General features: G+C 33.6%; 8 protein-coding genes and 2 pseudogenes across 13 annotated transcripts; 5 read left to right on the forward strand and 5 right to left on the reverse strand.

The window, feature by feature from the left end:
• The first annotated feature begins 17,409 nt into the window (after positions 1–17,409).
• LOC132267419 (metalloendoproteinase 5-MMP-like) lies at positions 17,410–18,506 on the forward strand (annotated as a pseudogene).
• Positions 18,507–24,206: 5,700 nt separating this feature from the next.
• LOC132315838 (metalloendoproteinase 3-MMP-like) lies at positions 24,207–25,417 on the forward strand. Its single transcript, XM_059814250.1, has one exon. It carries the CDS (start codon positions 24,264–24,266, stop codon positions 25,212–25,214), a length of 951 nt encoding a protein of 316 aa, XP_059670233.1. The 5' UTR covers positions 24,207–24,263; the 3' UTR covers positions 25,215–25,417.
• A 26,697-nt stretch (positions 25,418–52,114) lies between these two features.
• LOC132316115 (metalloendoproteinase 3-MMP-like) lies at positions 52,115–53,107 on the forward strand (annotated as a pseudogene).
• Positions 53,108–59,822: 6,715 nt separating this feature from the next.
• Positions 59,823–63,438, forward strand: LOC132315839 (E2F transcription factor-like E2FE). Of its 3 annotated transcripts, none has more exons than XM_059814253.1 (10): positions 59,823–60,168; positions 60,261–60,328; positions 60,411–60,463; positions 60,563–60,640; positions 61,044–61,125; positions 61,207–61,274; positions 61,365–61,437; positions 61,530–61,603; positions 61,730–62,135; positions 63,090–63,438. In XM_059814253.1, the coding sequence occupies exons 1-10, from the start codon at positions 60,086–60,088 to the stop codon at positions 63,098–63,100; spliced, it is 996 nt and encodes a 331-aa protein (XP_059670236.1). In that variant the 5' UTR covers positions 59,823–60,085; the 3' UTR covers positions 63,101–63,438. The 3 variants fall into 3 exon arrangements, with proteins under 3 accessions (XP_059670236.1, XP_059670234.1, XP_059670235.1); XM_059814251.1 differs by having other exon boundaries at positions 63,132–63,437; XM_059814252.1 differs by having other exon boundaries at positions 61,542–61,603; positions 63,132–63,436.
• A 1,135-nt stretch (positions 63,439–64,573) lies between these two features.
• Positions 64,574–66,318, reverse strand: LOC132267420 (uncharacterized). The gene is made up of 3 exons (XM_059768582.1): positions 66,280–66,318; positions 66,049–66,137; positions 64,574–64,810 (listed from the first exon to the last, which is right to left on the reverse strand). Exons 1-3 carry the CDS (start codon positions 66,316–66,318, stop codon positions 64,654–64,656), a joined length of 285 nt encoding a protein of 94 aa, XP_059624565.1. The 3' UTR covers positions 64,574–64,653.
• Positions 66,319–66,597: 279 nt separating this feature from the next.
• Positions 66,598–69,520, forward strand: LOC132315840 (uncharacterized). Its single transcript, XM_059814254.1, has 5 exons — positions 66,598–67,363; positions 67,524–67,773; positions 68,824–68,922; positions 69,008–69,222; positions 69,321–69,520. Exons 1-5 carry the CDS (start codon positions 66,936–66,938, stop codon positions 69,394–69,396), a joined length of 1,068 nt encoding a protein of 355 aa, XP_059670237.1. The 5' UTR covers positions 66,598–66,935; the 3' UTR covers positions 69,397–69,520.
• Positions 69,521–70,748: 1,228 nt separating this feature from the next.
• On the reverse strand, positions 70,749–72,142 carry LOC132315841 (probable galacturonosyltransferase-like 10). The gene has a single exon (XM_059814256.1). The coding sequence runs from the start codon at positions 71,936–71,938 to the stop codon at positions 70,856–70,858; it is 1,083 nt and encodes a 360-aa protein (XP_059670239.1). The 5' UTR covers positions 71,939–72,142; the 3' UTR covers positions 70,749–70,855.
• A 2,013-nt stretch (positions 72,143–74,155) lies between these two features.
• Positions 74,156–87,725, reverse strand: LOC132315842 (paired amphipathic helix protein Sin3-like 2). Of its 3 annotated transcripts, none has more exons than XM_059814259.1 (24): positions 87,521–87,725; positions 87,294–87,369; positions 86,497–86,676; positions 86,218–86,401; positions 86,037–86,135; positions 85,458–85,625; positions 85,081–85,375; positions 84,298–84,434; positions 83,706–83,781; positions 83,594–83,623; positions 83,193–83,386; positions 82,914–83,068; positions 82,280–82,407; positions 81,876–82,130; positions 78,441–79,088; positions 78,203–78,291; positions 77,437–78,051; positions 77,178–77,278; positions 76,963–77,101; positions 76,739–76,888; positions 76,468–76,631; positions 75,847–75,958; positions 74,680–74,850; positions 74,156–74,541 (listed from the first exon to the last, which is right to left on the reverse strand). In XM_059814259.1, exons 2-23 carry the CDS (start codon positions 87,365–87,367, stop codon positions 74,695–74,697), a joined length of 4,149 nt encoding a protein of 1,382 aa, XP_059670242.1. In that variant the 5' UTR covers positions 87,368–87,369; positions 87,521–87,725; the 3' UTR covers positions 74,156–74,541; positions 74,680–74,694. The 3 variants fall into 3 exon arrangements, with proteins under 3 accessions (XP_059670242.1, XP_059670241.1, XP_059670240.1); XM_059814258.1 differs by having other exon boundaries at positions 83,193–83,389; XM_059814257.1 differs by having other exon boundaries at positions 83,193–83,392.
• A 6,056-nt stretch (positions 87,726–93,781) lies between these two features.
• On the reverse strand, positions 93,782–102,016 carry LOC132315843 (ABC transporter B family member 15-like). Its single transcript, XM_059814260.1, has 7 exons — positions 101,610–102,016; positions 101,431–101,485; positions 101,127–101,305; positions 100,459–100,916; positions 99,285–99,825; positions 96,772–97,686; positions 93,782–95,389 (listed from the first exon to the last, which is right to left on the reverse strand). The coding sequence occupies exons 1-7, from the start codon at positions 101,820–101,822 to the stop codon at positions 94,016–94,018; spliced, it is 3,735 nt and encodes a 1,244-aa protein (XP_059670243.1). The 5' UTR covers positions 101,823–102,016; the 3' UTR covers positions 93,782–94,015.
• An 18,611-nt stretch (positions 102,017–120,627) lies between these two features.
• Positions 120,628–123,813, reverse strand: LOC132315844 (type IV inositol polyphosphate 5-phosphatase 6-like). 2 transcript variants are annotated; one of them, XM_059814262.1, is made up of 7 exons: positions 123,204–123,813; positions 123,014–123,104; positions 122,815–122,925; positions 122,116–122,727; positions 121,500–121,763; positions 121,020–121,224; positions 120,628–120,909 (listed from the first exon to the last, which is right to left on the reverse strand). In XM_059814262.1, the coding sequence occupies exons 1-7, from the start codon at positions 123,301–123,303 to the stop codon at positions 120,811–120,813; spliced, it is 1,482 nt and encodes a 493-aa protein (XP_059670245.1). In that variant the 5' UTR covers positions 123,304–123,813; the 3' UTR covers positions 120,628–120,810. The 2 variants fall into 2 exon arrangements, with proteins under 2 accessions (XP_059670245.1, XP_059670244.1); XM_059814261.1 differs by having other exon boundaries at positions 120,628–120,915; positions 123,204–123,812.
• Between the last annotated feature and the right edge of the window lie 6,626 nt (positions 123,814–130,439).

The raw sequence follows: 130,439 nt of genomic DNA on the forward strand, positions 1-130,439 counted from the left end.
ACCAAGCACAATGCAAGATCAGTTCCAAGCTTTAACAGTTTATCAAACCAAACCTAGGACTAACAGTTTGCGTCCTAGTAACAGATAGCCTATCTATTTTTGTTTTAAAATCATATAATAAACCTGGAACCAATTTAATATGCAAAGAACACGAGTATAAGGGAGAGAGTAAGGTTAGAACTTGCTTTTGAGATCTTTGTTCAAAATCTCTACGCCGTCTCTAAAGCTTTCCGACGATTCCCACTGCAAAACTACTCTGTTGCTTCTCTATCTCTAGATACGTGAATAGGGTTTTGTTTGTTTTTCTAAAAACCCTATACAGACATCTCACATATATTTATAGGGTTTTACTAAACCCTAGATTAATTCCAACCCTCCTAAAAATCCTCACCGACCCAAAGAAACCTAATAAAACCTACGTCGACAACAACTGACTTTTAAAACAAAACCCTATTTAAAAATACAATTAAATTAAAATAATTACCACTTAAATTAAATTAATCAAACCATTTTATTAAATTAGATTAAATCAATTAAACAGTTAAATTAAATCAAATAAAGCATTTAATCCTAATTAAAAAAAATAACTAAATGCAATCAAAATACAACCATGAAAACAATTAAACTAAAACAAGGTATAAACATAAAACCCAATAAACTCATAATGAAATTTAAATAAATTTTCAATTAAAACAACCCAATTCATAATTAAATAAATAAAAAAAAAAATTTAAACAATAAAATAAATTCCAAACCTATCCTTTTTAAATTAGGGGTATTACATTCCAGGTGAAGATTGGCGAAGGAGGTGCAAAATATGTTGTGGTGTGAGAAAATGAGAAGGTACCTGAAGGATTAGGCATCCACACAGTGCTGTCCTGCTGATCTGAAGGAGAAAGGAGGGAGTATAACTGGGATATGAAGTAGAATGACTGAAAATAGTGGGCGTAAGTTGATGAGATAGGAACCACCCAATGATTATTGGAAATTAGGCTATCAACTGTGTCCTTAGTGTCCAGTTGTATATTTTTAGTTCTGTGATCTAGCATCTTTTTTGGGAAAATGGATGTGTAAAATTATTATTATTTTTTTAAATTAATATTATCCTCATCACCCATGAGGAAAAATCTCTTTTTCACTGTGATAATGGCACAATAATAGAACGACACATGTTTTGTTTGGACTTAAAATAGAGATAATTACATTTACATGGACTTTAGGAGGTTATTTACCATTTCATAGAATCAAATGTTTTGAAAATATGAATTTTACCAAAATACGTGAATATTATTCATTTGTGCCCAAACTACCTTACTATTTTCTAGTACCACTTTTTGCGCATAAAATAAGTACTACTTTTGTGCACTTTTATGCACACACGTATCATTTTTTGTACATGTCATCAAAATGATTTGTACAAAAAAATACTTTAGTGCACAAATACTCTTCGTAAAGGATTTTTTCACTTTACCAAAATATATATATATAGTTGTTTTACAAATATGATCAACTCTTATCAAAGGGCCAGTAGCCTAGCGGTATTAGCCTCTTACTTCCCAAATGGAGGCCAGTGATTTAAGTCTCAGAAGAGACATGTGTGTAAGTACTAACTAGGAAAAATAAATAAATAAATAAATATGTCCAACTCTTAATCCCAAAATTCATAAAAAAAAATAATAATAAAAAATAAAAAAATAAAAAATCAATTGGCCACCCAAATCTTTTTCTAAAAACTTATTTATTACCCTCACACTTAGTGAGCTTGAAAATAAATATAACTTGTATTTTTTAAAATTCATATAAATTTAAACTTAAACTCTTTTCTTTTGAAGCCTACATTATATATTATTATAGTAAATCTCACTACAACATATCATTACTGCGTTTACATTTATAATAATCTACACACACACACACACACGTATATATTGCCAATCACATACATATATGATCGACTACAGAAAAAAGAAAAATTAAACTAACGTCCCCTCATTTAATAAAGATACATGAATATTCGTACATAGAAATTTTTGGTAGATGGTGTTTATATGAAAAAAAATATTCTAAATCGTATACTAATCTCGATTTACACGTCTTTCCAGTATCGAAAAGTGAGGAAAATTAGGGTCTGTTTGTAATGTGTTATGATATTATTTTTTGATATCGGTCTTTAAATTTGGGTCCATATCATATTTGAGACGGCTGATATTAGTTTGGAATAATTCATAACATATCAAATTTTTTGGTGCAAACTTATATCACCAAATTGGTGGTATTGTGTGTTTTGGTACTATAACGGAAGAACTAAAGCAAATTTCTGAATTTTTCAAATTTTCCTTACCAAACATAGTTCTGGTTTCTACCCAAAACACTCGTATAACATGGTTGTTTTGGTATATATTGACAAAAAAAAAAAAAAAAACCAGCAAAACACTTAAAACATATCGCATGCTAAACGGGTCCTAAAGTGCTATGATACCAAGATGACAAAAATACCAATAGCAACAATGATATCATATATCCTAATATTTTTAATTGTCACTTATTAAATGAAAATTTCTATAGCCACTCAATGTATAAGTTACTATTATACCTCTTTATTCTTTTATTTTTTTTATTTTTTTTTTGAAAAGCTTTATACCTTTTTTATTTTTTTCCGAATAATCATATTTTACTAAAGTTTACAAGATTTTTTTAGTTAAAAAGGTACTTTTATTGTATTATTTTTCTTTCATTAGGTAATACTTATATATATATCTTTCTCAAAGTAGAATCAAATTACACAATTTTAAAATAAATAAATAAATGGAATTTCTATAGTTGGCCACTATAGAAATTTCTATAGTTGGCCACTATTCAATTTCAAATTTTTTGAGACCCAATTTTTGCTCAAAATTAAATCAAAACATGCACTTACATACGTACCCTCTATAAATTAGTACTACTTTTGTGCACAGAAGTATTACACTTATGCACGCACGTATCATTTTCTGTACATGTCATCAAAATGATCTGCACAAAAAAGTACTTTGGTGCACAAATACTCTTCGTAAAGGTTTTTGCACTTTACCAAAAATATAAATATATATATATAGTTGTTTTACAAATATGTCCAACTCTTAATCCCAAAATTTATAAAATAATTCAATTGGCCTCCCAAATATTTTTCTAAAAACTTATTTATTACCCTAACACTTAGTGAGCTTAAAATAAATATAACTTATATTTTTTAAAAATTCATATAAATTTAAACTTAAACTCTTTTGTCTTGCTTTTGAAGTCTACATACATTATTATAGTAAATCTCACTACACCATATCATTACTACGTTTACATTTATAATAATCAATATATATATATATATATATATATATATATATATATATATATATTGCCAATCACATACATATATTATCGACTAGAGAAAAAAAGAAAAATTAAACCAGTGTCCCCTCATTAAATAACGATACATGAATATTCTTCCTTAGAAATTTTTGGTAGATGGTGTTTATATGAAAAAAATATTTTAAATCATACACTAATCTCGATCTGCGCATCGATATCTTTGCAGTATCGAAAAGCATGAAAAATTAGGGCCTATTTGAAATGTATTTTGATATTATATTTCTGATATTGGTCTTTAAATTTGAGCTCATATCATGTTTGAGACAATTAATATTGGTTTGGAATAGTTCAAAACATATCAGATTTTTTTGCCCAAAACCATATCACCAAATTGGTGATATTGTGTGTTTTGGTACTATAACAAAGGAACTAAAGCAAATTCTGAATTTTTCAAAACAAATTTTCGTTATCAAATATGGTTCTGATTTCTACCCAAAACACTCCTATATATAACAAATCGATTATTTTGATATTGACCAGAAACATAACGCACAAAACATATTACATGCCAAAAGGGCCCTAAAATGTTATGATACCAAGATGACAAAAATACCAATAAAAGCAATGATATCATATATCCTAATATTTTTAATTGTCACTTATTAAATAAAAAATTCTAGCTACTCATTGTATAAGTTAATATTATACCTCTTTATTTTGTTCATAATAATCATCTTTTACTAAAGTTACAAAATTTTGTTTAGTTAAAATAGTACTTTTGTTATTTATCTTTCATCAAGGTAATACTTATATATATCTTTCTCAAAATAGAATCAAATTACACAAATTGTTTTTTTTTTTTTTCTTTTCAAAATTGAATTTCTATAGTTGGCCACTAACTGTGGGTCGTCTTCTTAGGCAAACTTGGAGTAGGAGTTACATTGTACCGTTTGGACTTTGGTTTATCTTGTCCCACGGTGGGACACGCCAATGACCCTAGCGTGTTTGGTCAGGTGTGTAATACTAATAATATCAACAACTTGGTCTTCCTCTCAACACAATCAGAAATTTCTATAATGCAAAACACGCCAATGACCCCCGCCTTGTATGGTTCGGCATTCCATTCAAAATAATATGAAACCACCTAGGACTTCTGATCATCAAGCTGACCTTAGTATCTTCCTTTCAATATTCAAATATATATACATACATATATATTTATATATAAACACACACAAATACACACTATTAGCTTCTATATATTATTTTTATGTAAAATGTTGAGAATATCAGGGTGGAGATACTATATGTTCCGAGTACGAGAATATCAGAATTTTCACATTATTTTACACAAAATAATTTTTTTACGAACCTTGCACAAAAAATACAATGATAAGTAATTACAGTATCTTTTCAACACCAAGTGAGATAAATTTTTAAATAATTCGGAACTATGTGATGGTCTCAGCCAATCACAAATTTCAAACTACTATATAATTAAATATCTGAATAAAATTAAGTGACATTCACTCTTTTATCAATTGCTCAATTGCATTACTCTATTATACTTCCATATAATTGAGATGGGGATTATCCTACTCTAACATACTACCACCTCAAAAATAATTAATCTTGAAATTTTTAATTTTCTGTCATTTCATCGCTATATAAATCTAACCACACTGGAGATGGCCATCAAAACCTACTAAATTTGTTACGTTGGAGTTGGGAACACAGCCACTGAGAAAACAAAACTTAAGATTTATGTGTTTCATCCAAAACTTGAGTTGTGTCCGAGAGTAAGAAAAAAAATTTTAATACCGCACCATGCACATAAACTTTTATTTTTTAGTTCTCGATGTACCACACGAGACTTCCTTTCGTTATTAGTGTTTACCCTACCAAACCCTTTACACCATTTTATGATAACAACAAATTTCATGAGGATTTTTTTTTCCTTTTTAAATATGAAAAACTATACAGATAAAATTATACAAACAAACACACCATTTTATCATACTTGACCTTCTGAAATAATAATAATAATAATCTAAACAAACAAACACTCATATTTTAGTTTGCCAGTCCTCAATCCTCGTTGCTAACTTGGGTTATCCTACAATTTTTTCCTTCTATTATTAATTTCTAGTTTGGCGGTCCTCATTGTCCTTACATTATTTTTATTTTATTTTTGCCGGTGAAAGTTTTCCACACGTTTCTTTCACAATAATACAAATTGACCCCCAGCCTTTCTTCTTTTAATTTGTTGAATTTTAATAAAATAGTGCTTTGTTTGCATGAGACTAAATGTGAACTCTAGTTCCCTTCAAATTGTTTGCAATATTTAAGACACCCAAAGTCTACACCCAAATGACCCGTCTTAAGGACTTCAAATTTTTTGAGACCCGATTTTTATTCAAAATTAAATTGGAACACGCACTTACCCTCTATAAATTAGTACTCTTGGGGACTCCATTACATACTCAAAACAAAAACAAAGCCTTCTTCTGTTCTTGCTAATCTCTCTCTTTTTCTGTTTTAGGGTTTTTCAGTTTGGTCGAACCAAATATTGTAGATTTGCAACCGTAAAACTAAAAAATAAACTCAGATATTCAAACAAATCGTCAAACAAGTCGAGATCATCGAAGATAACAACAAAGGAAAGCAGATAGTTGAAGAGATCGACGTCCTTCAGTTGCTGCCCAGCGGTCGCCAAGAATCGCCAAAGCAAACGCAGCAAACGTGAACCCTAGGATTTTACAACTTTTTCCTTTTATACGTCAAACAATTGTTGCCTCCGCTACAGTAAAATGAAGTTTTTTTGCTTCTTCCGCTAGCGTACTTTTTACCCAAATAAAATCGAAACAACAAAAAACACCAAAATGGTGTTTCATATTTTGGGCCCAATTTGAAATTATTTTGCCCAAATTTGAAATATAACAAGTCCAACCAAACATGTTTAGGGGTTGAAAGAGGCTACTGTAGTAAGCCTAAAACAAAATAAAACACTTTCCAAACAGACTCTTAGTGAGCTTGTAAATAAATATAACTTTGAAGCTGCTTGTTGCCTGCCATGGCTTGCTTCGCCTGTTGGGCCTCTTGGGCTTGATGGGGTTAGTCAGATTGGATTGTTGAGGGTTGGGCCTCTTATTAGGTCTTGTATTGTGTTATTTTTCTTCTTCTCTTGGGCTTTGCCTTTGTACATCCTTCACATATATATAATTGCTTGACTTTTCGAGAAAATAAAATAAAATAAATATAACTTGTATTTTTTAAAATTCATATAAATTTAAACTTAAACCCTTTTGTCTTGCTTTTGAAGCCTACATTATTATAGTAAATCACTACAACATATCATTACTGCGTTTACATTTATAATAATCTATATATATATATATATATATATATATTGCCAATCACATAAATATTTGATCGACTAGAGAAAAAAGAAAAATTAAACTAACGTAAAATCATTTAATAAAGATATATGAATATTCGTGCTTAGAAATTTTTGGTAGATGGTGTTTATATGAAAAAATATTTTAAATCATATATTAATCTCAATTTGCATGTCTTTGCAGTATCGAAAAGCGAGGAAAACTAGGGCATGTTTGTAATGTTTTATGATATTATTTTTCTGATCTTGGTTTTTAAATTTGGGCTCATGTCATGTTTGAGATGGCTGATATTGGTTTAGAACAGTTCATAACATATCATATATTTTGGTCCAAACCTATATCATTAAATTGGTGATTGATATTGTGTGTTTTGGTACTATAACAAAGGAACTAAAGCAAATTTCTGAATTTATCAAAACAAATTTTCGTTACCAAACATAGTTCTGATTTTTACCCAAAACACTAATATAACAAAATGGTTATTTTGGTATTGACAAAAAAAACATAACGCCTAAAACATATCACATGTCAAATGGGCCCTAAAGTGTTATGATACCAAGATGACAAAAATACCAATAGCAACAATGATATCATATATTCTGATATTTTTAGTTGCCACTTTTTAAATGAAAAATTCTGTAACTACTCATTGTATATGTTACTATTATACCTCTTTATTTATTTATTTTTTTTTAAAGGCTTTATACCACTTTATTTTGTTCATAATAATCATGTTTTACTAAAGTTTACATGATTTTGTATAGTTAAAATGGTACTTTAATTTATTTTACTCTGTATTATTTATCTTTCATCAGGTAATATTTATATATATCTTTCTCAAAGTGGAATCAAATTACACAATTTTTTTATTTTTTTTTATTTTATTTTTGGCAAAATTGAATTTCTATAATTGGCCAGACTGTTGGTCGTCCTCTTAGGCAAACTAGGAGTAGGAGTTACACTGTACCAATTGGACTTTGGTTTGTCTTGTCCCTCCGTGGGACACGCCAATGACCCTAGCGAGTTTGGTCAGGTGTGAAATAATAATACTAATAACATCAACTTGGTCCTCCTCTCAACACAATCAGAAACTTCTCTAATACAAAACACGCCAATGACCCCCGCCTAGTGTGGTTCGGCATTCCATTCAAAAAGATAAGAAACCAACTGGGACTTCTGAGCATCAAGCTGACCTTAGTATCGTCCTTTCAATTGCAAATATAAATACATAGACAAATACACGCACACTATTAGCTTCTATATATTATTTTTTATATAGAATGTTGAGAATATCACGGTGGAGATACTATATGTTTCGGGTACGAGATTATCAGAATTTTCACATTGTTTTACACAAAATAATTTTCTTAAGAACCTTGCACAAAATTATAGTACTACTAAGTATCTTTTCAACACAAAGTGAGATAAATTATTAAATAGTCGGGAACTGTGGTGGTCTCGGCCATGTAATTAAATATCTAAATAAAGTTAGGTGACATCCACTCTTGCATCAATTGATCATTTGGGTTACTCTATTATGCTTCCATATAATTGAGATGAGGATTATCCTACTCTACCACTTCAAAAATAATCTTAAAATTTTTAATTTTCTGTCATTTCATCACAAATAATAATAATAATAATAACAATAACAATAACAATCTAAACAAACAAACACGCATATCCTAGTTTGCCGGTCCTCAATCCTCATTGCTAACTTGGGCTGTCCTACAATTTTTTCCTTCTATCATTAATTTCGTATTTGGCGGTCAACTTGGGTACTTGTCCTTCCATTTAATTTTTATTTTTTATTTTTTTTTTTGGGTCAAAGTATTCCACACGTTTCTTTCACAATAATACAAATTGACCCCCGTCTTCCTTCTTTTAATTTGTTGAATTTTAACAAAATCGTGCTTTGTTTGCATGAGACTAAATGTGAACTCTAGTTCCCTAGCTTCAATTTCTTTGCAATATTTAAGACACCCAAAGTCTACGCCCAAATGACCCATCTTAAGGACTTTAAATTTTTCGAGACCCAATTTTTATTCAAAATTAAATTGGAACACGCACTTACGTACGTACCCTCTATAAATTAGTACTTTTGAGGACTCCATTACATACTCAAAACAAAAACAAAGCCTTCTTCCGTTCTTGCTGTTGGGAAACGTGCAAGTTTTAAAAACTTTTCGAGGGATTTTCTTTCACAGATCTTGATTCATCACATAGAGACAAGTTTTATGCAAAAATAAAATATGATGAATCGTTCAATTAATGGATTGAATACTTACATCAAAGGTCTGAGTAAACCTTTAAATCTTTCCTCTAAAGTGAATGTTCTCACTTATTGTAGATCCCTTAGCAAGATGCCTTTTCCTTGGATCTCCATCTTCTTGGTAATTGTTATACCTTTAGGAGTCACTCATAAGTCTCCATGAATGACCTTGGAAAAATAAGCTTGTGGGAGCCTCCATTAGATGAGAACATTAACCCTAATTTTTTAGAGAGAGAAAATTTATTCATTTTTTTCTTCTTCTAAAAATCACCACCAAAATATACATAGACCATGTATATTTATAGGTAATATAAAAATAAAGAAAAGGAAACAACAAATCATTCTCAATCTCTAATTCATATGTCTCAAATCTAATATGATTCCAATATCAAGTTGGGCTATGAGTGAGAATCCATTGGGCCTATTATTTTATTGGCTACAATGAATTAATAATTGGCCCAGTCCATGGACCCAATTCAATTAATTCATAAATTAATTTCTACTCCACTAAAAGAAATTAATTGAACTCCAATTAAATAATAAATAACCTCTAAATTAATATTGCACTTTGACTCCTCTATTCTTAATTAGTTATCAGATAAATAAAGCCATTAATCCGACTACTTAATTAATATATTTATTTTGGTGCCATTGATTATTTCTGGCTCGATTACAATATAACATTTGTTTGACAAAAATAATATTTTAAATAAATAAATATATAATAAATCATTTTGTCTAAAAACACACGAAGGCCTTCGAATTTACTTTGTAATAAACCATAATCAATACAAAATAAATACAAGTAACAATGATGCAAATATTGAAAATATAACCCTCTAACTATTAATTACATAACTACCCAAAGTGTCGGTCTAAGGATCTCGAAAAATTCGCCGAACAAATCAAAGTAATTATTAATTAATAAAAGAGTCTATAATTTTCTCATGCTTAAGAGTCAAATGCCATGACGGTGATAGGGAGCAATTGCATACGACAGCTCTTGCAATATATCTCAACCTAACGCGGATCCAGTTCAAATCTTAAATAATTATGAGTCCATCCATAATTACCGATGATGAGCCATTTATGATTACTATTTATATATCATGCATTGATTGCCATCACATACATATATATAAATATTTCTTGTAATCAAATGGACACTATCAATTCTATAATGAATCGAAATATAATACATTGAATTCACCAATTGTATAAAACATAAATATTTTAGAAACGTCAGGAACATATGTCACTTTAATCCAAACAGGAATTTGCTATGCCAGGGCATATAAATCCCAACAGCTCCCACTTGCCCTCATAGCCAATTCAAATTGCACTAACACCAATGTTATCCAGATGATGATCAAAATTATTGATCAATGACACCTTTGATAATGGATCAACAAAGTTGTGTTCCAATGCAATGTTCTGGCTACAAGTACATTTTCTTACCGAACAATATCATGTAGAACATGATACTTCCTCTCAGTGTATCTTGTTCCTCTATAGAACCTTGGGTCATTGGTTTGGACTACTTCTGCACTATTGTCGCAACATAGCTCAATAGGCAGGCTAGTATACTCCACAACTTCTAAATCAGTGAGATCAAACCAATAGGCTTCATTTGGCGCCTTTAAGGCTGCAATGTATTCCACCTGCAGGTTTGAGTCAACAGTTGAAATCTGCTTAACAATCTACCAACTGATTTCCTTTCCATTAAATGAACATACACTAAGTCATGAACCTCATAGTATCTACTTCTGATTGAAAATCAGAACTAGCATACCTGACTAGGACCATATCATCACATCCATAACTGAGTATGATATCCTTAGTCCTCCTTAGATACTTAATGATATTTTTCACAACAGACCAGTTATCAAGTTCAGGATTGGACTGATATCATCTGACTATCCTTACAATGTAGCGGATGTCCTATTTGGTATAAACCATGGCATATATGAGACTCTCATATGCCAAAGCATATAGTTTCAGTCTCATTTGCTCAATCTCCTCTGCTAGTCTTGGAAAACTACTTAATAGAGAGAGCAATCCATATCAATTAAGCAAGAACTCATTCTTTGAGTTATGCATACCAAACTTGGTCAAAACTTTATCAATGTAGGATTATTAAGATAAGCCTATTTTCCTTTTAACCTGATCTTGCAAAAGCTTGATCCTATAAATATAGCTTACATCTTGAGAATCCTTCATTTAAAAGTAATTGAACAACTATCTTTTTATTGATGACAAAACTTCCACGTCATTATAAATGAGTAGGATGTCATCAATATATATAGAATCAGAAAAATAATGGCATTCCCTTGTACACTCATGATTTATTCACTAAGAAATCTTCTGGTATCTTTTTGTAGATTAACTTGCCTTCCATAAGTATCATCTTACTAGAAAGTTTTACAAGATCTCAAAATCTATTAGAATACATAGATTCCAACTCTGATTTCATAGTAATTCGCCAAAACGATCTGTATCCATATCGGTTCACACTTCCGTGTAGCTTACTGGGTCCAACTCATGTTTAACAAGGATGTCCATAATGGTCTCACCTAAAAGCATGATTCTGTCGGATTGGATAATTATCCTCCCACTACATCAATGTACCGATGAAGGAATCTGTGTACTAGATGATGCTGACGCATCAATAGGGAATTCATCTATAATTCTAAATCTCTATACTAAGTGTGTTCATATGTGGTACATCTGGTACTCTTACCATATTTTCTAACACTATGCTACTAGGTATGTGATTCATAATATGATTCTCCTATAGATAAACAGTGAGTGTAAACAATCAACTTTTATCATTGACATCATAAAATAATCCGTCCTAGTGACATTTTAGAGTAGCTATCAAATCTATCATGCGTATGATCTGTTTCCAACTTATTTGTTCATATCAAGCGCACATGTGCAAGACTACCCCATTTGCGCATGTGATTCAAACTAAGATTTAGTCAAAAACACAGTTCAACGGGTATCCTTGAGACAGACTAAGATGGAATGCAGTTCATAATACGCATCGATATCATTAATGCTAAACTCTTAAATGAAAGAGATAATGTGGCATAACTGATCATAGATCTAACCATGTTAAGTGGAATTCTGTTATTCCTATTTGACACATAAATGCATTTAGCGTCAATTGCGGAAAACTGGTACACAACACCCTCATTGACCATATAGTCTTTGCACTATCTGAAGAAATACTCATATCCTCGATCAGATCGAAGTGTCTTGATAAGTTTACCTAATATGTGCTCCACATCAGTCTTGACCTTCTCAGAATATACCAAGAGTTTAAGACTTATGTTGCATCAGATAAACTTATTCAAAACGTGAGTAATCTTGCTTGGATATTCATAAGACCACACGTGTCAGTGTGTATCGACTCCAATTGTCCTTTATGTCTATTTCATATGGCTGATTAAGCCCTAAGAGTTATCTATCCTTCAAAACAAGGTTCACAAGTTTGGTTTAGGCTCCTCTGCCTCACTAGGTAATTAACCTTCTTTGACCAATCTTTGAATCTCATTTTGATTGATTACAACCCAAAAATAGACACTAAAAATACAATAAGTCAGGAATAACAATTTTTCTCTTAACATTCAATCTAGAAGATGCAACATTAGTTTCTACATCCTGCAAATCTTAAGAGTTTGTGATTATAGTATATTAACCATCTTTCAATACACCAGAAGTAATCGCATATCTATTCAATTTTATAAAACCAGTTTTACAAAATAACAACACAATTTTTATAAACCACAAGTGAAACAAGAATAAGATATCGTCTAACTTCTGTGCATAAAGATAGTTCTCTAATACTAATATCCTCATACTCTCTAATTTCAGATGTAATACTCCCACTGACTTAGCTACAACCTTGACATCAGGTCAAATACAAATATATTCCATATCATCGAGGCTTCTGGTTTCCTAAAATCCTTACAAACGAATTGCAAAAATGTTTAATGGCTCCAGAATCTATCCATCAGGAATTAATAGATACAACCACATAACATGGCTCAATGATTAAATATATATTTACCTATACCACGTCATTGCTTAGACAGTTCATCCTTTAGTGTCTTCGTTATTAGCAAAAGAAACAATTTAATTTGCCCTCAATATACACTGCCTTATTCCCTTTAACCTTTTGGATACCCATGTTTTGTGCTAGCCTAGTCCTATTATCATCCTTCTTCTTTGCTTTGCCCGTCCACTTGGGCCTAGAAAAAGATGGTATAGGCTAGGTTAGATTGATAGGAACGCCCATACTCTTAATTATCCCTTCATCTGTTACCAATTCTATAAGAATATCAGCGAGTGTGAACTCAAACTGATTCCTTATTTAGTTCACTCTAACAGAATCGAACGAGTTTGGTAACAAGGCAATAATCATGTCAACTTGAAACTTACCACTCAAGTCAGCCCTATTGATCTCCAGCTAATTTTTAAATAACAAACAATCATTTTCCAAAATTCGATTTCATACTGGAGTTCCTTAGGCTATCTTGATGCTATTCAAGTCTGACATAGTACTTTGGCATACTGTCTATCTAATCTCACCAAAACATCTTATTGACATTTAACATGATGCTTGAAGAAAATAAAATAATATAAATGTTAGCTTTGGAGCGTATTCGAGATAATCTCTAGAATATTACACCAAGTCATCTCATTTGCCTTATTTCACTTTTTCAAAACATTAATGTTTTCTTGGGTATCTTAAAGTAAAAGGATTAGGTTTAGGAGTAGTAAATACATTTGTACCCTTACGTTGTGAATAAAATATCTAAGTTCCTTTCCCAATCAATATTAATGAGGTCCAGTTACATTGAATATGTAAGCAAGCAGATAAACTGGATTAGACATAATTAATCTGAATATAAATGCATTCATACAATATGCAAGGTGAATTATTAATACTGTCATGCATATTTAAAATTAAAATGAGTTTGTTAACCACATAATATAATAAATCTCAATCGAACAAGAGATCATTATCATTATTGGTGAACAATCCCTTTTAATTAATGCGGGTCCCTCAACTCTGTAGCATAATAAATCAACCAATTAATATGTCAATAACTTATCATGTTAGAGGAGTTCATTATTACTATTGTTGCGATTCATTTACTATTAGGCGAGCACTTCTATTAAAATAGTATGTGGATCCCTTAACCACTGCATGAAAAATCGGATAACCAAAACACAAATAATTTATTCGGTTGGCGAAGTTCATTACTGCTATTGGCGGGCAAAACCCATCATCTCCATATCTCTTAAGACAATGCCTTGTCTATCTATATGAAATGATTCCCGATTATGTTTAGCCTTTCTAAAATCACCTAGTGTAGACTACTCTGTTGGGGAGCTAACACTATTGATTTTAGATTGAGTGTATAACGTTATTAATACTCTAATGAAAAATAAAATATTTAAATATCTTGTCATTATAATCTAGACTCTTTAAATCATGCGTAGGGCCTTATTTTTAAAGATCTAATTATAATGAACATTTAATATTATTTTCATGAGACAACCATTCTTGTAATATTAAGACTCTTCAAATCATGCGTGGGACCTTATTTTTGAAGATCTAATTACAATAGTATTAATAACGAAGGCCATGGGGCAATGTATAAAAATCACCGCTCCCACTCAATTTTTAATCATTCATAATTAGGGTTTTCATTTTATTCATTTACATGATATAATGCATGCAAAACGTCTTGATTTTAATCCAATTAAATTTAGAAAATAATTGGACTTTTAAATGATTCACTAATATTTAATTGGAGGCACACTTTAAAAATAATTTTTCGTTTCCCAATAAGTGCCCTCAAATTAATTAGTAATCAGATCCACTTAATTTTCATAATTTAATTAATATAAATCAAGTCATTTAATTAAATATCATAGATCTAATGCATGAATAATAATTAATCAACAATTATCTATTACATGCATCACATACATCAATAAATGACAGATAAAGCAAATAAAAACGGCCAATGGAATCAGCTTTTAACATTTAATTGCTTTAATAACTGCACGAGGGTCTTCCATCAGCTTGTAAACACCCGCAGGAGACTTATACGCGTTAGGAGAAGCAAAACGCCGCTTGGACGCGTGTAGGTCGCGCCCACACGCGCCTCCACGCGCGTGGGGACAAATTTCCTTGGTTCGGCGCGTGATGTTCACGCGCCGAAATGTTGACCATGCCTGGCGCGTGTAACTCACGCGTCAGCATGCCCTTTCTTGCTGCCACTTCTGGTGCGTGTTCCTCACGCGCCAGATTTATTATTTTTATTTTTCTCTTTGACTTGGTCAGCAGTAAAAGATCAGGTTACATGGTATGGCTGTGTACCGCATCACACCTGATCCATTGTCATCTTCCGGCAGTACCTTTTGCTGTCAGCGAGCCTCCGGCCACCAGAAAAGTGCCGAAAAATACCAAAAATTAAATAAAAAATTCCAGAAATTAAATCAGGCATTAAAAATTCCAGAAAAATTTTGAAAAATTCCAAAAAAATTCCAGAAAATTCCTGAACCCTAATTTAACCCTCTTGGACCTTCTTGAAGCTTCATATCATCCTTTGATGAAAATTATATGGCTTTAAAAATATTTACAATTTGAAATACAGTGGAAAAAAATTAAATTACATCATTGAACTTTCAAACGGCTAAATCAAAGCCTTAATTACATTCATCCAAAAATAAAATTACATTCAATTGACCTATAAGCTTCATCCATGGCCAAACACACACCATCATCCATTCACAATTATACATACATCATCATGTATCAATATATCATATCATACATTAATATATATATATATATAATTTTGGATCCATGAATGATGATTTTGATAAAACCATGATCTCTAGCAATGAATCAAACCATGCTCTGATACCACTATTGGGAAACGTGCAAGTTTTAAAAACTTTTCGAGGTATTTTCTTTCACAGATCTTGATTCATCACATAGAGACAAGTTTTATGCAAAAATAAAATATGATGAATCATTCAATGAATGGATTGAATACTTATATCAAAGGTCTGAGTAAACCTTTAAATCTTTCCTCTAAAGTGAATGTTCTCACTTATTGTATAATCCTTAACGAGATGCCTTTTCCTTGGATCTTCATCTTCTTGGTAATTGTTATGCTTTTAGGAGTCACTCATAAGCCTCCATGAATGACCTTGGAAAAATAGGCTTATGGGAGCCTCCATTAGATGAGAACATTAACCCTAATTTTTTAGAGAAAGAAAATTTATTCCTTTTTTTCTTCTTCTAAAAATCACCACCAAAATATACATAGACCATGTATATTTATAGGCAACATAAAAATAAAGAAAAGGAAACAACAAATCCTTCTCAATCTCTGATTCATATGTCTCAAATCTAATATGATTCCAATATCAAGTTGGACTATGAGTGAGAATCCATTGGGCCTATTATTTTATTGGCTACAATAAATTAATAATTGGCCCAGTCCATGGACCCAATTCAATTAATTCATAAATTAATTTCTACTCCACTAAAAGAAATTAATTGAACTCCAATTAAATAATAAATAACCTCTAAATTAATATTGCACTTTGACCCCTCTATTCTTAATTAGTTATCGGATAAATAAAGCCATCAATCCGACTACTTAATTAATATATTTATTTTGGTACCATTGATTATTTCTGACTCGATCACAATAAAACATTTGTTTGATAAAAATAATAATTTAAATAAATAAATATATAATAAATCATTTTGTCTAAAAACACACGAAGGCCTTCGAATTTACTTTGTGATAAACCATAATCAATACAAAATAAATACAAGTAACAATGATGCAAATATTGAAAATATAACCCTCTAACTATTAATTACATAACTACCCAAAGTATCGGTCTAAGGATCTCGAAAAATCCACCAAACAAATTAAAGTAATTATTAATTAATAAAAGAGTCTATAATTTTCTCATGCTTAAAAGTCAAATGCCATGACGGTGATAGAGAGCAATTGCATACGACGGCTTTTGCAATATATCTCAACCTAACGCGGATCCAGTTCAAATCTTAATTAATTATGAGTCCATCCATAATTACCGACTATGAACCATTTATGATTATTATTTATATATCATGCATTGATTGCAATCACATACATATATATAAATATTTCTTGTAATCAAATGGACACTATCAATTCTATAATGAATCGAAATATAATACATTGAATTCACCAATTGTATAAAATATAAATATTTTAGAAACGTCAGGAACATATGTTACTTTAATTCAAACAGGAATTTGCTATGCCAGGGCATATAAATCCCAACACTTGCAACAAACTTACAATGGCCCCTAATCTCTCTCTTCTTTTAGGAGCTTTCCTTCTCCTCCTCGTCGCCGTTCAGTCTAAAAACCACACGAAACCACCCGAAAAAGGCTTTAAGTTCCTCCAGCACTTGGAGGGATGCCACAAGGGGCAGACAGTGAAAGGCCTTCACGAGCTCAAACGCTATCTCGAGAAATTCGGCTACTTGAACTATGGCACTACTAATAACCATCATCATTCAAAGAGTACTGCTACAATAAGCAATCTCAACCATGCAAACGACGACGTGTTCGACGACATTCTAGAGTCTGCAGTGAGATCATACCAATCGTATCATCACTTGAAGGTCACCGGGAGCCTGGACTCCGAAACCGTTCAGCAAATGACTCTCCCTAGATGTGGCGTGGCTGATGTTGTCAACAATGCAACAAATATGAAACACCCCCAACTTTTCAACATGGTTGCTCAGTACTCATTTTTCCCGGGAAAGCCGAGGTGGCCTGCATCAAAAACCCGTCTCACTTATAGCTTCCAATCCAGTGCACAGGTTGTGGGATTGCAAGAACTGAGGTCGATGTGCTCATGAGCTTTTAAAAAATGGCAAGATGTGAGCCGATTCACGTTTGTGGAAGCTCCGCAGGGTGCAGACGGGGACATTGTTATCGGCTTCCATCGCGGTAATCATGGTGATGGAAATCAGAATGCATTTGATGGTCCATTAGGCACATTTGCTCATGCTTTTAGACCAGAAATAGGATGGTTCCACTATGATGCTGATGAGAATTGGAGTAGTAATCCGAACGCGAACCAATTAGACTTGGAATCAGTTGCAGTTCATGAGATAGGGCATGTTCTTGGGCTTGGACACAGTGAAGATTTGAATGCCATTATGTATGCATATTTTGATTATGGAATTATCAAGAGGGATCTGAATGCTAATGATATAGAAGGGATACGCGTCTTGTACTCTTCTTGAGTACATGCTAAAACCAGGTTAATTAGCATATATATATATATATTATATATGGGCCTATGGCTTTTTGTTTTATGTTATTATGAGAAAAAGAAAATAAGTGAATACCGGTGATAAACCTGTGTATTCAACAAGAGTTGTACTCGCAGTTTGTTAGCTTATGGAATGAATGATTCTCGATACATAAATGAATTTTTATGGAACATTAGTTTTATATATATATATATATATATATATATATATATATATATATGTCGTTCAATGAATCGATCACTATTATCAGGTTCTCTTCTAATAACTATTTGATTTTAAATAAAATTCAAGGATGACTTGTCGTGCCATCTTTTGTGAAGAGATCTGTGTGAAACCTCACCCCAAGCACGACCTCACCGGGCCCCCAATATGCTGACAGGAAATATATGTGTATATATATATATACACTAAATTAAGATTTATACAAAAGAAATTGAAATAAAATATATAAAAATATATATATGATCATAATTTGACAATTATAATATATATATATATATATATATAATTAATATTAGAATTCGGATTCTAGTTGATTTGGGTTGTTAGTACCTCAGTTAAGATTTTTAGACCCAAGCCAACTGAGCTCGAATTGGGTTCTAATTCTGTATATATGTATATTTTCTCCCCTTGTTTCTATTTGTCTTTTTCGAGTGAAGCAGTGCTGTTAAGAAACATGTGTGTGTAAAAGTTGTAAGCATGTGTCCTTAATTCAGTTGTATAATTATTAGTTGGCATGTGATCAATGGCAACTTTTTATGTTGCATATATAACGATTAATTCCATCAAGGGTAATTAAGAACGAATTTAATCCAAGATTTAAGGTTATTGACGCTTAGAGGAAAACAAAGAGATTGCACTCTTTTTGGCACAACTTTATAATGCTGAAACTAAAAAACTTGTTTGATTTAGGTTTTTTGAAAATTCAGTTTAAAAAAATAGGAAGCTGACGTTAGGTTCCAACATTCTCCTCCGGCACTCTAAATTTAATAAAATTACTAATAAATCCTCTTATCTACAAAACACTCTCTCTAACCCCAAATTAATATTGAAAAAGATTTATATCAGGCCACAAGATCTGGAGTTGCAGGATTATTGCTGCAAAAGCCAATCAAGCACTGGCGCCCAGAATTCATTTTTTATCACTCAGAGAGTTGTTCAAGCGTCAATTGCATTGTTCAAGCTTACATCAATTGTTGTGTTGAAACCATCCATTCTTGACTAAAGGTTGAAAATTGAAAGGAGTGAAATTTAGAATTGCAATGCCAAAACCACCAATATTGTTCTTAAATTGGTAATGGAACTAACAAAGTTTGAATATTTCTTCTGAATTAGTTTATTTACTGAAAAAACAAAAAAAAAAAAAAATAGCTTGAAAACTGAAAGGGGTGAAATTTCAGGACGAAATTTGAATGAGATGCTGCGTTGGAGTTTGATAAGGAGGTCGCGCTCCACAAACCCTCCAATATTATTGCAACTCACTGGATCTCTCCGTAATCCCCTTCACCCTTTTTTTTTTTTAGCTAAAAGGTAAGCTTGTATTAGAAGAAGGAAAGAATTTACAGGGAGGTCCAAATAGGACAAACACAGACTGCCTAAGCAGAAACAAAGCAAAAGCACTACTTTCCAGATACATCAGCAAGCCAAAAGAAAACTACAAGCAAATCAACAACTTTCCAGTTACATGCACTACTTTTTTCTAGTTACAACCATAATGAACACCAACTCTCAGTAGAAAACCAGAGAGTGAGCATTTGCTAAGTAGCAGCCATCATTGAAGAGCTTCTGTAGGTCCTCAAGTTTATTCATTCTCCTCAAATCAGTTAAACTTTTCAATATGATTGAAGCAAGTCTCCCTCTAGTACAATTCCTGATCTGATTAATGACTGTGAATGGGGATGAAGAGGAATTCCTAAAAGCTCCATCCAAAGAAAATAAACAGCAGCTGATAGAAGTAACTTGTGGACAAGGAATCCCTTTGAGCTCCAGTTATCAGAATACCACGAAATTATGCCCCTCCAACTCGCTGGCTGAATGTAGAATCCAGCTGTGTTGAACAAAAGTCCAGATTTTCTCTGAGAATTCACACTTGAAGAATAAGTGATCCATAGACTCACTGTTGGACAAACAATTGTTATCTTTGTTTCTGTCCTTTGGCGTCTGTTTTTACAAATAAATTACTTTTACCATCTTTTCATTCTATCTGCTCTCTTTGCCTCTATGATTTCTATCAAAAATATTACTTTAAATGAAATATTGCCAGTGTTTGTTTCGCCTTTTTGGATTTCAAAGTAACGAGTTTTTGATAATGGTTTCCTGAACATTGTTTGCATAGTGTGAAAGGGAGGAGAGTATATATGAAAAAGAGAAAAGGAAATATATATATATATATATATATATATAGTAAATGAAAATTTATAAAAATAAGGAAGAGGGCAATATATTCCTTTTATTTTAATAATAAAGGGAGTTGGAGTGCGAGAGGAAAATAGTGGAGAGTAGTTAATAGCTAATGAGTAGTTAGCTTAATGGTATATTCTCCTTGTCTTTCTCTTTTATAGGGAAGGTGAAGAGTCTAACAATTGTGAAAAGAAAATGACTTTAATGTATTTGCTTACCCGAGGTTCAGATTCGGACACCTTCTAGGCCAGGCGCTTGGCATGACACCGAATCAAGAATTGTGTTTTGGCTTTGATACCAACGGTAATGAGTAGGCGCTTGCCCATTTACTCAAAAACTTAATTTATTGAGTAGTAATGCAAACCTACATATTTGTACACCTTACAATTTATATCCGAATTCGATGTAGGACAAGTCCCACTTGTAACAACTAGACTATTTGATTAGAATATCATAATCCATAATGAAATGTTTAGAAAATATTTATCTAATACAAAAAATAATAATAATAATAATAATTTATTATTATTATTTTTTGAAAAGTGAACAAAGCCAAACTAAACACAGGCATTTCACCATTGGGTTTATTACCAAGTCGAAAAAGAGGAAAACTTTTTAAATTGCCAACAATGCCTTAAATTGGCGAGATTAACAAAGACCATTCATTTACCGCAGGTATAATTTAAATTCCCTCCAAATTCAATCTCTCTTCGACCCCGAATCACCGTTTAGAATTTCTGAATCCACCAAGTGATTGTCTCTCTCTGTATTTCTCTCTAGGTTGTAGATTTTGGTTCAGATCAATCTTCCTAGCTGGTTGAAGAATATGGTCGCTAATCTCTGGCGAATCTGAAACGAAAAATTCATAAACCAGAAAGAAAAATATCGTGAAATTTTTTGCTCCTAGTAATTTCTATATCTTATATTCATGTACTGATGAAACTATGGTTTTTTTTTCTGTTTTTTTTCATTCATCTTATTTGTGGATTTTTGTTCAGTATACCATCTTCGTTCACTGGATCAAGACGGTGTGTACTGCATTGAATTGAATGATGGATTAGGTCTATTTCTCATCTTTGATCTCCCTACATTTTACTGAAATCATGTAAATTTGTTGAATTTCTACTGGTGACATTTTCTGTGGCTCCCAAACGCAACATAAGTATAATTAGGAGTTTGTTAATTTTCTCAGGTTCTATCAAGGAAAACAAAAATATCAGTATTCTTGGAAAGCTTTCAGTGCAATTCAGGGCTTTAGATGAGTAACATAAGTAATTGCGTCAGTACAGTGTGTTAAGGGTCATGGCCATTTCAAGCAATGAAGAAATTAAGAATTATTTTATTTTCTATTTTTTTTTCCTTACATTTTCTAGGCAGCCGAAGAGAGTTCTATGCATTTGTTGAAGAGTAATGCTATGAAGAGAATTCCCTCGTGATAAGAGTCATGAACTTTTCATTTAGACACTCGATTGAGACAGATTTTCGAAATCTATGTAAAGTCAGATGAATATGAACAACATTAGTCTCTGTTGTTTTCTAATTATAGTTACAGATTAGTTTTACAAATTGCTTATCCACCACACCAAGTCTGATCAAGATCAACAAGAAAGGACAATGCCACGAGTTGTATTTTGGACTAAAGACTAAAAAATCTCTCTTAAAATGACCAACTCCTAACAGGGTTCCATATAACTTATATATATCAACCACACATAATTATAAAAAATACCAGAAAGTTGTCTTCTTGAATATATATATATATCTATACACGGTTTGACATTTCATGCAAACCAAGCAATCTTCAAAGCCTACAGAGCTATGAAGATTCACATCGTCGATTTTGGGCGATGGCGGAGCTAGACTACGAAGCCAATGATCGGCGTTGAACAGATATCGGCGTTGGTGACAATGGGGGAAGACTCCAGTGAAGGCGACGATGGTAGCGGGAACATCGGGCGGAGGATAATGAAGTGCTCGTCGTTCTGTTCCGACTATCGGAACAGCCATGACCAACTCCATAACTGCCGACGATGAGACGCTACATTCTCGAGCTCTCCCCCACTATTTTGCCGCCACCGATGACGTCCATGGTGGTTCGGTTGTGAGCATCTCGGAGCTCGGCTTTGATGGAGCGACGGCAACGGCAACGGCAACGGCAACAAAAGCAACGAAACCCAAAGAAGAGAGAAAAAGTCTGTTTCTCTCCGTCTCTTCACTCATCTGTGAGCTGGCAAATTAAATAAAAAAATAATTTTTTTATTACACCCGTCTACAATTGATTGGTGTAGTCCACCAACTCAGAAAAATGAGATGGTGGACTGGTTCATACAATAATTTCCCACGGGACACGCCAATGACCCTAGCGAGTTTGCTCAGGTGTGTAATAATAATACTAATAATATCAACTTGGTCTACCTCTCAACACAATCAGAAACTTCTCTAATGCAAAACACGCCATTGACCCCCGCCTTCAAAAAGATATGAAACCAGCTGGGACTTCTGAGCATCAAGCTGACCTTAGTATCTTCCGTTCAATTTGATATATATATATATATACAGACAAATACATGTACACTATTAGCTTCTATATATTATTTTTTATATAAAATGTTGAGAATATCATGGTGGGATACTATATGCGAGATTATCGAAATTTTCACATTGTTTTACACAAAATAATTTTCTTAAGAACCTTGCACAAAATTATAGTACTAGTTTACTTAACAATAATAAGTAATTAAGTATCTTTTCAACACGAAGTGAGATAAATTATTAAATAGTCGGGGAACTGTGGTGGTCCCGGCCAATCACAAGCTGCCATATAATTAAATATATGAATAAAGTTATGTGACATCTACTCTTTTATCAATTGATCATTTGCGTTACTCTATTATGCTTCCATATAATTGAGATGAGGATTATCCTACTTTACCACTTCAAAAACAACCTTAAAATTTTCATTTTCTGTCATTTCATCACAATAATAATACGCATATTTTAGTTTGCCGGTCCTCAATCCTAATTGCTAACTTGGGTTATCCTACAATTTTTTCCTTCTATCATTAATTTAGAATTTGGCGGTCCTCATTGTTAACTTGGGTACTTGTCCTTTCATTTTTATTTTTTGGTGAAAGTATTCCACACGTTTCTTTCACAATAATACAAATTGACCCCCAGTCTTCCTTCTTATAATTTGTTGAATTTTAATAAAATAGTGCTTTATTTGCATGAGACTAAATGTGAACTCCAGTTCACTAGCTTCAATTTCTTTGCAATATTTTAGACACCCAAAGTCTACACCCAATTGACCCGTCTTAAGGACTTTAAATTTTTTGAGACCCAATTTTTATTCAAAATTAAATTGGAACAAGCACTTACGTATCCTCTATAAATTAGTACTCTTGGGGACTCCATTATATACTCAAAACAAAAACAAAGCCTTCTTCTGTTCTTGCAACAAACTTACAATGGCCCCTAATCTCTCTCTTCTTTTAGGAGCTTTCCTTCTCCTCCTCGTCGCGGTTCAGTCTAAAAACCACACGAAACCACCCGAAAAAGGCTTCAAGTTCCTCCAGCACTTGCAGGGATGCCACAAGGGGCAGACAGTGAAAGGCCTTCACGAGCTCAAACGCTATCTCGAGAAATTCGGCTACTTGAACTATGGCACTACTAATAACCATCATCATTCAAAGAGTACGGCTACAATTAGCAATCTCAACCATGCAAACGACGACATGTTCGACGACATTCTAGAGTCTGCAGTGAGATCATACCAATCATATTATCACTTGAAGGTCACCGGGAGCCTAGACTCCGAAACCGTTCAGCAAATGATTCTCCCTAGATGTGGCGTGGCTGATGTTGTCAACAATGCAACAAATATGAAACACCCCCGACTTTTCAACATGGTTGCTCAGTACTCATTTTTCCCGGGAAAGCCGAGGTGGCCTGCATCAAAAACCCGTCTCACTTATAGCTTCCAATCCAGTGCACAGGTTGTGGGATTGCAAGAACTGAGGTCGGTGTGCTCGCGAGCTTTTAAAAAATGGCAAGATGTGAGCCGATTCACGTTTGTGGAAGCTCCGCAGGGTGCAGACGGGGACATTGTTATCGGTTTCCATCGCGGTAATCATGGCGATGGATATCCATTTGATGGTCCCGGTCGGACATTTGCTCATGCGTTTGCACCAACAAGAGGATGGTTCCACTATGATGCTGATGAGAATTGGAGTAGTAATCCGAACATGAACCAAGTGGACTTGGAATCACTTGCAGTTCATGAGATAGGGCATGTTCTTGGGCTTGGACACAGTGAAGATCTGAATGCCATTATGTATGCATATTTTTCTTATGGAACTATCAAGAGGGATCTGAATGCTAATGATATAGAAGGGATACGCGTCTTGTACTCTTCTTGAGTACATGCTAAAACCAGGTTAATTAGCATATATATATATATATATATATATATAGGCCTATGGCTTTTTGTTTTATGTTATTATGAGAAAAAGAAAATAAGTGAATATCGGTGATAAACCTGTGTATTCAACAAGAGTTGTACTCGCGACTTGTTCGCTTATGGAATGAATGATTCTCGATCTATAAAAGAATTTTTATGGAACATTAGTTATATATATATTATCAGGTTCTCTTCTAATAACTATTTGATTTTAAATATATTTCAAGGATGACTAGTCGTGCCATCTTTTGTGAAGAGATCTGTGTGAAACCTCACCCCAAGCACGACCTCACCGGCCCCCCAATATGCTGACAGGAAATATATGTGTGTGTATATATATATATAATAAATTAAGATTTAAAAAAAAAAAAAAACTGAAATAAAATATATAAAAATATATATATGATCATATTTTGACAATTATAATATATTTAATACATATATATATATATATGAAATTAATATTAAAATTTGAATTCAAGTTGATTTGGGTTATTAGTACCTCAGTTAAGATTTTTCGACCCAAATCAATTCTAATTGTAAAAATGGTTACTCAAACCAACTAGGCTCTAATTGGGTTCTGATACTATGTATATGTATATTTTCTCTCCTTCACTATAACAAATTTGGGCTCTTGCCATGAAATTTTTTGCCACGCGTAAAATTTTGTGGCAAAAAGTATCTTTTGGCCACAAAATTAATTTCTTGTGGTTAATATATGAGTGTTTGCCACGGAGTAAATTTTTCATGGCAAATACTAGTTCTTGTCACGAATATTAGGGACGATCTAAAAATTTGTGGTAAAATGTCAATTTTGCCACGATGAATTAGGGACGACATACAAAGTTGTGGCAAAATACTATTTATGCCACGATTTTTTGTTCGTGGCAATTGTATGTTTCTTTTGTCACATATATATTTTCATGGCAAATCACTTTACAATTTGCCATGATGATATTCTCGTGGCACATATATTTTTTTGGCACGAAGTTTTTTTCTCGTGGCTAAAAGATGGATCCTGCCATGAGTTATCAGTTGTGGCTATAATACGCTTTATTGCCACGTAAATATTTTCATGCCAAATCTATTAGTTATTCGCAACGATGCTTTATTCGTGGCAAATAGTCTCTTTTGCCACGAATTTTCAATCGTTGTGGCGAAATGTTATTTTTACAACGAATTTATTTTCGTGGCAATTAGGAACTACTTTGCCACAAATTTTCAATCTTGTGGCGAAATGCCATTTTTGCAACGAATTTGTTTTCGTGGCAATTAGGATTTCTTTATTGACTATTATTTATTTATTTATTTGGTTTTTGTAATTCCTTAAATAAGAGGCTGAGAACACCAAATCCCTAAGCAAATTAATTAATTATTAATAAAAATTCAAAATGACATTTCCTTTAAATTTGATCCTTTTTAAATAACACTCCTGTACTTGTCATACACAAAAGAATAAAAAAAAAATTATACCAAACATTCTTATATTGAATTTAAATTAATCATATATACATATATATATAAATCCAAAATGCAATATTTATAAGTAATTAAAAATTAAAAATATAATAAAAAATATAAATCATATATCAAATCTTGAATAAATTTACAACTACAAAATTTTACTTATATTTAGTAAGGGTATAAATAAAAGATTTAGTGATTTAGGAATTAAATGGAATAAAAGATCTTAGAAGTACATAGGATTTTGTTGGCACAAAGCCTTTAACCAAGGACAATCTGGTGATTTTAGTGATTACAAACTATTAATGGTATTTGTGGACTAATGTTTAATTATATACATTGGGTGTTATAGATGATTCGTCTTCAAAAAATGACCTCAATGAAGCGATCACGTCAATGGAAAAGAATGGATACAAAGAGACGTGAATTAAATTGCAAGAAACCAAATGCAAGTCCATCCAAAAATAGCTTGGACTACAATTAATGAGCAAACAAGCAACTCAAAGAAATTACAAAAAAGCAAGAATACCTCAAAGCCTAAACAATCATATATGAACAAAGCTTGAAGAAATAGGTAGATAGTATAGTGAGTGTGTAGGATTCAATGTCAAAGTATTTATGAATCCATTTGAAGCTCATCTCCATATCATATCATTATTCACATGCATGTTCCTATATCCACTAACAATAGACACATGAAGTCATTGCTAAAAGAATAAGTTAGTTCAAGTTTGCATAAACTTTGAATTAAAGAAGTCAATGCTTGAGTTAGAAATGCTAAGACCATGCACAACAATTGATCATATGTTTTATTTTGGTCCCTAGAAAGTAGAGTCTTAAGGCATTGAACTTTCTTTTTCATCAACAAAGCCTTTGTTACCATGACTTGGTAAATGACTTTACAATCTGGACATTTCTCATAAAAAACTGTTTCTTGGTTTTTTGGCTGAGTATGGAAAATATGATTTTTTTGAAATAAAAATATTTTTAAAATAATTTTTTTCAATAATTACTCCTTACACTTTAAATAGCTTAAATTGATTTTAAGGGATTTTTCATCAATTCTATATAGGCTTATATGGAGGATCAAGTTTTACTAAAACTTTCGGGAACCCTAATTTGTACTAAAACTGAATTTTTTTGATTTAGTTAGATTTTAATTTCTTATATTTTTTATTGAATCCAAATAGGGGGTATTTACTTATTTACTTAAATATTTTCAATGGAAATAAGGTATGTAGAAGTAACAGCCCATGTTGTCTATTAGATGACTAAACCAGAAAATTTATTTATTTTTTATTTGACCGATCAGATCAGTCATAAGATTGATAGGATGCCAAAACCAATGAACTCACATCTTTTGTGGTTAATCAATTGACCGATCAGATGTGTCCAAGTGGCCGATCAGATGCTTTATGTAACCAATTAGATTAATCAAATTTTAGAAAGCGCAATGAAACAAAATCTGATCCCACCGATCACTTCTATAATCTAACAGATCGGATGCTCTAACTGCCCAAACAGATATAACATATATCCGATCACTTTAAACCAACAAATATATAACTCATGTGACCGATCAAATGGACTAAAATTTCAAATTTGGAAAATTAATTTACCCCTAAAGGCTACATTTTTCAAGGGGTTATAAATACACAATGTTTTGGACATTGTGGGGATGTATTGGAGAGAAATAGCGAAACTTTCTTGAGTATCAAAGAGTTTTTGTTCTTCATCTTATTCATCCTTTCATACATATTATTCATAGAGTATTAAGCTTCATTTATATTAATTTATACTCTAGTTGTGAGCTTTGATTTGCATATCAATATTTGAAAGATATATTCTTATACAACAAATTTGTATCTACAATCAATTGTAAGGATTGGTGTGATCCAGCAGAAGTCTAAGAGAGGATTGTTCTCTTAGTAAGAAGATTAGAAGCGGTGTGCTTCTTGTACCGATTTGCTCTCCACTTATAAGGAGGTGTCATAGTGGGATTAGAAAAGTTTTAAGAGGGAGCTTGAGCCAAAGAAAGATGCAGATGAAGCGATATACGTACACAGATGGGAGCAAAGAAAGGAAAAAAATAGATTTGTCGGGTTTAACTCTTAAAAATGGGTATGACCCATGTTTTGTATCTTTTTAAGTTTAAAAGAAGTGTCAACCTCTTATTGGGACACGTTAGTGCGCACGATACAATTTGTCTTGATGGGCAGGATTGAAGCATTATCCTATATATAAAGCATCTAGAGGATGACTTTTAAGTATATTGTAAAAACGTAGTGTGATACTTTTGTGTGCAAGGCTATAAGCCTATTAGTAAAATATCATTGATGAGCGCTAAAAAGTGCGTATTTAAACCTCTTAAGCTCAGGTATTCTAAGACCTTTACCTATCTTATTTTCCCGCCTTAGATTGATTTCGTGTTATTTCCATTTTCAGGTACTTATCCCCTAAATAAGCTAACTCAGCCAAATAAGAGCAGAAATGAAGCAATTTTGGGATGAATCAAAGAAATGAGCAAAGTGGAGCAAAAAGGAAGCAAAGATGGAATTTCAGCATATTCGATCGATCCAACATCAGTCTTCGATCGATCGAACTTCCATCAATCTCAGCACTTCAAGATAGATCCAAGCCATGATGCAATTTTCAGAGATCTCAAAAGTTGATTGATCCAACATCATTCTTCGATCGATCGAACCTTCTTATCCTTATCCAGATGCCAAATCTTATCCAGCTGTACCACCCTACCAACCGCTTTTGTCGTTTTCCCAAAAATATCTTCAAAATATCTCAGATTTGTTTTTATCCAAAAAGGCGCCGCCATTGAGGATCGATCCAGCCTAAGTTCGATAGATCTCAGCCATGTTCGATAGATCCAAGTCCAAGGTTCGATCAATCAAACTTCCCCCAGTACGAAAAAGTTAAATTTTCAACTCATAAAAGTTGTCCTTTATCTAATCATTGGAGAATTTTTGCTGTACGACCCCAGCTCATTTTAGGTGTCATTTGACCTACCTATATAAGGATAAGGATTACTTTTACACATAACATATCTTATATTATATCTCATATCATAGTATACCTTAGAAAACTCTTAGGGAGGAAGAAAAGAAGAGGAGGAGGCTAGAGACACCATTGGAGACTCTTCATCAACCAAGGAGCGAATCTCTACCATAGAGTTATCCATTGAGGGTTGGAGGACACCATCCATGAGTGGCTAGACATTCTCTTGGGGCTAGAGTTAGCCCTAAGCATGCTTTCTACATCTTGATTTATGTATTTTTGAGGGAATTTGTATTCTGATACTTGTTTTGACATGTTTATATATATAAATCTTGTTTACTCAATAATTTGTATGGTTTAATGCTTCCAATTGATCATTTTATTCTATCCATATGTCTATGTATGCTAGAATAGATGTTCATGTATTTGCCTCTATTTCTTGTGTTGTTAATGCATGTCTATGTGTATTAATACTATAAATCTAGAGATTGTCAAGACATAGTGCTTAATGGAATGTCCTTGTGATTTATTTGATAATTCATGCTTATTTCTTGATGGATTGTGCCTCTCCCTTAGTTTAATTAGCTTAATTTCATGTCATTAGCTTAGTTGTAGTGTAGTGGTAGCTAGATGTTAAATGGGAGGACAATCCATGCTTGTTGTTTGATATTCCATACTCATAAATGCAAGAGGCATATTTCTCTAATTTTGTGTTGTATTTGGTTGTAAGCTTAAAGAAAGGATTAATGGCTTAATTTGATATGTTGTGTTATCCACTATGTTGCTTAGACAATGTATGTTTAATTTGTCATCTATGCTTGTTGAAACAACCATACACACACCATTGTCACAATACATGCCTTTCCCTTCATTAATCATTCATTAAAGGTGTAGAGGAGCTATGCTTAGTGGTGATCTCTAAACCCTAAGATCTCTCTCTCTTATTTTACCTCTATTGCATTATTGTTTAGTTTAGTTTAAAGTGCATCTTAGCTTAATTCAACCACCAACCAATTCTTTGATCACTCGACCTACTAACCCTAATCTTGATTCCACAACCTCTTGCGACCCTCACAATCCCTTGGGACGATCCCTACTCGCCCTAATTATATTTTTAGTGAAAGGTAGTAGTGGCAAATTATAAATGTAAAACTTGACCCTCACCTTAATGCACACTCTCAAGCTTGTTGTGGCCGTGCGACGACGAGCCACACCACCAATCATCTATCTATCTATTGATTAATTCTTGTTATGTATTTCATTACTTATGTTTGATGTATTCTTAATTTATTTATCAATTAGTGTGTATAGTATAAACACACTTATTGATACTTCAAATAATTTTAAACATGATTTTTATTTTTATTTTTTTAGATGTTTGTCTTTTAAAAAAATTTATATTTTCAATCAAATCACCCATCATATATGCAATCTAATTTTTGAAAATTAAATATATTAAAAATAAGATTATGAATATTTAGAGTTTATAATTAATTTTTATTTAAATTAATTTACTTAAATATATGAAAATTAGTTTGATTTATATGATATTTATAGTTCATATCACACTATTTAACAAAATAGTTTAATTATTTAAATAGCTTAAAATATTTTATAAAATATTTTTCAAAAAATTGGACCGAAAATACTGCCAATTAGGTTTGTATATATATATATATATATATAATCACGAAATATATTGAGAAGGAAAACAACAAAAAATGGTTTAATTATTTTAAAAATCACAAAATATATTGAGAAGGAAAACAACAAAAAGTGGTTTTATTATTGGGATGCTAATTTCTCATTCTCTCTTTATTATATTTAACAAAAAATATTTACACAATTAATTTTCTTTATTATATTTACTTCTTGTCTAAGTGGCAACTCTTTGACATCCATAGTGGATGGTGAAGGTACAAATCCCAAAGGAAATAGGTGCGTGAATTTCTTCTATAAATTATTCAGTTACATATTAATTAATCATTTTGAATCAATATTGAGATTGAGATTTTTTAGTAAAAATAATTAATTACTACTGAGCTAGATACAATGGTTAATTTTAAATTTTAAAACAATATAATTATTATTACATGTAAGTATACTTTAATATAATTATTGTTGGCCACATGAAATTCCTCATCATTGATTTCGGAATACATGAGTTTAGAAGATCTAATTGGTTTTAAAAAATTGTTCTACACAAAAAGTGAAAAATTATCAAATTATTTTTCTTATTTTTTTGCATAATGGACAAAGTTAAAATATAAAATATATACTAATTAAATACATTATTTAATTAATAATTCAAAAATAACTAAACTTAGTAGTCCAATAGGCTAATAGCTAATAATTAAACTTTCAAGCATTCTTTACAAATATATATTTTCACTTAATTAAAAATTCAAAAATAAGAATAAGGGGGTATTAGTGTCCCTTTTTTTTAGCTTTTGGGGACCGTGCCATCTTAAAGCCCAAAAACATATCTCCCCAAAATTTTACCGGGAAATTTTTAGCGCCACTGATTTTGGTGAGACTTGACTGGTATAACCCAAGTGAGAGAAACCTTATATTAGATAACTTTACTGTTTCTCAAGATGAATAAGATCATGCCCTAGCTTTCTGCGTCTGTTCTGTCTCTCAAAACTAAGCCAATGCCCTAGTTCTCTCTTCCTGTATTCTACTTCATATCAAAGCCCGAACCTTTCACTCGGTTTCAGTACTCGGAATCTGTTACCCACTCGGTTCAATCTCTCTCAGGATATCCTTTACCAGGTTTTTCTTTTTCTCTATATTTCTCTTGCGCTCTCTCTCCCCATATAATTCGCACACACACAAACAGAACCACACACACAAGCGCACACTTTGAGATGAACGTGATTTCTTGCTCTTTTAGTTCATTGTTGTTAATGAAATTTTTGATGAGATGTGAGATATATATATATATATCTGGCATAATATTTTTGTTCAACTAATTATTAGCTTGGAATATATATAATTTTGTCTTAATTTTATTTGTGTTTCTCTGTTTCCATATTGATTCAAGGCTTAAATCTTCTTTTGCAATGTTAAAATTCCATTGATCTGCCATTCAATCCTCCAGGAAGTAAGTGATAAAAGTTTAAGGGAAAACCAATTGGAAATTTGTTTTATTCAAGAAAATGTCATTACCTATTATGTAACTACATTTGATTGCAATTAGAAAATATAATAAACCCATTATATGTTAATTAGGATATGTTATATTTAAAACTATATATTCATGTACTTCTTTTGTTTAATCCTTGATATGTAGTGCTGAAATTAGTTGTTTCATCTATGGTTTAAACTTTGATGTAAGACTATATTTTATTTTGAGTTCAATCTTACGGTTAAAGGAGTGTGCCCATTGGAAGTGATTTTATGAGTATTTATGTGAATTAATCTTTGATATTAATATATCACTTTATTGACTATACAATAAATTAGGGGTATTTAGAACTTCATGGTGCAGCAATTTGATTTCTTTTTGTGGCCTTGAAAGGCCAAAAACTCCAAAATGTTGTCAATTCTGTAATTTTGACTTCTCATTGTGTGAACTGGTTGGTTGCCATTTTCAATTGACTAATTTGCAGATTGGAGAAAGATTCCTCACCAAAAAAATAAATAAAAGAAAGGATTCCTAGGTTCCATCAATAGTTTTGGACAGAAATGTTTATTTACAATGCCAGTCAGCCAGAGATAATACTATCTTGGAATTGGATTGTGCCCAAAAAATTTGGGGCTTGGAGAGATTTTATTTCTTACATTTCTTTTGGTCGAAATATGAAAATCTCCCCGGAGGAATTTGATTGATGTACTCATGAAGAGCTTGAAATCTTCATCTATTGTGTGCTTATTCTCCAAAAATTTCATTAAGTAAATTAGTTTTATTATTATCTTCTATTGATATCCATCTGTCACAGGGACCTATATATTTTTAAATCATGTAAATTGCAGATGTTGATTCTGATACTATTGTACTAACAATGTGATTGTCTTGTATGTACTAGAGTCCTGTAATACTGCAGATGCCTTCTTGTCATAATGCTGACAAGTTTGTTAAGTTATTCTAATCAGGCTGCTTTTCCAGGTTGTGAAGGATGCCATTGCTGCTAGAGTAGATGGATATGATGCTGAAATCAAGAACTCTTTGAGAAAGGCTGCACATGGTTTACGCTTAACCAAGGAGGCTGCCATGTCTATTGTTAGTAAGGCAGTAAGTATCCACCTTCGCTAAATTTTGTTCTTGCTCTTTGATGACTGTAACTGTATTTATTGTAAATCCAAATAGCTGAAATGGGAAGTTTTCTTTGTTTTAAGAGTCTCCCTTCAATAGGTAAGTCTAGCTGGGCTCTATTCAGCTTGAGCTCAGTCAAGGTGGAATTTTTTCCCAAGCCTTATTTTTGCTTGAAACCCCTAGAAGAAGATTAGTTAATTTTATGACTCCAGGAGTTTGGATGATCCAAGTGATTTGTCACCATTGTCTAGGCTGGGACCTTGAAGTTTGTTCTTTTCTCAATAAATCCCATTCTCTTGTTCTGATTTTTTGTTAGAAAAGTTCATCCTTGTCCAATTTGTACCCACACCTCTTAGCCTCTCAGTTATATGATGTTAAGTTGACAAGAGTGCAATTACCTGAATTTGATGTGGGTTACCGGATTTTGATTTTCCATGGTTGAGTATAATGGGGCTTCAAATCAAGCAAAAAACCTTGGCAACTTTGTTGATTTTGTAAGGTTCATCCTGGATCACTAGAACACAAAAATGGCATGGAGAATATTGAACCAACTAAAGTTTTGGGTGGTTAAAGTTGGTGTTCTGTCACTAGAACACAAAAGATGTCATGGAGATAAATTGGACCAACCTAAGTTAAGATTTAGGTTGGTTAAAGTTGGTGTGCTGTTGACTATACGACAATCTCACATGCATGAATATTTCTTCCTGGAAGTATGGGGTTATCATATGATTCATATGTTAGCCGCCTCCTTATGTTCAAATAAAACTTGTTCTGTTAAAGGTCCATTTATCTAAACATTATAAATATTTTCCAGGATCTATCTTATTCACACACACACGCACACATAATGCATATATAAACTTCTATATATTTTAGATTACACATGGTTGAAAGAACGAGGAATGTTTTCTTAAGTTGGGTAGTTATCTGTGTTTTCAACCAAAGTACATGTTGGTTTTGTCACTCAGGTTGAATCAGACCAAGTTACACACAAATTTTTTGTCTGGAACTTTGGAATAGATGATATTCTAACTAGCATTTTTTATAGGAAAAAGGACTCTTGCATTACAATAAAACTGCTGCTGATTGGTTACTTGAATAAAAAAAATGTTGTTGGTAAGCAAATTTTGTGGTAAAACAAAGCTTCTTTTTTTTTTTCGTTGTTGATAAATACAAATATATAAACAAGATGCTAGATGATATGCAACCAATTACACGTGAAGTATACAAGACTGCGCACTTAACTGCAATGAGAAAACTCCCACTGGCCCACCTAAACTTCATCTTAGTGAAACTCGTGAAGAAATAGCATTCAACAAATTCCCTCCCAAAATTTTTAGGAAGATTTTAATATATGGAAATAAATTTTTTGGGACTTTTATAATTGAGAAAAGTATAGAAATTTTTTGGCCCACTATTTAATTTTTTTTATTGGAAGGAAATAAATTTTTTAGAAAGATTATATATTACATAAAAGTAAAAAACATTTTAGAGCTTTAGGCGACTGCCTAACTCCTAAGGTTTGAGCCGCCCAGTTAAGTAACTTTTTTTTTCACTTAAAAAAAAAAAAATTTCCAACATTACTAAATCAATTTAATTATTAATCCTTTTATTCCCTAGCTCGTCATTTTAGATACGTGTTTGGGCTCAGGCGGATTTGGTTAGGCTCGGTAAATTTTCTATGCTTAATGTTGCATGGAGACAATATATATTAATATTCTACACACAATATATTAGTGTTGTAATGGGATCACACATATATGCTTAAATGGAAGATTCAATTTTTAGTGCTTCTAGAACTTTTTTCTTTATGATGAACTCTTTTTAGAATCCATCTTTGGATTCATTTTTCTAATTGACATAGGTACTAATTGTACATCATCGGTTTCTAGATTCTCGATTGATCCATGTTACAAGAATTCACTTTTGCAAAAGATATGGGAGAGTGCATGTAATAAAGGTTATTCTTTTTGTTACAGAATACTAAAAAGTGAGAGTTTGAGCGCTAAAATTTAATAAAACATTAACAAGGGTCTAAAAGTGTTGTGGCCTAAATTAATGAGTATCTTGCAAAAGATAACTAATTAACAACACTTAGACTATGTATCTTGTAAATGCCACATTGTTAATAATCATTTTTGTTGTAGTGTAGCGAGGAATTAATAACATAAAAAGTAATATGATTAGTTTTATTTCTCAAAGTAAAAATTCTTACATATTGAATTTTCAAAGCGTAACTGGTCAATGATAAATCTTAATAATATTATGTTTTTTTTTTTTGTTTTTTAATTTATTTATACTTTTTCCTTATCTTTAATGAGTTGATAAATCTTTTCTATTGGTGTTCTTATTTTCTATTTATATTTTTTTCTTTCATGTAGTATATTTTGAAAACTTAGTTTAGGGTTCATTTTTTTTTTACATAAGCACTAATTGTATTTATTCAATGTTGGTTTTGCAGATTGTTGGACAGGCTCATGCTATAAGAATTCAAGCTCTTTTTGTTTATGTCCAGATCTTTGAATCTTTCGTTTAGGATTCTATATCTTATTTTTGTCTAAGATCTCGGATAAGGATACTAGCTTGTTTTTGTCCAGATGCTAAGGCTCCTGTTTTTTTGCGCGATGGGCTTTATTGTATATGTTGTAAACAATACTTTTTGGTTGGTGTGGTATATAATATCAAGTATTTCTTTATTTGCATAATCATTTTGATTTGTGATTAAATTTTATTTTTGATATTGTTTATAAAGTTAATAATTTATAGGTTATAAAATTATAATTGGTGCCATATTAATATGTTATTAATATATATATATATATATATATATATATATATATAAATTCAAAAAAAAATTAATATATTGAAAAAATGGGCCTATTTTGGGTAATGGCCACGGCATATATTCGTGGGCAATTAGAATTATAGCCACGAATGAATTCCGTGGCTTATTTTGGATATTTGCCACGACATATATTCGTGGGCAATTAGAATTATAGCCACGAATGAGAACTCCGTGGCCTATTTTGGATATTTGCCACAACACGTATTCGTGGGCAATTATAATTATAGCCACAAATGAACTCCGTGGCCGATATTTGCCACGACATATATTCGTGGGCAATTAGAATTATAGCCACGATATATATTTTCGTTGCAAAAGTATTAAATTAGCCACGATTAATTCCTATATCGAGGTTGCTAATTGCCACGAAAGTATTGTTATTTAGCTACGAAATAACTTGTGGCGAAAGGAGGTATTTTACCACGAGTTCAAATTTTGTGGCAAAAGTTCCACATTTTGCCACGAAAATTTTTAGTCGTGGTTATTGGCAATCTGTGATGGGGCTACTCCCACGACTGAGCCACGAGGCTATTTCTTGTGGCTAAAAGGCTTTCGCCACGAAATTTGAAGGTTTCTGCCACGAAGTGTCTTGTGGCAAGAACCCTAATTTCTTGTAGTGCTTGTTTTCATTTGTCTTTTCGAGTGAAGCAGTGCTGTTAAGAAACATGTGTGTGTAAAAGTTGTAAGTGTTGAAAAGGAAAGATTTTGTAGTAATACTACCAAATATTATTAGCTGTAAATATAATATTTGGAGAATATTTTCTGTAAATAGAATATTGGTCAAATGCTGTAAAATATGAAATTATTAAATAGGCCAGTTAGGTATGTACGTGTATTCTCTCCTATAAAGAGAACCTGTGTAAACTCGTGAATAAAGTGCTAATACAGAGAAAAAGGATTTTCTATTTTTCTTTCCTTTATAGTTTATATGGTATCAGAGCCACCCTAAGGAAAAAAAAAAAAACCCTAATTTTCTTTTCTGCACAATTTCTTCACTGATCAGTCATGTCTGACGGTTCCTCCATGTCATCCTCGCCTATCACAACCTAGTCAACAAATCCGACAACTCAAGCCCCCAGTATCGATTCTCACTTGGTTCAGATCACCAATATTCACCTTAATGGTGACAATTATTTACGGTGGTCCCAGTCCGTTTGGATGTACATTAGAGGGCGGGGAAAGATCGGGTACCTGAAGGGAGACAAGAAGGCACCCGCATCGAAGGACCCAAACGTACATGACCTGGGATGCAGAAAATTCAATGGTGATGACTTGGCTTGTGAACTCCATAGATGAGGATATTAGCTCCAACTATATGTGCTACTCCACGGATTGGGACCCTGGAAAGGCCAGTTAGGTATGTACATGTATTTTTTCCTATAAAGAGAACCTGTGTAAACTCATGAATTGTGTGCTAATATAAGGAAAAAGGTTTTTCTATTTTTCTTCCCTATATAGTTTATAGGAGGTTGTTTTGGCTGCCATGGATCGTGGCTAAAAGGTATTGAAAACAAGTAGCAGCAAAAGAAAAGAAAAGAAAGCAACGGAAATTCTTTTCCCCTTTTTTTTTTTTTTTCAGCTCTGATACTAAATAGATAAATGGCAGAAATAGTTATCTATCTTTCATATATCTCAAGGGTATTTATATAGAATACACAAACCTATTCAAAGTAAGTCAACTATATAATTAATTTGACAACTAATACACGCTAACTCCTAATAGATAACAGCTAATACACGCTAACTCCTAATAGATAACAGCTGTAACTCTTAATAGATAACAGCTGTACATTTAGCTATACACGCTAACTCTTCACACAATTCACAAGTTTACACAAGTTCTCTTTATAGGAGAGAATACATATACATACCTAGCTGGCCTAATTAATAATTTCCTATTTTATAGCATTTGATCAATATTCTATTTACAGAAAATATTCTCCAAATATTATATTTACAGCTAATAATATTTGGTAGTATTACTACCAAATCTTTCCTTTTCAACACTCCACCTCAAGCTAGTTTGAAGATATCTTCCATAGCCAGCTTGCCAATTAGTCGGTCGAACTGTCTTGTAGGAACTCCCTTTGTAAGCACATCTGCAACTTGCTCGATAGTAGGAATGTATGGCATACAGATTAATCCATTTTCGAGCTTTTCCTTGATGAAGTGTTTGTCTACCTCCACGTGCTTTATTCTGTCATGAAGCACTGGATTGTGAGTGATCGAAATAACAGCTTTATTGTCACAGTACAATTTCATAGGCAATGGATTAGAGACCTTTAATTCATCCAATAGTCTCTTAATCCATAACACCTTACGAATTCCATAAGCAACTGATCTAAACTCGGTCTCTGCGCTGCTTCTCGCTACTACATTCTGTTTTTTACTCTGCCAAGTGACAAGGTTACCTCAAACAAAGGTGCAGTAGCCAGAAGTTGACCGTCTATCAATAACACACCCAGCCCAATCTACATCAGTATAGGCTTTAACTTGCAAATGCCCACGGTTTTTTAACAATAAACCTCTTCCAGGGGTCCCCTTAAGGTATCTAAGAATTCTGTAGACTGCATCAAAGTGTTCTCGTCCAGGTGAATGCATGAATTGGCTAACCATGCTGACTGCAAAAGCTATATCTGGACGTGTATGTAACAAGTAGATCAGTCTTCCAACAAATCTTTGATACTGCTCTCTATTCAAAACTTTTTCATCTTTAGAATGCTGCAGCTTAAGGTTAGGCTCAATGGGGGTCTCGGCTGGTTTACATCCTAGCAGACCTATCTCACTAAGTAAATCAAGAACATATTTACGTTGATTCACAAATATACCTTCTTTGGATCTAGCAAACTCCATTTCAAGAAAGTATTTTAATGCACCCAAATCCTTGACTCAAAGTCAGCTGCAAGTCTCTTTTTCAGTCTCTCCAATTCTTCACTGTCATTACCTGTCAAGACTATATCATCCACATAGATAATTAACACTGCAACCTTACCTTCTCTACTGTGTTTGTAGAACATGGTATGGTCAGCTTGGCTTTGACAGTAGCCACAATTCTTCACAGCTCTCCCAAATCTCTCAAACCAAGCTTTAGGGGACTATTTGAGACCATATAAAGATTTCTTCAGTCTACAGACTTTATTAGGTCCCAATTTTCTCTCAAACCCAGGTGGTAGATTCATAAAGACCTCCTCCTCAAGATCTCCATTTTAAAAGGCATTTTTAACATCTAACTGGTGTAATGGCCAGCTAAAATTCACAGCCAAAGATAACAAAATTCTGATTGAGTTTATCTTAGCTACAAGAGCAAAAATATCTTGGTAATCAATTCCATAGGTCTGGGTGAACCCTTTTGCTACTAGTCTTGCCTTGTACCCTCTATGCTACCATCAGCTTTACATTTCACCATAAAGACCCACTTGCAGCCTACTGTTCTTTTTTCCTTAGGTAAATTAATTTTCTCCCAAGTACCACTTCTTCTAAGAGCATTCATCTCTTCCTTCACTACTAACTTCCAATTTGGATCATTAAGAGCTTCCTGAATGTTTCTCGGGACAAATAAGTGTGACATTTTTTAGGCAAAAGCCCTATGAGTATGAGAGAGTTTTTCATAAGAAAGGTATTTGGCAATGGGATATTTTGGATTTGGATATTTGATTCGAATACCTTTCCTAACAGCTATAGGAATATCAAGGTCTGATGGTTCTTGAGTAGGAGAAGCAATAGGAACTGAAGATGAGTTAGGATCAGAATTACCTATGATATCTAGAAGTCCAGTTCCCGGAGATTGAGATTGATCAATTCCAAGAGGAATATGCTAACTTTGGCTCTTTTGATGAAGTATTCTCCGAGTATAAACCAGAGGCTCAGTATTGGGAACTTTTGTGCCCGGTTGTAGTGATTCTTCCCCTGTTTCAGATACAATAATGTTTGGCACTATATGACTAGGATTCTTTTCATTATTTTCATTGGTTTTATTACATTGTTCTTGACTTTGAATTTCAGGAATAACAGTAGGATGAGGTGAAAGAGTCAAAATCACATTTGGTAAAGGAGTAGGAGATAAATCCCAAAAAATTTCTTCCATGACCTCATTCTCCCCCTGAAGAGAATTTTTGGGAAAGTATAATTTATTTTCAAAGAAAGAGACATTCATACTTACATAAAATTTTCTTGTTTGGGGATTATAGCACTTATATCCCTTTTGATTAGAAGCATACCCTATGAAAACACATTTTTCAGCTCGAGGATCAAGTTTGGACTGAGTATTATTGGGTATATGAACAAAAGCTATGCAGCCAAAAACCTTTAGAGGTAAATCCGAGTATATCCTTGATAATGGAAAAGTTCTTTTAAAACATTCTAATGGCGTGCTATATTTTAAAACACGTGAAGGCATTCTATTAATCAAATACGAAGCTGTTAAAATAGCTTCCCCCCAAAGATATTTTGGAACATTCATTGAAAACATTATAGCACGAGCCACTTCAAGTAAATGTTTAGTTTTTCTTTCAGCAATTCCATTTTGTTGAGGGGTATCCACACACGTAAACTGATGATTACTACTCTTTTCTTTCAAAAACTCCCCAAAATTTCATTAAAATACTCGGTTCCATTATCAGTGTGAAAAATGCTAATTTTTGCTTGAAACTGAGTTTCAACCATTGTGTAAAAATCCTTAAAAAAATTTCCAACTTTAGACTTTTCATTCATCAAATAAACCCAACATAAACGAGTATGATTATCTATAAAAGTAACAACCCATTTTTTCCCAGAGATAGTAGTGACTCTTGAAGGTCCCCAAACATCACTATGTATTAAATAAAATGGTTTTGAAAAAGTATAAGGTTTTGGCAAATAAGTAGTACGATGACTCTTAGATAAGCAACAATTTTCACAATAGAACGATGAACAATCCAAACCTTTAAATAAAGTAGGAAACAAATGTTTAAGATATGGAAAGCTAGGATGTCCTAGTCTTAAATGCCAAAACATTATTTATCTATAAATAGAGTTAGAACTAACACTACTAAGGCCCTGAGCCTTTTTATTACTGGAGAAGTCCCCATCAAAGTAGTAAAGTTCATCTATTATCTTAGCACTGCCAATCTTCTTCCCCGAGCTCCGGTCCTGAAATTCACAGTAAGAATCACAGAAAATTACACGACAATTAGATTCTTTGGTTAGTTTACTCACAGACAAAAGGTTACAGGCTAGTTTAGGGACATGGAGAACATTTTTAAGATTTATATTCTCGGATAATTTTATCAAACCTTTTCCTGCAATAGGTGAGAAATTACCATTTGCAATTCTAATTTTTTCAAGACCAGAACATGGTGAGTAAGTGCTAAAAAGATTAGAAAGGCTGGTCATATGATCAGAGGCTCCAGAATCGATGATCCATGGAGTATAATTTAAACAACAAGAAAGGGCATTAAGTGCACTACCTGTTTGTGCAAGAGAAACATTAGGAATACCATATGAGGAATTAAATTTCAACAGCTTCAAAAGGTGATCCATCTGCTCTTGCTTAAGGGACTTGTCTCAGCTTCATTGGCAGTAGGAACCGCACGCCTATTTCTGTCACTAGGTTTGCTACTCTTCCAATTCGCTGATTTTTCGTGGATTTTCCAGTAGTTCTCTCGAGTATGGCGTGGTTTGTTACAGAAGTCGTACCAAACCCGTGACTTTTCTTCAGGTTTTCGCTGAAAATTGACTGCTTTATTAGCAGCAGTCTCGGCAACAATAAGGGCAGAACTTTCAACAGGTCCGCTGGTAGTCTTCTTCCCCAATATTACATGTCTGCGGCTCTCTTCTCTTCGAACCTCAGTAAACACTTCACCAATTAGAGGAAGTGGAGTCCTACCAATGATCCGTCCTTGTACTTCATCAAATTTCATGTTGAGCCCAGCAAGAAATTTGTAAATACGATGAGCCTTCACGGTCCGTTTGTAGTGATTGGCATCTTCAGTGGATTTCTATTCATAATCATTGAATAGATCCATGTCCTGCCAAATGCGCTTTAATGAATTGAAATACTTGGTGCTTGAGTCTTCTCCCTGCTGAATCTTTCCAAGTTTTAGAGTCAATTCGTAGATCTGAGACTGATTTCCCAAATCAAAGGACATCTGATTCACGTTGTCCCAGAGCTCCTTAGCCGTAGAGTAGCACATATAGTTGGAGCTAATATCCTCGTCCATGGAGTTCACAAGCCAAGTCATCACCATTGAATTTTTTGCATCCCAGGTCATGTACGTTGGGTCCTCCGATGCTGGTGCCTTCTTGTCTCCCGTCAGGTACCCGATCTTTCCCCGCCCTGTGATGTACATCCGAACGGACTAGGACCACCGTAAATAATTGTCACCATTAAGGCCAATATTGGTGATTTGAACCGAGTGAGAATTGGTACTGGGGGCTTGGGTTGTCGGATTTGTTGACTGGGTTATGATAGGCGAGGATGACATGGAAGAACGTCAGACATGGCTGATCAGTGAAGAAATTGTGCAGAAAAGAAAATTAGGTTTTTTTTTTTTTTTTTTTCCGTTAGGGTGGCTCTGATACCATATAACCATATAAACTATAAAGGAAAGAAAAATATAAAAACCTTTTTCCCTGTATTAGCACACAATTCACGAGTTTACACAGGTTCTCTTTATAGGAGAGAATACACGTACATACCTAGCTGGCCTTTCCAGGGGTCCCTTTGTCTACCTAGCTGCCAACACTACAAACAGACCGTGGAGGCTCATCGTATTTATAAATTTCTTGTTGGGCTCAACATGGAATTTGATGAAGTACCAGGACGGATCATTGGCAGGATTCCACTTCCTCTAATTAGTGAAGTGTTTACTGAGGTTCGAAGAGAAGAGAGCCGCAGACATGTAATGTTAGGGAAGAAGACTACCAGCGGACCTGTTGAAAGTTCTGCCCTTATTGTTGCCGAGACTGCTGCTAATAAAGCAGTCAATTTTCAGCGAAAACCTGAAGAAAAACCACGGGTTTGGTACGACTTCTGTAACAAACCACGCCATACTCGAGAGAACTGCTGGAAAATCCACGGAAAACCAGCGAATTGGAAGAGTAGCAAGCCTAATGACAGAAATAGGCGTGCGGTTCCTACTGCCAATGAAGCTGAGACAAGTCCCTTAAGCAAGAGCAGATTGATCACCTTTTGAAGCTGTTGAAATTTAATTCCTCATCTGGTATTCCTAATGTTTCTCTTGCACAAACAGGTAGTGCACTTAATGCCCTTTCTTGTTGTTTAAATTATACTCCATGGATCATCGATTCTGGAGCCTCTGATCATATGACCAGCCTTTCTAATCTTTTTTGCACTTACTCACCATGTTCTGGTCTTGAAAAAATTAGAATTGCAAATGGTAGTTTCTCACCTATTGCAGGAAAAGGTTTGATAAAATTATCCTAGAATATAAATCTTAAAAATGTTCTCCATGTCCTTAAACTAGCCTGTAACCTTTTGTCTGTGAGTAAACTAACCAAAGAATCTAATTGTCGTGTAATTTTCTGTAATTCTTACTGTGAATTTCAAGACCGGAGCTCGGGGAAGAAGATTGGCAGTGCTAAGATAATAGATGGACTTTACTACTTTGATAGGGACTTCTCTAGTAATAAAAAGGCTCAGGGCCTTAGTAGTGTTAGTTCTAACTCTATTTATGGATAAATAATGTTTTGGCATTTAAAACTAGGACATCCTAGCTTTCCATATCTTAAATATTTGTTTCCTACTTTATTTAAAGGTTTGGATTGTTCATCGTTCTATTGTGAAAATTGTTGCTTATCTAAGAGTCATCGTACTACTTATTTGCCAAAACCTTATACTTCTTCAAAACCATTTTATTTAATACATAGTGATGTTTGGGGACCTTCAAGAGTCACTACTATCTCTAGGAAAGAATGGTTTGTTACTTTTATAGATGATCATACCCGTTTATGTTGGGTTTATTTGACAAATGAAAAGTCTGAGGTTGGAAAAATTTTTAAGGATTTTTACACAATGGTTGAAACTCAGTTTCAAGCAAAAATTAGCATTTTTCACACCGATAATGGAACCGAGTATTTTAATGAAATTTTGGGGAGTATTTTGAAAGAAAAGGGTATTCATCATCGGTCTACGTATGTGGATACCCCTCAACAAAATGGAATTGCTAAAAGAAAAAATAAATATTTACTTGAAATGGCTCGTGCTATAATGTTTTCAATGAATGTTCCAAACAAAATATCTTTGGGGGGAAGCTGTTTTAACAGCTTCGTATTTGATTAATAGAATGCCTTAATGTATTGTAAAATATAGCACGCCATTAGAATGTTTCAAAAGAACTTTTCCATTATCAAGGATATATATACTCGGATTTACCTTTAAAGGTTTTTGGCTACATAGCTTTTGTTCATATACCCAATAATACTCGGTCCAAACTTGATCCTCGAGCTAAAAAATGTGTTTTCATAGGATATGCTTCTAATCAAAAGGGATATAAGTGTTATAATCCCCAAACAAGAAAATTTTATGTAAGTATGGATGTCTTTTTCTTTGAAAATAAATCATACTTTCCTAAAAATTCTCTTCAGGGGGAGAATGAGGTGATGGAAGAAAATTTTTGGGATTTATCTCCTACTCCTTTACCAAATGTGATTTTGACTCTTTCACCTCATCCTACTGTTATTCCTGAAATTCAAAGTCAGGAATAATATGATAAAACCAATAAAAACAATGAAGAGAATCCTACTCATATAGTGCCAAACATTATTGTATCTGAAACAGGGGAAGAATCATTACAACCGGGCACAAAAGTTCCCAATACTGAGCCTTTGGTTTATACTCGGAGAATACTTCATCAAAAGAGCCACAGTCAACCTATTCCTCTTGGAATTGATCAATCTCAATCTCTGGGAATTGGACTTCCAGATATCATAGGTAATTCTAATCCTAACTCATCTTCAGTTCTTATTGCTTCTCCTACTCAAGAGCCATCAGACCTTGATATTCCTATAGCTGTTAGGAAAGGTATTCGAATCAAATATCCAAATCCAAAATATCCCATTGCCAAATACATTTCTTATGAAAAACTCTCTCATACTCATAGGGCTTTTGCCTCAAAAATCTCACACTTGTTTGTCCCGAGAAACATTCAGGAAGCTCTTGATGATCCGAATTGGAAGTTAGCAGTGATGGAAGAGATAAATGCTCTTAGAAGAATTGGTACTTGGGAGATAGTTGATTTACCTAAGGAGAAAAGAACAGTAGACTGCAAGTGGGTCTTTACGGTGAAATGTAAAGCTGATGGTAGCATAAAGAGGTACAAGGCAAAACTAGTAACAAAAGGGTTCACCCAGACCTATGGAATTGATTATCAACATATTTTTGCTCCTGTAGCTAAGATAAACTCAATCAAAATTTTGTTATCTTTGGTTGTGAATTTTAGCTGGCCATTATACCAGTTAGATGTAAAAAAAATGCCTTTTAAAATGGAGATCTTGATGAGGAGGTCTTTATGAATCTACCACCTAGGTTTGAAGGAAAATTGGGACCTAATAAAGTCTGTAGACTGAAGAAATCTTTATATGGTCTCAAACAGTCCCCTAGAGCTTGGTTTGAGAGATTTGGGAGAGCTGTGAAGAATTGTGGCTACTGTCAGAGCCAAGCTGACCATACCATGTTCTACAAACATAGTAGAGAAGGTAAGGTTGCAGTGTTAATTGTCTATGTGGATGATATAGTCTTGACAGGTAATGACAGTGAAGAATTGGAGAGACTAAAAAAGAGACTTGCAGCTGACTTTGAGATCAATGATTTAGGTGCATTAAAATACTTTCTTGGAATGGAGTTTGTTAGATCCAAAGAAGGTATATTTGTGAATCAACGTAAATATGTTGTTGATTTACTTAGTGAGACAGGTCTGTTAGGATGTAAACCAGCCGAGACACCCATTGGGCCCAACCTTAAGCTACAGCATTCTAAAGATGACGAAGTTCTGAATAGAGAGCAGTATCAAAGACTTGTTGGAAGACTGATCTACTTGTCACATTCACTTCCAGATATAACTTTTGCAGTCAGCATGGTTAGCCAGTTCATGCATTCACCTGGACGAGAACACTTTGATGCAGTCTACAGAATTCTTAGATACCTAAAGGGGACCCCTGGAAAAGGTCTATTGTTAAAAAACCGTAGGCATTTGCAAGTTGAAGCCTATACTGATGCAGATTGGGCTGGGTGTGCTATTGATAGATGGTCAACTTCTGGCTACTGCACCTGTGTTGGAGGTAACCTTGTCACCTGGCGGAGTAAAAAACAGAATGTAGTAGAGGCCAAGTTTAGATCAGTTACTCATGGAATTTGTGAGGTGTTATGGATTAAGAGACTATTGGATGAATTAAAGGTCTCTAATCCATTGCCTATGAAATTGTACTGTGACAATAAAGCTGTTATTTCAATCGCTCACAATCTAGTGCTTCATGACAGAACAAAGCACGTGGAGGTAGACAAACACTTCATCAAGGAAAAGCTCGAAAATGGATTAATCTGTATGCCATACATTCCTACTACCGAGCAAGTTGCAGATGTGCTTACAAAGGGACTTCCTACAAGACAGTTCGACGGACTAATTGGCAAGCTAGCTATGGAGAATACCTTCAAACCAGCTTGAGGAGGAGTGTTGAAAAGGAAAGATTTGGTAGTAATACTACCAAATATTATTAGCTGTAAATATAATATTTGGGGAATATTTTTTGTAAATAGAATATTGGTCAAATGCTGTAAAATAGGAAATTATTAAATAGGCTAGCTAGGTATGTACGTGTATTCTCTCCTATAAAGAGAACCTATGTAAACTCGTGAATAAAGTGTTAATAGAGAGAAAAGGGTTTTTATATTTTTCTTTCCTTTATAGTTTATAGTAAGCACGTGTCCTTAATTCAGTTGTATATTTATTAGTTGGCATGTGATCTATAGCAACTTTTTATGTTGCATATATAACGATTAATTCCATCAAGGGTAATTAAGAACGAATTTAATCCAAGATTTAAGGTTATTGAGGCTTAGAGGAAAACAAAGAGATTGCACTCTTTTTGGCACAACTTTATAATGCTGAAACTAAAAAAACTTGTTTGATTTACGTTTTTTGAAAATTCAGTTTAAAAGAATAGGAAGCTGATGTTAGGTTCCGACATTCTCCTCCGGCACTCTAAATTTAATAAAATTACTAATAAATCCTCTTATCTACAAAACACTCTCTCTAACCCCAAATTAATATTGAAAAAGATTTATATCAGGCCACAAGATCCGGAGTTGCAGGATTATTGCTGCAAAAGCCAATCCAGCACTGGCGCCGAGAATTCATTTTTTTTCACTCAGAGTGTTGTTCAAGCATCAATTGCATTGTTCAAGATTACATCAGTTGTTGTGTTGAAACCATCTATTCTTGACTAATGGTTGAAAATTGAAATGAGTGAAATTTAGAATTGCAATGTCAAAACCACCAATATTGTTCTTAAATTGGTAATGGAACTAACAAAGCTTGAATATTTCTTCTGCATTATTTTATTTACCGAAAAAAAAAAAAAAAAAAAAAAAAAAAAAAAAAAAAAAAAAAAAAAAACAAAGCTTCAAAATTGAAAAGGGTGAAATTTCAGGACGAAATTTGAAATTTTATGAGAACTGCGTTGGAGTTTGATGAGGAGGTTGCGCTCCACAAACCCTCCAATATTATTGCAACTCACTGGATCTCTCCTTAATCCCCTTCACCTTAAAAACAAACAATTGTTATCTTTGTTTCTCTCCTTTGGCGTCTACTTTTACAAATAAATTACTTTTGCCATCTTTTCGTTATATCTACTCTTTTTGCCTCTATGATTTCTCTCAAAAATATTACTTTAAATGAAATATTGCCGGTGTTTGTTTCGCCTTTTTGGATTTCAAAGTAACGAGTTTTTGATAATGGTTTCCTTAACATTGTTTGCATGGTGTGAAAGGGAGGAGAGTGTATATGAAAAAGAGAAAAGGAAATATATATATATAAATATCTTTGTAAAAATAAGGAAGAGGGCAATATATTCTTTTTATTTTAATAATAAAAGGAGTTGGAGTGCGAGAGGAAAATAGTGGAGTGTCATTATAAGTTCCCAAAAAATATACTATTTGTTTTTAATAGCCGATGAGTACATAGTTAGCCTAATGGTATATTCTCCTTGTCTTTCTCTTTTGTAGGGAAGGTGAAGAGTCTGACAATGGCGGACAATTGTGAAAAGAAAATGATTATTTGGATCACACTTCCCGCCATCAATAACTTTAATGTATTTGCTTACCCGAGGTTCAAATTCGGACGCTCTCCGATTCGGGTGCTTAGCATGACACCGAATCAAAGATTATGTTTTGACTCTGATATCAACATTAATAGATAGATGTTTGTTCATTTATTCAAAAGATTAAGTTGTTGTGTAGCAATGCAAACTTACCTATTTATACACCTTTTAATTTCCATCCGAATCCGATGTAAGATAAGTCTTACTTGTAACAGCTAGGCTATTTGGTTAGAATATCATAATCCATAATGAAATGTTTAGTAAATATTTATCTAATACAAAAAAATAAATAATAAAAAAGTTTTTTTTTTCAAAAAACATTATTTTATAATTTTTAATATTTATTTTTTTTTGTTTTGAAAAGTGAACAAAACCAAACTAAACATAGGCATTTCACCATTGGGTTTATTACCAAGTCGAAAAAGAGGAAAACTTTTTAAATTGCCAACAATGCCTTATATTGGAGAGATTAACAAAGACCATTAATTTACCGCAGGTAAAATTTCAATTCCCTCCAAATTCAATATCTCTTCGACCCCGAATAACCGTTTAGAATTTCTTAATCCACCAAGTGATTGTGTCTCTCTGTATTCTCAAGGTTGTAGATTTTGGTTCAGAACAATCTTCGTAGATGGTTGAAGAATATGGTCGCTAATCTCTGACGAATCTGAAACGAAAAATTCATAAACCAAAAAGAAAAATCTCGTGAAATCTTTTGCTCCAAGTAATTTCTGTATCTTATATTCATGTACTGATGATACATATAGTATTTTTTTTTTTTTTCTCATTCATCTTATTTGTGGATTTTTGTTCAGTATACCATCTTCGTTCACTGGATCAAGATGGTGTGTACTACATTGAATTGAATGATGGATTAGGTCTATTTCTCATCTTTGATCTCCCTACATTTTACTGAAATGTAAATTTGTTGAATTTCTACTGGTGACATTTTCTGTGCTCCCAAACGCAACATCAGTATAATTAGGAGTTTGTTAACTTTTCTCAGGTTCTATCAAGGAAAACAAAAATATCATTATTCTTGGAAAGCTTTCAGTGCATTTCCTCGGGCTTTAGATGAGATTGAGGTAATCAAGATTTACCGAAAAAATATGTTAATTATTTCTTGCAAATCTAGAAAATTGCCGTGAAAAATAAAAATCTCTACCATTCCTTTGTGTGTGTATCAACTAGGATATTATGTTATCGTTTCTTTACACTATTTTGCCTGCCAAGGAAAATGAGAACATCAATCAATTGCTTTTTAAAAATAAAAAATTTAAATTTTAAAAAAAAAATCTTGTATTATGTTGTGGAATTTGAAGAATCCAGATGCACTTGGCCAAGTAATTGCGTCAGTACAGTGTGTTAAGGGTCATGGCCATTTCAAGCAATGGAGAAATTAATAATTATTTTATATTCTATTATTTGCCTTTCTATGAATTTGTTGTAGAGTAGTGCTATGAAGAGAGTTCCCTCGTGATAAGAGTCATGGACTCCCCATTTAGACACTCGATTGAGATAGATTTTGAAATCTATGTAAAGTTAGATGAATCTGAACAACATTAGTTTTTGTTGTTATAGTTACAGATTAGGTTTACAAATTTTGCTTATCCACCACACCAAGTCTGATCAAGATCAACAAGAAAGGACAATGCCACGAGTTGTATTTTGGACTAAAGACTAAAAAATATCTCTTAAAATGACCAACTCCTAACAGGGTTCCATGTAACTTATATATATCAACCACATATAATTATAAAAAATACCAGAAAGTTGTCTTCTTGAATATATATATATCCAAATCTCTATAACTCTATACACGGTTTGACATTTCATGCACAAGAACATGAAAACACAACTACTATTGGAAATTGGGAAAGCTCATTTTGTCGCTATGGATGAACAGTTACTTGATACTTTCATGAGCTACGTAGAGTTGTTGATAATCATCTTAAATTACGCTATCATCCCTGAAATTGGTGCTAGTAACATTAAGATGTACATTTTGTTCTGATTAACATTAACAAATTCAGAGGAGATATATAGACAATTGAGGACTGGTGAAGAAGGCATGCATTTTTTTCTTTTTCTTTTCTAATACTCAAGTACGACAAACAACTGGAGCATTGTTTCTTATGTTTTATGTCTAAGTTATCATTAGTTTTTTTCTTCTTCTTTTTTTCCCTACGATTAAATTTTTTTTTTTTTTTTTTATAATTGATACTCCGGGCCTGATACCACTAGGTTGGTTCCTTACAATTAATTTTATAAGCAAAGTTTAGTTGCTTAAGCAGAAATCACAGCATGTCATACATCTTATGCAAAACCAAGAAGCTATAAGCACTAAATGTACTATATTTTCTACCTCCTTGCAATTTGTAATACATATACATCAATTGCTTCTGAGCATATATCTTCCTCTCAATTCAAATATATATAAATATATACACGTGCACAAATACACACTATTAGTTTTTTTTTTTTTTTATCCGGGAAGTTAAAGCAAACACACAATCAACCTTCCTTTGGGGAGAGAGATGGCTGGAAGTTTCAGATTATACATGGAGTCCACATACACAAGCTATTGTCCCAAATTGGACTTAAACCTACTCTTTGAGCTCAAAAATAATCTTGAAAACCTAATAAACTTGTCACGTTAGTCATTGGGAACACAAGTTGTTTCCTTTCACTTTTTAAGAGGATTGAGGTTGTTTTTGGTTGAATTATTGGCAGAACATATTTAACAATAAAACGATTTTCAGAAAACTACTAAACAACAAATTTCTGAATTTTATGTGTGTGGTTTTTATATGGAAAACTATTCTGATGAAAGTAAACAACTCCATTTTAAAATTGTATCTAATGAAAATTTTGAAGATGCACTTAGCCCTTCTATAAATTAGTAGTCTTCCCGACTCCAATACATGCTTAATACCAACACAGAGCCTTCCGTTGCTGCAACAAACTTACAATGGCCCCTAATTTATGTATTCTTTTAGGAGCTTTCCTCCTCCTTGTTTTGACAGTACCTATCACTGTTCAATCTGAAGATGATACGAAACCTCCCGGAAATGCCTTCGAGTTCCTCCAGCACTTGGAGGGACACCACAGGGGCCAGACTGTGGAAGGCCTTCATGAGCTCAAACTTTATCTCGAGAAGTTTGGGTACTTGAACTATGGTACTGCATCTACTGATCATGATTCAAAGAGTACTACAAGCAATCTCAACCATGCAAATGACGATGAGTTCGATGACCTTTTAGAGTCTGCAGTCAGAGCATGTCGATCAAATTATCAATTGAAGGTCACCGGGAGCTTAGACTCAGAAACCATTCAAGAAATGATGCGCCCAAGATGTGGTGTGCCTGATGTTGTCGCTGCCCCAAACTCAATATTGTCAAGCAGAAAAATGAGACACCCCAAACTTCTCAACATGGTTTCTCAATACACATTCTTCCCAGGAATGCCAAAGTGGTCAAAAAACCGTCTCTTTATAGCTTCCAATCCAGTGCCCAAGTGGAAGTGGGGTTGCAAGAACTTAAGTCAGTGTGCTCGCGAGCTTTTGAGAGGTGGCAAAATGTGAGCCTATTCACATTTGTTGAAGCTCCCCAGGGTGCAACCGGGGACGTTGTTATTGGGTTCCATCGCCGTTATCATGGTGATGGGTACCCATTTGATGGTCCATTTGGCACATTGTCTCATGCCTTTAGACCAGAAATATATAGGATGGTTCCACTATGATGCTGATGAGAATTGGAGTACTAATCCGAGGAACAGGATCCAAGTAGACTTGGAATCAATTGCAGTTCATGAGATGGGACATGTTCTTGGGCTTGGCCACAGTAGAGATCCCAATGCCATTATGTTTGCAATGTATATGCCTGGAACTATCAAGAGGGATCTGACAAATGATGATATATATCCAAGGAATACGCTTCTTGTACCGTTAAGTACCTCGCGTTAATAAGATTATATCGCATAAGCCTTTGGTGTTTTCTTTCATGTTATTATCAGAATGCTGCTATGAGAATAATAAAATGAGTGTCTACTGGTGATAAACCTATTCAACAAGACTAAATGATTTTTTTTTTCCCCTCTTTGAATGAAGGACATTAGAGCAACCCCAGCGCACCATCAATGTGTGTAATATGTATGAGTGTGTAGAAGCAAAGTCTTTCTTGTGCAGCTTACACACTTGCGGGGCCTACATAATGTTACACTCTCAACACGCCACAGGTGAGGAATGGAGTAGCGCCTGTCAAATGTGCAGTCGCAGCAGAGGACTGGGCCATTTTGTGGGTTTGTGTGTGAGAATAATATAAAATAAAAATGTGATATTGTGTAGTGATATGTAAAATAAGTATGGTATGTATATTGGATTAATTAATTAATATAAAAATAATTAAATTTTTATTAATTAAAAAAAGTCATTTTTTTTTAAATAAATAAAAAGAGTCATTTAATTTGCATAATAATTTAATTAATTATTTTTTTAAAAAAAATTTGTACTCTTTGTCGATAGAATAAAACAAACATAATATAGCCGTTGGGAATATAGCCGTTAGGAAAAAGACAAATAGAATATAGCTGTTGAGAAAAACAAATAAAATATAGCCGTTTGTAATATTACATATTCTCTATAAATACCCCTATATTTCTATCAAAATTTCTCATCATTCATCAGTTAGTTATCTTCTCTTTCTCAATCTTCCTTTCAATTTTTTCTGACGAAATTTTCTTTCTTGAACACTCCATGGATCAACGACCTCCATTATCCCCATCGCAAAACTACAACCACAATTCAATTATGATTTTTACTCTTCAGGATTTTACCAATCCGAAAACCTATCTTAATCTCAATTCTCTCCTTTCCAAAACCCACCACATTCCCTATACCAATCTCATTCCCAATACCTACCTTCTTCCCGATACCAATCTCATTCTCAATACCTACCTTCTTCCCAATACCAATCCCATTCCCCAATACCCACCTCCTCCCCAATACCCACCTCCTATCCAATCTCAACCTCCTTCCCAATATACATCTCAATCTGAACCTTCTCAATCCAAGTCTAATTCAAGGAAAGATAAGAAAAATTGGTCCACCCAAGAAGATGAAGCGTTATGCAAAGCGTGGATTAATATTGGGGAAGATCCAATAACAAGTGCAGATCAACAAAGTGGCACATATTGGGGACGTATCCATGCTGATTTCAAACGCCAAATGGGCGACATGGAGAAGAACCGACAGTAGTCAGGTTTGTCGAATCGATTCTCAATAATTAGGCGAGTAGTCAGCAAATTTAGTGGATACCACCAACATATCCAAAACCAATGTCGAAGTGGATACGACGTTGAAGATGTCGTAAGTTTCTTACTTTGTAATAAATTTCTTACTGTAACGATCCCAAAACTAATGCCAAGAATTTTTTTTTTTTTTTTTAAAAAAAAAATTCGGCATAACCTCCCCTAAAAATGGACCTACCGCAACCTGTTTAAATTCATTTTTAAACTTATCATGGCTCAAATTCTGAATTCACGGCAATAGTAGATGATAATACACAATCAAATGACCTCAATAATACTTTAAACTAGTATTACTCTTCCCATTCATCAATAAGGTTTACATGCTATCAAATTCACATCCAAAATATCATCAAATACCTTTATTACATTACATGACAAAGTTTTGCAAAATATACATATACACCTTCACACTTTTAGTGCTTTGCAAAAATAATGGGAGATATACAAAAGACACAAAAGTGAGCTTCTAGTATCGCTCAGCCTTGAGGTGGGTTGTCGTCCACCGGTTCTTTTCCAAAACCTGAAAAAAATGTATAAATAGTAGGGTGAGCTATATGCTCAGTAGGTGACACTTAAGACACAAATCTTGTATCCTTGTGAATTCAAGCAAAGCATAGGCCAATGGGAGATAGGGATCACACAACGTAGGGGATCAAATACAACATACAATTCAATTCCAATTATAACCAATGCAATGCAATGCATGTCAATGACACTCCCCATTTTCATTCTCAAAACCATCACTTTCAAACGTTAATACAGCCCGCCCTTTGGTAACCCCGCCGCGACACGAGAGGAGGATTGGCTAGTGTCTCTGACCCTTGGTAACCCCGCGGCGTCATTATGGGGCCCAGCTAACTCAACCACACTAGGGCGACTCCCTAGTCCCCTCTAGGCTATATTAACTTCCGGCCCATTGGTAACCCCGCAGCGACCGGGTTTATCAAAACCATTTCACAAAAACTATCATCTCCCAAAAATTCCTCATTTTCATTTCAAGACAAATTCTCCCATTTCATGCATCCCAATGACATGTCCAAGAATGTACATATGATCTCAATATCATGACAATGTGAAATTTTGGCACAATACAATTAAGCATGGTCTCATACATCCCTTTCAGCAAGTTTACACATAGTAGACATAAACTCAACACATAGGCATGCTTTTCACATAATACATCACATGTGCATAAACATACATTTCTCTAGACAACATTAAAATAATCATTAACACAATTAATCCCCAAGTAAAGCATGTTAGCACATAAAAGAGGTGTAATTCACAAAAAACACCACAAAGCCATCATCTATACATGCTTTTCACATAGACAAGTCATAACCCTAAGACATGAATTTTCTCTAAACATCACTTACACCTCATTGAAGCAATTAATTCTCAAATTTAGCATGTCTAGCATAACAAAAAAAACATAACTCACAATGGAACAAGATGAGAGTGGATTAAGATGCCCCTATCTCAAAAATGAGCAAACCCTAGAAAATGGGTCCTAAATTTCGAAGTTCAAAGGTGCACCAAATCTGGAATTGTTGGTATGGATGCGTAGAACTCGACACAAGCTTCGTTTTGCCTCAAACGGCACCCAAATCTACCAAGAGATGATGAATTAATCAAAGATTCAAGTTACAAAGGAAAAAGAAAAAGAAAAAGGCAGAGAGATAGAGCACTGGCCGAGGGGAGAGAGAATGAGCATAAAAAAAAAGTCTCTAAACTATATGTTTGAGTGGGTGGTGGGTCCCGCCGATTTTCTTTTCTTTTCCCTTTTCTTTTTGTTTCAAAATACTCCACATATAAACAAAATGCACCACATACATATATAAGACACAAACATTACACTTACTGTCTAAATTTCCTTAAAAATAAATATTTATTTTAATTGACAATCTGTCTAAATATAGTTTTTGTTTAATATTTATAGTACATGACAGCAAAAGCACTGTATGAAGATGAAGAAGGGGAGCCATTTAAGTTGGAGCACTGTTGGAATCTTCTTCGGAAATCTTCAAAATGGCTCTAAAAATGCGATACAATGAAGAAACAACAAACACCAAACACAAATAAGAGAGCTATAGATCTTGATATGAATGAGCCTAGAGATTGTTACGAAACAGTTCCATCAACACCAGGTTCAATCCCAACTAATTCATCTACTCAGTTAACTCCTGCAGTATCAACACCAGGTTCGGTAAACCTTGGCGATGACGACTCACCGGCCATAGACGAAAGTTCACGTGACACTTCACGACTTATTGGGCGAAAAGCTGCCAAGAAGGGTCGTAAAAGTAAAGATAAGGTACAAAATGACTTATTTCTTACATCGTTTCAAGGATTTGCCGAGCAAAATAAGTTGATGGACAACTTAGCACTCGAATCTCGTACTTTAAAAATGAAATCGAAATTCGATTTGGGCATGGAGCAAGAACGGACACGGCGATTGGAGCTTGAGCTGCAAAAAGAAATGAAATTAAAGGAGCTTGAAGCGCAAAAAGAAATGAAGATGATGGAGATTGAGCAGGAGCAAGTTCTTTGGGAAAGACAAATGATGGAAAAAAATCCAAATGATGCTGCAACACCGGTGGTGAAAGTATGGATCGAGGATCAACAAAATAAAATTATAGCGCGTTATGCAAAAAAGGACAATTAATTGTAATGTTTACTATATTTTTTTCATGTGTGGAAGTATTAATGTATTTTTTTTTTCCAAGTTGTACTGTTTTATTTTATTTGTAGGAAGCTTGTTTTTTAATATATATATATATATTTAAAATCTTGTATCTAAATCGGAGCAAACAATTATAGCCATTAGTATTATAGTTGTTGAGAATAAAATTGTTAAGAAAATAATAATAATAATAATAAATTTATTTTATTATTTAAAAAATAATAATATAATAAAGTGTACAATGAAAAAATGAGTGCACAACAAGAACTTAAAGCCTTTAAAATAAGTGTACAATCACATGCTGGCGTGGCTGTACACTTTATATAAAGTTGATGACGTGGCTACACACTTTAAAGTGTGGAATGGCAAACAATGTGTTTGCTCTTATATTTTGCTTGATGCGTTTGTTCAGGGGTTCAGAGATTAACCGAAGACAAATCTAAGTTCTCACAAAGTAACGAACTGCTCTTTCACTTAAACTTGTATTCTCATGCTTATAGTTCTTAATTACTTTTGAGCGAGTGTACTAATGCAATTTGGGCTTGGCGCGCACAGGGTTGTCGCGAATCATTTCAGGAGGCTTGAAAACTAATTGGCCTCCCCTTGTTTGTGTTTTCGAGTGAAGCAGCGCTAGCTGATAGCAAACAGATGAGTTCAAAAGTTGTAATAATGCGTTCTTATTAATTCAATTGTATATTTGTTGGTTTGGTTCTGCGAAGGCATGTCTAGTATCTTTTTGTGTTGCACAGTGACTACTACATCAAGGGTAATTAGGAACAACGTTAATTCAAGTATTTTTTTTTTTTTTTACTCGGACAAAATAACCGCCAAACAGCACTTACACAGCAAAACACCATAAGCACGTACAAAACACAAAACTGAATAACAACAAAGATGAACAAAACAACCAACTCTAGACAAACCCAATACTAAGTTAGGTCACGACACCCGTCATGATAACAACCTAAAACTTAAAAAGCGTCTGGAGCCTGATCTGGCTAGCACCCACATCGAACATATTTTTATGAAACGTTAATTCAGGTCCTTGATACAACATATTTTTAAGAAATGTTGTTTTCAAAGTGAAAAAATCAAGTGACTTTTGTCAAGTTAAAAACTCTATAGGTCCAAGCCTTTGGCAGGAAATTCAGTCCACTTGGAAAGATATCTGGAACCTTAAAACTCCCTGTAAGATTCACGCCTCCATTTGGCCATGTTACCATGATAGAATTCCAGTGGTGCTAACGCTCTTTGAGCCACGTATTGTTGATTCAGTCCACATGTTGTGATAAAGTTCTCTCATTTTTCCATGGGGGAGCGCAGTGTAAAAAAATAAAAAATAAAAAACATGACAGGCAAAGGAAAAAATTTATTGCAAAATAATATTTTAATCAATGAGTAGTATAAGAAAGATAAATGATTGACAAAAAGTAAAAAATAAAAGAAAAATGAGATAATTTTAAAAAAATAAAAATAAATAAATAAATAGAGTTTGATTCAAAGTAATAATAATAATATTTTTTAAAAGGAAATTAAACAAATTTAGAGTGTAAAAGGAAAAGTAATAAAAACTTAAAAGATAATTTTAGAAAATAAAAATTTTAGGGGCCATTATACATAAATTTAGTACAAATATTATAGTAAGCGAGGCTAAGGGGCATGTGCCCCGGGCATACACTGTTCTGCCTTGACAACGGTTTGTTTTCTCTCTCAAGCCTTCTGCGCCTTCTAGTGCTGTTGTTGAAGACATAAAATGATAAAATGTTGGTGTGCTTTGGTGACAAGTGTCTTTGGGTTGGATTTCTCGTTCAGGGTTTTTTTTTCGATAGTCGAGGTGTCTGGGACTTCACCCCGACTATTTCACAGAACTCGTACAAAGTGACTCATCCACACGAATCGAAGAAAGTTCAAATTATGTCTGCAATTGTAACTCTTAAAAAATTAATCACATTCGAAATGATTCGAACCTAAAACTTAATGTTTCTCGATGCACTAAGTACCCAAGCTTCCCTATTGCAACTAACCCCTTATTATCTCTCGCTCATGTCCAATGCCCTCTTCATCAAGAGAGGAAGGTTCTTTTGATACGACCTTCTTAATTCTGTAGAGTTCTAAAAGTTGATTGTATGACTATTTGTTCTTAATTAAAATATACTTTTAAATAAATAAATAAAATCAAGGCAAAAACAAAGTGATAAATTAATGCTGATGAATCAAATCATGTATTACCCAAATAAAATTTTCAGTGGTTACTTTTCAATTATTTTTTCAATCCACCTAGTTTGTCCACTTGATTGGCAGCTTTATTAATGTTTTGATACTTGTGGAAAGCAACAATACAACAAAAACAGAACACAAACAATTCCACACGCAAAGAATTTGGCCAACGTTGTTCCAGTCATAGGCCTCTCACACCGAGTCCCCCTCGAAGAGGGTAGGTCGGGATTAGCATGTTATTGTCCATCAATTTATTTCCGTTGGTATAACTTGATATGCTGGTCTTACTCAATATGAAAAATTATTTAACAATTTGTTTTATTTACAATTTAAAAAAAAAAAAAATCAATTAAAGAAAGTCTGTTTTAATAAATGGTTTTTCTATAAAATTTTATTTTCTTCAAAATTATTTTTAAAAAACTTACCAAGTTGAAAAAGAAACACTAAAAGAAAAAACACCGCAAAGAAAACAAAAGTTAAGTTGCCAACAATTCCATTAAAAGAAGAGATTAACAAGGGCACAATAAGCTTTACCGCGCGTTAAACTCAATTTAAATTCCCTCTACCTCTGTAAATCCTCTCTCTCTCTCTCTCCCTCTCTGCGACCCCGAATCTCAGATCCGAATCACCATTTTGAATTTCTTAACCCGCCAAGTGAATGTCTCTCTCTCTCCTCTCTCTCTCTCACTAGATTTTAGGTTTTGGTTCAGATCAATCTTCGAAGCTGGTTGAAGAATGTCGTCGCTAATCCCTCGTGAATCTGAAACCAAAAATCCATACAACCGCAAAGAAAAATCTCTTGGCGTCTTATGCTCCAAGTAATTTCTATATGTTTCTTATATTCATCTACTGGCTACTGATACATTTTTTTTCTTCTTTTTATTCATTTTATTGATTGATTTTTGTTCAGTTTTTTGAAGCTGTATGATCGAGACGGCGTCGACTCGATTGAATTGGATGATGCCTCAAGTCGATTAGGTCTGTACCTCATCTTTTAATCACCACACATTTTTGTGAAATCATGTAAATGTGTTGAATTTGTGTATTGGTGAAATTGCAGGCGTTGAGCGGAGGCGAATTTACGATATTGTTAACATACTAGAAAGTGTTGGAGTACAGTCCTTACCTGTTTATAAAGCTCTCTAGTTAGGGTTCTTTTCTTTACAGAATTGAATGTCCCAAGTATAACTAGGGTTTTGTTAATTTTCTCAGGTTTTATCAAGGAAAGCAAAGAATCAGTATTTTTGGAAAGGTTTTGGCGCAATTCCGCAGGCCTTATATGAGATCAAGGTAGTCAAGATTTCAATTTAGTTCTTGCAAATATAGAAAATTGCCTGTCAAATTTGGGTATTTGTCATTGATTCATTCATAGATTGAGAGAACCAAAAAAAAAAAATGAAAAATTTATTGTTTCTTTACCCTTTATTAGACTGCCAAGGAAAATGAGAACAGCAATCCAAATAACAATAATAATAATTATAAAAAAAAAAATAATGTTTAATTATGTTGTGGATTTGAAGAATTTTTATGCACTTAGCCAAGTAAATTGTGTCAGTTCAGTTTGTTAAGGGTCCTTACATGGCCATTTCAAGTAATGCAGAAATTAAGATTGATTTTATTTTCTTGGAAACCAAAGGGAGTTTTGTGCATTTGTTGTTTTCTAGTTATGGTTAATGTGGGCTTCTTTAACTAGGCTGCAAATGAAAATGAAGATGGAGGAGACTCTAATTCCAAAATTGATACGCAAGAAAAAACTCTTGCATCATTGAAAGCTGGTAATTTTTTCATTCCTTTCTGTATTTTCATTTGTGTCAGTTCAGTTTCAGCATACCTGACTCTAAAATTTGTTTGTACAGAGAACAGGAAAGAGAAATCTCTGGGGCTTCTTGCGCGGAATTTTATCAGGCTTTTCCTTTGCTCTGATGTATGTCAAAGTATTTACATTTTTATGTTGTTTAACTGTTACAACCCGGTTTATTTGTCTTGATTCAATCCTCATTTCTCTTGCCTTTAGATGGATTTGATATCCCTTGATAACGCAGCGACAGAATTGCTGGGTGATATCCATGATCCAACAGCTATGAGAAGTAATTCATCCTCACATCACCTTTATGCTTTAAATTTTAGTGCATCATATAGGAGGAAAAGAACACATTTCTTTAGATTGACTGTCTTTAAGATAATTCTGCAGCAAAAGCCAGACGCCTGTATGACATTGCAAATGTGTTGGCTTCCATGAACCTCATCGAAAAGGTAAATTATATTCTGCGACTTGATTGATTAGCAAGTGAAAATGAGCCCAAGAAAGCATTGTCTTATATATGATTTTTCTTTTTCTTTTTTTCTCATTAGACTTCGGTTTGCTTGATTGATTTGCAGACCCATCACCCAAAAAGCGGGAAACCAGCATATAAGTGGTTGAAGATGGAAGCAAGTTTCAAGAATGCATCGGCTACTGATTTGGATTTGAACGAGTCTAAAAGGAGAGTGTTCGGGATTGATATCACAAATACTAGTTCAAAGAGATATAAGGGGGATTCTTCAGTTGATTGGAATTCAAACCAGAAGGCAAATTTGCCAATGCATATGAAACATAACAACTTGAAAGATGAGTATGGAAGGGACTCATTGGAGCAGAATTTGAATCACAGCTCCAAGGATTTTGTTTTTGGCCCTTTTACTCCTGCCAACATCCAAGTGGAAGATTCTAGAAACAAGAATATAAGGCGGGTTCAAGACTGGGAGAACCTGGCTTCTTCTTATCGTCCTCAGTATTGCAACCGAGGTACCTTCTGATACTTTATTATGAATATTCTTAATGACCTTCGTGATTTATGCTTGCCATATAGTGCAGCCCTGCAAATTGTAGCATTGCACAGGGTTGATGAAGTATGGATACATTAAATAATATGATATGAAAATCGCTTCAAATAGTGAATCAGTAATTGGCAGCTGAGTCAGATAATGACTGTCAAAATGATTGTTGATCTTGTAACTCACAAGCTTAAATGGAAAAAGAAATTATCTTGCACCTCGATCTGTGCTGTTGTTTTCATACAAATATCATATATTGTTTTTGTTTTTCTTTTAGAAATCAGTATGCTTATACATGTGTGTCCGGCTAGGGCTGTGAACAGAGTCAAGCTGAATAATAGGTTGCTCAAGCTCAGCTCCAGAGGTCAACCAACCTTAGAAGAAGCTTTGAGCTTGACATGTTATCTCATGAGCGATCTTGAAAGAGCAGTTTGAACATATCTAGAGCAAGTTTGTTTTCTTTTTTTTTCTAAAGTAGTCTTTGGATCTTATTAGCAAATTGAGCCAAGTTCAAGCTGAGAGTTCCAAAATATTTCTATGCTTGGTTTGTTTATCCCAGTAGCAGAGCATAAGTGAGCCTCGAACTGAGCTAACCACAAGCAAGGTCACAGTTTAACTTGGTTCATCTTACAGCTCTATACGTCCCTAAAGAGGGATTTGAAAGTAAGTTTCATAGTATCTCTAGATTATAATGTACCCGGTGTTGCTGTCTTACTGCCTATCATATCTTCCATCCGAATACTTAAATTGCCCAGATTCTGGACTATGGATGATCTTAAATTTTAACACCAGATTGATGCTTTATATCCTCTCTTCCATGTAATTTCATCTTATCTCATGTAGTATGTGCTTCACTAATTTATACCCATGTTGTTTTGCACGTCATATGTGCACATATTACATTCTTTGCACGCCATGGTTGCAGCAATTAAATGACAGAAGATGGGTTTTGTTAATGGTGTGGCAGCTCTACATGACCTTTTTGCTCATTATACCGATGCCTGGAAGTCGTGGCATGTTGGAGCTACAGGAAAGAAACACATACAACAGCTCTCCTGATGCCCTCTCACACTTCATAGAACATGCTCAAGAAGGAAATACCATTCACCCCCTCTCAGTTCTTTTTTAACTCTCCTTGGCAATGAATATTTGTCTCTTTTTGTTGGATGTATTTTCTTGATGCACCAATAAAAAGTCATCATTCAGTTCTATGATAATGTTTTGGCATCACAATGCTGATTTTTTTTATATTTTGTCATGGTGTTTAGATTCTATATTCTTGGGCTTCCTTTTTTTTCCTATTTTCAATTCCTCAATGATTAAGTGATTCTCAAACTTGAATTGAAAATACAAACAGCACTTCAGGACAAGCAGTATAACTCTGGTTTAGATTATAGTAATGTCTCATAGGCATTTAGTTATAAGACACTTGAATTGGAATACGGAAAAATATGGGATTAAGACAAGAATGAGGACGACAACACTTCAATTACAATGAAAGGATGAGATGCTCAATTATCATGCATGTCGATATTGCATCAATATGCTTGACCCAAGTCAGGTGCTGCCACGCTCCCGCTAAGATGATAGTGTGCTTCTACTCCTGTTCTGGCTCTGTGTTACTAAAATTTTGCTGCTCTGTTGTTGACAGCATTACTTTTAAATTATCACAAATTTATCACAAATGACGAACATAAAGCCTTACAGTATAGGCGTAAATCAACTTAAAACTGTGTATATCATCAATGCATAGATGAAACTCTATCTCTTTGCAGGAGAACAAGACTGAAAGTCGGTTTTTGCTATGAAAGGTTACCCAACCTTTGTTACAACTCATGTCATCTTGGTCACTCCCTAAAACAGTGTTCGGCAGAGAGAGAGTAGGTGGTGAAGAGAAGCATCCCTATGGGCTTTGGATGAGAACGGAAGCCTTTGCTGATAAATTGATTCTCAGTTCAAAGAACCTTATAACAGAGGACTTCCGGCAAGCTTCTCTCAAGCAAGAATTCGATGGAATCCCTAGCTTGGCGGGAACAGAGAAGGAACTACCGGGAAATTTCGTCCCCCACAAGCTGTCCAAAAGGTCATAGGCAGTCCCCAATAAATTATCAACTTGTTTAGTGAAATCTGATTGTCAAAAGCATTCCTTTTAGTTCACAAGTTACCTCCTAGTTTAGATTGTTGGGGATAAACTTGACAAGGTTCATCAGAACAGAGAAAGCTACGACTGCAGGTGATTGAACCCGAGGCACCAGAAGCTATGCAACGATACTCTGATGCAAGGAAAGAACACAGTAGAACCCAAGGTAATTGAACATGTAGAGAAATATATGAATGACAACAACATTAATATAGGAACAAATATACATTATTATTTATGGCTGAAACTTATTCAAGTTTGCGCCTTTATCTGATATGATCTGAGGCTCTGAATTCAACCAAATCTAAAAGTTGCATTTCAAAAAAATAGCATTCAATAGAAACACTTCCTAAGAAGGAAGCTTTGGGTCGCTAAAAAAGTTGTTGATGGCTGGCATGATCTGAGGATTCTTGTTGCGAACAAACTTCCGGATGCTATGCTGAGCATACTTTTCACCTTCTTCAAAGTTGTCCAGTATTCCCGCAGCCCTATTTTCCTTGGTCACCCTTATTTTTCACAAAAACAACAAAAAATAAAAATAAAAATAAAAAAGTATCTTAATTGCCAAAATGTTGAAACTTGTCAGAATCTGAACCATTGCAACTGTTTCAATTGAATCCTTCAAAAAAATTTGAACCTTCAAATGTAGGTGAGATGACCAATGTGATGGGTCGCAAACCATATGTCTCAAATTTTATAATTCAACCGTCTTCGGTTTTATATTATGCACGTGGCTTGTGAGTGATTGAGACACCATAATAAACCAAAAGGAGCTACAGCACTTTGCAGCATGTACCCATAAAGAAATAAACTTTAATCATTTCAAGAAATGCAAATTTCATAAAGTTCTTCAAGCAAATGCAAAAAATTTTAGACCCGTTATGATAAAAACTAAAGGGAAAAGGAAACGTAAGAGAAAAGGAAAGGGGTAAAAGGTGAGGAAATAAAGAAACCTATTCATGATTTCCTTTTTACGATCGAGGTTTTCCGAACTGTACTAGGACAATCTGTAAAATTTAGTAATGACATATTTTTGGCGGTATTGTCATGGAAGTGTTGGCAATTGTTGTGACTGGGTAGAAGTGTCAGTGACGGGCAGTGGTGGGAACAGGAGTGGCCGTAGATGACTGCCTTTGTGAGTGTAAGGGTGGTAGGGCTGCAAATGAACCTAGTCTAGTTTTTGAGTAGTTCGGGCTCAGCTAACGAGGGTGTTCAGGCTAGCCATGCTCGAGCTCGGCACACCAATGTTTAAGCAATCTGATCTCAACTTGGTTCAAGCTTGCATTGCTAAAAAATGAGTGGTCATATCCATGGGATTGAAAAAATGTGTCAGCTTGAACATGAAACCAAACTTTTATATTGTTTTCCAATCCTAGAGGATGGTGATAAGTTGTTCGTTGTAATATAGTTAGCCACCACCGCAATTGGCAATTGGTGGACTAACAATCTGATCGAGATCCTACAGTCACACGTGAACAAAGTAGAATCCGGCATAGCAGGAACAATTTAAGTTGTGGGTAGACACAATAGAGGAAGAGTAAACTTGGACGCCCTAGTTTGGATTCTCAGCTATCGATCTACGAGTCACGCAAAAAAGGAGCCTATAGTATGATTTAAGGTTGCACATGTCCCATGTTTGTAAACATACCATATTTCAAAGTGCTGGTTGGTGGTGGATTCATTCACATATTACAGGCTATATATATATATATATATATATATGAAGAAAGGGATAGAAGGATACCTGACTTCAGGGTTGGTGCAGATGTTGCGCACCAACTGCATTGCGCAAATCCCTACCGCTAACCCTACGGGAATAAACAGAGGAATAACCTACACATACAAATACAATTACCATTAGCTCCTAAAGTTTCCCAACAAATCCTACCTTAGATCGGAAAAATAGCAATTCTTGATATATATATATATATATATATATATATATATATGTATATGTATAGAGAGAGTTACGAACCTCGGGCCTGAACCATCGACCGAAAGTGGAAGGAGCCATTGGAGAAGCGAAAACGCACAACTCGAGCAAAACACGCAGACACTGGAGGCAATTGAAAAATAACCTACTTTGACTTCAGCCTTTATATAATATAATATTTTTCTCCAGTTATGGGCCCTCTGGGCCCACTTCCTTTGGGGCTTCCTCCCTTTACCTGCGACCTTTTTTTGAAAAGGACAATAGTTATGTGATGAGTTAAACACATCTTTTTATTATTTGTAATTGATTTTAGTCCCAGAAATTATTATGATTTTAGTCCCAATTAAAAATAAATAAAAGAATTAGAGGTAGCATCATCACTCGTGACAGGCATGGGTTGGCGGCAAAACGGACCGTTAACGTCGTCGTCGAATCCATCGGCACAATACCAACTCCACTTCCTTTCGTCTGTCTTCCACAAACCACCAATGGCGAATCGGTTAATTACTTCAACAGAAAGGGCTTTTCCTTTTTTTGGACGAGGTTGCAAGCAAGCAAACAAAACAGCAAAATCAACGATCGGCTGAGAAAGACAGAAAGACAGAAAGAGAGAACTGAACCAGACGCGTGAGAGCTTCGCCGGAGCAAACAACACACATACACATACACACACCACTGTGTGTGTATCTGTGTGTTTAATGGCGGCCATAGCTAGGGCTTTCTTGAGCCCTCGGCTCACCGATCCGTCACTCAAGCCACTCCAGCCTCAACCCCCTCCGATTCTCCGACCGTTGCTTCTCGCCATCGCCACCAAGAGGCATCCTTCCTTTGCCGTCAGCTGCCTGGTTTCCGGCGTCGACGGCGGCGGAGTCTCCGATGACTTTGTCTCCGCCACCAAATCTGGATCATTCGATCGGGAATTCTCTGTAATCGCCGATATGCTTAAGAAGATCGAACCTTTAGACATTTCCGTTATCTCCAAGGGGGTTTCTGATTCCGCCAAGGACTCCATGAAGCAGACCATCTCAACCATGCTAGGATTGCTCCCGTCGGATCAATTTTCCGTCACCGTTAGGGTTTCAAAACGTCTTCTGGATCGCCTCCTCGTCTCCTCTATAATCACCGGGTAAAGACGTCTTCTCTGCTTCATTTAACTCATATATGTGTGTATGTGTGTGCTGTGCTTGAAATCAAATTGTTATAGAAAATGATTTAATTGTCGTATTGTTAGCTATACACTCGAAATTGAATTCTTATAGAAAATGATTTGATTGTTGTATTGTTAGATATACACTGTGGAACGCGGAGTATAGAATTTCATTGATGAGGAAATTTAATAAATCGCCGGAGAGTTCAGAAAGTTCGACTTTTTCGCTGGACAATGATGTTTGGGAAATAAACCATGAGGACAGTGAGGTTGTTGGTGTTGATGTTGAAGATTTGGAGAGAGTAAACTTTCAGAGTATTGGCGATTTGTCGCCTGAGGTTCTGAACTACATTCAGCAGCTGGAATCGGAGCTATTCACAGCTAAGAAGGTGAGGATTTTACTCTCTCTCATGGGATACACACTCGTGCACACACGTTTTCCGGATTTAGATTACATAACTGATTTGAAACTTGATTTAGCAAGAAAACTCAGTTAACAACTTGAAGAGTTCTTGTATTGGGCTCAATACTAGTGAATGTTTTATGGTAAAGAAGGATGGTTTCGGAGTTACATGACTATGAAGCTTAAGTTGGTATTTACAAATTTCGGAGTTACATGACTATGAAGCTTAAGTTGGTATTTACAATGCCAAACCCATATGGTCTATAGGCTCATAGATGACATGATTTAATGCAATACCGCCACTTTAGTCGAATTTCTGATTATTGATGAAAATTAGAAATCATGGTGGTGTTCAATATCACATTCAAATTATTAGTTTGCCCTTGTTATCTTCAATGTGTAATTATACTTTCAGGAAGAACATGCTATCAATTAATTATAGGATATTAAAGGTGCCTTCTGATCTGCTGGTAAAATCTATAACTTGGTGTACTAGAGACCAGAAATCACTTCCTGCCTTCACATTTTATGGGTTGGTGTAAAATCGATAGGTTTGTTCAAAGTCCATTATAGGCAGTGGGGAGTAAATGGGCAGAGAATTGCATTCTTTCCGACTACATGATTTTTCTGAAATTGGTAAACCTTCCACTTAAGGGTTCCAGCATCTAGACTTCAAATATTTTGTAAGGAAGTCTTTCAAATAACTGCCTAGTGGCAAATCTGATTTTAACTTCACTGAGTGACTCCATTCCCATAAATCTCAAATGACGCACTTTTCAAAGAGGATTCCTCAGCCTACTCACAACAAGCCAACCTTAACATTTGAAATATATATGCTCCTAAATTGTTCCTCGACTTAAAGTTAAAGATGGACCTATGCAACTCAAGGTTATGATGATTATCACAGTTACTATCATGCTAATCTGATTCGTTTCTTCCATGTACAAACAATGATTAGCGAATTGGTTGTCCTTTTTGTGTGGCAACTACTTTATATTCGATGCACGCCAATTGTGATCTGTATATGATGTTGCAGGAACTACATTTTCAGAAGCAGAAACACATAAGAATGGAGCATATTAGAGAAAGTAACAATGATTTGTTGGAGTATTTAAGGTCCTTGGAATCCGATATGGTATTGTCCTTAATTTTTTTTTCATGTGACTATTGCCTCTCTGTTTGAAGTTGGATTTTTCAGAAACTGTAATTTGTTTCCACAGGTGACTGAACTATCTCAGCTATCGTCATTAGAGGTGGAGGAAATTATTCGTGAACTTGTTCGAAACATATTGAAGAGATTCTTTAAAAATGATACTCCCTCTGGTTTTATTGGAGATTCAGCTATAAGGAGCACAGAGAACTACCAAAGTTGTTGTGACGAATTTCACGATGCCATAAGCACTTCACGGGACTACTTGGCAAAGCTAGTTTTCTGGTTAGTTTCCTCGTGATCTCTTTCTTTGTTGTCAATGCTATTGCGTCAATTCATTTTCCTTTGGAGCAAGTACATTGATTATTTTATTTTTTTGACAGGTGCATGTTATTGGGTCATCACTTGAGAGGCTTGGAGAACAGACTTCATCTGAGTTGTGTAGTTGGCTTGTTATAAGTAAAGACAGTAGAAATGGGCATGTACATATTTTATCAAGAAACTTTCTCCGTTTGAGTTTTAGGTTTGTGAATCATTATCCCTTTTTATCCATAATAAATAAAAATTGTACATTTCATTATCACATGTATTTCTTCCATTTCATATAATGAATCATCTCTATTGAGCAGAACATAAAATGTATTCAGGTCAAGGCATAGCCGTAAAACACGACTCCTATAGCAAAAACTACAATAGAGAACCAGGTTTTGTCAATCTGGGGACCAAAATGGCTCGAATAATATAGAATTCGATCCGTTCCTTCCACCATAGCTTTCCTCTATTGACAATGCACGGCTAAACGCGAGGTGACTGTTATACCACAGAGCAAAAAGGGTGTGCTAGTCATTCAAAGAAGTAAGTTTGGTTTCTGAATCACTAAAATGACCTTTGTTTTGACCGTTGGCCTGTTTGGTTATTTCGACAGCAATGTGACTGCTGGTTGCACATTTCTTGTCGAAAGGGAAAAGTTAAGTGTTTGTTCTTATTGTGGTCACTCTCATTGCACAACAAAAGCCAGTGAAGCAGCCATAGTTGCTTAATCCTCCCACGAGGGTCTTTATGAAACTGGCATTTCCTAGATGGCATGAACTAACAATCCTAGATGGCATGAACTGTCAAAACGAAAACAAGAATCCGGATCCCCTCCTCTAGAAGGGATTCTGTGTCTTCGTCCTATATTGGTAGGAGCAGATTCTGTGTCTTGGTCTTATATCGTTAGTGCAACAACAAATGACTAACTGTAACACTATGAAATTAAGATATAATGTAATTGTTACATAAGCGATTTGAAATTGTTGTATAAATAATGTAAAGATAAGGCACAAGAGAGGATTCGGGATCAAAACAAAAACACGCACACCAGTTTGGCTGGTCTTATGCTTAAAGACACCATTACACAAACCATAAGCAATAACAAAATAGCTCTATGAACGTGGAAAAGTTTAGTGTTTGTTCTTGTTGTGGTCACTCTCATTGCACAACAAAAGCCAGTGAAGCAACCATAGTCGCTTAATCCTCCCCCGAGGGTGACATTTCTTAGATACCATGAATTGTTGAAACGAAAACAAGAATCCGGATCCCCTCCTGTGGAGAGGATTTTGTGTCTTGGTCCTATGTCGCTAGTGCAACAACAAATGACCAAATGTAACACTAAATTACGATATAATGTAATTGTTGCATAAGGTGAAGTTATTGCATAAATGATGTAAAGATAAGACACGGATCCAGGATCCAAACAAAAACAAGCACACCTTGGCTTGTCTGATGCGTAAAGACACCATTACACAGACCATAAGCAATAACAAAATATCTATATGAATCTTCTTTTTCTATTGTGTGTATTTATGTACTGTATCCATATACAAAAGAATTAAACAAAATTGGGAGAGAAATGAACAAAAATAAATAAACAAAAAAATCAATGTCTGTAGAGATCATAAGGTGCCCACAGATGATCAACTGGGCATGGATTCCCCCCATCAAGTCTCACCCATGGCTTCCCTTTTCCACTCCAATGCAACAAACTCACCGGTCCCGGATGCAGAGTCCTGCAACTACTCACCACATTATCCCCACCAAGCCCATGTTGGTTCCACCTATGATCAATCCCCTCCACATCTCCTCCAAACACCAGCAAAAACGGCGGCAACGAACCCAGCTCGTATATCCTCCTCTCCCTCTGCACTTCCATCCATTCCTCAATTTCCCTCCTGTAATTCCTTTCCCTCCACTTCCCCAAATCCATCACCATCACGCCGGTATTGAAATAACACGGCCGCTTCCCCTCAAAAACCTTGGATAGCTTCGCGTCAAACCAGAACTCATTAGTGAAGTACTTGGAGAAATTCACATGGCAATACTCCGGAGCTCCGATTGCTCTCGACCCGGTTAAAGAAACTGACCATAGCTTCTGTACATCATCGACAACGACGACATCCGAATCGAGATAGATCACACGATCAACACACGAATCGAGTATGTCAGCTAAGTATGTTCTTGCGTAGTTCAATGGGTTGTCAAGAGCTGGTCTGATCGAAGACGAGATCAGATTCTTCACTAAACTCACATCAAAAGTGTACACCTTGAAACCCAGAGACGGAAAAGTCGATTGAACCAACCCGGACAATCCATCTGGTTTTATTGAATTCGAATCCGAAGCAATGAAGTGAAAGTACACATTTTCTGGGCAAGAAGTGTGTTTGAGAACCGAATGAATTGCTGCAATTGAACCTCTCAAGTAGTCCGAATCAAGCGTCATTGCAATGTGAACAAGACTCAAATCGCAAGCTGAAACAGAACCATTAACATTTTTATTCAAAACAGTACATTCAGGCCCGTTTCGATATTCAGGCGCTTCAACAAACTGTGAGTCCCTCTCTAGACTCTGTAACGACGGAAGTCTCGTGTCTTTAAATCTGCTCGGAAATGACCGGATTGCGTAGACCCGAGAGAAAAGCAGAGAAACTAATACTAACAGAGAGATTAATCTTAGACATACCATATTCAATTCAAATGCTACAAATCACTTAGTGTGTGAAATGAGAGAGAGATATAGAGAGAGACAGAGAGAGAGTCAAGACTGTGGAGAGAAATGGTCAGATATGGAATAGAGAGTACAGCGAACACGGTTTGTGAGTTTAAGCGTGTTGTTGAATTTTGATTGATTTTAGGGTTGAACGCATCAACGCGTTTGATAGTGGCTGTTGGGTTCAAAATTCAAATATATAGTATAACTCTTCTAGTACGTTATATATATATATATATATAATGTTGGTGTGCTTGGAATTTTCTACGTGGGAAGTAACAAAATTCGAGGATTGTTAGGTTCGAGGAGGGTTACCAATTGGTTCATGCATCATTAAACGACATATAATGTGACCACGTGCTTTGTACACCTGTTATGTATTTATTTTCCATGTTTATTGCCGACCAAAACAGCTTGTTTCCACGACACTTCTTTCTCTTTCTAAACAAGGACCTTGGAGAAGATGACAAGCCCATCTCTGGTAATGCATGTTTTTTATGTTTTTTTTTTTTTTAAATACTTAACAAATAACGTAAGAAAAATAATAAAATTGACAACTAGTGTCAAATATATCACATAGGAGTCCATAACAACTGATAATGAGGGTCCCTTGAAAAAATATATTTAATGAGGGTCCCATGTTATGTAATAGACACCGAACTAATTGAATGACGATTATTTTAAAATAATGACAATTTAAATAAAATTAAAATAAATTGGACGAAATGGAAATAAATTAATTTGAATAAGATTCTATAATAAATGCATTTATGCATATGAAAAAAGAAAAGAAAATGTTAAAATGAATTATATGAGTGGACTAGAAGAGCAAAAATTAATAATTAACAAATAATGAAAAAATAATAGTAGTGTCTATTACTAATAAAATAGATAAAATATATTTATGTGACATGATTATATACAACATAGACCATGAATATTTTGGCAAGGGGATAAAAGAGAATTCATGTGATCGGACTAACACTAGTCATATAAGATAAAGGTTAAAACGACAATCAAGATTTACTGATATTTTGTAACGATTTCAACGAATAAAGTCTAGAAAATAAAATAAAATAAAATAAAATAAAAAATTGTCATGAATAAATAAAATACTCTCTCACACCTTTTAAAATATCCTAATCAATATTTGACACATGCCACCGAAAACGATATATCTTGCATTTTATGTTTTTGTTTAAGAATATGTATTAGTATTGAATGTGCGATTTAAATTATATAAAAGCATTATGTTTTACCAATCAAATACGTTAGAATTTAATTCTTAGTTTAATACCACAATGGAATTTAATCGCGGAATTGTAAGTGCACGTGGACAGCTGTACATGGCTGAATGCAGCCCAAAGTTAACGGGTGTTGATATTTGACCCACCTAACTTTTGGGCCTAATGATCAGCCCGTGTTAGGGACTGTGATGTGAAATTTAGATTCAAAAAAATTTTCATCGAACTAAGTAATTTTTTCTTTTAAAAAAAAAAAAAAAAAATTAAATTCGAAGGATAGTGTTTGTGTGAGTGAAAATAGTAGGCCCCACGTATAACATCACCAAATGTATAATAGATTTTTTTTTAAATTTATTTCTTTTGACAACGTATGATAAGAATTTATGATCTCAAGTTTACAGTTGTAAAATGAATATGACTCCTCTCCACAATTATTCACTTGCAAATTTGTTCAATTTTAATTTTATATATACAATTACTGGAATCAATTTCAACTGAGTTAAAAATTAAAAATTAAAATTAAACTAATAAAGAGACAAATTTCCAAATTTCACTAGGAATTTATTTTTAAGTCACAGCTATTGCAAACAACTTTAGACTTGTATCAACATGCTCTGATGTGCATCAAAAGATCCCCAATTCTTAGAGCTTTTGCTTTTGGGCATAGCACGATGCATGCAACGGATCGAAATTATTTGAAGAAAGTGACATTTCTAATTAGCATGATTTCGTTTCGAGCTACCGAAATGCTTTTGAGATTAAATTGTTTAAAACCAAAATCTAACTCAGAAAAATGACCTGACATAATTAAAGAATAATAACATGTTCAATGATTTCTGCATCAAAATTCAAACCACCAGCAATAGTTTACGCCTTTCCTACTGAAAATGAACGTAACACGATTAACCCAACGCCGTAAGCTATGAATAAAATTACAAAGGCAACGGCGGGAGCTCGAATGTATGATTTTCATATATTTCTTTCTCCTGTTTCACGACTTACACATACATAATCTACCACAAGTTTCTATCAACGATGACTCTGGTTCCACTAATCGGAACCACCAGATATTGCTACAAGAAATTTAGCAGAGTCCCAACAGAGCAGAAATAAACACAAAACTCTATAGTAATATCACGCTTCATCCTATTTACAGAACAATGGTTAAATGCAGTTGATATGACAACAACATAAGATACTTCGACTTCCCAATATACTACATTCCTGATCGGTTCCCCATCTCCACTGTTATTTGCTTGATCAGAATCAATATGAAAATACAAGAAAGATGCTCCTCAATTAAACCTGTATAGATTTGATCCCCCCCAATAAATTCTGCACGCACACGAAAAGCATGGGTAACGAAATTTAGTTTTTGCAAACATGAGGGGAAAATGTGAATTAATATCAATAGGTCAATTTCATATGACAAAATTGAATGAATTTAATGGATAACGAAAATAAAATACCTACCTCAACTGTCTAGTATCACGAAAGAAGGCATGGTAATTTCTGTGAGGCTGTTAAGAATCTGTGGAACCGTTCTACTCTTGCCTGATTATCGCATGAAGATCTGCTCCCTGACAAACTTCTTCTCCTTTTTGTACGAAAAAAGAAGTCTTCTGTATCTAGAACATAGGAGACCTGACACCCAACCTTTTTTTGGTAAGATTCAAAAGGTTTCGGATCATATTTTAAAAATAAAAAAATAGAATATATATATAGATATATATATAAATCTATTTTTTCATAGATTGGCTGGAAGAGGTCTTGTACAATGAGATAATGTTTAGTACTATTGTATTGATTTTCATTGAAAGTGGAGTGTACATGTAATAGTTAAGAGGTTACATTATCAGAGGGACTGACGAGTACATAACTAGGTGACTAATAATAAGAAATGCTTCATTGACAAAATTGCTTTATTTAAAAATTTCATTTGTCATGCCACCTAACTCTATTCATTTTTCCTTTATTATTATTTTTTTTAAAAAAAAACCTACATGTGCACTCGTTCATCAAACAGGACTTGAAACCTCCCTTTGGGGATGGAATGAGATAACATTCAAACTAACTGTTTCACGCAACCAAAATTTTGAGAGTACTAAAGCAAAGACGAAAACACAAAACAAAACTAGTTGATTTTTGTCTTCATGTTCATTTTAGGAAAATCAATTATAGAAACTACAGGTGTCTTCAACCAATTGATAAAAGGTATAAAGATGGTAAACAGCTCTAGATATGGTTTAGAATCAGATTAAATAAAAAATAAAAATAATAAAAATAAAAAGAGAAAAAGAATAGTGTTGTCCTAACTAGGATCACCTATCACAATAACATAAAATCATTTACTCGATTTATTGTGTAAAATTCCAGGAAGTCAACAATGGTGATCAGATATAACAAAGCTATAACGAAAATGTTGATATGGATCACCAGCAAGGCCAAAAAACATTATATCATAAAATGGCTAATACCATATTTTTATTTTATTGACAGATAGAGATGGGGAATGATAAGTCAAAAAGATAAAATATATGAAAATGGAAAATAAATAAATAAATCATGCAACAAGACTAAAGAGTTAAGATGGCATGTATTTAGTGTCTCGACTACAAGTAATAGTGACAGTTAAAATACCTTAGATGTGCTGCAAGACATCTTACATTCCAAACCATTGACCAGCTGAACGCCTTCCATAGCATTGGATATGGCAGAAAATTGATCGAGGTCTGCATGCTTGCGTTTATTTCTGCATATATTTGTACAGACATATTTAAGTAGAAATAAAAAAAAATGAATATGATCATTCCAAAACTATCTTTGATATCCTGTTTCTCCACAATTTCTGAGGCATTCAATTCCAAGTTTAATAAGAACCTTAGAAACAAATAAGAAATCGCACATCATGTAAAGAAAAAAAAAAAAAAACAACACTTGATGGAATCCATCAAACTAAACATGGATGAAATTACGAAAATTTACATTTATAACAGAACCATTGCAGAACAAAATTTACATTTATAACCGAATTTTCCATGGCAGAACAAAAAGAGCACAATCAAGTAAGACAACCATCTGACGGTGATATTGGCAACAGCGGTATGTTAAAGAGAGCACATGCAGTTATGGGTCCAAGCAAATTTGAATTGCAATCGATCTTGTTTGATGCTTAAGAGCATATACTTCTATACACTATAAAACAGTGTAAACTTGGAACAGGAATATCAGTGTAAACTTGGAACGGGATATCATCAGTACCTCTGCAGCATGATGCCTGACGGCTCCTTTCTGCCAGAAACTACTGGCAGAAAATTATTTTCCAGATAAGCCATAAAATTAGGATCCACAGAAACTGCAACCACCTCGGGCTTTTCATATCCATCATCCATCAGCTGAATGGACAAACGGGATGGGGCAGATGACTGCAGCAAGCATGAAAACAACTTAAATGTTCAGGCATACCCACAAATAATGATACAAGTATAGAATACTTCAAACAATAGAACAAATCGAACAAAAAAGAACTTACACATTCAAATCTATAAATGTTCTCATCATTAAGGACACGCGCATTGTCATAATAAACCACATCAAAAAATTTCTCAGGTCTCCGAGATTTTTCATACTCGTATAATTGAAGCAACTTATTGTCCATCTCATCACTTGCAACAGTTTGAAGCTGCAAGAAAAAAATTCAGAAAAAATTGCAGGAAAACAAGTGACTAAAGAACAGAACATAAGGAAGATTATTACCTGTTTCACCAGCTTATATATCAACTTGTCCAATGTAAATAGCACATAAGACTGGTTACCAAGTATAGCTCGGCACTCATCCTCAAACTTCGCATTGTCAACAGATCCATCAAGCAAACTACATAGTGTATTAAAAAATCTGTAGAACATGCCAAGATTAATTTCTATTAAAGACTCTATATTAATTAAGAGCTAAATATATGATTCAGAACTACCTTGCATATGGATCAGGAGGACTAGTATCCTTTGCAGTTCTCCATTTCATTTCAGCAGACTGCGAGTTCAGTTTTGCTGATCGTAATCTTTCATAGAGTATCTGGAAAAGGCAGAAGAGAGAGGAGAGAAGGGGAGGGGGGGGGGAATCAGTAATACAACAATCAGTAATATAATTAAATGCATATCATCCCCTCCCCAATCAAAAGATAAAAACAGAATAAATAAATAAAGGAAAAAGTGAGAGAACCATATCCTTACTTGATGAAACCTAAAAAGCACAAAGAAATTGTCATTTCCGTAAAAAACCCTAGCATCTTTCTTTTCATTGTCACGTAATGCTGAAGCTACATGTCTTGTGAGAGGCTTCGCACTCTGCAGAGAACGTTTAGACAGCGGCAATGTTATGCCATCTCCTTCGAGAAAGTATTCATCATTCATCCCTTCAGCCTCACCTTCACTTTCAACCTTAACATCAAGCTCATCATGTTCTCCTTCTTCCTCCTCCTCATGCTCTTCCTGAAAGCACTCATCAGCAGCTGACTCACTGCCGGAAACATCTTCACCAGCCTCAGATGCATTTTCGCTGCCTTCGTCATCAGAATCTACACCATTTTCTCCTCCAGCATCCTGACAACAGGCATCTTCCCTATTTCCAGCAGTATGTTGCATGCTTCCGCTACCTTGTGTTGCTTTAGGCATAGGGTTCAAAGCACCATCTCCATAGGCAACAAAGTTATCCTCTTCAATACCGCCATTAGGTGATAACTCACCCTCCTCTTTCTCCATTTTAGAGGGTTCAACAGATCTGATTTCGTCAGTGCCATCCGGCAAACCTCCATTTGCCAATGGAATTGGTCTCGAAACATCAGTACCCTAGAACATATACATACTGACATCTTAATACAGAATAATCAAGACCCAAATCAAAAAGGTAAAAAATCCATAATAATTCAAGACCAATGGATAAATACTTTGGCCTAGGCAAATAGGACCTCCAAGTCATAGCAAAACAACAAATTGTTACCTCTAATGAAGGTAAAACATCAATCTTAGTCTTGGCTTCACAGTTATCCTCAACAGCAGTATTGGTGGGAGCAGGAGTTCCATCATGCCCTTGAAATTCCAAATGATCCAGAATTATGCAGCAATTAAAGAAGTCCAAAAAAGTAGAGAAATTTTACTATAACAAGATCAATATTAATCATAAGCCAAATTACAGACTTTATTTCAATCAAGAACCACGGATCATGTTAGATACCAACCTGATACCGCCTCCATGCTGATTCTTCCATGATTGTTGTCTACTCCAATGGCAAGTGATGCATTAGAACTGGTTACTCGCTCACTGGAGGCCACTGCTGCACTAAATCCAGACACTTTATCAACAATAACTTTGTTCTTTTGCTCTTCCTCTAAACTAAGACCATTTTCCTTGGCCACAGTATCACCATTCACCAAAATAGTCCCGCAAGAATTTACTAGATGCTGTGAATTGCTTTCATCCCCATTGTTGACAGGTTTTGATTGCTTAGAATTCAAGATAGAAGTATCAGTACCCGGACTTCCATCATTTTCTCCTATGTTTGCTGCCGTACTACTTGCAGCACGATCCCTAGCCTTTTCCACATCATCAGCACCCTCCGAAATTTGAGGCCGAGTTGGAACACCCAGCAAGGGCTCCAAGAATGAAGTCCATAGCTTCATAACTTTATTGAATTGTTCTTTACTTGTGAAGACCTCTTCACATGAATAATTAATAAGTTTATACAGGTCATCATGAATGTCAGGATCAGAGTATTCAAATTCAAAATCTGGAGCTATATAATGTCTGCTTCCAGCAACAGCAGCCAGAAGCACATCATCCTCTTTCTGTTTTTTCTCCTTTATTTCTTTGATCTCGGACGCTAAGGCTGTAAATTTAAAGAACATAAGAGATTCAAGATAACAAGGCTATAAATTTAAAGAACAAGAAAATTTCATGATAACAAAAGGCAAAAGTAATATGAATAAAAAATAAAATATGGAAGTAAACTTCTGTAAATCTCAGTCTTCAATAACATTCAATTTAGTTGAACCCCACAAAAAATTATATGAATCACTTCATCATCCTCATATTAGTTGGACATTGATATGTGTGAAGATAAGACACCATCAGTGAAAATTTAGGTAGCATTTAATCCACACAATGGAATCATTAAAAATGATAATATACACTGTTTCCAAATTGAACATTTGTTTATGGAACAAAAAATGATCTATTAATATTCAAAACTAAAACATTCACTCTAATATATATATGCCGACATTTATTTGGTAAAAATAAGCCCTATTTTTCGAGTCATAATAAAGAACTACAAAAAAGTGATGCAACTGCAAAAGTTGTATAAAACGCCATAATATTTATAAATTGAAAGGGTGGTGAAAATCAATAGTTGCTAGGAAATGGAACTAGCAGTGTCAATTCAGTTCGAAAGAGTACAGGGTCGTGGAAGTAACAATGACTGCTATTGTTGGCAAAGATTGCAGCAAAAGGAGCGCAAATGATGGTATGAGAGTGACATTAGAATGGTGGCAGCATGATATTGGTAATCATGGTACTGAAAAAAGCACCAGCACCAGAAATCCATAATGGATGATTGTCACAATGGCAGCAGAAGTGATGGCATTGGAAGTTGCAGGGATTCAGTAAAATCAAAGACAATGGCAGCACAAGAGCTGGTGGTGAACTTGTGTAGACATATCTACGTGGGAATCGACTAGAATTATTAATCGACAAGAAGATGGTAAATTATTAAAATCCCGTTTAATTCATAATTACAAAAGATGGAAAATCCTTGCTTCTGTTTTTGGTACCAAAAGCTAACTTTTGGAAATTATTGATATTACATTAAATTTTAGAATCTCCTCTAATGCATTCCAATAATGCATCCAGGACTTATCAAACCAAACACAGAGTATGCCTTGTCAATCATGATTCATCCTAATAATATCAAAAAGACACTGCACACCTACAATGCCATGTCAAATGAGTATGAGAGATGCATGATGATTGTAAGAACCCGATGTGCCAAAAAGACTGTCAGTTCTTAGAAAGGAAACCAAATCATGAATTCACACATCCTCCAACTGGATCACAATATATCAGTAAATCACGATTGTGTCAACCTTAAAGGAGCCTAAAAAAGGGAAATATTTCCTACTGTAAGTGGATACCAGATGTTTTCTAGTGAGAATGGGCAAGAATTCCTGATCCCCCAAAAACCCAACCCCATCCCATATCTGTGATGGGTTTATACTGAGCCCCATTCCTGATCCCCAAAAAAACCCTTCCAATCACATATCCGATACAGATAGAAAATTGTGAGAAGATGGAGGGGTTTACTCAAATTCGAAGCAACAAAAGAGACGATGATGATGATGAGATGGTAAAAAGAAAGAAGACATTTAATAGATTTTGATCAGATCTATATGCATAAAAGAATTATTAAATTCTGTAAGATTTAGCGAAGGCAAGGAGCAATGCAAGCTTAAGCAATTACGATCCCACAAGCAGCAACAATGGCAGGCTTTAAAGGTGATGGTCGTAGAGTTGATGATGCCGCTAGAAAGGGGAGAGGCCAAGGAAGATAGTAGCTGCAATGACAAAAGATGGAATAAACCCTAGCCTTATAAGGAAAGGTATCAATGGTCTACCATGTAAAATAAGAGGTCATTTTAGTAATGTGATATAATGAGGGAGGGGTGAAATTTACCTAAACCAAATCCTGGACCAGACTCAACTAGGATTTTTTACTGTCCCCCAAACAAACCCCCCAAAGTCACATGATCCTCCCATAAGGAGTACCGCTCTCACGCTTGAAGCTTGAATTGGCACTTCGATAGTGATTGCCACCTCGATTCAGGAATTCATTTTTGTCAATTCGTGAATTCAATCTTGTGAATATGCGGAATATTGAGAGTTTCTTATTCCTCAAATGGTAGGCAACCACGTGTGACATTTATTGCAGACAGCGACGAACCAGATTGCACCAAATATTTGATAGAGGTGCGCAAATATAAATTGAACCCCCAACATTAAGAGAGGACCAAGAAATCCTAGTCACCCATCTCCTATTTGATTCTTTGTTTCTTTGATTTACTAAAGATGTGTCATAGAGAATTTGAAAAGCTATCAGAACAGATCTTTTAATGATACTCCAATCTAAAAAGTGTATATATCTATATATATATATATATATATATAATTTGTAAAAAGATTCGATAGACACTTGTTACCTTACTTAAGAAGCTTACTCTTTTTTAAACCATTCAAGTTAAAAGAAACTTACTCCTTTAGAAACCATTCAAATTATAAAAATAAAAAATTAAAACAGTATCCCCAAAAGAAATTAAAAAGAATGTAGAAATTTCTTGGCTTATATTCATTTGGAAAAAATAAAAATACAATATACATCTTTATTTTTTTTCCTAGTTGGTACCCACACACACTTGTCTCTTCTAAGACTTGAACCGCTAACCTCCCTTTGGGAAGTAAGAGGCTAATACCGCTAGGCCACTGGCACATTGGTCATTTATACATCTTTAACGATATCATATATAATATATCTCACCAATTGTAAAGCTAACAACAAACAATCAAAACACTAAAATTATGTAACATATTTAACTATCATCTTTGACATCAAGATCCAACTTACATTTTGTGCTCAAGTTCTTTGAATCTTGCTGCTTGAAATAGAAACTTCGGTGATCAAGAGACTTGTAATGGTTCTTAGCATAAATTTCAGCCCAAACCTTGTTAAAATCTGACCGACACTTGGTCCACTCCTCTTGTTTCTGCTTTAGGCGAGTTAGTATAACAGGCAACGCTAGAGATGGGTTTTTACGTAATGTCTCCATCACATCTAGACCATGATCACCATAAAGACGTTCCATGCACCTTAAATTCAGAGCTACAAGAAATGAGACGAAGGACAGAGTTATCAAAAATTATAATAATAGAAAAGAAAAAGAAACTGGAAAAAATAAGTAAGTTTAAGTATTTGAAAGGCACAGACAATTAGTGGGGCATAAATACATGCGAGATTCTGCAACAGCAAACCTGTAAAGTGCTCTTCAATACGGATTGGACTCTCCAGATTGATTGAATTATCATTAATGCCATTCAGCAGTTCCTCTGCTCGCTTAGCAGTAGAGCTCACAGACTCCAACAACATGTCTAGCTCAAATCTGCAATCATTTATAAAAAATACATATATTAAAAAAATAAAAATAAAGCAACTACATTATTACTTAACTAAGCAAAGCACACAGGAAAAATCACAATAAAGTTCCATAACAACTCAACAAACCAAAGCCCCAATTCATTCTACTATTTTACTAAGTTTCATCTTTCACAAACCATATTTCAAGCAGTGGATAATACAATAAATGGGATATGGAAAAACAAGATCGATCAAAAACAGTAATAATATTTCAAGGGCAATGAAATAGCAGACATGGCTATTTTTCCCTCTTAAATTTTTCAATTTCCAACTTTTCACAATGCTTGAGCAGAAAAAGAGAGGGAAGAAGGAAGAAAGGGAACACATTTACTAAATTGAAACAAGAAAACACAAGGGAGAGTGTTGGACTGTGATGGGAAAATTGGTGTGCGTGTCTTTTTTTTGTGTGTGTGTGTGTTGGGGGGGGGAGACAATGTGTGTTCTGAGTATATACATGTGGCAGACTTTTACCTATCATCCTCGCATCTAAATAGGCTTTCTTCATATTGATTCCTGCGCATGTGCTTAAAAGAGTAATCTTCGCTACCCGAAGTAACAGATACCCAATAATCATTCAAAACTTGTGCACCAAGCTCCGATCTCTGGCTTGCTGATGGTATCGGATACTGCTAGGTGACAACATCAAGAATTAGCAATGAGAACAGGAATTATTAAAAAAATCAAGTGCAAGCTCTTTTTTTTGTGTGTGTGTGTTTTGGGTGGGGGGGAAAGAGAGGGAGAGGGAGATACATCCTCTGGCAGAAGCCGATAGCTGGGAGTGCAGCGTTGACAGTTAGAGAGATCAAGCTCTTGAATGGATTTTCCCATATACTTTTCCTTGTATCTATCTTTTTCTTTAGCTCCATCCATTTCACGCTTCTGCTCCTTATCTTTGTCATCTACTTTCACTGATTTGGATACAAGCCCTTCATTCCACAAAGGTTCTGCTACTAACATAACAACTTCATCAGATTTCACAAAGCACAAAGTAAAACTCAAATTGATACAGCAGCTTAAACAATGAATTAAATAAGAAAAATTAATTCTCTATGCACAGATATAGAACAGATAATGCATTTATAACTAGTTTGGCAGAATTAGTGTAAGTTGTTGTTCCAGTATGAGGAAAAAGAAAAAGTAATATTGCATACTCGTATTCATAACACCAGCAAGGAATCCGTCTGCAAAAAAAAGCCATAATTAGAAACAACCTTCAAGAAATTCAGATAACAACGTAACCAAAAATAAATCTCAACCAGTTACCAATATTCTCACAACGCTCCAGAAATTCATTGAACCCGTCCATAAGATCAGGATATTTTCCAAGTAAATCAGCAACCTGACATGAGTGAAGTTTCTGATTAAACTAAGCTCAACTAATGACCAAAAAAAATACAAAATAAAAAACTTACAACCAATTTGAAATACTAGTAAAAAGTAAGAGGGTGAATCTATTATCAGATCTTGGATCTGAAGACCAAACAAATTGATTGCCCACAGATAATACATTGTAAATTCTTCAACATAATTGATTGGTACCCAATATAGAGGTCAGAAACTTTTCAGCGTTAACCAATTTGGGTTCTGTTCAATCAACACTAACTCAGCCTCAAGTCTGGACATCTTCAAAGTTCAGACAGAATTGAACTTTTCATGCCAATCACATGGATGGACCAACCTAGGGCTTCTATTGTCCAGCATAGAAGTCCAGGACCAAACACAATGGCGCAGTGTAACACCCAGAAAACCATAAGTACTCAAAATCATGTAAGGGTTGAAACCCCAAATTATCATTATGGTGAGACAAATGAACTTGCTGCCAGCATATATATAGAATGGATGTTATGACACATACCAAACTTTGCAATTCCTTTCTTGTAATTATTTCGGTGCTATAAATATGAAGACACTTCAAGAATGCCTGGTAATCATCAGAACTGTGCAATCTCTCCTTCACTTTCTCACAGAAAATGAACTCTTGGTTGTATATGCCTGGCACATTGAGCAATCCAACTCTTAAATAAGTAAACAAATTAGAGAGCAAAAGCACTATGCAAAATAAGGCAGCAATCTAAGTAAACATATAAGAGGCAAACCTAAAAAATTTAAAACATCAAAACAACAACATAAAATAAAATATCAACATAGACTCTTATATCAAACAAATAGCAAGCATAATCCCTTTCATAAACATGGGGTGATCAAAGTTTAGGAGGTGGTGAGAGCAGACAGTTTCCCGACTTCTTTGGTACCCTAGTTATATTATCAGCAAAGTGTAACAAAGAAGTGCAAAGTTTCTTCTGAACATGGATATATGATCAAATGAGTCTCAGAAACAGTTGACTGACATTTTCAATCAACACTATCATTTTCCACTATCACCCATATATCTCAGAAATGCAACAAATAGTAATTAGTAACTACTAATCAATACCACAACATAACGAAAACATACTTCACAGAGACCATATACACATGCAACCTAAGAACCAACTTTTGGAAGAACAACAAGGGATAATTAGTCCCAAGGGGCTAGAACATAAAAAATGTTGATAACCCAAAAAATGATGACATATCATAAATCCTTACACGTGCAAGTGACCTTATCATAAATTACCAAGTGACACTATTGACTCACTTTTCAATGTATCTTTATCATCGTAAGAGGCCAAAATAGAATTTCCTCCAAAGTCATCAACCTTCCGAGCAGATTTCCTTCTATCAGGAAGGCGTTGCATGGAAAAGTCCCTATTGCTATCATGCTCAGCGTCTCTATAATCCTGATCACGGTTTCTCCTATCCCTGTTCTCTTTGTCAGCACGCTTCCTTTGCTCCTTGTGCAATTTCGTCATTGTTTTATCATCATCCAAATCAGGGCGCTCAACGCTTAAATCACGATCTGCATTGGGAGCAATTATCCTGTCCCGCCGACGCTGGAAGATTCATCATTTGTTATTAAAGAATTAGGAGAGAATATGTGCATGAACATGGAATTTAAAAAATAATCATAATTGCCTTGTCCACATGTGTCTGCCTTGCTGTTGGCACAGCAGAGCTGCGCTCATCATAACGATGAAAAGAATGTCGGCCAAATGGAACGTGTTGTGCTGTAGCTGAGGCATCAGGCAAAAATTTCGTGAACTCCTCAAGCAAATCTGAATGGTCTTCAAAAAGTGCGGCAACCTGCAAAGAGACATCATCATCAATGCATTCATTAATCCAGTATGAACAAGGTCGGCGACATGAATTCTCTTTTTTCTTTCTTTTCTATTATAAGCTATTTCTCCTACTAAGTTTAATTTATTAAATCATTTTTTATTATATCATAACATGTTAATTTTGGTCGACCTCTTTGTCTTTCACTTTTGTACAAAACAATCTTCCTGTTTTCACCAGTGCGTATATCGGTCTAGGCAAAATATGTTCATACCACCTAACTCTACTTTTGCCTTATTTCTCACTAGTAGTTGACACTCTTTATTTCTCTCTCTCTAATTGCATGAAAAATTTGTAGAAGAGGATCCAAGACAAAACAAAAGATAGTCTAACTATAAAGCAGCCAATATCATTAAACTAAAAAGTGAAAACTTTTACCTCTTGGTAGACCTCAGTAATTCCCTTGTGCTCCTTTCTGTACATATTCAAGATGTCTAGAAATGATTTATACACGTGATCATCATTTTGGAAACGTCTCTGTAAGAAGAATGTTCATCTATCAGATCCCAAGTAAACTAAAATCAGCAGCTCAACATGAAAAATGCATCAGCAATTTCACCTTTATCTTGTTTACAAATTTTATAGCTTCCTCAAATTCAACAGTTCTCTTTGGCGGAGCTTCATCCTCATCGGTGAGAGTGATTTCGTAACCTTTTGGCAAGAAGGTATTAAACCCAAAGATTAGGTTATTATGCCCTTTGAATAAATCTTTCACCCTTGCTATGACACCGGTAGTATCAATTCTGCAAAAAACAAGCTCATGGAATAAATAAGGGAAATATTCCATGCAATGCCCCATTCACCACGTGCTAAACCTACAAGGGGTATAGCTATTTACCTTTGAGCCTTAAAATCTTTCATGACATCAAGAAACATGTCGTATTTGTCCCTTTGATCTTGAAACATGTCCTTAACTTCCTTGAGATAAGTTAAGGCATCATTGGTTGTTAGTTTCTGTGGACCTCCTCCTCCTCCTCCCCCTCCAGCTCCCATGATCTGGGGTGGCGGTTGCCCATAGCTTCATCACCAAATATGCAACAAATTTAACAAAAAAAAAAAAACCAATAATCAAAGGCCATAACCAATTGGTGTCTTCATTATTTCTTCCTATCCATGTGTTCTTGAGAAAAATTGCATCATTCATCTCATTTTCTCCTAAAGCTCAGTTTGGTATTGAGAAATTAACGACCTTCAAACAGTGCCAAGCGGCTTCATTGAGGCATCTGTTTGTTTTTCTTCCTTTTATTCTTTTTTGTGCATAAAGTTCAAAATTATTTTCAATGATTTCCAACTGTTAATCGGCGACCAAAGTAAATAAACCTAGGAGTGAAACTAACAAATTACTACACGAAATTCTCCAACTAGAAAACACATAACTTAAATCCAGTGACTCAACAAACAATTCTAGCACAAACTTAAGAAATTCCATTGTAAAACATCAACAAACATGGCATAAAACTGCAAGAATGCATGATAATTAACTAAAAAACTAGATCAACTGTACAGCAAATACATCTACAAACAAACCAAAAACACGAATTCCCCAATAATCCACTCCCACGCATACATAATCAAACAAACCCAAAGCAAAAAAACCTCTTAAATCAAAGAATTCTAGAGAGAGAAACAGCTTACGATTCCCCACGAGAAGAATTGAATGGCCGCTTAACTTGTGAGTTAGCATAACCATCGTCTCGTATTCGTTTCATATCTGCAACACAACATGAACAATTTTCCCTCTGTCATAAACGAAACCCAAAAGTAAAAATGAAAGAACAGGAATATATATATATATATACATATACATGTGCATATATACGTGTGCATATATACGTGTATAGGAAGTGAGAATAAATGTTTACCTCCTCCCAGAGATTTTCTCGAGAAAGGGGAAGAAAGTAGTGAGCAGATCTAAGGGCCGAGAAAATAAAAACCAGTTCAATTGTTTCGATCAAAGTTTTGAGAGACCGAATCGTCTTCTTCTTTGCCTTTTCTCTTCTTTTCCTCTCTAACGTTGTGAAATAACAAGTTCGAGGAACAAATAGGTATACAAAGTTACACAATGGAATAGATTGACACTGTATATTTTACGACTCACAATTTGAATAATAGACAAATGAAAATGAAAATTGTTTAGGGTCAATTTTAATTTTTCTTTTCTTTTCTTTTTTTTTTTTTTTTCCTCCTCTCTATCTCGCTTTTTTACTATGCTTCTTGGCTTGGGTTTCCTTAATCTATTTGGATTTATGTTTTATGAAAAATAGAGTAATAAAAATGGAAATTGTTTAGGGTCGGTCACATTTAACCTCCGTTTTTTTTTCTTTTTTTCTTTTTTTTTCTTTTTTTCTCTCTCTCTATCTCTACTTTTTTTACTATGCTTCTTGGCTTGGGTTTCCTTAACCTATTTGGATTCATCTTTTATTCTAAATTCCGGTCTCACACAAGTATGGATGAAGCGTAAGCTTATATTGACAAATTCAATTAATTTAACTCGACTTGGCTCGACTCATACTTACATTTTGATAATCTTAAATTAAAAGTTATTTATCATTGTCAATTACTTAGATTCTTCTGTATTTTTATTGATATCAATCAAAATTAAGTAGAATATAATGAAAATGATGGTTAATTGAATGAGGAAAATATTTTTTTCCCATGAATTGTAAAGGCGGATTTGCAAAAATAAAAATTGTTGAAGAAACGAATTCGTTTTAAGAAATGCAAAGATGAGAATTAATGTAGGTACTATACCATCATCATTCTAGGGGAATGATTATTTTCGAATGAGAGCTTTAATGAAAAATAACCATCCATCAAATAAAAAGCTAACATCATTTTAGGAGAATAATTTTATTAGAGAAATGTGAAGAGAGCTTTAATGGAAATAACCATCCATCAAATAAAAAGGTTTTTCTTTCTTTCTTTCTTTTTTTATTTTTTTTTTTTTTGGACAATGGTGGTGTAGGTAGCGACAGATCTAGGAATTCATATGAAGGGGGCAAATTTATACAGAGGGGTTTTTTCATAATTTCAGTGTGTGAAATTTCAAAATTTTAGAAGCATAAATTTAAAAAGGTATAAATTTAGAGGTATAAAATATAATAATAAAAATTTTCTGCCCCCACCAAGCCCTTCACATATCCTTGCTTGGGTGTAGGGAAAATTTTATGAGGGTAGCTTCACAGGGATTCAAACTCCTTAAACTTAATATGTGAGGTGAGAATTTTTGTCATTAGGCTATATTCTTAAATTTTTAAAAAAATAAAAATAAAAAAATATAAAGGTTTTTAAAACAATAATAGTCCTTTAGGCAAATAAAATGATTTTTAAGAGATGTAAATGTGGATTTTTAACAAAAATAATGGTCCATCATATTCAAAGATGTTTTTTTTATTTATTTATAAAGAAACATGATGGCAAAGATTTAATGGAAATAATGGTCCATAAAATAAAATAAAATAAAATATTAAGAAACCTGAAGGCGAGATTTAACGAAAATAACGGTCCATCCGATAAGAAAAACAAGGTTTATATTTTATTGATAGGAAGAAAGGAAGATGATGGATGGAAGATAGGAAAGAATGAATAATCTTTCTTCCTTCGGAGAGAGAAAAGATAATGAAGTAAATGATAATTGGATAGATGAGTCATTTTTCATCTTTTACATGTTATTTTTTATCCCTTCAAATATGAACTAAAGATAAAAGAGAAAATAAATAAGTTTAGTATAAAAGTTTTAAGTTACAATACTATAATTCATAAATTACAATATAATTTTTTATATTTTTTTTTATCAAAATTATAAATTACCTCTCATGCATTTGAGATTTAAGGAAATAAAGAACATCCGATTAGGAATTTTTTTTTTTTTTTAAAGAAAGATGAAGGCATAATGTAAATGATAATAACAATCCATTGGATGAAGAAATGGCAATAACATTTATTAAATATGATGATATCATCATTAGGTATTTTTTACTCACATAAATATAATCGAATGTGTTTGAAATTTTTTATCATTACTATTAATCCAACAATGAACAAAACAATTATTTCTATTAAGCTAATAACCGTCCATAGGATGAGTAAATAATTATTTTAAGGAAACGCGAAGATGGAAATTAAGGTTCATTGATTGTGAAAAATATATATATTTTTTCTATAAAATGTAAACATGAATTTAACAAAAATAATGTGTTAGATAGGTCGTATGCGTATTATTTGAAGAGTCATTCTTCATCTTTTACATGCTATTTTTTATCCTTTCAAATATGAACTAAAGATAAAAGAGAAAATAAATAAGTTTAGTATAAAAGTTTTAAGTTACAATACTATAATTCATAAATTACAATATAAATTTTTTTTTTTTTTATCAAAATTATAAATTACCTCTCATGCATTTGAGATTTAAGGAAATAAAGAACATCCGATTAGTAATTTTTTTTTTTTTTTAAAGAAAGATGAAGGCATAATGTAAATGGTAATAACAATCCATTGGATGAAGAAATGGTAATAACATTTATTAAATATGATGATATCATCATTAGGTATTTTTTACTCACATAAATATAATCGAATGTGTTTGAAATTTTTTATCATTACTATTAATCCAACAATGAACAAAACAATTATTTCTATTAAGCTAATGACCGTCCATAGGATGAGTAAATAATTATTTTAAGGAAACGCGAAGATGGAAATTAAGGTTCATTGATTGTGAAAAATATATATATTTTTTCTATAAAATGTAAACATGAATTTAACAAAAATAATGTGTTAGATAGGTCGTATGCATATTATTTGAAGAGTCATTCTTCATCTTTTACATGCTATTTTTTATCCTTTCAAATATGAACTAAAGATAAAAGAGAAAATAAATAAGTTTAGTATAAAAGTTTTAAGTTACAATACTATAATTCATAAATTACAATATAATTTTTTTTTTTTTTTTTATCAAAATTATAAATTACCTCTCATGCATTTGAGATTTAAGGAAATAAAGAACATCCGATTAGGAATTTTTTTATTTTTTAAAGAAAGATGAAGGCATAATGTAAATGGTAATAACAATCCATTGGATGAAGAAATGGTAATAACATTTATTAAATATGATGATATCATCATTAGGTATTTTTTACTCACATAAATATAATCGAATGTGTTTGAAATTTTTTATCATTACTATTAATCCAACAATGAACAAAACAATTATTTCTATTAAGCTAATAACCGTCCATAGGATGAGTAAATAAATATTTTAAGGAAACGCGAAGATGGAAATTAAGGTTCATTGATTGTGAAAAATATATATATTTTTTCTATAAAATGTAAACATGAATTTAACAAAAATAATGTGTTAGATAGGTCCTATGCATATTATTTGAAGAGAGGTTATTGGCACTTATATGGGTGAATACCTGCCATCTAAAATAAAATACTTTGTACTGCGTATTTAAAACCTTTCATTATTAAAGTTCCTGTAAATTTGGATGAAATTCAATTCCACCTAACTTGACTTAAAGTCATGTATTTACTCAATTCAATTTAACCTAACAAATTAAATGACCATCTAAAAATTACGATCAATTACTCGTTTTCTTTTTATGTGTTTTTAAAATGTCAAACCTCCATGTTGTACCCTGTGAAATAGGTGTATGCAATTATTAAAAAACAAAAAGAATGTGGTCTCTTCATCAAATCCACAACTCTTGTTTTAATTTCATGACCATTTTCTTGGATTTGCTTACTTTCTTTAATTATTCATTTTCAATATCAATTTTAATTGCTTAGCTATCTATCTTTTTTAATTAACTCCAATTTGATAATTTTAGTCACTCTATAACTAATCGTGTCTATGAAATTACACAGATTCACCATTCATGTCATGCACAGTAAAATAGATAAAGAAGATGGTAAATCATTCTCACAAATAAAAATTAAATTTAAAACTAAGAAACATATCTTCACCAAATCCAAAACCCTTTTTAAAGTTTTACCACCATTAGTTTCTCACGTCTAATAAAAATAAAAGAGTTTAAAAAATTAAATAAAAATTTTAACAAGCACTTGCTCAGCTTTATGTATTAAATTAAATTAAATTAAATTAAATTTAGTTGAGGTTTAGTTATCATATAAACCTCAACTCAATTTAATTCCAAAAAAGTAAAATTTCGTTATTTTACATAATTGTTTCTTGGTTGGCAACGTTAGTTCGGATCATAACTTGTGTAAAATAGGTAATCACAAGCTTTAATGAAAACAATAGAGCAAAGTAAAATGACGAAATCATTAGAATAAAAAATTAAATTGAGATAGAATTTAATACCAATATTGAATTATCATAATTATCAATTTTTTACATCTTTACTTTAAAAGTTGCACGTGCTTGACTTATTTAATTGGGAATGCTAACTACCTAGGTCAAGTTGAAGCTGTCATCCATGGGAATTCAACTAGAAAATATTTTTCAACAGTCAATATATATATTGTAGATTTATTATTTTTATTATTAATTATTGACAAACCAAAGAGAATAAGATAGCCCAAAAGATCTTTTCATCTATGAAGTACGGACACTACTACGAAGGTGTTGTACGTGTTCGTGTCAGACACTAAGACCTGTCGAATAATTCTCATATACTTATTCAACATTTCATATACATCTCCATAAATAAAAAAAATAAAAAATAAAAAAAAAATAAAAAATTATTATTACTTCAGATACTTTTCTGACACATTCCCAATACTTTTTGAACACTTAGGTCTACGCTAGCTTTCAAACATTTCTAATACAAACTTATCCAATAATCTTTAAAATAACATGAATACATTATAAAGTGTTCAACTTTTTCTATAAGAAAAATTGACATTACACAGGTTATTACAAACAAAGCATTAAATGATATTTGTTCATTTAAAATAAAAACACTATTATGACAAAGTAGTGAAATAACTATACATGTAATATAAAGTTATTACAATTCTTAATACAAAAATTAGAAATGAATTAAAGTTTTATAATATGTACTATTACTCAATACATGTATATAAATAAAAATTTATATTTTTATATAGCCGTATTCAAGTAGTACCCGTGTCTTAATTTTTTAAAATTTTCCCGTATCAATTTATCTGTGTCGTATTGTATCCGTGTTTCGTATTCGTGTCCATGCTACATAACCCTCAATATTTACACAATATAAACACACAATTTTTATGACCCATTTTTCTTTATAAAACAATATAAAAATTCACAAGTAATGCACAATATAAGTACATCTTTTAATTTCACATTCTCAAGGTCTATTTAAACTCTCCTCCCTTCCACATAACATCATCATCATGCCTTTATTTTTTTCATTTGGTCGAAAATAATCGGATTGTTAAGGGTCTTGAAAGTTCATGCCTTTTCGAATACCAAATTAACTAAAAAAACAAAAAAAACAACATATATAGCTTTTTTATGGTTTGGGTTTGACTGATTGCCTCGTGTGTTTCCAGTTTTAAACCCTTCCATCTCGTGAAGTACTCAAAGGTCAACCATGTTGATTGGTATTTCTAACGGCTTTAAGGTGCAGTTTAAGTACATGTTCACATGTACTTATGTTGACAATTTCATTTCCCATAAAACCATCCATTTCATGTTTCCTTCTCTGTTGGCTACTAGCCATCAATTAAGGCCAGTCATCATTTAATATAAATTGCAGAGAAACCACACACACACATACACATTGTAGAGAAATCATTTTGTAGTGTGACATGAGAAGACTTGTTATTTAATATTATGAATTGTAGAGAAAACCATTTTGTGGTGTGACATCATAAAAAGGGAGCACACAGATTTTTCAATCTAGGAAAAAAAGGCATGGTTGATTAAAAAAGGAACTATCTTAAACCAATCTTGACTTTCCTATAATTTGATCATTTGGACAATCCAAGGGTAGAACAAATCGGAAAATCGCTAGCTAAGTGCACGTGATTAGCTATTTAGTTATCTGTTATTATAGAATTTGAAGAGAATTAGATGTACGTAAAGTGATTATTTATCTCCACATATAGATTTTAAAATTATCATTTATACCTACATACACGTATACACATGTACAGAGAAATAATTTAACACATACTTAAAACCGTGACACCTTTTTATTAGCTCATCAAGTAATGATCCTATTTACATATAGTAAAATATATTACAATTAAAGTTCGAAGCTCTCACAAATTTTTCTGGCTCACATATTGGTTGTGTTCGGTAGTTTTTGAATTTGTTAGGCCTTCAGAACTAACTGAGATCATGTGGCCACCAAAACCCTAATAAGCCAACTTATAATGACGACCTTTAGTTGACTGTGTGGGCCCTAATTGGTGTTGGGTGTTCTCTGAAGGCTGACCAAAGAGTAGTAAGCTCCAGTGGGTCCCTTAGCTATGAGAGAAGAGTGGGTCCCTCTCTCCACAACCCTCCCTTTGTCCAGCACAGCAATCATATCACAATTCTGTATTGTACTTAACCTGTGAGCGACAACCACACTAGTCCTCCCCACCATCACGCGCTCAAGCGCGTCTTGCACAATCTTCTCTGATTGGCTGTCAAGTGCACTCGTGGCCTCATCAAGCAACAACACGGCTGGGTTTTTCAGTATGGCACGGGCTATTGCAATACGTTGCTTCTGGCCCCCAGAGAGCTGTACTCCTCTGTCCCCGCACCACGTATCATATCCGTCTTTTAAACCCGCGATGAAATCGTGAGCGTTTGCTGCTCTCGCCGCCTCGATGATCTCTGATTCATCAGTCTTATCAGACGCTCCATATATGATGTTCTCACGTATTGAACCAGCAAATAATGTGGGCTCTTGGCTAACAAGTGCAATGTGTTTCCTTAGTGATCTTAGATCGTATGATCTTATATCAGAACCGTCAATTTTAACTGCCCCAGAAAGTGGGTCGTAAAATCTTTCAATCAATCCAATGATGGTTGATTTTCCGGACCCACTTTGTCCAACCAACGCCGTTGATTTTCCCGCTTCGATTTTGATTGAAAAGCCTCTAAAGATCATCACATCAGGCCTAGCTGGGTATGCAAAGTCCACGTCACGAAGCTCCACGTGGCCAGTGATCTTTTCGGGCTTGCGACCATCTGGGTCTTCGGGTTCAATCCGAGTATACCGATCCAATACAGCAAAAACTGACCCGACTGCATCGGAGCCTTTGGCGAGGTCGTTGGTCATGGTACCGGCGTCGGCAATGACACGACCGGTGCTCACTAAGATCATGAATGTCTCAAAGAGGGCTTTGGCGCCAATGTAACCGTCGGAAATGAGTTTGCCGCCGTACCAAAAGTCGAGAGCCCAAGTGCATGACATAAGGCTCTGGGAGGTCCCTAACCCGATACCCGCGAACCATGACTGGCGGATACTTTCGCGGCGTGGGCCTTCTTGGGCTTTTTCGAGCATTTTGAGGATACGGGCCTGGGAAGAGAAGGCAGTGACGGTCCGGAGATTGGACACAGCCTCAGCAGCGAGTTTGCTGCTTTCATCTTGGGCCTTAATGGCCTTTTGGGACATGTTCTTGAGCAGGACGCGCTTGCAATAGTAGCATATGATAATGAGAGGTTGGACCGCTATCATGACGATTGCGAGCTTCCATGCAATGACCAGGCCCATTGTGCAAGCAACTGTTACTGCTGAGACGGTCTGGATTATGAGGGCAATTCGATCGCCCACCAAAGATCTCACCTGCCCAATTGTGAAAAGAAAAGTAATATTAGATTGTAACTATAGAAATGGTGATTATGGGCCCAATGTCATGAGGTATGGGCCTCAAGAGTTGGGCTTCTACTCCAAATTATGTTTTTCGATTAAAATAAAAAAATGAAAATTTATAGTCACTAGTCAACTCTGATCACCAAAAAAAAAAACACATCTAATATGGTTTGCCTTTCAACAAACGTTAGTTTTTAATTTTAATATTTTATTTTTCTGTCCTGTGATGTTTTTGTTTTTTTTTTCAATGTCAAATAAGGTAGATGGAATATAACGTGGCCTAACCATTTGATTGTTAAAACGTACATTAGTTATCAACCTATGGAGGTGTCCAGTCTATTTCAATATCGATCAACTGACTTAAAAAAAGGAATAAAACTCTCACACACTAATGCACGTTTTAATAATACATGCACGTTTTAATAATTTAAAATTTAAATACATGCACGTTTTAATAATATATATACTCTTGACCACTAGAGAAATACTTGGGAGTCTTTATTATTAAATCTAAAGAACTACATTTCTAGAAGGAGTCTTTATCCATTAAGTTTCTTGACCTACACACTCTTAGTAAGGTTGTTAGAAGATAAACAGTAATTAATCTTATATTTTATTCTTCAATAACGTGCATAATCATAGTTAACGTGAAATTAGTCAATTAATCAATAATGGGTGTGTGTATATTATTATATATCTGCACCCAATAATTGATCAACTAAAAGACAGTGCAGCATCTAATAAAATCTAAGAAATTAGTGGTTAAAGATTTTATATCCCCTCATAGATTCGAAAAAGTATATACATATGTATATACAGTGTACGTCACTCTTAAATATGGTTAAAACTAAACAAAACCTTACCTGGATTAGCCTACGCTAAACAAAACCTTACCTGGATTAGCCTACGGCTTGGGAAGCTATTACTAAAAAAAAAATCCCTTTTGAGTTTATCAGTTGGCCAGCTAGCTTTTTGTTTCTTTTCATGTTTTGGCCAACCTTATATGCTAATTAATCATGTATGTAAGATTTTGTAATTTAGTGATAATTTTTTATTTTTATTTTTATTTTTATTTTTTTATTATTTAAAATAGAAGGTGAGAGAATAAATACATGTAAGTAATATAGGACATCAAAGGTTTTTTTCGTGTACAAGACGTTCGTCATTGTAAAATTTGGATAGATCAGATTTAAGCATTATTATCTTCGTATACGAAGATAAAATTACGTAGGTCAAATAATTCCAACCTTACAATAGTGAAAGTGCAACAGAACCCTTTTTATATATCTATATCTATATGTATCTATCTGTGTTAAATTGAACCAGAGAAAGGGACAGAATAATAAAAAACGTACCACATTGGCATCTTTGGCAAGTCTAGAGCAAATAGCACCACTGGCATTCTCATCCTGGTCGAACCACCCAATCTCAAAAGTGAGTATTTTGGACAGCATTCTCTCTCTAATCCTCTTGGTCAAGTACTCTCCCATGGCCGCAAAGTTATAGTGCTGACATATATTGATCACAAGCGAAAACACAGCCAACCCTAGAAAACACAGTGAATATATCCTCGTCTTGGACTTTATCTCACCATGATCCGGCAAGAAATAGACCGAAATCATTGACCCCATGGCGAATGCATAAACCGGCTGAACTGCACCGAACAGAACCGCACTCACACACCCCAAACTCGCTTCTCTCCACTCCGGTAAATTCATAGCTAAAAGTCTCCGAAATGATGGTACCGGAAAAACTTGATCTTCAGTAACTGTATTAGTAATAGAAGTATTCTTTCCTCCTCCAGCTATGCCCGACGCGCTAGCAGAGTTAGCTGAGCTGGAGCGGCTGACCATTGACAGTCTACGACTGCTCGTGTTGTTTACGGTATCAGTGTTTGTGATGGAGGATGTTGTTGGTGTGCATGGGACGTCGTCGTCTTTGTTGGATTGTTGGAGGCGGACGAGGGTGGCGTAGAGGCCGTTTTGGTGTTGGATGAGGTGGTGGTGGGACCCGGTCTCCATGACCTGGCCGTTCTGGACGACGGCAATGAGATCGGCGTTTCTGATAGTGGAGAGGCGGTGGGCGATGATGAGGGTGGTGCGGCCGACGGCGGCGTTGTCCAGCGCTTCTTGGACGATTCGCTCCGATTCCGAGTCCAAGGCGCTGGTGGCCTCGTCGAGTAGGAGGATGCGGGGTGCCTTGATGATGGCTCGTGCGATGGCGATCCTCTGTTTTTGGCCTCCAGACATTTGAACTCCTCTTTCACCCACCTACAATAATTACACAAATACAAAAATTTACTTTATAAAAAAATTCTGACTAAAAAGTAAATAAGATAGAAATTATATCATTATAATGTAATAAGATATGGGATTAAATGAGAATATTACTATGTAAAAAAAATGAGGATAGTTCTAAAATATTGGATTAATCGCTTTGGAACATGTAATAAAGTTACTTAGAAAAAATTTCCTTAAGACTGAATTGTAAGGTTTGTTTAAAAATTAATTATTAAGAATTATTTAGTCAACTATGCGTGAGAGAGTCACTCCCTCTATTTTCATATCAAAATTTTGTTAATTTGAATAGTTGACTTTTTGAAAACACACATTATATAGTATTTGATTGCGTTATGTGTGTGAACAAGTGATGCCTTGTTTTGGACATCCTTATTTAATTCTAAAGTAATTCCTAAAAGGGTAAAAAGAGAATGTACCTATGTCCAAGTAAAACTAGATTTATACTTCAATTAGTAAAACTAGATTTATACTTCAAGTAGGAGCACTGTAGTCACATTAAAAAACAAATAGTGTCTTGTGGCGTAAAATGCCTTTATGTCTCCCACAGATTCCTATGCCTTTATTTCATTGTTTTAATGACTTTCCCAAATATAATATCAAGACCCACTTGCTTTTTTACAATCAATATGAGAAAAGATGTCACTGCTGCCCAAAGAGAAACGTATTCCTATTAAACTCTTAAAAAAAAATAGTGTTTAAAAAAAATAGTTATATATATATTTTTAAAGATGCTTCAATGTTAATAAATAAAGTAATGTTATTTATAGTAATTAAATTAATGAAAAAATAGATGATATATTACTAAACTTAACATGAATTTTACTGGTTACATTTTTAATTAGACTGAATTGTTATTTTCTTAATATGTTTTAAAAGAAATAATTTTAAGTGGTGGGGTCAATATTGCAAGTGTATAGGTTGAAGTCCTCAACTTGTACTGTATAACATAAGTAGTCTATAAGGTATATAGGCACACGCTTTGTCTCTCTTTTGTCATTTCGGATCTAAGTATTTTCTTTCCTATTTATATAACGAGCATGTTATAATTGATATTCTCTTTGATGGATAAAGGACTCTCCGTTTATACACTTGAGTGGGATTGGGTGTGCCGACATATCAAATATGCTGCCCACTTAGTGAAATTTATCCCTCCAACTTATAACAAATACGACAAAAAGTTAATATAGTGTATTTTTGTTAGTGGACATAGAGAAATATCTGAAACTATAATGTCCGATCCTCGCAAGAAGAATAATAAGCATCCATTGACCGACAATATCCGAATAATAAGTATCCATTGCCCTATCTTTTACTTGAAGGGGCACTTAAGACCACACCTAAATGCACTAGGCAAACTTTATTGGACTCTCTGATTTGGTGCTATTAATTTCAACACTCTCTACCTAGGGATGAGTACCAATTTTTTTTTTTTTTTTTAATAATTTATTTTCTTTGGGAAGTGAAGCCTAAAATTCAATCCCTTAACCCCGTAACATTTACAGGAGCTTTTATGAGTGTATGGACAAGGAGGGCATTATGGGGACAAATTAGAGCAGAACAAAACAAACCTGAGTATCATATCCCTGAGGCAACTCAGAGATGAAGTTATGAGCATTAGAAGCTTTTGCAGCCTCGATCACCTCTTCCATGCCAGCATCTTCCTTCCCAAAAAGTATGTTCTCTTTAATGGTGGTGGCAAACAGAGCTGGCTCTTGGCTCACCAGCCCCATCTGTGACCTCACCCACTTGAGCTGTAGCTTATCTATCCCCACCCCGTCCACAAGAATCTCACCACCAAGTGGGTCATAGAACCTCTGCAACAGCGATATCACTGTCGACTTCCCGGACCCACTCCCTCCCACCAATGCCACCGTCTTTCCCGCCGGGACTCTCAGGTTGAAGTCCCTGAAGATGGTGGATTCGGGTCGGGACGGGTACGCGAATTCGACGTGCCTGAATTCCACCTCCCCTGAGACTGCCTCTAGGATCTGGCCTTCCGTGCTGTCGGAATCGATCTTGGGCACTCTTTTTATCACCTCCATTATTCTCTCTCCAGCTGCTGTCGCTTCTGAAAAGTACTTCAAGTTGGATAAACCAGAACCCAATGACCTAATCAAGAAAAACAAACAACAGAATTTTAGTAAATTAAAATCATATGTCAAGTGGATGCACTGAAACACAGAGCCTCAGAGGACATGCACAAGCAGTGTACTCTGTTGTTGTTGTAATTTTTATTTATTTTTTATTTAATTTTTCAACATAATTAAATATGTTTTCAATATATTAAATTTAAATAAATATGTTTGACGAATAGTAACACTGTTGCAGAACGGATTGTGACAGCTAAAGATTCCACAGCATTTGCGTATTTGATCATGACATGATTTTGTTTCTAAAATAAACAAAAAAACATATTTGGTACAAATACTCTGTACTTGAGTAGTTATAGATTTAGTGAAAAAAGATCAATAAAACAAAAAAGCATAATAAATTTAGTCATAATCAAACAGACACGACAAAAACTGAAAATTTAAGTGAAACAACTGTACTTTTTATTGTTTTATCTTTTTTCTTTTTCCAAGCCATGCAAAGTAAATTTTCTGAAGAAATATCGGATACCCATTAAAGATTCATGCGCAAAACAGAGAACCCATTTATGAATTTAGTGGGAAACAACAAATAAATAAATAAATGAATGAATCAGAGAGATAAGGTAAGAGAGAGAAAGAGGAAGATAATTACAATCCACCGATGGCAATTGCGGCACCAACAGCAAAAACAGTGCCTCCACGAGCATCATGGTACATCACCATTCTGCTACCATAATAAGACATGAACGACCAAATCGCGAACACGACGCCGTTGCTGCCAATGGCCAAGCCTTTAGCCAGCCCTTGCTTGAGTCCCAAATTCACAGTCCCTTGAAGAGCTGCTGAGAATTCATTAATGGTTTTGTTCTCTCCGACAAACGAATAAACCGTTCGGATCGAAGAGATGGCTTGCTCTGCTATAGTATTAGCCTTTGTGTACTCGTCCCTTATTTTCCTCGCCAACCCCATCAGAGCTCTTCCATACATAAGACCTGGGATGACTAAAAGTACAACGAAAGGAAATCCCACAATTGCTAGTCTCCATAGCATTAAGAATGCCACAATATAGGCCCCGGCGAATGTTGAAAAGTTCATCAAGAAAACTGGTACCTGTATATTGTGAATTTAAGATCAATTTTTAAAGAAAAACTCTAAACTTGTTCCGAATTGATAACCGACTAAGAGACGTGAAATTTGGACGGTTGTGATTATCGATAGGTTTTTTTGACTCTCAACAATTGTAGTACAGTTCTATGATAGGTAAGGTGGAGAGGTGAGAAGTGATTAGATTATAGATCATTTTTATGAAATAATACTAACCTTTTCACTGATAACATCTTGAATTACTAGACTATCGCTTGAGACGCTTGTGACGACTTCGGCCGTGCTTGTCACGTGCAAATCAAAGTAACCCACATCTTGTCTTAGCACTGCTTTCAGATACGTTGCTCTCATTCTTGAAGCTTGTCTCTCTCCTGTTCTTGCCCAACAATATCCCTCTAAAATTGTCAAAAAAAAAAAAAAAAAAAAAATGCACATGAAAACTTCTATTAGTTCTTCTGATCACCAAATATATATATATATATATATATATATATGTATATAATATTAGAGTTTAACCCACCAAGGAAACAAGCAACCCATTGCCCGCAAGCCACATAACATAGAGCCACTGCGTTCTGTAACCCAAAAACCAAAACTAGTTAGCTATATATATATATATATATAACTGTATCTACATTAAATTTACGTGTGTGTAGATATATATATATATACACTATGTATATCTAGAGAGAGATCGACCTTGTTGATGTTATGAGTGAGAACATCGGCGGCGGAGGAGGAAGCGCCGCCAAGATTGTTCATGAGCTTGCTAGTGACAAACAATACGACCGGCATGGAAACACCGTCACCGACGGCTCCGATGAAGCCGAGAGTCATCAATAACAAATCAGCACCGTCCGCTTGCATGAAAATGGATCGAAATGAACCATTTTTCTTCTTGTCCATAGACATGCTTAATTTTGTTGTCTCTCTCTCTCTCTCTCAAATGATTAACAAAAAAAAACCATAAAATTATAAAAACTCTCTGATATATGATGGTGTGTTATTCAATTGTTGGTTGCTTCCAAAATTGTTTCAGTTAGAGGAATACAGAGAAGTCACATATATATACTAGTTATTTTGGGTGGTTAGTCTATAAGTAGCATGTGTGTGTGGTAATTTAATATATAAATGAAAATGATATTCATTGTATATGTGCTGGTGCAGACGATAGATAGAGCCACAGTTGACTTTAATCTTTCTCAGATGTCGTCATTAATGACGACAAGCTCAAGCTTAAGATTTTTTTTCCTTAATACTGTTATAGGATATTATTATTAATGGATATTTTTGCAACTAATATGACATGAATGGTGTGGGTGTGGTCATGTTAACTAAACTTTTAATTCCATACTTACCAACCTTTTTTTTAAAAAAATATATTTCTCGTATGATTTTACAATTTACTCTCTCCCTCCTAAAATTTTTGATCATCTTTTCATTTATGAATGTACCAAAAATTCTTACAGTATTTCTCAACTTAAAAAAATTAATTTTTCCCAACTAATATTACTTTAAAAGAAATTCATTTAAAGTATCACCACTTTAAATGAATTGCTTTGTGATCTTAAAAGAAAAAATTTCAATTGAAGGAATTTTAGTTCCAAAAATGGCTCAAGAATTTTGGAATTCAAGGAATACAGGACAGTTGCTATTTGAACCATTTTGTGAAGCCCAAGCCAGACAAGGGTGTTGGCAATTAATTTATAAGGTAATAGAATAAAATTAGTTTAAAGTGTGAATATATTGTTTAAATATTGAACACGTTTATTATATAATTAATGTGTGAAATATATTGTTTAAATATTTAATTATTATGAATGGTTTAGTTTGATTTGGAATAGCTCAAATCTAAATCACACCATTCTTATAATTGGGTTGTTCTTATGCTCCGCACGTTCTATATAATTTAAAATTTGTCGCTTTCACACTTGTATGTAACTTAAGTTTAGTCTAATTTTTTTTTTTTTATTTTATATATATTTTTTATTATTATTATTTTTAACCAAATCAAAACTGCTAGAGATTTTTAAGTAATTTTGATTCATTTAGTCTTTTATACATATTTATATATGAGTCTCTCCTTTCCTCACCACAAATTAATGGGTAATAACTACTAATAAAAAATATCTCTCTTTGGAATAAGTGCCTAATTAATTAAGGTGATGAGGTTTCAGATTTATCAGTTTTATGAAAGCATTGCATGCACGTCTGGTCAATTCAACAATTTATGTTTGAAGAGTAAAGAGTAGTTGAATGATATTAGGATTAATTTTGGTTAAAAAAAAGGATTAATTAATTCTTTGAACTATTAGAATGAAATTCGACATACTATAATGTAATTTAAGGCTCCCCAAATAATTTTGCCTGACACTTGACCAGACTGTTTGGCTAGAATAGCAGAATTCTCATATTAATTATAATTTTTTTAATAAATTAATTATGTTTTGTATATTATAATAGTTATCAAATAAATAGAATTATATATCTTTTGTACTTTGTAATTTATTAACTCTCTTATACATTAATTCCTAAGGCAATTAAATTACTGTCTATTATTTTAAAGAAAATGTAAATAGTGTTTTTATATTTTCTTAAACTTATTGCAAATTAAGTAGAATGGATAATTTTTAAATAAAACTTATTAATATTACACTAATATAATTAATCTGAAATTGTCTAATTTAACAATTTCCATATATCATTAACCACCTTTAGTTCACAAGAGAATAAAGTACTTAAAAAAGAAAATAAAAAAGGCTAGGAAATTGTATATATATATAAATATACAGATATATATTTCCATATTATGGTATTTACTATTTACGCAACAGATTGAAGTGAGCTGGGAACCATAATCGGAGGGCCCACTTCTGTTGCTTCCAGGTGCAAACTACAATCGTTGATAAAGGACAAGCTCAAACATGATGTTGGCTGAAGATGAGATCGATGTTCTTTTACATCATGTATACACGTGAACCACTTTATATATTACCCACTCATACCTGTTTTACTTATATATATATATATACACACACACACTATGTATGTATGATTTTTCTTTTCTTTTCTTCCATAAATTAATTTTTTCATTCACAAAAAAATTATAGACCCTATTTATTTTTCTATATCTATAATTATACATAAATAAATGAGAATAGTTACGATGAATATAAGGATATGAATCATATAGTTGAATTTATGGTACAATTACATACATTGGGTCGTGTGTGTGTGTGTGTGTGTGTATATATCTCCCTTTGATGCCTTGCCCTCTTTCTCACTTTTCGTCTTTGGAGGAAATTGCCAAGAAAGAAACTTTCAAGATTTTTGCAGATATGCGGAGGAAAATGTACATTCAAAAGTCCACTAAATTGTTAAAAGGGAGGGGCTCAATTAATGGTGGTTGAGCTTTTGACTATCATCGTTTAACTCGTACAAAATCAAATTGAATACGAACTTGTTGCAAAAATTATAGTTGGATAGAGAGTAATGATAAATTATTATATGATTCTGACTAATTTTATAAGACTGTGTCAAAAAAAAAAATTCATCACACATGTAACAATAAATAAAAAATCATAATCAATCAACATGCATAATGAACAAAATCGCATATTTAGACTCCCAAGTAAAGAATAAATAAAATATTTAACAAAAGAAATAAAGAAAAACTACTCGTAATAATACTATTCAAATTGAAATTTTCTACTAACCATGGTAGTGTGTATTGACTTTAGGTGACAAAACATAAAGTAAATATATCTTAAATTTATTTGTTATTGGATTATGAGAATTGAATCACAACCTCAAATTTTCTTTCTACTCATTAAACAGTGTCACATGAGACAAATACAACCGTGAAATAGAAAGTGACTCGTTGAACTTGGTAAAGTAGAGACGTGCTTGTGTTAAAAGTAATAGGGCGTGTTTAAACTTGTGTTAAAAGTAATAGCATTTGACCCACTAATAAAGTAATTATTTTTCCCCAGGCTGACAGAAATTTGAGCCGGACCTACAAACACAGTGACGTATCTGCATACGTTCTTGATGTACAAATCAAATATATATATATATATATATATATATACACAGTACACACACACACAAACGTGATTGTACCGACGAGTGTCACTCCTCAATCCTTCTTACTATTAGAGTGCTGACGGAACATAAATTGAATTGAAAACTCGTGGAGAAACTTATCAAGAGATTTGGATATATTAATGGTAGGATATAATTCAAAAATTCTTGAAGAAAAATTGTATTACACTGATATACGTAGTATATCATTAATTATTTGAAGTCAATCTTAATTTGTATATACAATTAAAATCATGGGTTAATTTAATTAAAAAGACATGTTAGAGCATCTCTAGTAATCTGTTAAAATATTATTTTGTGTAAAATATATACGGTTACGTATGATGTGTATGTTTTTTTTTATTTTTTGTTTCCAACTGTCTGTTAAGAACATCTCCAATTATTATATATATATATATATATATATATATATATATATATGATGTGTCATGATAGATTTACATAAAAAATTTAGATTATTTATTTTTAGCTCCTTATTTTATATCTTTTGCGTAAAAATATATCCCACAGAATCATGTGGCATGCCAAAAACCACATAACTTTTACAAATTTACTTAATATAGGGTTGATTATGCTGATGTGGCTATATAAAAAGATTGGGTAAAATACACAATAATTTTACATATTAATGACGAGACAATGTATCTTAGAGCATCTTCAATCGTGTTGTGTGTGTGTGTGTGTGTATATATATTGTGTAAATCCATGTATCATAATAAATTTACACAAAAATTTTAAATTATTTATTTTCAACTCAGCGGTTGGTGTATATATGTTTTTTTTGTGTAAATATAGGCTGGTGGAAATTTGAACAGGAGCTATTAACAGTGACGTATCTGCATACGTTCTTGATGTACAAATCAAATATACATATATATATATATATATATATATATATATATATATATGTGTGATTGTACCAACTAGTACTGCTCAATCCTTCTTGCTATTAGAGTGCTGACTTAACATAAATTGCATTGAAAACTGGTGGAGAAACTTATCAAAGAGATTTGGATATATTAACGGTAGGATATAATTCAAGAAATTCTTACAGAAAAAATTGTATTACAGTGATATATATGGCTAATTATTTGACGTCGAATCAAATCTTATTTCATCATTTTAGTATATACAATTAAAATCATGGGTTAATTTAATAATAAAAAAAACATGTTAGGAAGTCTTAATTACTAAAATGTAAATACTAAAAATTAGGTAAAAGTAATTACATGTCAATTTTTAGTATTCATACATGGAGTTCAAATTACTCTTAAGTAAAATACTGGGAAAAAAAAATTACCCTAAAGTACATTATGAAATTTACAATAACCCTTGCTTCTCACATGTTATATATGTTATAAATTTTCATTTATTTCTTGATTAAATATATTATTATTCATTAATTTAACAAATAATTATTAAGTATCAATTAGGAAAATAATAATTATTAAGTGTATTTAATAAGGACAAAATTCACTAAAAACATATTTTTATTGAATTCTATTATAAAAAGCATCATATAAGTGTATTTTTGTATGATGTCAACAAAAATTGATGATGGTGATAACCATTTTGTTACATTACACCGATTTAGAATCAAGTCCATTAGAACATTTCTAACTGTTGTGTATATTTTTTTTTTTGTAAATCTGATGTGTCATGATGAATTTACACAAAAATTTTGGATTATTTAATTTTAACCCCAACGGTTGTTTTATACCTTTTGTGTAAAAATATATCTCCCAATAATAATTAACTATGTGTCATGCCAGGATCCCACATAACTTTTACAAACCTACTTAATATATGGTTGATTTTTTAATGGAACGAGAAAAAGGGATGAGAAAGGAAATATGTTGATCTGGTAGTGTAAAAATGTTGTGTAAAATACACAACCCTTTTACATATTGGTGATATGGCAATGTATCTTAATAGACTGCTGGAGATGAAAAAAATTTACACATCATAAGTGGCCGTGTATATTTTACATAAAGAGTATTTTAACAGACCGCTGAAAATGCTTTTACATCGCGTAATCATAAATCATAGTCTTAGTTAGTCAAAAGCCAACTTGTTGCTGTGTAGAAATTAAAGTATAGGAGAGTTACGAGACAAATTTTAAAAATGTTTCTCCTAGAATTTCTCCCAAGTTTTTTTTTTAAGTTTCATGTATATAAAATTTCAAAACGTTTTCCAAGCAATTGTTCTACTCCCTCCGTCCCAATATAAGTGTCACTTATGGGGAGTAGTAATTTTTAAGGGGACATGTGGGATCATGTATTGTCTGTCTGAAAAATTACTAAGTTGTGCTTTTAAGTTTTGAATATTGAAGTTTGAAATTTAAACTCAAAGACATTTTTGGAATGATGTGAAATATATTGTTTGAAAAAGGAAAGTGGACACTTATTTTGAAATAGATAAAAAAGGAAAGCATGTCACTTATTTTGGGACGGAGGGAGTAACATTTTTCAAACAAGTTCTCTAACAACCATGCTTTTGTATTATTAGCAATTTAGCAACTATTAACTTATCGAACACCATATCAGCTCTTATATTATTAATTAATGTTCTCGAATTAATAAGAAATACAAATTTTCAAGAAAAAATCCTCTCCAATTACTCACTCACTGGATTGGTCCAGTGAAGGGTAAAAAAGCTGACTTGACTTCAGTTGAGGGTTTTGTTAAATTTATATTTACCAAACTTCTAATATATACATACAATTTCCGTATACAACATATTTATTATTTAATGAATTAATTTTCACTTCATGGGTCCAAAGAACAAAACCCTAAAAAATAATATGAACCTCAGTTCGACTTAATCTTACACAACTACGTTTCAAAATTTTCGATTTGGAGAAAATTTGATAATCGAGTGCTTTGGAACTATTTTTGAGGTAAGGGTACATATACTGACCCTAATAACTCATAATTATATGATTTGTTCTTTCTTGTAATTTTGTTTGAGTAGCATGTTATGTATCCATATTTTAATTTTTATTGAATTGTTTTAAAGTAAGATTATTTTGCATTTTGATTTTATTTTAATTTCAATCAAAGGTAAAGTTAAATTGTATAATATTATACTCTTTATAATATATTGTATAAAGTATAACGTATAGTTTATAGAGTAGTATTCGTACATGTGGTAAAACAAAAGTAAATTTTTTTTTTTTAACTTGTTGACTTGGCGCTGACTTGGTGATGACAAGATTATGTTGGGGAGGTGGCGTTAATTATTACTGTTAGATGTGCACTTGACCTCGTCTAGTAAGAGAGTAACTGGTGATGATTTTTTTTCAAATTTTTTTATCAAAAAGTATGATTTTCAGTTATTTTAATTCAAGTGCTTCTAGAATTGGAATTTTGTAAAATCAATGAAGATTCTAGGTCAATCTATTGGTCCTGAGCTTGATTTAAATGTATTTTGTAATGTTAACTGTTACAATCAACGAAGATTCGGAATCAATATGTTGGTATGATTTTGATTTGAATGCATTTTGTAATATTAACTGATATAATCTTCATAAAATAAATAAAAAAAGTGATATACCATAATATTACAAGATACATTTAAATCAAAATCAGGACAATATCCTGTTATTGTAGGACAACTGTACCTACAAACAACTGAACAATACTTCATTTAGGGGTTGATGAATAATCTTGTTTTAAGAATTAATTGCATTATTTCATACACAAGCGAGATGAAGGATTTGACATAAAAAATAAAAAATACTTATGAAATTTCACATAGGCTTAAAATTTATTAATGAAACGTGCGTGGCTTAACTAATTCACAGCTAAACATCGACTTTAATTGTTGGGAAGTGTTTAATTACTTAGCTGGCTTCTATCCAAATATAAATAAAAAATGATTTGGAGTCTAAGAGCAAGATTATTCAAAAGAATCAGTGTAACTGAAAATCAGTGAGTGAAAAATGAAAATCTCTGGAAAAAAAATCACTGAGTAAAAATTTGTCCAATTATCCGACTACTTTTCATAACTCAATATAAAATCCTGTATATCTATATATATATAGACACACACTTACCTAGAATGTCCCTGATTTGGCACATTAGAAAAATGAAACGATATTACTAGTTTGTACTGTATCTTATATATAATGCTAGCTAGAGGTTGGTCATGATTCCAATCAATTAGAAAGGTACGAATTTCGATTATTGTTAAGTATATATATTATTAAAAGGTTTGCGCCTTTTTTATTTGGCGAATATTTAGGTGGCACGTCGCAAGAAATTGATTATCTTTATTCTAATCATGTTTAAAGGTTAAAAAAAAAAAAAAGATTTACATAATTTTTGGTCTCTCCTATGAGTTGTCTACATGATTTTTGTTCTTAAGATGTGGCTTGAAATGGTTTGATTACTTTTGGGGAACTTAGGATGGTGCATATACAGCATTCCCAGTGAGAATGTACAAAATTATAGAAAATAATTCCTTGTTAATCATGATTTTCATTAGTTCAAACCGCGCATCAATTATATTTTGAGGAAAGTTTATGGCAGTTACAACTGTTACGATTGTTATATCTTTGTTGTCGAATTGAGTAGATTACACATAATTTCACCGTAAAACCCACACGATACAATAATTTAAAAGTAATAGTAACTGTCACTAACATTTCTTGTTTTATTGTTTACATTATCCTAATTACTCTTAACATGCTACGATTAAAATTTGAAGTGCAGTGATTGAATATTCTCGATTACTTCATTATAACGCACGATTTATTGAAGTAGACTTGCTTCTTTCAAACTGTAAGTTGAAGTATAGTTGATCAAAATTGACTTGACCTTGCTTTGAATTAATCCATTAGCTCTATGCTTTAGAATCTTACAACTTGGTCATATAATGAGCATGCTGTATACCTGAAAAAAGAGATCCTTCATCCACTTACGCCAGTTCAACATTCACATTCCCTTCATAGTGGCCTTATCATGTTTGCTATTCAACAATGCATCCTTTTCTTTTTTTCAATAAAATCGACCTATCTGGGACTTTTTGCCTCGACTAATCAATGAGACTCGGGAAAGGCACTCTCTACATGGATCGAATAAAATTTATACTATGTTTACGGTTGTGACTCCTAAAAAATTATTTACATCAAGGAAGAATCGATCTTAAAACCTGATACTTCATGAGATACAAGTGTCAAAGTCTTTTCAAACTAGGCTAATCCCTTAAGGTTTTCAAGAATGCATGTTTATTTGTGATTAATATAAGTTAGTCAAAATCCCATTAACTTTGTATGAGACATTCATCATAATTTGGATTGCTTGTGCAAAAACAAAACATGGAGTTAAAAACGGCCTCATTATTTTTGGGTCTAAGGAGTTGTATACAACTTACTTTAGCATAGAGTGACTATTTTTCAATTTTCAACCCGCGTGACTTTTAATCACTATTGAGCAACCTTTACCATTACACCAAAGTTCACCCTCTTACATGAATTTTAGCCCACCCTTGTTGACTGGGATTTTTTTTTTCTTCTTACCATATACCATTGATTTTTCATTTTTTGTAATACATACCTCTAAAATTTTAGAATTGCCCCCACTATTTTTATAGAAAAATCTTAATATTGCCTTTCTACATCATTTTTTTATATGTTTATTGTTAAAGACCATCCCCACTCACATGGTTTTCTGTTCCGTCCCATGCGCTTGTCAGCCTATCTCTATTGGAAGTCAAGCCTATTCTATTACCGTGGCAACACTCGTTATTTTGCCATACTATGAATAATCATGAAGCTACACTATAGTACTTTAGATTCCAATCTGTGGTACGCTTTGATCAGAGTTGTTCATGCAGGACCTCAAGTTGTGAAAAAAGGCAAAAAGAATAAAAGATTGATAATGCAGTAGTTGCTTCCATTGTTGCTTTAGGATTTTGTATAGAGATTCTCAATCTCAGAATTGATTCTTTGCCCAAATGTTAGAAGACATATCAATGACTAAGTATGCACTTATCTGTGTATTGAGAGCAGGTCCTAGTATGCCTGAATCATTAATGAACAAGTACAATGTAAATGGAAACACAATGGTCATTTGTAGAACAAAGTATATCAGTATCATAACCACCTTGTAGAAAAGTGTCTTCTTTTGTGTTAAGCTTGGTGATAACAACTTTTGGGGTCATTTCTGTATGTTGTGTTGGATTTGTGGTCCCTAATTCTGTAGTACAAATATCCTTCCCATAACGATCAATAAGTTCGAAATTGAAAATTAATATAGAATCAATAACAATTCACTCTTCAAATCCCCACGAGGTCACTCTTCCAATGGGAACGGGGGACTATGTATTCCTGGTGGTGGATTATGAGGGTCCTTTAATAGGCCAGACACCATTATCGTGGGGAGAAAAAAGGAAAAAAAAAAAGTCTTACTCTGCTTTCGTACGTTGTCATATTTTAGGAACCGAATCTGACATCTTAAAATTAAAGTAGAGGGCGATTGGTGAAGAGTTTAATGGTTAATGACGGAAAATATCTTTATAGTGAATCTTTTCTAATTTTTAATAATTTAGGAATATTGCTCAAGTTATAGATTAATGTGGTCTATGGCTTTTATCATAAAGAGGGAGAATATATGCTAATAAAAAGTGAACAATGGAAGGCATGAAGGTAGTTGCATTCCTCTTTTTTTTTCTTTTTCTTAATTTCACTTCATTCAAATCGTACATTTGTATAATATATTGTCATAAAGTGAACCATAGAGTACTTGTTGAAACAAATGTAATGACAAATGCATAAAGAACAAACAACTTTTAGATTCCATTTATTAGTAATTAAATGTACAGATTTTTAGTTCTGTTGCAAATTTTTAATGCATCAGATAAGAGATAGAGAGTGAGAAGTGAAATCATTAAATTTAGGTGAATGCAGAGTCATTTCCATTAGTGAATAGTAAACTATACCAGATATTTATTTGGAAAGGAGATCAGCTGAAATTAATAGTGGTTAATTACATTGCAGTTTGTAGTGAGTTGGGTGATCCAATAATTGGCACTAAAAAGGATATGGGAATCTTCATGCTATAATCAACAAGGCATTATTGTTCTCTAGAATTGGTAGCAACTAAATTGATTCACCACTCTCTCTTCTTGTGTCTCACACACAACTCGATACATCATCATCATCATCATCATCATCATCAACATCATAAGTGGCTTCAATCCTAGTTATCCATCCTTGTCATTGATTTTAAGCAGGAGCTCCATTAGGCAAATGGGGGTATCGACAATGGAACGCGAATCATCAAAACTCAGCACACGATCTATGACCAAAGCAATGGATGGGAAGTGCCAATGAAACAGGTCGCATATCTCGATCGAAGTTTAAATTTGACATGTTTGAGGAATGACTTGGTTTAAATCGAAAATTTACTTTGTAACATGTTACATGAACAAGAAAGTGACTTGGAGAAGAAGATATTAACAACATAAGCACGCGTCCGGACAATGGGACGTGAATCATCAAAACTCAGCACACAAATGGACCATCAAAGACCAAATCAATGGATGGAAAGTGTCAATGAAAAAGGTAAGGACATACTTTGTTTGTAATTCTGAAAATAATTTTCTGTTTTCAGAGTACTGGAAATAGAAAATTGTTTAAGAACTCTGTTTAGTTCAGTTTTCTAAAAATTCAGTTATAAAAATGTCTCTTTTTAAAAAATTGTCTGTTTTTAGAAAATTATCTTTTATAATTATTCGAAAATACTTTTATGTTTTTTGAATTTTTGAGAACTGTTTTGAGAGTTAAAAATCAAGCAAGAGTCAAGAGTAATGGACAATAGGATGTGAATGATCAAAACTCAGCACACATATGGACCATCAAAGACCAAGGCAATGGATGGGAAGTGTCAATGAAAAAAGTAAGGTCTGCTTGGTTTGTAAAAACAATTCTGTTTGGTTTAGTTTTTTGAAAATTCGGTTGTAAAAATGTCTGTTTTCAAAAAATTATTTTTTATAATTATTTAAAAACAGTTTTATGAGTTTTGATAACTGATTTCAGAACTACAAACCAAGTAGGCCGTAACATATCGCAAAATCAAAGTTAAATTTGGCATTGTTTGAGTTATGCCCCAGCAAATTTTAATCATCCATGGTTGAAGGAAGTGCAGAGTTAGGTCAAATTGAATGGGTGGGGATAAGGAAACACACATGAAAAAAAAAAAGGCTATTTTGTAGGAACTAGTATTGGTGTTGAATGTTGACAGTGGTGGTGTGTGACAGTGATGATAGTGGTGGCTTGGTGGGTTGATGGGGTTACACACTTTTCCTACATGAGGGAACATGAATTCTTTTCCAAATTTCCAAATAAGGCAAAGGTCTGAATCAAAAATGTGGTGAGGCTGTTTTTTCGGATTCTTAACGGTGGAGTTTTGGCTATGGAATTCAACCTGCAAGTCCAATCTTGTCTGTAGAGGGACCCCTTACAAGGACTTTAACTGAATTATACAAGTCTTTCAGGTCCCCCATGAACCCTCTTCACTGTTCCACATACATGCTATTAGTCTCCATCAAATGAAGAACTTCAGTGCTAACTCCCAAGATTAGAGGAAAATAATAACTTTTAGTTATTCGCAGATTATTTAGGGCAGTTTGACATAGTTTTTACTTCTACTTTTATTCAGAAAAAAGAAGAAGGAGAAGTTACCACTTTCATTTAGTTTATATGATAGTGGATTTGTAACTGTATTTTCAAAATGCTATGTTCAGTAGGAAGGTTAGAAGAGGGGTGGAAGGAAAATAAAAAGAAAGGAACAAATTTCCTTCGTTTGGTAAAGATGATATAAGGAAAAAAAGGATAATAAGAAGATGATAGTAGATGTCTCAGTCATCATTTTTTCTCTCCTTTTCATTCAATTTTTTTCCTTCGTACTGAACGGAGCATATAGTGTTTTCAAAACTTCTCCAAAACGCTTTTTCAAGAGCAAAAACTCTTAAAAGAAAGAAAGAAAAAAAATAGTCAAATACTTTTCAAAACAACTTTCAATCCCAAAAAAATCAAAGCAACGATTGAAAAGCTAACTTTAGGTACTTTTAATTTGACCGTTAGGAATGTATGTGAAGTTTAATAGACGCAATTATATGTTACAAATTTTCATTATTTGGGGTAGTGATTTCCAATTGGACAAGCATGTAGATTATGGTTGTATAAAGAACCTATCCGAACAAGAACTCCAAGATGCGATAATAGTCTTAATGGGATCGAATTTATACTTGAAACAAGTCTGATCATGGGTTAGTCTTGTCACTTTTGAAGTTTTGATCTTCACTTTTGCTAACTGTATAGTAGGTCCAACTAAATTATCGAACCACGCATATCCTTCAAAAAGTGGTTATTGTTCTTTACAATATGTTCTTCCAAATTCACATATATGTGTCCATAATAGAACCTCATCATGTCATGATACTCTGATTTATGCATAAGTTATATATATATATATATCATCATACAATGATCCAACAGTTATGGACTATAGTGGTAGTTCCTGCGAGGATTTAATTAAGAACTACAGGGTTAGAATCTATTTCTTGTGGAATCAAATCCCAACTCATTAATTTGTTTCTTTGCAATGTTACATTCAGATTAGTCTGCATGGATTGTAAAGCTGCACCGGATAGTATCGAGACGTGTCTATTTTAGTATTATCATTTTTAACTAAAGACGGCCAAACAAGGAAATAGTCTCTCCGCATACAGAGGGATGCTTTTCAAAGAAAGGTTTGTGTGTCTATGTTTAACCAGTTGAATGATCGATTATCCTAATTCATGAGAAGGATATGATGCTAAAGACGGTCAAACAAGAAAATAATCTCTCCACATGCGAAGGGATGCTCTTCAGAGAAAGACTCGTGCGCTGAATTTGCTCTTTAAACAACCAAATAAATAATTGCAGGAAATATCTGACGAGAGGAAATTAAAGCACAACTAGGAATTTAGATTAATTTTGTGTTGTTAATTAAGAACACAAAACACATCAGCAATTGTATCACACCCCACCAAGTGTAAGAACCAAATTGCAAAAATTTCAGAAGTCACAAATCCCATCATTCTCTTTAGTGAAAATACTTGAACACGGACAAAGATGGTCAAATAAGGACAAGAATAAGTGGACTGTGTTGGGTTTTGAGGGAGATAGTATGGGACCGAGTCCACATGTAGTCAATCTCTTAGAAAATGACTAAGGACTCATTGATCGATCATTCGATTTTGATGGCCAACTAGTTTTGATTCTCAAACATTAAAATCAAACTACAACTAATGAGCTTTTTTGAGTGGCAAGCCATGTTAATCAAACATGTCATAAGAACACTAAATGTTGTTTAGATCGAGTACTTGGCAAAACAAAGAAAAGCAATCATTGTCATCGTCTTGATTCTCAAGTGGGCATTTTGGTGTGAAAGCTACCAAACCTAGACACCCAATGGTTCAATTCACATGAGAAAAAAGCCAAGAATTACGCCTAGTGTGTGTTTTTCAGTCATGACACATTCGTACCAGGGTCAGTGTTGAAGACCCTTTTGTTCACTTAAAGTGATCATGTTAGGGTTTACTTTGCGTGTGCGTGTTGAGTTGTGGTGTGTGTGAGTTGTTGCTTTCAAAATGGAAATGCACTCATTGACTCAACAATCTTATTGTTTTTGTTTTTGTTTTTTTTTTTTTTCCTTCTCTTTTTGAAAACCATCTACAGCCCTTGAATTCTTTTTCAACTCGGTTGACCACACACAGATAGTACTTGCAGCCGTGTAATTGCTCAAACACCGCCAAGTCACAGACATAATCAAGAAACGGAAGAAAATTGTGCGTCAAATTATACAAAGATTTACATCGTTCAATGTATAACGCACTCAAAAAGATTTTAATTATCAACCCCTAACCTTTGGTTTCTTTCGATCTCTATTTCATTTTTCATTGTTATCTTTTACTCATGTTGCAAACTCTACTACCTTGTATATCCGATTAAAATCAACGTGACCTGATCAACAAAAACAAAATTTAGACCACAACTTCACATCGACAATATGTCTGTTACTTTGATCTGCTCGGCTCCTTATCTTGCTAAACCATGCAAAGTTGAAATTGATAACTTATGATGGATCAGTGCCTTTATACGCTTAAATTACAAATAACCAGAATCCTTTTAGCCTCTGTTGCTGAGGAGGAGCCTAGCTTATGTGTATGATGACCTTTTTTATTAGGATAAAACAACACATATACTTCCATTTTAGGGTCTTAATGCTAGTCACATAAAACATGAGCTAGAGCGAACGAGAGTGAATTCGAAAGTGAGAGTGCGAAAACGGTAAAATTAAGTCACAAATAGTGAAATTGAGAACGAAAACGTGCGCAAAACGTGAGAATAACACCCATTAAAAATTGTGTGACTTAAATATTAAGCACAATTATATTACGAAAATTTCTTTATTTTTAAGATGACAGCAGGAAGTACACAAAATTTTACATATCTATATAGAATTTATTGAATATGTAAACACATATATTGCTTCTAGGTACCCTTTCTTTGCTCTAAAACATGCAACAGAGACAAAGAAGAACAAGTGAAATTATTATGTGATTTCGTCCTATTACAGAATGTTATACAACTAAGTGTGTCAGCTTTATTCAAAATGTTGTATGACACATGGTTCCCATATCGACCAGTTCATAATTCTTTTTTAAGGGTCTAATATTATTACATACTTCCATAAATCGGCCGATTTGACCGATTTACAACAATATTTACTAGAATTCGTTACACCGCAATTGCCACTGAAAACCATGGTATGACATCTCGTAATTAGCAGGGACTTATTATCCCAAACTATCCAATAATTTTCGAAATCGATAGCCATTTGCTTAAAACTAGAAACAATATTTCCGGTTCTTGTGTTCGGAAGTAAATCTGTGTATATCTCGTGCACCAAGTTTGTTCCATAATTTTTTTCCGATCCTTGTATAATCGGGCACATACCTAAATTCTTGAATAAACGGGGAAAGAGCAAAAAATACAGAATAAGAAACAGGACTTCTGTCGCTTAGAAGAGCAGATCTCAAACAATTTGGACAATCCACCAAGAAGCACCTTTATGCCCCATAGTAATATAAGCACAGTTGCCAACAGATTGTGTGCGCTGCACTAATACAAGCCCGTTAGTGTTAGCCCACTAGCCCACTAAAATGGGCCCAGCTGATGTTGACAAGTATGAGCTGTGGTGTCATGTCAAGAGATATGGGTAACAATTTGGTTTCATTACGTAGGATCCTCCACCACAACGCCAATTTACATATTGCCCTTGTCATCCCACTAGCTAGATTTATACTGAATTTTATGTAATTTCAAATCTTTTAAATTTACGTTTGGAAGTGCTAAATAAATATCTTGAAATAAAAAAAAAAATTAGTTTAATATTTTTGGATCAAAAAATATCTACAGTAATAGTCGTTATGAAAAATCAAGAAATTTCAACACAAATACTTTTAACTTGGTTATTCTTTTATTTTGAGTAAATTATACTTTTAACACGAATACTTATTGTATTATTTAAAGTGGAGTCCAGCACTAATCCAATTCCACCTCAGAACTCCAGGTGTAAAATCACATTTGCGGTGGTGATGACCGCCATAAATTTAAAACAAATGCTTCATTGCTGTTGGATGTCAAAGAAGACAAAATGGTCAAATGCTAAGGCTTTCGACCTAAAATATTTTGATATTTGGAAAGGTTTAAGTCAAATGCTAAGGCTTTCGACCTAAAATATTTTTTTGGGTAAAATATTTTTCTGTTTTTATTTTTTTGATATTTGAAAAGGTTTAAGTTGAAATTGAATTCATCCAACAAGATGTATAAAGTGAATTATTTTTATTTAATTTTAATATTTATTTATTTTAAAATATTTACAACAATCAAACACCAATAAAACAATATATATATATATATATATTTCATCCAAACAAAACGAACTTCATCAGTCCACTGTTCAATCCTTTATATAGTACAGCGGGAAACCGAATTCTAAAACAATGGCGGGAAGTGATCTACAGAAGCAACTGCAAACCCTAATTCGCGATTTCTCCACCGAGAAATCAGCCAGCATAACGTTCATCGTTTTTCATTTGGTTGCTGGGATAAAATACTCCTCCTAATTATCTGTTTGCTTGGATCAGTTGAACGTTCAAAAAATTTTTCCCTAAATTTTAAAATTCTTTTTCTTACTGTTTCTCTGTATCCAAACAGAGCTTTTATTAGCCTGATAAATGAATCTGAATTTGTGCTTTTGCGTGTGCAGAGACAGAATAGTCGTTCTCAAGAATCAAATCGAAGAACTTTGATCTGAAATAGATGCAGCGAATGTTGAACTCGAAGACGCCAAGAGACTCAAAGAAACTACTGAGCAAGAGCTATAAGGCTACGAAGTTGAATTGGCTAAGAATGAAGCTTCTATTCAAACCCTAGAGGTTATGTTCTGTCAAAATCATATGATTATTTCTCAAATGTCTTCATAATTCAAGAGCTCTTTCGATTGAAATTTCTTCAAAGTTTGGTAGTGAATTTCATTGAATTTCTTCACAATTTAATAGGCATTTGTGTTTGAATTAGTGTTTTTGTACTTCATACATATTGCTTTCATTTCGATTTATATCTCCTCCTTTTTGACCTTACTGTATATGAAACTACAATTGGATAGAGCAAAAGAGTTTCACGGTACATGTTTTTTCATTTATTTTTTTGGTTAATCAATTAATACGATTTCTTGAAGCACCAAATAGGGAAAATCATTTACTTTGCTAGACATCTTCTGTATTTTCTTGTCTTCATTACAAACATGATTTTATTTATTAAATGTTCTAGCTCAACGCCTCAACACTAAAGCAAAGCTGGTGTTGTCTACTCTGGATCATGGTTTCTTTTCCATTCTCTCCTTTTCATCGTCTTCATGTATATAATTGGATATACATACTAGATATCAAGAAGACTGACACTGCACTTTGACGAGATCGGTTTAAATCATGAATATATATATATATATATATCTATATTTGGATTCAATTTTACCTGTCTACTGTAGCCACTGCACTATTCAATTGCATCCAAATTTGAATACAATTCTGCCCTAATAATCCGATATCATGCTGCTACTCTTTTGGGAGTTGGTGCATTATTGTTCTTAAATTCGTAATGTATTATTCTATCATAAATGCCAGTTACTCAAGCATGCAAGCAATTAACTTAACTTATACTAGTCTGTCATGTCTCACACTTTTCATTAACAACAATCATATATTTCAACCCTTATTTCTCATCATTATCCTTTAAAAGTAACCTGAAAGGTCTAGATTGTCTGAAACTCCTGCAGCTCCTCCCGGACTTAATTTATCTTGAAAGGAAGATGTTCATGGTGGAGGAAGTCATGAAATAAAGCATAGACTTGCAGGACTTGAACACTTAAAAAAATGCAATTGATAGTGCCAATTAAATGACCACTGGACCAGCACAATACAAATAAGTGTTTTTTTCATCTAAAGAGGGAAGAAAGAAATTTTCTCGGGGGTAGACACGTTATCTTTTGATTTTATCTTTGTTTGCAGGACTTGAACACTGAAAAATGCTTCGATAGTACCAATTAAATGGCCACTGGACCAGCACAATACAAATAAGTCTTTTTCATCTAAAGAGGGAAGAAAGAAATTTTCTCGGGGGTGGACACGTTATCTTTTAATTTTATTTTTGTTTGCAGGACTTGAACACTTGAAAAATGCATTTGATAGTAACAATTAAATGGCCACTGGACCGGCACAATACAAATAAGTCTTTTTCATCTAAAGAGGGAAGAAAGAAATTTTCTCTGGGGTGGACACATTATCTTTTAATTTTATTGATAGTACCAATTAACCGGTGCAATAAAAATGAGTCTTTTTCATCTTAAGAGGGAAGACAGAATTTTTCTCTGGGGCGGATACGTTATCTTCTAATGAGTTACAATTTCTCTTCAGCTTCTGTAAAGACTAAAGATTAAGCTGAATAACTATTATTTAGTGAAACAGTTTTAACTCCATGTAACATTGCTTTAACATTAGGAATAATTGTGTCCTTGATTGAAATAAGCAGAGTTCAGAATTTGAGAAGAGGTGTGGTTCCCTTGGTAAGGAGTTGCCGAGGTGTTTCTGTGTCCTGGTTGTCATCTAAAAATTGTGGAGATTGTGGGTGAAATTCTTCAGACAAGCTATTGGAATCAACATTTTGTAAGTAGTGTACATGAGATCACTGCATTTTAAATGTCGATTTTCACAAATCATACAGTAAATGAGAACCTAAGTTTTGCAGATTTTTGGAACTTCTGTTCATGTCGTAACAGCTGCAATTGGCTTTACGAAGTGAAGGTGAAGCTGTCTTCTCGCTGAACAATATGAATGACCTCTTCTGCAAAAGGTGAGACAGAGTAGTTTGCGTTGTTTTGGATTAACCTTTTTTGCATCCCAATGTTTTCATATATGTCATTCAGTTAGCAGAAATTCATAGAATCCTCATGCTCGAACCCATGTTATACTTCACTTGAAGTAGCACTTTTCATACTATCAATTAAAAAATGTTAATTTCATTTGCTTTATTACCAACTTTACTTTCCCACTGTAATCTACATATGTCACTAAGTTGTAAGGAAAAATGGTATAGGGGTGGAAAACATAGAGAAGAGAAAGGAAGAAGATTGCGAAAAATATATACCACAAATCTAGCCTGCACCAATACAAGTGATATCATCGTCTATTCGATTAACTTTTGTTGCTTGTTCCTTGGCGATGCTTTTCTGTCCTTTACAATCAATGATAATAATGTAGATGTGGTCTCTTCATCAACCTTGTCCTGTTCCTGCCACAATATAATGGATTCATTTACTGTTCATTTAAACTTATTTGATAGGTCCCACATCATTAGTGTATCATAGGCACACATAGAATACATAGAGATCTTACAGTTTGATTTGGAGTTATGGTAGGAACAATCGGTTGGAGTGGAACAATCGGTTGGAGTGCGACAATTGTTTGATTGGTAGGCTTCAGGACTTCAATTTGTATGGCGAAAAGGGCAGAGACAGGCCTATGATCGGAGAACTTACTCTCACTACGGAAATAGGAAAGTTGCTTCACTCCTTTTCCGTACCACAGAATCCGGTCACACCTTCCACCATAAAAAATATTCATCAAATTCATTATCCTCATGAAGCTATAAAGAAATCAACAACAATATATGATATGTGTGTGTGTGTGTGTGTGTGTGTGTGAATCATTTTTACTAGCTTCTCAACTTCGGCCAGGCCTATTCTCATATGACCTATTATAGATCATTTAGGCCGTAAGACCAGTTCAAATGCTAAAGATATATGTAGAACTTGGCTTGAAGTTGGGCTACAATTGTGAGTATAAAAATGAAAGATCATTGTTGTGTATCTGTACCATGCTGGAGTTCTTTGTTTCTCTCCTGTTCTGCTATGAAGACCACCCGAATAGCGATTGCAATTCGTTGAAGAGTACTTGTAGGTCGGTGCAAATTCTATGTCTCCCTCTCTCCAGCCTTGGAATACCCCACCATCTTCTAGTTCCTTTCGGAGCTGATCAAACTCTTTCAGTGCTTTCCAGTTTTTCTGCTTTATCAGCTGCCTCGCTAAGTTGTCTTCCAAATATAACCTATAGTTGAGATCCCCGAACCAGAATATCTGACTGTTCTACAAATCAAGTACAATCGTTAAAGATGGAGTTTCGTCGTCAGACTTGCTGACATAGATTACTACATAATTCAATAAATATGTGGTCCATGGAAAAGTAATTCTACCACCAAGGACGAAGCCTAATATTATTTCCTCTTCCTCTCACACAAGGTAGGACTATAGGAGGCTGGTCACCGTTACTAATTCAATCTCATTTAGGTCTCAAGTTTTCCTTTCCTAATTGAGTAAATTAAATTTCCTGAAGTACCCTTTTCTCAGTGGCTCCATTAAAGAGAGAGAGAACAGAAATTTAATTCTTTGGTTCACAATATAAATAAAATTATAAATATGAAAGGACAACTTACTCATGTCCTAGGATGGTGAGGGGATGAGGATTAAAACCATCTCGAGGGTGTCGAGGGAAAGAAGTCCGCTTAAAAATCTCTGAAACTTGGTGATTTCTTCGCACCTCATCGCCTTTCTTCTCACCAGAAGCTAAGTGGGCAGCAATGAAGCAAAAACTAGTTCCTTCAATAGACATACTAACCGAAACTGAACCTTTGTTTCCCAAATAACCCATTATCCCACAAGCCACTGAACAAACTTTCACACTTGATACGCTGTACCTCCTGAGCAATTCCCTCTTCATCCACACGCTTATGAACACTCCAACCATCTTCTTACTTGCCATGAGCTTGTACGCACTGCTCCGACTTGGCTCTTCGTATTGAATGCTTGGCCTACCTCTCGCTGGAGTCGCAGCAGGTCCGCTGCTCATACTAAATCTTCTTTTAGGGTCAGCAGCTCCTACATAATGATAGTCATCACTTGTGATTGGATTTAACATGGGTGTTAACCAAGGGCACCCATATTTGTTGTTCAGAGTTTTCCCAATAAGCTGGTTCCAGTTTGTTGCCTCCGTCGGATCTTCTGCTCCGACGACATTTATAGGCTTCAAAGGGACAATCTCTTGAAATCTGCAAGGAGCAAAGTTTTTTCTGTTTAGTCTTAAATTCATCTAAAATAACATATTAGAAGCTTTTGACTGTCTCAATTTCGCTTACCCAAGAACATAAATGTCAGCAGCATCTTTAAGATTAAGCCACTCGTCTAAATCTACAGCCAAACTCCCAATGGGTGATCTTCCCGCGACATTCCAAGTACCCACAAATACTCTACAACACAGATATGATTGTTACACCCGAAAATAACACAATGCTCTGATTTTCTAGTTGTTTTTACAAAGTCCTGCCAAAACCACACCTTAGTTCATTGGTTAAAATGCATGGATCCATCTCCATGGACGGAAAGAAATGACCGTCCATGCTGTCATCACCGTCATCTTCACCCTCATCTGAGAGAGAGTATTTAAAAACTGAATAATTAAACCAAAAACAGGAGGCCATGGAAAAAGATGAAGAAAAATAGCGAAGTATAAGATTAATTGTTTAACCTGAAACTTCACTCAGTTGAAATGGATCAGCTTTCTTGTGCTTCCTCCTAAACCACCTCCGAAACCTCCTTGTTCTTGATTTTCTGTTCTCTTTATCCATAACTCAGAATAAATATATACCGTCCATGCCACAATTAGTAAAATGCCTCTTCCTGCAATTTCTCGAACTCCGCCTGTGTTTGTTTCTTTACACAGTCTGTTTCAAGCCCTGTTGAAGGAGGAGGGGTTGCGTTAGGTAGCTTCACAGTCAGCTTAAAATTGTCATGACCAATACGAACATGAATCTCCTATGTTGTTGTTGTCCTCCATTGATGAAACCTGTATATCTCAATTCACGGAAACATTAATGCTCTCAACAAACGTTTACTGATCAACATGGACTTTGCTGTAGGAGGTCATCGTATAAATCGCCTAGTACAAAGTGGGATGAGATTGTAAGGAAGAGACAATCACTAAGAAACCTGGAGAAATTACAGTTGAAACGATGATTCCAAGAGAAGGGGAGAGAGACAACCAGGAAAGGTCAAAGTTGGTTGGTATGTACCTTTGAGAAACTTTTATTCTTATATTTTCATGGTGGAATATTATCTCTAGTTTCGTAGAGAAAGAAACTAGAAAAGTTATGGACCATAAATGGTTCTATCATTGGCCTTTTGATTGGGGGTGCCGGTCACGTCTGTCTTGTGACCTTTTTTTTAACGTGATGGAGTTATTATATTTACCTAAGTCCACCAATCTACCAATCTAATGAACAAAAAGAGTAACATAAGGTGGACCACAAAAGTGACTCCCACATACAATACAACCTTCTCATTCTTTCATCTCCCCTCCCTCTCTCTCTATATAATATATAGACTATGTGTGTGTGTGTGTGTATATATATATAGATTAATAAACTTGCACGTGATCAAAATTTAAAAGTTAATTTATAATAAAAAAATTTATTATATAAAGAATTAATTAGTAACTTATTTTAAATAGTTGATATTTAATTTTTATAAAATCATTATAAATATATATTTATAAGAGTTTAGTTTTATTATTACTTTTTTATTAATAAATTTTATAAATAATAATAAAGTAAAATTAATAATAAAATAATTGTGATCTGAAACAAAAATAAACAATAATCAATAGAAATAATGCAGAAAATTAGAAGTGATTCAAAACAAAACAATAATCAAAAAGAAATAATATAGTTTTTCCATGTGTTGATAAAATTAATATGTGAAAAATTAATTATGATCCAAAAAAAAAAAAAAAAAAAAAAAAAAAAACATTAATCAAGCACAAATAAAATAGTTTTTATATGCGTGGACAACATTAATTGTACTTGCAGAAAAGAAACCAAATTTATCAAGTTGCTAATTAATTACCAAAACCAGATTGAAAAGAGATTAGAGAAAATAAAATTTTAAAGATAAAATTCAATTTACCAGGTTTCTAATCAATTAGTGAAAAAATCTCATAATAGAGAAAATGTTGCTAATCAATTATTTAAAAAAAATTGAAAACAGAGAAAATGAATTGAAAAAATTCATAACAGAAATCACAACTTTGTATGGACTAGAAAACGTGGCAAAAACTTAATTAAAAATCATAACTTTGCACTTACAATTTTTGATTCTTCTCTCACTAGATTCTTCTTTAACTGCAAAGTCTAGAAGCAAAACAATAACAACTCTAGAAATAAAATAGAAAAAATGAATTGAAAATAAGAGAAATAAAAAATCAAAAGATTCAAGTTATGTAAAAATATAAAATACCTTCATAATACTTTTGAAAAAATAAATCACAATGCAAACTAAATTAATTTACAAGATCAACCGTTGTTGTCACCAATCAAACATTAAACAAAAAATAAATAATAAAATACTTTCATGGTGCTTATGAGAAAATAAAAATAAAAACTAAGGAAGAAAAACATAATCCTAATGAACTTACCCGATAAAGTATGATTGCCTGGGAGAAAAATCTGAACACCAATTACAAAGAGAAAAGGAGCAAGGTAAAATACAGAAAAGAAAAAAATAACACTTTCATGATACTTTTGAAATAATAAAAAATAAATCAAACTAAATTTTAAAGGTCAACCATTTTTGTTACCAATCAAATTAAAGAAAAAAAATCATAATCGTATCTAACTTACCGGATCAAGTTAAATAATTACCTATTTTATTATTTATTTTTGGACGTTTAAGCAACTGACATATTAGTTTAAACAATTACCTATTCTATTTTAATTGGTAACTTGTTTTAATTGTTTTAGTTATGAAAAATCTCGAGGATAATAAGATTTATTTTAATTGGTAACTTTTAAGATTATTTAATTGGTAACTTGTTTTAGTTATTTTAGTCATGAATAATTCCAAGTATGATAAGATTTGTTTTAATTGGTACCTTGTTAGATTATAATATGATTTATTTTAATTGGTAACTTTTAATTAATAATTTATTTTATTATTTATTTAAAATTATTGACACCCTTTGTACTTTTAATAATAATGTGTGTATATATATATATATATATATATGAACTCCGATGATTTGCTGTGGTGTTTCAGTATCACGTTTTGTGTGTTTACATAACTTATGCAATAATTATAATATGTGGCTGTTGTATTATAGTTATGTGATATAGGGCGTGACACAGGATTAGAGGAAATCCAAATTCTACGTATGTGTCTGGAATATTTGGAGATGCCACTGGTGTTGGTGCACATCTGATTGAATAATCAGAAATGAATCTGATTTGATTGATTTAATTCATGTATTCATATGGAACACTTCACCATAAATTGATAAATTATTGATCTGTGTTTTGAGGTTATTAGCTGTACAAATCCAAGTCAATGGACTAAGTAGAGTTGATGCTGATGCTTGATGGACAATTTTCTGAATCTATCAATTAAAAGTGCCTTAAAGCGTCTTTGGCATCTCAACTTTTGGTATCTTGGGACCTAAATTTTATTTTCCCGGAAATTAAAGCAAAATCTTTGGACTTAAAAGTAAATGATTGAAACTTTAGGATTTTTCAGTCTTGGAAGCACTTGTCCTCGTCGGAGTCTAACAGACCTTGTAGATAATGTAGCTCAGTCATTAATGTTAAATGCCACGTGGTAATTATATATATATCAAAACTATGTAAAATTTCATCTTGTTAGGAAACAATGTTGGATTAGGTCTATTCGACAAGTTATTAAGATTTTGATTTAATGATTGATGGAGTGACTTTAGGATAATGATAAATAGTGTAATGACACTATCACTTGTACCATGTAATTATTTTTTTTCTCCAAAGTTGCTGCACTGTGATGCTTCAAATACCTATTAATATTGACCCGGTGCACTCCCCTATGAATAGGTGAATTACATTAATTATATGTGGATTTTTTTCTTTTTTTTTTTTGGGAAATTATTACTTATAAATAATAACTCATATTTATCATTTAATAGAGTCAAAGTCTCGTAGTTTTAAAAAAATAAAATTGATCAAGATGTGGACAAAAAAAAAACATTTTTCATTTATTAAAAGGTATCACTTTTAGGCACATAAATATTACTTTTTGTGCACGCATATACTATTTTTGTTTTGGGCATAGAAGTATAGTTTTATGCCTATAGGTACCACTTTTTGTACACATATATACCACTTTTTGTGCAGCACAAAAAGTTGTACCTAATGACAAAAAGTGGTATTTGAGTGCACAAAAAATGGTATTTATGTACCTAAAAGTGATACCTTTTGACAAATGAACAATGTTTTGTCAGCATTTTTGTAATTTCATTTTTTTGAAATTATGAGATTTTGACTCCATTAAGTGGTAAATATGGACCATTAACACAATTTATAGGTAATAAATTAATAATCCTTTTTTTCTTTTGCCCACCGTATTGTCTACTGTGTAGTCTGTATTTCACTTTTTAAATTCATTTTTAATAACTTTATTACAAGTTTTATGTGTTTTACCTTCTATAGAGATTAATGTTGTGTTTGTGTATGAATGAAATGAAATGTCCTTTCTAACCAAATACTAGAATGATCCATTTTCACTTACATTCCATTTTAATTCTGCACACCAAACACACGCCATAAACTTCTCACGGGTGTTGTGTAATGATTCAATTACTCAAATTTTTTAATATCAAATGTACGCAATCATATGTGTACGCAATCATCCCAATACATGCAAAATGTTTATTTTTCGTTTTAAACTCCTGAGAATGAAATAATTTTAGGGTAACGCCAGGGCCCTCCTATGTGATTTAAGATATATGTGGGACCGATGATGAGTATAAATGAGAGGGAAGATCATTGCATACTAGGACTTGTCATTGAACAATATAATTTTGAGTACATTAGAGACGTAAATTGTGAGAGAGGCCTCTCAAGATGGAAAGGATGGACAGGATAGAGTTGGATGAAAGTGGGGTCCATTGGTATTAAACACAAAATACAAAGTACAGATATTATTTACATCAAAAGGGACTCCACCAGCACAACATAATTAAAAGCCTGCCGTTTTCATGGGCTGCGACATTCTAACTAGTAGATGAGGGAGTAAACCATTATTTGTAGATATCTTTCAACCTCATTTCATTAATGCTATGCACGATCCCTCAACCACCTTCCTTTTGTCTACATTGTTACTGTTAAATCACCCCATTCATGACAGGCAACCTTCAATTTTTTAATCTAACACATTTTTTTTTTTTTTTTTTTTTTTTTGATTACCCAACATTTTTTACTTTTCTCATTTTAAAACAAAGAATTAGTCAATATTGATTACTTTTGTTTACATTATACATTGAAAAATAAGGTTGAAATCATCGGCAAGATCAATAGCACGATCACACCTAAATTTATCATCATTATTTTTAATTTTATCATCATCATTCTTAACTTAATTTCATGTGAATGAGGTCGGCTGTATAAATTCACTCGCAAATATTTCTTATTGCGTGTCATTTTTTTTCTCTAACGTATTTAACTTTATATGTTTTCAAACCATTTAAATATATTGAATAGAGATGCACTTACTTAAAAAGTTGGACACAGTCTCATTTATTCACCGAATGATATCGATGGATATCGAACCAGAGTTGGGCCATTTCTCAACGAACATGCCAACCTGGCTATCTTTTTAGTGGGCCAGAGTCTAAGAATTTCAATCATAATTCATGAATGGTGATCATGTTGGACCCCTACAGACTAGGTTAGGTCAACTATTAATACCATATGTTGACATCGCACCTGTTCCTATTCTTGCTCAATTTCTTATTTTTTTTTTTTGCATCTCACTACTCATTTGAATTCTTTTATATTGATTTTGTCAATCATCATTTCAGTAGTTGAGGTGCTAAATTTACTTTTTTTTGGCTAAATTTTATTTTGTGATTCATGAAATCCTTCTCTCCTAGTCTCTATTGGTTGTTTCATCATCATGATCATCTAAAATTTAAAGGACGTTGAGACTTATTATAAAAATAGGAGTGGGACATTTTTGTACCCCCCTAGGAATGTGACATCAATGTTTTATTTTTTTCATTTACATCTACTTTTATCTCAGTAATTCGTCTCAAAGATCTCAACGAGCTAAATTACTAAAATTCATATACATTAGAGATTTCATTTGTTTAATGATGGGCGCTCTGCTTAAATCTTAAAACTTAACCATTTTATGTAACAGAGAAAGTTAGATAGCATTATGGATAATTTTTTTAATTTGAGTACTTTGTTTTAATTATATATATATATATATATATATATATATATATATATATATTTTGTGGGAGGCAAAATGTAGAAAAGTTTTAAAATAAGTTGGTGGTCCAGCACATAAGAACACAGGTTGATTGGACCATTACCCAACAGCTTGTGGGGGACTATGAAATGGGGGTGTTTTCAAATAATTTTAGCAGGTCAAAAAGATTCAAATTGAAAAATGCTAGTATTAATTTCTCTTCCACATTGTTCCTCTTTTCAACTCGGCTTTTCAACAATGACTCAAATCAATATTTTCACTTTTTTGATGAAAAAAAAAAAATCATGATTTCCACCCTTAATTGCACATCCACTCAAATTGGTACATGTAGCAATGTATCATGTTCACCGACCCTCATTAATCGAATGATAGCTATGTTAAAGTTAAACTTGATGGAAGTCTTCTTTAATTTCTCGACGACGTAAGACTAAGCTCACAAACTTATTAATCTTAGGTCTGAACAAGTTCACGTAAACTTCATGTAAATCTATAGATATTAGATGAAGTTAAATGACAGCAACAATTTAGAATATGGACAACTTTTTTCATTTGTCTACTTTATTTTAACTTTGAATAATGATAGAGACACCAAAGCATTAATCCCGAATTTACACCGAATCTTACATGGTATTGGTCACGTCATCCACTTAAACAGCTTTCCAAAAAATATAAAATTATTCAACAAATGACAAGTAAGTCTTCCATATTTACTCTAATCTTTATTTTATACAAGTTCTCAGATTATCTTCACTTATTCTCTCTCTAAATATTTTATCCCTCTCAAATTATCTTCGTTTTCTCTTTCTCGGATTTGGGTTCTGTATTTCTCTTCTTCACTGGCTCTCTGCAATCACTCTGGATTCTAAAAGTAGATGAAATCTCTTAATTTACCATCTCTTTCCCTATGTGAATATAAATGTATCATCTCTGTCTCTTTGTTCTTCTCACCACCACCGCCACCATCCCTTTATTTCACATCTCATATTTCTCCCTAAAATACCCAAATTTGACCTGTAACCATCATCATCTCTCTTCAATATTCCTTGAAGAGGTCTCTTGCATCTGTCTTCCACATATAAACCCTAATCTCTAAACTTCATCAAAATGGGTCAATTTGTCATGGTGGCTTATTAATTTGATCTTCTTCGAAAACATAAGACAACAGAAAAAGAATAAAATTATGAAAAATTTACAAGTCAAGAAACAAGACAATAGAAAAAGAATGAATAGATGAAAAGATTTACAGGTACAATAGGATTTTATGAATTGAGATATGGCGTCAATGGAAGATAGAGAATAGAGAGATTGAAGGGTACGTAATATAGATATACGGACAAAAAATTAGAGAGAGAAAGAAGGGTTGGAAACTCAAAAGCAATGGAAATAAGAGGTGCTGATGGGGCCAACCACGTGAAAGTTCGGTATTCATTTGGAGATTTTTTTTGGTCCTTCTATTATTACTCTTTAACTT

Source organism: Cornus florida, unplaced genomic scaffold (genome assembly GCF_030987335.1).
Source record: "Cornus florida cultivar Cherokee Brave unplaced genomic scaffold, ASM3098733v1 CherokeeBrave_3.0.0_Hap2_Chr07, whole genome shotgun sequence".
NCBI classification, from domain to species: Eukaryota; Viridiplantae; Streptophyta; class Magnoliopsida; order Cornales; family Cornaceae; genus Cornus; species Cornus florida.

Bases quoted from the DNA above. Each gene is read 5' to 3' on its own strand.
- LOC132315841 (XM_059814256.1), bottom strand. From the start codon at position 71,938: ATGGTATGTCTAAGATTAATCTCTCTGTTAGTATTAGTTTCTCTGCTT.
- LOC132315840 (XM_059814254.1), top strand. From the start codon at position 66,936: ATGGCGGCCATAGCTAGGGCTTTCTTGAGCCCTCGGCTCACCGATCCG. The intron at 67,364-67,523 runs GTAAAGACGTCT...TTGTATTGTTAG, and splicing joins GTCTCCTCTATAATCACCGG to ATATACACTGTGGAACGCGG. The intron at 68,923-69,007 runs GTATTGTCCTTA...TTGTTTCCACAG, and splicing joins GGTCCTTGGAATCCGATATG to GTGACTGAACTATCTCAGCT.
- LOC132315838 (XM_059814250.1), top strand. From the start codon at position 24,264: ATGGCCCCTAATCTCTCTCTTCTTTTAGGAGCTTTCCTTCTCCTCCTC.
- LOC132315839 (XM_059814251.1), top strand. From the start codon at position 60,086: ATGTCGTCGCTAATCCCTCGTGAATCTGAAACCAAAAATCCATACAAC. The intron at 60,641-61,043 runs GTAGTCAAGATT...TTCTTTAACTAG, and splicing joins AGGCCTTATATGAGATCAAG to GCTGCAAATGAAAATGAAGA. The intron at 61,126-61,206 runs GTAATTTTTTCA...TTGTTTGTACAG, and splicing joins TCTTGCATCATTGAAAGCTG to AGAACAGGAAAGAGAAATCT.
- LOC132267420 (XM_059768582.1), bottom strand. From the start codon at position 66,318: ATGGCTCCTTCCACTTTCGGTCGATGGTTCAGGCCCGAG. The intron at 66,138-66,279 runs GTTCGTAACTCT...TTGTATGTGTAG, and splicing joins GTCGATGGTTCAGGCCCGAG to GTTATTCCTCTGTTTATTCC. The intron at 64,811-66,048 runs GTATCCTTCTAT...GTGAAAAATAAG, and splicing joins TGCACCAACCCTGAAGTCAG to GGTGACCAAGGAAAATAGGG.
- LOC132315842 (XM_059814257.1), bottom strand. From the start codon at position 87,367: ATGAAACGAATACGAGACGATGGTTATGCTAACTCACAAGTTAAGCGG. The intron at 78,292-78,440 runs GTTGGTATCTAA...TGGAATTTCAAG, and splicing joins CAGCATGGAGGCGGTATCAG to GGCATGATGGAACTCCTGCT. The intron at 76,632-76,738 runs GTAAGTTCTTTT...TGCTTGCTGCAG, and splicing joins ACATTTATAGATTTGAATGT to TCATCTGCCCCATCCCGTTT.
- LOC132315844 (XM_059814261.1), bottom strand. From the start codon at position 123,303: ATGGATAAAGAGAACAGAAAATCAAGAACAAGGAGGTTTCGGAGGTGG. The intron at 122,926-123,013 runs GTGTGGTTTTGG...TCTGTGTTGTAG, and splicing joins ATTTTAACCAATGAACTAAG to AGTATTTGTGGGTACTTGGA. The intron at 121,764-122,115 runs GTAAGTTGTCCT...TTTGTAGAACAG, and splicing joins CTCACCATCCTAGGACATGA to TCAGATATTCTGGTTCGGGG.
- LOC132315843 (XM_059814260.1), bottom strand. From the start codon at position 101,822: ATGTCTATGGACAAGAAGAAAAATGGTTCATTTCGATCCATTTTCATG. The intron at 100,917-101,126 runs GTTAGTATTATT...CACAATATACAG, and splicing joins AAGATGTTATCAGTGAAAAG to GTACCAGTTTTCTTGATGAA. The intron at 99,826-100,458 runs GTAATTATCTTC...TTTCTTGATTAG, and splicing joins GCAATTGCCATCGGTGGATT to GTCATTGGGTTCTGGTTTAT.